Source organism: Neolamprologus brichardi, chromosome 5 (assembly GCF_056152115.1).
Source record: "Neolamprologus brichardi isolate AB-2024 chromosome 5, ASM5615211v1, whole genome shotgun sequence".
Classification (NCBI taxonomy): Eukaryota; Metazoa; Chordata; class Actinopteri; order Cichliformes; family Cichlidae; genus Neolamprologus; species Neolamprologus brichardi.
Genome location: NC_142108.1, coordinates 7,597,097 through 7,729,745, shown reverse-complemented (window position 1 = coordinate 7,729,745; position 132,649 = coordinate 7,597,097). Strand labels below are relative to the sequence as shown.

Here is a 132,649-nt window from a genome sequence, read left to right as displayed (position 1 = left end):
GAGAAATACATCCTGCGACGACGTACTGTGAAGATTATCCTCAAATTCAGTGCTCGTGTAGGAAATCAAGCAATTTCTCCCTTCCTACTTATGCAGTTCTAAGTGGATTTTTTTTTTTTTTTGCTTAAAAGGTGCTTGGGGATCAGAAACGGAAGAGGTGCTTTTCCTTTGCCTTTTCTCATTCTCTTTTATGCACTGCTTAGCTCTATCCAGAAATGATGGAGTCGTGCTGTGGAGGGAGGTCCTGCACCATTTTAGACAAAGCAGAAAGGAGCCCAGCATGAATAAATAAGCGGGGCCAGGTTCTCCTCCCACACCACAGGACTGTACAATCTCAAAAGAGAGACATCCATCAAGTCCTGCCGACCTCCCACTGAGACAGGGAGACAGCCATGACCACATCACGCTGGATGGCTAATCAACGCCTGACAGCAAGGACAACCCTTTTCATGCAGCCGAGATGTGCACGCAGGATGTCGGCCAGTGTTGTTTATAAAACTTGCACTTGTAACTTCCAAGGGTATCTCAAGTAAAACCTAAACTTTTGCCCTGCATAGAAGGTAAATGCTTGGCTGCTTTTAGGAGCTTTCATAAAGAGCCTCACTCCTCTTTCACGGCACTTCTTTCTTCGCACTTTATCACATTCATATTCTTTAATCATTTTAGATAGCAACCTATAATTTGTGGAAAGGGCACACTCCTTACCTGTGGGGGCTTTGTGGCCTATAATTACAGTCATTATGGCCATGAGTCACAGTGAATATCCGCTTTATAATGATCATTCACTAGAGCTGGACAACTAAGAGTGTTCGAAAATCATTAATGACACTAAAACGTCCCCTCAATGATAGCTATTTTCTGCAACTTTGGGCATTATTACCAGTGGCCCATTTTCTATGAAATGTAATAGCACAGTATCAGACAGAGTAGAATTAATCCTTTTAATTATTGAACTCAACAAATGGGAGCAGTGGCAGCACTGTCACAGCTAACATGTTCATCACACATTTTTTAAAAGAACTTGTAGTGGTGACAAAACACAAAGTTGATACACACACACACACAAAAGCTGAAACTGAGTCAAAACGGTGAACCGCATACTTTCAAGTGAAACACACCAATCCCCTGCTGTACACCATTGTTTGTAACAAATGAGCACATACTCTGATGGGTATGCAATACATCACTGTCCTAGTCCCTTGACACTTAACCGTACCCACCAACCACCAATACCCTTGTCAGCCAAATGACTAGCCTGTCTATGATTGTCAGCGGCTGCCATAATGATAATTTATTTCCGTGCTCCTTTACACTTCTTCACCTTATTTCCTCTCCCATTTCAACCCAAAACGCAGCAAACTAAAATCCATCATGCTGCACATGCTGAATGGCCGAGCGTTGAGGATGACATTTCATGTCCCACAAGGGGCGCCGATGTCGTCACAGAGCAGCCTCCCTGGGAGATTTCACAGTTCACACTTTCCCATTAAACAGAGAGCATTTTTCATAGTGCTGAATCCACACAGCGGGACAGCTGTAAACACACAGTTTCTCAATTGTTTGCCACTTCTGAATAAATGACCAAGAGCCGAACTGGAAGGAGTGAGGAGTTAACTTCTTGTTCCGAGCCGCAGAGTACACGAATACGTCACGTGAGTTTAGCTTGTACATCTCACAGTATTCAACATTTAATGATTATAAGATGCAAAATAATGTTTTCATGCAGGACACAAAGCACGATGAGGACACACAGCACATCTCACAGGTTTAAAAGGCTGTTTGTTTGTGTTGAATTTGTGTTTTTTTTTTTTAAATTGCATTATTTTTTTCATAAAATGTCCAGTGCGCCACAGAGCAATATAATTCAGACACAACACAGCTATTTTCTGGTGTTGGCTTCAATTACATCATACAGTAAAGAAATAAAGACATACATATCAGAGATCTATCTGTCTATCTGCTAGACAGACAGATGCTGCTTTGATTGCAGAGAAGATTGTACCTTGGCATTTTTAAGGAGAGGTCAGATACAATTTCATGTTGTTTGTCCACAATTGTATAGACAGTTCACAACTGGCCTGGCCCCCAGGCTGCCTGCCAGAGACAAAGCACTGTGCCGTCAGTCCAAACCTGCCCACACACACAGTATCTGCAGTGAACTTATCTAAAGTTTGGATGATGGAAAGGCAAACTAGAGCATTTGTCTTGCCCACACACTGCCTGAAAAGTTTTGCCATGTCATCGAGTTCATGCAATTTCCGTTTTTCTCGTTCTCCATTAAGTTACCTGAGTTTCCTAATCAATTGGGTTTATCCTGTAAATGTGGGTTCAGTTTGAACAAATAGTACCGTTGGATGATCAAACTGAATCTTAAACTGGAAATTATTAGCAGTTCTACTGCTGTAGACTAGCATTAGGCTAGTAATACACCAAGGCTAAATACCAAATACATGTTTAGTGTCCTTGCTCTGTCCTCACACAGGCTTTCACGAATAATAGAAATCCTAAAATTCGATTAAGCCACAATCTAATAAATTTAAAGCATTTTCACAAATAAATTGCTACAATTCATATTCATTCTCTGATCTGTCTCTTCCACATTATATCATGCCTCAAGCCCGTCTCACAAAAGGTTCCTTTTTTCTGAATTTGAAAGTGAATCCTTGTCCTCTGTGATTACAGCATGACGCAGAACACCAAGCATGTAAAATCCACAATAACACATAAAAACACATGGACTGACTAGACAGAAAGTGAATTGTTGCTATTCTCTCCTGTGTCAGGTACAAACTGAGCGGTTGTATAGCACAGTCTCAGCAGAGTCTTTAGTCTGGGTGAATGGTAAAGGTGATTTTCTGATGGCTGCAGGATGGAACCACTTTCCCCAATTCCACTCTCAGCCAATGAGCTGCCTCTTTCTCTAGTATGCAAATGAAAGGCACAAGGGCATGCAGGGATTGTGAAGGACACAGTCTTTAGGCCACAAGGAGACAGAGCCACCCCGGAGGGCCAAGGATGCCTCATTCAAATTCAACACGATCATTTCCCCTCGGCAGATGAAGTACATAGGTGCTAAACTCAGACTGAATACACTGCCGAGAACACAAGCAGGCATTCCTTTAAAAAACGATTGCAACCGGTAGTCCAGTGTGGAAATCTTGTTTAATAATTGAATGTGAATGATGTGCTATCTGGGCCATAAAAGCATACCTTATAGTGGCATACATTCTTCAGAAAATCGCCTTAACCTGGCAACTGACATATACACACACAGGTACACAAAGGGGCTGAAGACATGCCTTTACCTAAGCAGCCAGTATTGCAAACATCGCTGCTAGATTGGAATTTTAAAATGAGCATGATGCAGAAATCAATTTAGATGTTATTCCCACGACAGTGCCTTGGTATGACTAGCCAGGGTATTTTCTATTTTGTGTTACCTTTCCCACCTTGATTTCTCCCCCCCACCCCACCCCCAAGCTATCATCCCAAATAGAATGGTGTCTACGCCTCAAGGCGGCGGCCATTGATCCACACTGGAAGTGAGACACTGCTGCTTGTGCCATCGGCACAATACTTGTTATTGGTCAGACTGCATCAGTGACTGGATATAGATGGTCAAAAGTGCTGGCTGTACACAGACATGGTCGTGATACAACTGAGCTTTAACATCTCAGTGTGTGACCCAATGCTTCCAACTACATATTTATAGGTTTAAAGGGAAGTTATTGGAATTAGCCTATAAATTAAGCAATAGACTCTCATCTTTGCATGTTTGTTATGAAATAGCATAGCATTTTGGAGGACCTACGTCTCTATATGGCTTGCCTTTATGGTATTGTACATCAGGGTGGAGGACTGGTGCAGTAGTTAGCACTGTCGCTTCTTGATTTGAACCTTCCTGGGGCGATTCTGTGTGGAGTTTGCATGCTTTCCCTGTACTTGCGTGGGTTTCCTTTGGGTGATCCAGTGTTCTCCTACAGTCCGAAGAGCATTGCATTAATTGGCGATCCTAAATTGCCTGTAGGTGTAAATGTGAGATATACAAAGTGGTTGAAGATTTATAGTGCTATGTGATTGGGGCTTGCAGCCTAAAGTACTTTGAGCAGTAAGAAAAACACCAGAAATATGCTATATAAAAGCAATCCACTGACCACAACTATGACAGCTACAGAAAATCAGACAAACTTAATGTGGCCACAATGCATAACATCCAACGAGTGCCCTGTTCGCTTCTTGTCCCTCGTGGATCTATTAGTTAGAAACAGCTCGTGGCCCTCTGGCTCTGTGCCGTCTACTAAGACATCTTGTTTTTATCTCATATAGTTTCATAATCTAAGTGAGCTGCAACCACTTTCACATTCACAGTTAGTTACATGTCAGCTGATATTATACACCACACCATCCCTACAACAGCTTCTTAATATCTTTATTCTGTATTAGCTTTTCTGGGAGCTGTCGCAAAGTTAACTCTCGGTCTATCTTCCCTGGCAGACAGTAGATAGAAGACAAATAGGCCTGTGTATACATAATACCTGTAGGTGACACAATGCTTTCATAATGCAAACTGACAAAGTCAATAGAGCCGCTGAAATATGAAGGAAAGGGTTTTTTTGGGGGGCGGTTTTCATCGTATATCCTAATCAAGAGACATTCAGTGCACACTCGACCAGTGCTGTGAAACTGCCTTGTCTAATCTACTGTGCAGTTTTTATATTTTCTTAAAGCCAAAATAAAATAAAAATGACATCAGCCGTTATGTGTGTTTTAAATAAAGCTGGGTTTTTTGAGTGCAGTGAACCATTAGTGCATAAGGTTCAGCTAGAGAGAAGCTGTGATCCCCGGTGCAGTCTGCTGTAGGCTGTTACAGGAATGTCCCCTGCCACTGCTCTCATTTCATGTAACACTGGCAGTGCATTTTCCTGAAGTGCTCAGAGCAAAACTACTTAAAGTCGTTCCCCATATGAACAACTTAGTAAATGAATGCCTGGAATGTGTCATCGATTAAACAGCACAGTCCTTCTCCTATGATTCATAGGCAGAGTGCGTGCACTCAGGCACATAATCTCTTTTTTTCATTTCAGCACCTCCAGAATTGCCTTCTAAACACAAATAATGACAGTGGCAGCAAAGCTCTGCAAGCCTATCCATGAGCTCATATGAAATGCGTTGATCATTTAGCTGATTCATAATTTTCCGCTACCCGAAAGCGCAGCTCTCTGCTGCATCAGACAGATATTTGTTTTACTGCATCCTAAATAGCAATATACCAGTATTTTCCAGATTACATCTGAAGGAAATTATAGCCTTTAAAAACGTGTTTTGTCACTTGTGGAGCCAATAACATGTAACATAACATGTGAGCTTAAACAGATCATAATAGTTTCTTTTATATACATTCAAATCTATCTTAACAAAAACCTTTCAGCGATATTACAGCGATTTATTCACTTTAATAAAGCAATGAAATCAGTGTTACAGTGAAGACTGATTACTGGAAATATAACTCAAACTTCACAAGATGATATAACGCCCGTTTTACATGTAACCTACCTTTCCAAATTTTCCACCGTCTTCCACCTCAACAACTCGCTCCTGTCCCCATCTTTATTACATTAATCACATGTGCCTACATTAAATGAAATCCATTTAAATACCCCTGGTTGCACAAATTATTTGTGTAGCCAGGTTGAAAGACTTGGGAGTCAAAGGCGGCATAATTAGACGGGACGATTCTGAAACCTAATACAAGATGTAATTAAGGAAATTAATAAGGTGTCAGCCCCCTTTCACTGGGTGCTCTGCCTGATGATTAATCACAGCCTGGGCTAATTTGATTTGTGACAAGGAAAAGGATGACTTGGTAAGTCAGTTAGGAGAACCCAACTCGACAGCATATGACATTAATAAAACATGAATAGTGGGGGCTGAGAGAGGAACGAAAATCCACTTGTGATCCACATGAAGCAATCAGATTAAAGGAGACTTTGGATAGATAGCCCTGTGACAAAGTCACTGACAGGGGACTGAGTGTAATTTAATCAAAGCCTCTGATGTTACATTATTCTTATTAATCCATAATTGGACATACCACCATCATAAAGCAACAAGTATAGTCATTTATGTGGGTGGAGGTAAAAATCAAACTACATTCCAGATATAATGTGATCTTTTAAGAAGGTAGGAACACTGCGTGACACATCGAAGCACTGAAAGAGGAACAGATAAGGCCGGGGCATTAGTCACTGAGCCACCAAAACAGAAGATGAGTGCCGCAGTTCTTACTCGCAGGCACAGAGGACCATAAGAAATCATAAGATTTCAACACGCTTAGAGATTAATGGTTGGGTTATGGTCTCTTCTTGTGACGCGATGTCCAACGACATTATACAATGACGCGCAATAATGTGTGTTTATAATTGTTTCAACTGAAAAGCCAGTGATTACAGAGTAGAGGGAGGGAGCGGAGAGATGCAGTGTAAACCAAAAGCCGAGATAATGCCTGGTTTTCATACATGAAAAGTGCCACGAATATCATACAGCTGCCAGATCACCAATTTTGAATGTTGTAAACAATGGGGAGCTCAGACGTCCCTGTGTGAAGTCAAAATGGCAATCCAAAACAAAGCACAGTTCTGGCAGACCATAATGTCTATGTTGCTATGCTGTCATCATATGATCCAGTTCACCTCCTGCTCTCTCCCGGTGATGCTTGATGAAAAGCTTAGTGGAGGCAAGCAAACAGAAGGTAATTAATTTCTCAAGTGAATTCTAATTGATTTGTGCTATATTTGGAGGGACAGGTAGGGGGAGCGAGTGTGTTTGTAATTGTGTTTACACCTGCAGAGAGTACACGTAATATCGAGAACATCTGTATACAATGCAACCCAACCGCTTTGCATTTAACTTGATCATTGTGAGGAAAAACTGCGATGTTCTGCATGAACCTCAGGTTGAACCCCTCTGCCTCAGAGGCTGACTGAGAAATACTCAACCAATTTTGCAATATCTACACTTTATGATAATATTTGAGGTCATAGTTCATTTGAGTCTGTGTTCTGGATTGCAGTGTAGCTGTCCTAGATATTGTGTCTATCATTTGTATGTGCCCACACTATGCAGGGTTACTTGAATTTACATACAATGCATTATTGTGTGTCTATGCCGCGTGCATTCAACCGCATACAAGCACAAACAAATACAGGGACTGAATGCAGCTGCAAGAAAAATTATTGTTCACTTGCAAATGCACCACAATACACTGCTTTACTAATTTCCAAAAATTCCAGAGTACTGCAATTGTGGTTAAACCATTAGTTCCCCTTCATTTGTTTCATCCTACATGGGCAGACTCGGAAGGGCCATGGCTTGACCCAGGAGAGTGAAACCAGCCCCCCAAAAGGCTGCAATGAAGCCTCAGAATGGCAAAAGTCCAAGTCAGTTGATTCCAACTTGGGAAGTCATATAAGTTTCATAACTGAATATAGATGCTACTAATGATATTTCCTAACTGAGGAGTATTGTGCACACAAGATTTTACTTCTTTTATATCTCGAGGTTGTGCTGAGACACACCTACAGTGCTGCATATTCTTTACATACTGATAGAGAGACATTTCTCAGGATTTAAAACCAAGTCTTCTGTGTGATGTAGACAGAAAGTGTATTGACTATTTCTTGGATCAGAAACTTTTCACAAAGAAATTCTCAGAAAGTAGAATGACAATGACAGTCTTCCAGACTGAATTCAACACAATATTACATTTTTCACTTGCCCGCTAATTTTTATTTCATGCCTTATCACTGAAAAACAGACACAAGCAACGTTGCAGATATGCTTTTTTTTCTCCATTCGTTTCGATTCAACATAGATAATACATTTTTTGTGCAATTTTAATAAATTATGTGGGTTTATGATAGCTGAATCTGCCTGTTAAATAAATCAAAGACTTAATCATTTAGTTATTGCTTAACCTGAATACACTTATCCTTCTTTTAGGCAATAGGAGAATAATTTACCTACCTGTTTTTTGTTTTTACATTTTTTCCCCATCAGTTCTGGGACCATTTATTCTCTGGATTGAGAACAATGTCACGATACCACTAAACAACATTACAAAATAAAACACAATACAACTACACAAACAGCTGGGTTTCACACATTTCTGCTTTCCTTATCCACTTACTTGCAAAGATGTGCCGACAAGTGTCTTTGCAGTTAGGCCGATAAGAAAACCTCCTTTTGTGAGCATGAATACAGTGGACTCACAATATTTGGGATTCACCCACAAGGTTTTATGTCTTTAGCATTTAAAGTATGACTTGAAAACCACAAATGCCTTTCTCCAACTTATTCATAAAATATACATTTGGTGGACATTCTACCAGTAGTTTGACAATGATCCCTGAGCAGAGATTAAAAAGGTGTTTTTTTTTAGTTTAGGCATTAGATGCAAGAACTTATTAAAACCCATCAAAGCTGACAGGGGATGTTTTTTACACCCATTTGAGATCATATCTTGGTGCATACTCAATCATCCAGGTAAGTAAATCCCCAAAAGTTGATTCTGTTTATCTGGACGAAGCGCTTTCAGTGGGAGAAATGTTTCGTGACTCATCCAAGTGACTTCTTCAGTCTCAGCTCACTGCAGGTTTCCTCAACCTTATACATTTCCATAATGACTGAATCTAGCACCGCTGATGAACAATGGGCTGTGAGGTCAGTTTCTTGATCATCAATATGCAAATTGTCACGACCATTCGTCAACAACCACTGATTAAAGACCATTGATCACTGGCAATTGATCAGTGAGAGTTGGGGAATGGCTGCAATCACAGCATTGTAAGATGGTGAAAGATGTACCCTTATGGGCTTGTATGATGTTACATCTCTCTTCACTTGTGTTCCAGTCACTGAAGGAGTGGAGGTAGTGCGTAAGAGATGACAGGATGACTCCAACCTCAGCAACAGCGCCACTCTCAGCACCGACCAAGTGTGTTTGCTCTTGGATCTGTGTCTTCATTCCACTTATTTCACATACCATGGTTAGCACTACAGGCTGTCAGGGTTCCTGGGTCGGTGACCCAGTGCTTTCCGTTTTGTTCACGTTCAGTTTATTTCGTCACTTCCTGTTTGTTCCTGTGTTAGCTCGTCTCGTGCCGTTAGCCAGATTATGTTCAGCTGTGTACTCACCGGTCTCTCATTATCATCCTCATCAGTCTGTGTATTTAAGTCTTCTGTTTCTATTCGTTCTTTGTCGTGTCATTGGTGATGTTTAGGTTATGTTGTTGTTTCCGCCAGTGTTCAGTCAGCCAGTCAGTCAGTCCGTCCTTCGTTCATTCATTCAGTCAGTCGTCCAGCCAGCCATGTCCTTCCTCTGTTCTGTGTGTTCACTCCATCATCAATAAATCACCCAGCTTCACCTACCTGCGAGTCCTGCGTTTGGGTTCCTTCTTCCTCGCCTCCACTCCACAACGCCTGACACAGGCAGAAACATGGGTGCGCCATGGTTCCCCTGTTCACCCATTATGTACAACTTGCACATGGAAGAAGCAGTCCTCTGTTATCCTACCTTGGAACCCCAGCAAGTCTTTGTTTAGGGTATGTGGATGACACCTGGGTTTAAATAAAATCTGATTGATGATTTGATTTTGACAAGCTATAAATAATCCAAAATATTAGTGAGAGGATATAAAAAACAAACAGATGGGTTTACATTTAGATCCCTAATATTGCGAGACAAAGACACAATTACGTTTTTCCTCTGTACACCGTCACACTGAATTTTAAGTCAAATAATTAAGATGTGATTGACGTTTTAGTTTCAACTTTAATACAAGAGTTTGACAAGGTTTCAGAATTACAGACCTTTTTATACACAGTCCCCCATTTACAGAGGCTGAATCAGACAAACTAACATACTCAATATGATTATGATGGTGATTATTGTTATTATTGCTATTGTTGGTGATAATAACATGACTCATTTAGCCATTGAAGAATGTCTCATTTCTTTGAGAAACTCAGGTTATGCATTTGCACTGAGAACCTGATCAGTTTTGCAGAATATGGCAGAAGCTGAGCAGAGAGTATAGACCTGTACACTTCAGAATACATCCTGCTACTTTTAACAGCAGTCACATCATCAATAAATACTAGTTGCCTGGTTCCACCAGCAGCCCTTCATTCCCATTCAATAATGATACCTACATGTGTGACAGATAATGTGCTAAGTTTTGGTTCTTTCTCCCTTTCTCCATACTTTTCTCTTCCGATCATTCTGATCCAAATTAATTTTCATCTGTCAAAAAATACTTTAGACCTGTGCAGGCTCGTTTAGATTTTTTCTGACAAAGTCTAGTCTGACCTTTCTGTTCCTGAGTGTAACTGATGGTTTACACCTTATTGCACTTCCATGTGTTTCTTGTTTGTAGACAGCAGTGACTGAAGGTGGTAGATGTATCTGTAGAGTGTTCTTGATTTGCTTCTTGTGAACATGTGTGTCTTAACCAGAGAAATAATTCTGTCATCATCCACTTTGGGTGTCGTCTGTGTCCGTTTGGTGTTTCTGGGCTGGTTAATAGAAAATGTTTGTAAAACCCTTTGAGTGAAAGCTGAAATCTGCATTTCAATCACATCTGGATTGGCTCATTTAAAACCCACTGTGGTAGTATACAGGAAAAAAATGGTTTCTTTGTCCAGCAAGTGATGGTAACTTTAAGTAAATTTATTGAGTAGATAAATATTGTCTGTTTCCATATTTTCCCCGAGAAATGGATGAAGCTGGAGAACTTCCAGACTGTCAGAAATACAGCATGCAGAATGTGAGTAGCTGTAAATAACAGGCTGAGTTGTGTCATGCCCTGCCAGATGTAATAGAGGTGTGAATGTCCCACTGACAGCCAGTAGCCACCTAACCAGGGTTTCTCATGAGGGTATTATTTGCTTATGGTTTGAGAGAGATATTCAGCATCAGTCAAGCATAGTCATAGCGCTAACATTTACCCCGAGCAAACGGCGAGATATGTCTTATGAATGAAAGTCAATATACCTGTCTGCTAGACAGACAGACTGGCAGACACATAGTCTGATCAAGTCAGGACTCACTCCATTGCTTCCAACAGCTTCCTGCAATGATGCACAAGATTTGCTGGCAGACACTAAAAGGTCAACTTAAAAAGCAACTCATTTTAGTGCAGAGAAGAGCTCTGACGCTTCAAATAAGGATGTGTGTTTTGAATTATGATGTCTCGTGATTTAGGGGACCATAATTTGAAAAGAAAGCACTAGTCTAAAGCCCTTTGATAGGAAGCATCTTCCTTGCTGCTGTATTTCTACATTCACCAACTGTGTGCAGTCAGTGTGCACCAGGCTGAAAGTGTCTGAATGTGTCTGCCTATTTTTCCTCTGCTGTTTGACAGTCACCTTTGACTCTGATTTGTTGAACCATCATTTTAAATCTAGAAGATAGCCAAAATTAAACTATTACTCTTTTCTTAATATATTTTAAATGTAAACCTAAATAGCATCCAAAAACATGCACTTTATACAAGTCAGACTTTGTTTTCCTATAGCTGACCAAATTAGCAATAAACCAGATTTTAGATATGAATTGCACTGACACGTGAATATAGGCGGAGTATTCTCTAGTGGTCAGTACAGTTTGCATGAGTTAATAGAAAACCCGCAAAACAATTTCCAACCAGGAAATAAATATATGCCTAACATTTAATTGCTAGGCATGTATTTAGTTGTTGTTAGGAAATTTAATTTAGTTCATAAAATATTCAAATTATTACTGTGGGACTTACCAACAAGCCAAACAATTCTCAGATAGCACAAGAAATTCCCACAACTGCTGCATGACAAAGACTAAAGAAAGAAAAAGGAACATCGGGCTTTCTAAATTATGGCAACTGGTCTCCTGCAACTGGTCTGCTATTAGTAAATTGGTGTTAAAATAAGTTCTGTCTCTGTGAACTTTTCTGAAATGCTCAGCTTTGATCAAATTCAAAACAGGGTTTAAATGATCATTGCTCTTTTTTAGAAACATTTCCAACACCATTCAGCGTTGGACCAGTTAATTTACAAAGAGTACAGGATCATATACTCTTTTCCAGTACAAGGTGTTCTGGGTGCCCACTCCTGAGGTATAAAGACACATTGAAGAAAAATCTCAAATTCTGCAAGATAGACACCAACAACTGGCACACACTGGCTTAGATAGACCCAGTTGATGATTGCTGTGCTGAAAAAGGGCCCAGGTATTTGAAGAGAGGATTGCATGCAAGTTAAAGTTGGGCCTAGCATTACACATGACATGTGTTGCGAAATCAGTTTCACCCCGGTTCGTTTTATTCCTCGAAACTTCCAGAGACAGCACCGGAACTCAGTAGTTATTTCACAAAACCTTTATTCATCTTTATTCATCTTCATTTAAGCATGCACTTCTAGAAGGGAAGACGAGGCCGATGTCCCTCTGCAAAATCTTCACCCCATTGTTAGTTACAGCCAGCTTTATAGAAGTGACCCCATCATAAAACCCCCATGGTGTGCTGCAAACTCTGTGTGTCTGTGTGTGTATGCACAAGCACGTGAGTGCCTGTGTGTGCACGTATCCGTATGCCTATGTGAGTGCACGTGAGTGACTGAGTGTATGCGCGTACCTGTGTGTATGTGTGAGTGCACGTGAGTGAGTGTGCGTGTCGATGTGGGTGCGTAACAGTTAAAGCACTGTGGGTGTGTGTCTCTGCGTAGGTGGCTCCCTGCCGGTCATAAAAGTCCATCTCCCTTCCAGACCACAGTTATCCAGTTACAAATGTTGAGACCCCCACCCAGGTATCCTCTGGGAATTTCCACTCAGCATTAACTCCTCTTTGTCTTACTTTCACAGTTCAACTGGGGGAGGGTCTCCTAAAATCTACTCCTAAGTTCATGACACAGTCAGGCCTTTATTTATATCCAGGGCAGTGTCAGTGTCTCACAACTCTATATCCCATCTAACACATTCCTAAACTCTAAAATAAGCTAAACATTCCTACACATGACACTGACAAAACACACAGTTGCCACAGATACCACGTAAACGGTCATCACAGAGCGAGAGCAAGATTCAGAATGCAGTTCAAAATGCATTTAGGCGAAATTCACAGAAAATCTTTGGAGGGCAGAAAGTAAATATTCAGTAATAGACACAAACTGTAATCTTTCATGTTGTGATTGTTAGATGCAAAATTTGTTAAATTCCTATTGTGTTATCTGCATCTGTCTATTCTTTATTTGAAGCCTTTTTCTCTTGATTGTTAAAAATTACACCAGATTTGGCGATCACAAGAAAACATAACACTTTCTTTTTTTTTTTTTTCAAACAAAGCCTCAGACTCTCAAGGACTCTGCATTTCCCAAAGCTTACATCATATATAGACACATATCACCCAACCCACTGGAGTTTTACCCAAGGACAATTGTTCACATGTTGACATCTGTCAAGGCAGCTGAGAACAGGGCAGGCAGTCAGGTCTCGTGGGCTTTTCCAGCATTTATACTGCTGCAGACAACACCATTTCACACAAGCAAAGGTGTCCGAGAGCAATAATAAGGAGATGGTTTATGACTTCCCCTGTGGATATCGATGACGTTAACTTTTTCTAATAAGCATTTATAGTTCCTTTGATCATGACCCAGGGTTTCCTGTGCGTTATCTGCCAAGCATGAAAAAATTAATTAAAATGTAGCCTTTTCTCATGGGTTTAAATTACCAGCTACAGCGTGGGATGGTAGGATAATTTTCATGAAGTTGGAAAAATTGCAGCTAACTACTGAGACACACATCTACATATATGTAATACTGCAGCTATTTACATACAAAATCAATATCAGATTGATGATCATTGAACATGTAAGCTAAGTTATAAATACTGTAATATGTTAAAACAGTTAAATATGTTAAAACTTTCCCCTTAGTAGTTATTTTTTTCTCAGTTTATTTGCATGCAGATATTAAAGGGAATACTTCCAAGGCACAATCAGGGAGTTTTGTGTTTGCACCTTTTTCATCACCTAGGCACAAACATTAAAATCTAAGCAATCAATGATCTGTTTACTAAGGACTCAATATAAACCTCCTCTGCAGGAGCCCATTGACATTTGCTTGTTCTCTCCCACAAAACCTGAAAAAAGTCTGAGCTGTATAAACTGTGATCCATATTTCTCCGCTGAAAAAGCAACAACTAGGATAGCTTACCTGGAGTCAAGGACGACCTTGTCCACCCACGGCCTTGATTGGCGTGTCTGGCGTCTGCCTTCAGCACTGATGTCCCTCCAACATGTTGTACTAATGAACACTTCCCTCAGCCTGGCAGGGACCTCAGCGATAGAACGGATGTGTAGGATCACTGACGAACATAGAGTTCTTATTTCAGTCTTTTCCGTCCTCGCTGCCCCAAAGAAATCCGTGAACTGTGAACATAATTGGGCAGTCTTGCTTCTTTCAACAAACCTTAAACATCTTGCTTGTCTTAGCCCTTAGGATCATTGGGTATGTTTTGCTAAGGCTAGCTTTGTTTATTGAAGTGTTTGCTGCAGTGTTTACTGGTAGCCTTGGGTAAATCTTATGAATTCCATCGGTTTTGCAAAAAAAAATGTTTTAACTCGGCGCTTAATGAAACACATACAGCACACAGAGAGCTGAATCAAAGGTAAGAGAAGACACTCATGTATTCATTAATATTTCAATCCATGTTAGCGCAGATTAATGTTGAGTGCTTATGTCACTCATCACTTACATGAAATGCTAATAGATTCGTTGGTATTTCTTACTGACAGCCATGCATTTCAGACTCTTTTAGATTCTTCAGAATATATTCTGATGTTAGACGTCTGCATTGGCAAACTCTATTGTTCTGCTCTTATTTCTGTAGCTCCGTCATCTCTCGTTACAGAATGGCTGATTGTATCAACTAAGTAATAAGCTATTAGCTGATGAGTGTGTTCGCGGCGCTCCTTTTGTTACAGTAAGTGTATTAATTATTGCAAATGTAATTATCAGAACATTATTCCCCTGTAATTAGGCTGTCAGTGATGAATTTTAAGAACTTTGCCCCAATCCGAACCTAATTGATTCCCGTGTCTCTCTATAACCCCCTTAACTGAAAATTTTGCAATTGCCACGGCAACAAACAGTCGCTGTATCCCATCTGTTCAGCGACAACAGCCATTTGGTTATGAGCTCAGCTCTCACATTCAGTGACCCAGAAATCTTGCCAGGCAACAACAGTGTGATAGAGAGCTTTGTTTGAGCTGGCCTCACAGCTTACCATCCTCACCTAGGAAGTTAATGCAGGATGCTCTTACTCACTCAAAGCACGCATAAACAGCAATGTCAGGAATATCGCTCTATTTTAGATTATGAAGGGTTCCTTTAAGTAATCACCATTGGTTTGCACTAATCTGCTGTGTAATTTCTCTAAAAGATTCTCACTTGGATTCTATGACTTTATAAATGGAGGTGAGCAGTGATGCAGATTTTTACAGTCTGCTACATACTCTCGTTCTTTAACTGGCTGTTTGCATGTTTCTATGAGTAGAGCCTCTCTGGATGAGCATAGTTCTTGTTAATGAGTCTGGCTGTGGCCAGTTAGGGAAATGAAGCAGATGCTTAATTTTCTCTTTCTCCTCTCCTCTGTGAATTGGCTGACTTTGGGATATTACACCCAAATTAGCACTCTGAAGTGACAGTTTTTTTCCCTCTCTCTTTAGCACAGTGTCAAGTGTGAATCGGAGCCGCTACAAAATCTCCTCTTACCCAGAAGCACCCTTTTACACAAACACATACACATGACTTTGTGTCTGAGGTGTGATTTATTTATGCACAAACTGCTACCTGTGTGTATAGAGTGAGTGTGAAGCAATAGTGTTCCTAAAGGGCCATGGCTCAGATATCCTTGTCATGTAACACCTAAAGACAGTCAAAGGTCAGGTAGTGAAGGAACAGAAGGGCCACAGATGGAGCTGCACCGTCTGGCCCTGCTCCGCCCCAGCGCTGTCATATCACCCCACACCTAGCTCCAACCATCCCTCGATCTCCCTCCCAGGGGGGGCTAGACGAGTGTATTCACCACACACAAGGACACGCAGGACCATACACAGAAACACACACACTGAGCGGATTAGTAAGTGGGGACATTTATTTGACTCTGATTCCAAGGAGTTTAAGTGCAGGTCTTCTAAGTGTGTCCATGGTGACCCCCTAGGCAGGATAGAGAGCAAGGAGAGAGAGCAGGTGGTTAGGAGTCTCGATAGCACGGCATCTCTCTCTCTTTCATAATGTCAAGCCTCTGGCTTTATGCCAGAGTTAAATGCATGGTCCTTTTCCACACCTGTCTAGGGACATTTCCCTGTGACCAACAGAAGGATTATTTTTAGAATGATTTGACCAACAACTTATGGAGCTGTGCCATCAACTAGTGATGAGTCCTCAGAATAAATATGTCAGGCATCAGCAAGAGATGTGTAAGATTAGTCAGTATGTTTCCTGTAGTTTGAATGTTTGAATATTTCCAGACTAATTTGTTAGCTGTCAAAATGGGGGCTACTCCAAGCAGCTCTGAGAACATGCCTCTCATGTGCACAAGGTCCAGGGTGTAAAAGTACGATACATTAGTGATGGCTGACTAACTGAAATGGGGCATGTCCCACACTGTCTTTTTCATGTGTAGTCTGGACTTACATACGTCAAGTGCATTTATCATTAGCAGAGGGCTTAAGCTGTAAACATCATTACCAAGTCTAATTACATCTGGGTCCAAGGTCTCACTGCAGACAGACACAGGCACAAGGGCGCACTAACAAACACATACACAGAGTTATCCAGTGCAAGAAATGGGGAAGGAAAAGATAGTGAGAAGGGTAGCGTGAGCGCTGACTACACAAGAATAATGGCTAAAAAGTAAAGTCTATTTTTTAAAAATGTTTTAAACGATCTTAAAAGTAACAGTGGGACTGCAAAAGAATATCTTTTGCTTGCGGTACTTAATCGTATAGTAAAAAAGTAGAGTTGTAGCAAGTAAGACATTGGAGTTCAGCAATATGAAGACGGTTAGTGTAACTGCTGAACACCTCAGCATGATGCACCCAGTGGCAGCGCTGAATCTCTTGGCAGTAGCTGTGATCTACAGTACAAGCAGGTAACTCCAACACGACTGCCGACGGGGCTGATGGGACTGCACTGTATTATACCTCGGACTTCATCAGAGTGGAAGGTCTCAATAATGATCTGATGCACTGCAATCAGCTGCACTGTGCCCTGATTAGCGCTGACAGCTTGATGACAAGGGTGCGGTGACAGAAAAAGATGTGTTGAGAGATGTGTGAAAGGAAGACAGGGGAAAAGTGTGCAGATATACGCTGAGAGTGACGAGAAAGCGAGAAGAAGAGCAGAAAAATCTGTGTAACAAGTTAGATGGATTGGTCCTATAACAAAGTCTAACAAGGGAAAATCTTACTTGGAAAAAAAAAGTGTGGGGAAGGGTGATTGGGAGAGAAGTTTAAATAGCCTGGAAACATCCATTAAAGCAGAAAACATAATCAATGTGCCCTTTTAAAGAGCCAGCTAGCAAACATGGAGACATTCCTCAGTGCTTGATAATGCCACCAGAATTATTTCCCCCTTCCATCTCCTTCTTTTTTTTAGCCCCACTCCTCCTTTTCCCATCTTATACGCCCTTGCAATGACAATATGTCATGCAATGGATATAATTGCAATAATGCAATTTGGTTTGGAGGCGGATTGAGAGAATAATTGGACTCAACCCCAACGAAGTGACAGGCTAATGATTTAGCATGGCCACTGGCTATTGTGAGAAGCGAGCGCTTTCAAAGCTACTGAGCTAATTTCCTCTGATGATGGTCTTAGCGCGTTGTCTTTGTTTCGGCACTGAGGAGTGCATGGCCATGAGGCGGACAGTTAGATGATGTAACCCACCCACCCAATGCCAAACAAACACATGTCTCTTGTCTCGGAGAAGCCACCCACTGTTCTCAGTTACTTCATGCATAAAAGGCGGCCTTACTTGAACTAAAGATAAAGCAAATAAAAAGTAAATAAAAAGCAAAGGTCCTTATTTTTATACCTTCCCCATGATATATGAACTTCACAGGAAAGCTAAGACCGTTGCCAAGAGGAGGGGAAGCATTAGCATAGCCATAATAGCTAATTGCATAGAGTTTCAGGAAGAATTCAAGACCAAGGACTTCAAATTACCGCAGCAATCGCAGCCATCCGAGTATGAAGACAAATGTGAATATGTTAGGACTTTGATGTATGAATTATTCTAACGTTGTAGCGCACAACATTGGAGTGCAATATTCTGATGGATTCTGATAAAAGCAGGCAATATACAGTCAAAGCAGCTGATGGTACAGCTGCGTTCAAAGACAAATTTGCATTTGAAGAGTGAGTGCCCATTACTTACACAACAATAACAAGGCAGCAGCACATTTACAAGTGACCGGTGTTGTGAAATGCCACATCTTGATACCTATTCTGTTTGATGAGACAAGAATAAGACTTCAAGACATTTTCTCTTGCTGCTGCAAAGTAGAGCTCGAGCGAAACAACCACAGATAAGCTTGTTTCTCAGTCTGCGGACATGCTGTGAATGTGAAGTGTGCAAAGTCAAAAGAGGCTGTGTGTGGCTTGTGTGTGCTTCTCGTCTGCGTTCGTTGCTGCACATTTGCGTTGTGCATGCCTGTGTGTTTGTGCTCGCTGGCAGACTAAGAGCAGGGCTTGAAACCAAGCTGGTGAATTTATTTATATCAGCTCTTTTTATGAGCTCCGCAGCTGGTGAAATGTAGGGGTTACCACAGTATGTGGTGCGTGTATTTTTGATTTGGTGTGTGTAAAATCGAATTATTGGGATTTTCATCTAGGTTAACTCTCCCACACTTATATTAGTAGTGTTTGGGTTTTCTTTTTTCATATTTTGTGCATTCCCTCTACCTCTTCACTGGCGCTGTTGGATCTGGTTGTCCCATTTGTTTCCCTCTCACTTTTGTAAATCGTCCCGCATCCCTCTCATTCTATCATTTCTTTCTATTCTTTCACTCTCACTCTTGCTCATTGCAGCCATCTGCTCTTTTGTTTGTTTCTGGCTATGCTGTTGTCAGGCACTGGCATGAGGGCCTACCCACTATTTCATACAGAAAAGCTTTACAAAAAGACAGAGGTGGACAAGAAAAACTATACCTGGCAAGCGCAGAGGTGGGGTCTAAGGGAAAGAGAGAAGCATTTATACAGGTTGGCACCAGGAAAGCCTTTCACTTTCTCCCCTTCTCACTCCCTCTCAGCCAGAATCAATGCTCCAAAATCCCCCAAAGCCAGATCCTCTTACATGCTATCAATTATTCAACCTGCCTCTTTTGTACAACCACTCCTGTTTACAAGGACTGCCTGGCCAATTGTAAATGTTTGCGTGCCCGCTGAGCCCCCATCACCTCCCAGCCACACACGTTGATTACACAGTGATTTAGCTCTATTCTGCCATCCCCCACCACTTCCACACCACTCACATCTGCTCCGACAGGGCATCTGTCAGGCTGGCACAGAGGCAGCCGGAGCGGCAGAAAGCCCTGAGCTATGAGGGTGAACAGGGTAGAGCGCGATGAGAGACGCCAATCACGGCTTGTGGAGCTTGTCATCTGGGCTGAGGTCTGGCTGAGGGCACAGCATCTGGCTGCCAGTCCCAGCAGATGCGCAGCTACGCTCAGAAGACTCTGAAAATATATGTCTAAAAATCATTCTGCAGAGCACCAGGATAGCTGGTGGACAGAAAGCACCAGCATTGTTTCTCAGTGCAATTTATTATACGAAAAGAAAAAAAGAAAAAAGCGCCACCTCTTCTAGCAAGCTTGCAGCTCCTATATGTCAATGAATTTTCTCACAGTTTTTTTTCTGTACACACATAACATGATAAAGTGGTGTCTACTTCTACACCACAGCGTAAAATCTGAGCACCTATTGTTTTCAGTTATTTCTCACCTGCACACTTAACTTAGAGCTAACTTCATAATACAGGTAAGCAAATTCCAAAGCAGGCTGCAATTATATTGTTTTTGTTACTGGTTTTTTTTTTTTTTTTAATCTACTACTCGTGTCTGGGCAAATCAAAAGATTTTTATTTAACATTTCATTATTATTGCGATGGCATCAGCCACTCATGGGGAAAAAAATCAGTCCATATCTTATATCTCATTAGTTTGGTTTGCATTTATTTCAATAATGTTATTCATTAATGTCTTAAATAAACCTAACAGTGATATCATGAAGTGCGCACATATTAGCATTGTGTGGTTTTTTAAAAATGTGTTCTGTTGTACTAATTTTCTATCTTTCCTGGTTTGGGGAGGTGGCTGTTTCCTGTCTGGGTGAAAAGGCGTGGCCAAGAGCTGAGCACTTTGACAATACAAGCCTGCTCAGCAGGACCAACCAAGTGCATTTCGGGTGTTTTAGGTTTACTTATGTTATTTTGTGCCTCTTGTGTCTTTGTGTTTAGGTCAGTTTGTGAGTTAAGTTGTGTTTAGTTTGTTTGGTTGAGTTTCTGGAAGTTACTTTTTGAGTAGCGTTGTGTTTACAGGGCTCTAGAGTGCGACCAATTTGGTTGCAAATGGGACCTATTTTTTCAGTGGTGCGACTAAAAATAAATATTTGGTCGCACCAACTGTTCGGGTAACAAAAAAAAAATCTCTGCAACTCTCCATGTGGTCACTTATTGCCCACCAGTCTACCGTTGTTTACAGCGCTGTTTTGTTTTTTTTTTCTTTGTTCACTTAAATGACCTCGGACAAGAAAGCCTTTAAACTTCTTAAAATTATGCAAAATTGCAGAATATTGCAGAATATTTTTAAGGTTATCTGCTATAAAAAGCCAGACCAGGAAAATCTCCTTCATGTTTTTCTGTGTTTTATTCTCAGTTACTTTCACACAAAGGCATGTGCTGTGATGTTCACAATTCTGATGAAGTCTCACATGTATCAGTACTGATAAATGATCAGAATTATAATATTTCTGACTGTCTGAGGCTAAATTGAATCAAATCAGGACTTTGAGAACCAGAATCGAATGGATTATAGAAATCAGTGATGATACCCAGCCCTAGTGAGCAGCCTAGGCCTGAGAGAAGTGGATGTAGCTGTGGGTAATAAGAAAAGATGAAAAGAACTATTGATAACTTTTTTGTTAAGTTAAGGCCTGATCCGTCTGAAATTCATAGCCAGTGTTCTGACACAGTGCCATCAATCTTTGAACGCTGAAAAAGCAGCAGTGTATCCAGAAAACACATTATATGCTGCAATAAATGCACTGCCCAAGTGTCCCCTCTCCCCACTGCCTTTCAGCAACAGACAGCAGCAAACAAGTCGTCAGAGGAGGCCGAGATGATGATTAAGTTTAACATTTTCTACAATATTGACAAAGCACTTTAAGCACAAGTTTGTTAGTTAATAATTTAGAAATGAATATTGTCTGTATGGACTTCCCCCCCAAAGAAAGTGCACATTTAAAACTGCAGTGATAAGCGATGCGGTTAAAAAATTTGAGTGCGCCTAACTTTTGTGCCGGTACGCCTAAATTTTTTAAGTTAGGCGTACCGGTGCGCCCATGTCAAAAAGTTAGTCTAGAGCCCTGGTTTAGTTGACCTCTTTTATGGCCCCGCTAATTATATTTTGAACTTTCTTTTTTAGGGGGTTAAAATTTTTAAAAAGCCCATTTTTGAAGACATTTTTCCTGTGTTATCTATGCCTTTGCTGCTTGGGCCGTAACAATTTTTCGAGGTGATTTGTTTTATTAAAAGTGCGAGCTTTATGTTGAATGAGGTTTTCTTAATGCTCGGATGCTTCCCGTCTTATATCAGATTCTGTCTCCCCACCAGACCTTACAGCTAACAGTGAAATTCCTTCTTAAATAAGGTGAGTGTAACACCAGACTCATTTTAACGCTCTGTTGGAGCTGTACTTTCTAAAAGCTGACAATGGCTACACGAGAAGCATCGGCAAAGTGCTGCTTTAAGCCTAATCGAAAATATGACATGACAAGAGAAGACATCCACTATAGTTGACAATTTGGACACAAAACCATTGTTACATAATTCAATGATGCATAAAGTTGAATAAAGGAAAAACCCACTGTTTTACACATGGTTGTAGAGCAAAGAGTGGCTAGCTGGGGGATGAGCTTGACTCCACGTTACATGACAAGTACCACAGCATGGTAGAATTTCCAAGGTCTCTGCAAGGAATGACTTTAAAGTTGTAAAAATCAGCAGCGAGTCAGTGGAACTAATGGTTTTCTTTGTGTTTGATCCTCCCTTGTTCTGTCTCATCACTCTCTCCATACCCCACCTGCCAGGGAAATTTATGAGGATGCTGTTTCTCCACCCAACATGCCAGACAGGAGACATTTCTCAGGAAAACAAACCATTAATTTGGTAAATAAGGAAGGAGTATCACACTTGGATAATTAATTATGAATAATGCTTGCATATTTAGCTTTTGTTGTCATTGGTGCAAACACTCTAGCAGTAGTAGCCCATTTCTCTGCTTAACGTAAATGCTGGCTGTTTATCAGAGAGTTCAATGCATATTTATGTGCTGTCTAAATATGGACCCTCTGTTGTTATATGGTCTGGAGCTGGCAGTCATACAGTGTGACAGTAAAGTAAATGCAATATTCACAAAATAGATGTGGGCTTTAAATAGCACTGTTACCATACCATATTCCCCAACTAAGTGCATGGTCTCTCTATTGTTATATGCTCAGCTGAGAGAGCAAGCAGTGTTTTTACTGTCATGTGCATATCTGAGGAATTTTAAAGTGTCAGTAGGCAGAATTAAATCTGTCACTTCTACTGTATGTATGCACATCACGCCAGCAAATACAATGGAGTATTGTGCATCAGGACGCATATTGTTGAAGTCTGATATCTGCTGTGTACATTATCAGTGTTGCTTTGCATTCAGCTTCTCAATTTTTTGAATGTCATAGCATAAATGCAGAGAAAAACATATTGACTCAGATATGAGACAGGATGTAAACAGGACTGCAGCAAACACGTGTATAATATACATATATACAGAGTGCATATAGTAGGTATTCAGTATAAGTGCCAAAATGGTAATGGACAGTAAATATGTTAATAATAGCTCCTTAATCCTCCTGTGCACACACAAACACACAAACACCCACAGACTGCAGGGCCCCTCTTTATCAGTGCTGCTCGCACTGGCAACGACACATGCATTGCCAAGCCTGCCAGGCTACGGCCATGCTAATGTAACCCGTTAGTCTAACAAAGGCTCAGGTCAATGGAGCCTCCAGTGGCTAATTGCTTCAGAGAGATAAGTGAGTTTGACGACGCAGCAAGGGACGGCTCAGCGAAAGGAAGCAGCGAGGGAGAAGATGTTAATGTCTCCCCCCGTTCACTCCACCGTCAATATCGGCCAGTCGCAGGCCTGCCACAAAATGAATATTAAAGACGCTTTTGATTGTTTGTCCTCTTTTTTTCCCCTGGTTTCATAGAATTTTAATGGGCTATGTTAGGGTGTTTTGTCACATTTTCTATGCTGGGTAAGAGACTGGAGATAATGCAATTAATCCCCATACCATCACCTGACAGCCAACCAGCTGTGGTGGCCAATAAAAACCACGTGACGGCTATTGCTGTTGCACTATTCTAACATCCTGCCCCATCATTCAAAATGAAGGGAAATTACTACATTGTGCTCTCAAGTGAGCTCAGCGATAATAAAAGGCCTGAATGCAATTAGACGTGGTGTGAATAATATGGTTTTGGGCTAAAATGATTTGCTCTCTTGAAGGAAACACTTTGGCCCGGGTTGATTTGTTCCATCTGAAGTGACAGTGACGAGACCAGCGAGTGCCATCCAGCAACAATAAAACCAATCAGATCTTCTTCATCTGCTAATCTGCCTCTGACTTATATTAAATCAGTGTCACTTTCAGACAGCGAGGCTTTCCAGCCTCTTCCTCCTGCAACAGCGAACTCTTCTTTTCCTACAACCGAGTCAAGTTCACCTGCCTCTCACCGACTCACTTCATGATTACAGCTCTCACGCAAAATGAACCCATATTTGTCAGACGTGGCTGGAGACTAATGCAAATTGGACTTGACAAAGTATGATGAATAAGACAAAAGCTTTTCATCCATTTTATTCTCCCTCGTTAGATAATGATTGCACAAATTTTCAACAAGTGTGGCGATGGACTTTTTGGTGTTTGGTTTGATGACGTATGCATCCTCTCTGGAGCTGACCAACCAGACTTCACACATGAACAAAGAAATACTTAAAATTCTCCTCAGACTCTCCTCCACTTCTCAAAACACTACAGCTGTACCTCTTTATCTCTTGTAGGTATCTTGTCATTCTTCATTTTCCATTTTTACTCCAGCTATCTATCCTCTCATTAGTATGATATTCTGCAGTCTTTTCTTCCATGCTGCTTGTTTGCTTCTGAGGATCCTACCCTCTGGGTCCCACCAGTTTCTAACCCATGGAGATGAAAGCTTCCAGTCTCAACGGGGTGTTTGAGGTTAGACCCCCACTGATACACTAAGACACATCCCCTTCCAGTTAAAAACAAGATTATTTTTCACACTAGATAATGTGATGTAAGCACAGTTTATACATAGAATACATTTCTTTCATCATTTTTTAAAAGCTAGCTAGCAACAAAGGTTTTGGAAGCAGGGTTTAAGCTTTTTTTAAACACAAAGAATGGATAATGTATATAGCCTTGCATAGACATTGATGTCTGCTAAATTTGCATTCAGTGTAGCATCATTAAAGGTGAAAATGGTAATATAAATTCTTCCAAGATACCTCAAGGGTTCTTAGTGGGTTTTTTAGACTTACTTCTTATAAACTAGCACAAGTGGAGTGTTGTGCAGAGCAGTGTGTGGCTTCTCTGCTGCAGAGTTGGCTGTCCAGCACAGCAATAGTAAAAGTACATACGGTGCACTCTGCTGATTTTCTCGTTAAATACTGGTGACCTGGGATGGGGTTTGAATCTGTCCCTGGCAGCTCTTTTTTTGTCTTTCTAAACACAGTTGAAACTGAAGGTGGAGCTGGAGCGTCAAACCCCAGCCACCGGGGAGCGGCGCAAATAGTCCTCAAATATTGATTCTGCTGCAGAGAGCCATGTAGGACGAAGGGGAGCAAGGCGCCAGGCTCATCTACAGAACATGAATTCTCTGAGGGAGGGAAAGAGCGAGTGGGAAGGAGGGGCGAATGGGAAACAGATCCACCATATAGTTTGATGTTGCACAGATCTCAAGACCTTTCCATTACCTTGTGGTTGCTGTAATTAAGGCTCGTCACTTTCTCTGTGAATTCCAGCTTTCCCACGTCCGTGTGCGTATGCATGAAACGGAAAAAAGTTTAAAAAGAATGAGCTCATGTGGACGTAGGTGTTTTTGCTTGAGCGTGAATTTAAAGCGGTTACAGGATGCCATCATATTTCCCTCTCCAAAGGACCATTGTTGCTGATACGCCGCTCGTGGAAAGAGGGCAGTTTGGTGTGACTGGCCTAACTGCAGTGCTGCATCGTAAGCCTAAAAATATTCCATGTCAGTGTTCCCGAGAGAAGCCCAGTGCTATCCAGGCCTCTCAGTAATGAGAGAGTGGAGCTGCCTGCAACCGGTAGCCCTGCTGTCCCCAAGCTCCCTCTGGCTCAGAGCTCGGCATTGGAGCCGGAGAGTTAGCTGCTCAGCTCCCACAAATTTATCATAGCTCACAAGGCAGCATGTCTGAAAGCAGAGGCTCTCATTCACAGAGGAGCAGCCCCCACCAGGCTCACCCTTGGGCACACTAACCCAAGACATTCACAAATCAGAGAGGCAGAATGATGCAGTTTGAAAAACACTTTCTTTTGGTTGTGTGTCCACAAGAGGGGTGGGGTGGTGGTGGGGTTATGATTTGGAAAGCATCAGTGCAAAAAGCTGCAAACTACTCCGAACAGCTGAGAAATTAAGATACAGTGTGTGGGGTAGATTGCGTGAAAACTTTCATCTGTGCCATCATTTGTTTCAGAGACATTACAGTGGGAAAAAAGAGAGAAAGAGAGGGCACAAGAGAAGGAGAGAAAGATTCAAAGAAAGGGGGAGTGGAATGGGGGAGAATGGACAGAGATAATGGAGAGATTTATGATGTTTGTACAGGGCGCGATGCTACTGCACTCAGGTCTGTAATGATCGAGCCTTGTACAGAAAAAAAAAACATGTTTGCAAAATGTTGAACTGCCATTATCTGTGGCAATTATTTCAGTATGTCTCACCCAAGCTTTGATATGGAGGGTAATTCTGGAGAAAATCAATCCGGTCGTTAAGTGATGACGTGACGAATCCTACTTCCGGGCCTAAAGTTGTCTGCGTTTAATATGGCTTTTGTGTTGTTAACATGTTTAATGTTTTGTATTTTCTTCTATTTAAACTCAAAAAGCTCCTAAAACAGTCAGTGATCACTGTTGACCTCCCTCGGCTTTTATTACCGCTAATCATTTATTTAAGCTCAGTTTTTAAAACCTTAGGATGTAACTACAGCCCAGCCCATGCAGCAGTATATGAATGACTAACCTCGTATTGTGGATGGATTATCTCAGTTGTTCTCCTGGCTGAAGTTTGGTCCTTTTACAGCATCCTGCCATGCGATTACATTTGTTCCTGACCACCGAGAACACTCACGTTAACTTTTATCGAGTGGAAAAAAAGTTGTTGTTTATATTACGCTAACATAGCTGTGTCGCTAGCGGTCACGTAGCACATCTATTATATACCAGCTAGGCAAACTTCAGTAACCCTACAAACGTCACTGCTGTTTAGTTTTCTGTCTTCATTTATGTTGGAAGTGATAACAGAGCTGTACGTTTTAATTAAGTACGTTTCCAAAATCCCGCAGTCAGGACATGCTATATTGTATTTGGATAGAAGCTAGCGAGCTAACTTCCTGCTAACTTCTAACTCTGTTAAATGTCACAAATTCCATTTTCATGGATGCCTGGATGTTAAACTCAATTGTTACACCTGGTAGAGCAGAACACTGATCATTTTATTAAAGATGAAAGACTTTAGACAGTTTTTCAACTCTCAGTAATGCCATAGTGATCGTTTGATATATGGACCTGCAGCGGAGTTTAGGCCCAGACACGGCTAGTGACGTCAGACTTAACGACCGGATAGGCAACGTGCGTGCAAAAAAACTAACACGTCTAATAAAAAGAAGCTAAAAAGAAACCTCATCATGCGGTGGGTTTGTTTCTGTGGTGCTTTTAAAGATTAAGAACCAGAATATTTGGAAAACATTTTCAGCAAGGAAAAAAAAAGAAGGAAGAAAGAAATAACAACATTAGAACAGGTCACACTTGTTTGAGCATTTATGGTCCTCCTTTCAACAGTCAAAATAAGAGCTGTTGCAGTACCGAATAAAATAGATCAAAGATATATAACTCTGAAGGCTGAGCCTGGAAAATTTCTCTGGGCAAAAAAATGAGACAGATGAATCACACTTTAATAGTTCATATTGTACCAAGCTGTATGTAAGTGAAGCTCGACAGTCTGAGCCTTTTTTTTAAACAAATAACTACTCAGAATGAGTGAGGTGTGATATACATATTTATCTACTTCAAGTGTCAGACACTTTACAAAATGCTCACCTTCAGTTTCATGTGACATCCACAGCAAAAAGATGGGAGATATCTAGAAAAACAAAACATTCCCAAACGGCTTCGACTAGTGCAAATATCTTACATGAATTTTTAATATGTTGTTATGATCCTATTGCAATTCCTAATTAGAACTGCAAAATGACTCCCGCAAAACAGTCTTTGTGGTAGTGACTTGACCCACAAGAGCCGTTTAAATCTAATTTGCTATTTGCTAGTTATAAGCTGCTAACTCTCATGTACCCATCCAGACTGCCGCCAGTGTTTCCAGTATATGTTCAACAGGCCTGAACCGTGTCCAGCGACACTCTCAGCGCCGCCTCTAGTTCACATCTTATGCTCGTCCCAGAAAGCTTTGTTGAAATATATACTTTGAAATGTTTAATTGGAGTTTGAAATCAAACGTTTCTGATTAATCCAAACTGTTCATTATTGGAAAAAAGAGTCGCCTTATTGTCCACTGGTACCCTGATTGTAGTCCATTGGTCTCAACAACCAGCATATTACATATGCTGTACACGTGGCTCCATGTTGCCAAGTGAACATAGTTTGTGATGAGTTCGTTTAATCCCATTATTTTGTGATGGATATCTTGACAGCAGTCCTTTCCTTTTCCGCATCTTACAGTAAATACAATATGTGTGAGTCATCCATCCTTTCCACATGGAAAGCTTCATGTTTCCTCATGGCTCGGTGGCTCTCTTGCTATCGGGTGACCTAAAAAGAAAAAAAAAGAGAGAAAAGAGAAGAGAATCAGGGTCGCAGAGACATCTAATCACATGAAGTGCTTCACAGTGGCTGAACAAATGTTTCTATTTGAAAGAGACAATCGGATGTCAGGGGTGAATATTTAAAGTCAAACAATTTCCTTTCTATTTCAGCCTCTGTGTCCTTTTCATTGGACCAAAAGAGCTTGTTGGCAGTCTAGCCGGTGGTCTGATTGCAAGAACCAACAGTGTCTCAACTGGTTAAGCTGAATTTCACATGTCTTGGAGCTGCAATGGTTTGTTTACACTTGAACAGAGAGCTGAAGGAGTGTAATTGCAGATGTAAAGAACTTGTTTCCATCAGCAAACCCAGTCCGGTGTGTGTTTATGCTGTACAATGACCAGATATGTTCATGCATAAAATATTAATTCTGCTTGTTCCACTCCTGCAAATAAAACTACATTAAGTAAGAATGAAAATACAGATGTCATGGTGTGGTGTTTTTGCTGTTTCTTGTTAAATGATGATGCCTCAGTCAGGCAATCTATGCATCTTTCTACAACACACCTACGCCGTGTGGGAGTGAAAGAAAGATTGACATATACTGATCATCATGGTGAATAATATGCTGAGGTGGTACAAGGAGGTCAGAGGAAGAAAGAGAGACCCAATGTAAAGAACAAGGCTGTAGAGAAAGTAAGAGAGCGGGGCCGTGTGAGCAGTTGCCAAGGAATCGATGTCTCATTGCAACTATCTACAGTGACATCTGCCACCAAGTCTCCAAGTAACTGCTCGCCAGTCCCAAAGCACCTTGCAAATTCACAATTAATGTCCACTGATGCAGTTAGCTTAAAGGCCTCATCAGACAAGGTAGGAGGGACAAAACGGAGAGGAAGGAAGTGAAGAAGAAGAGAGACGGCAACGTGCAACAAAACAGGGATAATTGCACCTATCAGTCCCAGAGTTGGTGTTAGGCCCAGGGTCATTAATTCCACTGCCTGTGACTGAGCTCGGCAGTGCCTCTGTTCCTCAGTCTACCCCACTCACCAATTTAATTACGACTCTTAATTGTGAAGCCTCTGTGGAAGGCCCCAGCCATAATGCATTCTAATGAATGCGACAGATGTTGTTCTGTTATGCCATCTCTTGAGCAATTAGTCTTATGGCGCCTGCGCCGCTTTCCCATCCAACTGTTTCTCTTTTTATATTTCACCTGTAAATAAACACCTGCTCCATCCCACGGCACGCACTCTGGCGCATGCACACACACTGCCCGGTCGTCAGACCCACAAATTAACTTTCACACTTCAGCAGATTACAAAGGGCCATGAAGGGCCCTCATTTAAATCAATTTATCTCATATGAATAGCATCAGTTTACTCGACATCACATGGCGGTTGTGTGGGGTAGATTGTACAGAGGTCTCGGGTTTACTGTGACGGTTGTTTTTGTTTTTTGTTCTTTTTGATTCGTCTTACCTGAAGAGATACGGCTACAGGAGCTCCACAAGCAATCACCTGGAGGCTTGCCTGTTGATTAGTGCTGTATTTTCTTTGTAATTTATAATGATCTCTGAAATAAGTGATTAAATTAGATTGCGGTCTTCTGTGGGCATTTTGAAGATCCAAACAATCTCTGTTTACAAGATCATCTTTAATTTGCTTGGTAAGCCCTTCTGAGTTCTTTCTTTTCATATACTGGCGTATACAATACGAACACTAGCAAGAGTCATCAAGTTGAAAGTTTGTTTACCCAACACTAATTAAAGCAAGATGTTTCACAGACAAAAGAAATCAATTGAATTGAAGATCAAGGTCATATCTATCTACATCAAATGTTAGTTAGGTTGGTAATACATGCATTTTTTTGTATTTTATTTTATTTTTTTTGGACATCACATGATTCTCGTGGGACTTTTTGATGTGAGCACTGATAATTTTACACGCTTTGTTGTAGCACGCTGATGAAAAGATTTCAAAGGCTACGCTATAATTAGAGTTACACACTGCACGTAGGTCACGGTGCAGAAGTGCAAAAAACACAGGTAAGAAATCCATGAAAAGGAGAAGCGTTGATCAGTGATTTCACATCAGAGAGAGAGCAGGCAGGTGTAGACAAACAGACAAATGCATTCTTCTTACTTTGGTGGTTTTGACTTTGTTGCCAGTGCTGCAGGACCAACCGGTCAGGTCAGGAAGGACCTTACACTCCTCCCCATCCATACATGGCTGCATTTGACACCACCACTTCTGGGCTACAATGGACGCTGGAGTAGTGAGCGGATGTTCAGAGAGAAAATTAAAGACGGGGGGTTAGTAAATGGATTATATGACATGAAGAACAAAAGGCTAGAATAAGGCAAATTTACAACACCAACGTGACCAGCACACCATGCAATAATTAACACTGATCACTGGAAACCGCCAGAATCATGGACAGCACACTGTGAATAAAAATTACTGGTTTTTTTTATTCATAAGTAGAATGAGAAGAGTTGAGAAGTTCCCTCCTGCAACACTGCTGATGTTCACTTGTTTGTGTTTTTTTTGGGTTTTTTTTTTTGCTTCTTGTGCAGATGTGTGAATTTGCATGAGGAGCTGACAGTCACTTCCTGTAATTCAAATGAAATTTCTGCTTATCATTTAATTGCCTTTTGTTACATGCAAAATCAGCAAAACACATTAAGTGAATGGAACCAGCATTATTCATATTGCATACAACCAAGGGAAAAATAGGATTATGAAGAAGAAATTCAATCAATAAAAAAAGGCTCATTTATTTAAGACAACGTGCTGATTCTGAAGTGCTGTATGATTTTTGCAGGTCAAAAAGAGCTCTTTGTACTAAAGCAAACAATTAGAAGCTGTGCTTTATTTACCGACTGCAACAACTTTTATTCTGTTCAAACTAAGAAAAACTTGGACGGCAGGATATGCATGCAGGATCACAAAGACAAAACACTTGTGGAGATTTTATATTTGTTCTAATCGTATTAAACGAAATAATTCTAATTATTATAATTACCTAAGTTTTGATTAATGGCAGCGTCCAGTCAAGGACATATTTGAACCAAATCTAATAACTCAAATCATCCCAGCATGATAATGTTTCAGAGAGCTGCCGCTTTGACAGAACTGCTGTGGCGTTGGGTTCTTTGTTAGCAACTCCTGGATCTGTTACAAAGCTGCTTTTCTGTATTTCAGTGAACAAAGCTTGATGCACCCTTCTTCTCTTATTGTAGTCTCGGATGAAAACTGATTACGTTAAGGTAAAACACTTTCCCACCATCATTCCAGCCGAGGTTTGACACTTTTATATGTAGAATAACGGTATGACATCTGACATATTCACTTAGTTCCAGTGCCATACTTCATATTAATGCAATACTATCTTATGTCGGTGAACAATTAGGTAACATGGTTAATGCCGCACATTCGCTCATATTTGACTGCACATCTAGATACAGTGCAGAATCTATGTTTTTGTGAATGTCATGTTATTATAGTTTTTCAAGCATGTCCTCACACGACTGAAAATGTACCTGATTTGGTAAATATGGTCTTGAGCTACTGGATCCTGTTGCACAGGTAGGAAAGTGGATGCAGTCTGGGCTGAGCTATAGTTTATCCGGTATTAAAAGCTAAAGTTTCCTCCATCTTAGCAGCTGGCACTCAAATCTCACTGATCATTTGACCCCACCTTCTAGACAAGAGACAGTCTGACAGCTGAGAATAACTCAGTCCCCGCTCTCCTAACTCATCATCTGTCCATCCTTTAGTCTCAAAGGTGAATGCAGAATGAAAAAAAGAATCCCATCTCCCCAACTTCATCATCATTAAGCTGCTGGACTGATAGTGTTTAGAAAGAAATGTTTTTCATATCTGCTGTTTCCAACAAATGAATGAGATAAGCTGGTATTGTGAGGAAAATTGACTTTCAACTGCATAATGCAAAAGAACATGGGCCAATTCTCTCAAGCATTCTGGGAGAAGAAAACAGTGCCACTAAGAGAAAGAGGGAGAGGAGGGCGGGGGGGAGGGAGACAAGACTAAATAATAGCTGTTCACCAAGAAAACATCTTTGTAGTGAGGAAATGAGCAGTGAGAGGAACTCGGGGAGGCAGAGTGAAGGGTGCAAAGGAAAGAGGCCGTTTGAGGATGACTATCACTGAGTGTAGTGGTGAAAGGAGCAGATTAAACAAAGAAAACACAGGAAAACGAGAGTAGCAAATTGAGGCGGAGTGGAAATTGGCGAGAAACAGAAAGCTAACTTGAAGCTGCCCAGTCAACACAAAAAAAACCTCTCGCCGCTATGATGAGGCGTAATGTTGAACACACTGTTATGATACATGAGCTCAGTGGCAGTAAGCGGTTCTAAAAACCAATGGCTGTGTAATGATTGTTAATGTGGCCATTACAGTGTCAACGACAGTGCTTTGTACTGCTAGAGTGTTATATAGAGCTACTAGGCATGGCCTTTGAGTGCTATTATGGAGTTAGTGTTTATTGCACCTTATCTCATGCTATTACTAGGAGGGTGGGGCATGACACGCAAGAACCTGCCTGTCAAGTGAGAAAATGGACACGAGTTTGTACGTGGCCTGTGATGTCATGGATAATTCAAGTACTGGACGGCATTCAGACAGAGATCTCAACAGGTCAATGGTAAAAAGATTACAGCGATACTGTGCACCAGTTAGTTCTGAAATGATCTCCACTGGAGCCGTATTTTTCCTCGCTGTACTGATGGAGGAAGTTTAGAGGCCAGTAGGAAGCTTTTCAGGTGCGCAATGGTTTGAATGACTGAAATTCAATATTTACATTTAGAAGATTTAGATAGTCATCTTGAATAGTTCACTAATCCACCTATATTAACACTACTGACCCTCGTGAGCCTCTACAGTAAATATGAAACCACAGACAGCCTCCAGCTAGTTTAACTTAGCACATAGACCAGAAACAGGCTTAAATAGCGACCTGTCCAAAAATAATTCATCCACTATCACTATCAAAACTCTTAAACTGCATGGCATATACATATGCCTTTTATGAACAAAAACAAACAAAAAAAGAGGTGTATATGGTGCTGAACTGAAAAGTTTCTTGGAACTGCTATTGTCATCCAGTAGTTTGCATGGGAGACGCCAACTTGTCTGCAGACACAAACTACTCACCAAGCATTGGAGAATGTTTTCCTTCGAAGAAAATCTGTGCCTTTTGGGATGTGTTGGTTGCAGCGATAAGGACAACTTTTACTTTGAAGACAAATGGTCTCCGTGTCCAGTTTGCATCACACTGTTTCATTTTAGCTCAGAGAGGAATTGGCAAGTGTTCACAGACAAGTTAGTGTCTTCTATGCAAGCTACAGACAACAAAGGTGGGAATCTGCTGCCATCCAAAGCATTTGCAACGGGCCTTTCAGTGCAGCATCATGTACATCTTTGTGATCCATTTCATGCTAGTAGTGACTAGCAGGAAAACCCAAAAAAATGATTCACAACTAGTCAGGAGGTGCACATTTTCCGCCTCATGATCAGCGGCTGCCAGATGGTCGCCAACAGGTCTCTCGGCCTGTGTGACTGAGGCCTGAGACATAGCGGGCACATAAGGGTATCAGGAAGGACATCTGTGGCAAAATTCTGCGCCTGAGCAATAGGCAGATCCAGCCGATGTGGGGGCTCCACAGGAAATAAGGGAGCAACATTAAGTACCTATTGCTTGCTGCTTCATACCACATGACTCGTGACTCATGTAAAATAGTTGTTCTTTGGTCTCAGTTAAAGTCTCTCTTACAAAACAAAACAAAGTGGAAAAACAATCATCAGCTGAGTTGCTTTTAAAATTATTAAGCTAAAGTGCCAATGACGACTTTCCACTGCGTCTCCACAGTCTTGCCTGTAATTTTTTCACAATAATGTTCAACAAGTACATGTGAAAATGAATCACTGCCAAGTTCGTCAAACAGAAAGACATTTTTTCAGGGCATTTAACACATGAACTCCCCCTTAGCTCTACGTACTCTAATTGCATCAGTCTCATTAAGACTCTACATTTATATTCACAAAAGGTGCCCATGCTAATTAAAAAAAGGTTTGCAGCTCAGGCATACATTTCATCACAGTTACTCGCAGTCGTTATAGAAGCTGCACTCAGAATGCCTTTTAAGTTCTCCTGCAAACTTTCAGCATGGGATCAGCTGAGGGCAAACGTCTAGACAGGGCTTTGTTTAAGGTGCAGGTGATTAGGCAACAGAAGGGACTAGAGCTACAGTATGTTATTCCCCTGGCTCTCATTGAGTCTCCTGGGTTGTCTAAATAAGGTCTGCGGATGTTTTATGCTACGAGGGTGCCTACAGCTTTTGCTCGCCTGCTACTGATCACAACATGTCAATCTAGCACACACCTGGAAAATGTCACTCAGCATTCTGCCAGCTGCAGCTTCACTTTTTTCATTTTTGTGTGTGCAAACAAGCATGTCAGCCGTATGAGCATTCATCCCAGCGCCGCCTCTGTCCATGCCTTCTCTGCCACTGCTTGCATGGATATTGTAATGTTTGTGACATCAAGTGGACAAAGTTGAAATTGCAGGTCTCCTTCTCCACTGCATGAAAGCAAAAATATGTTTTGTTCACATCCCTGTGGCACAACGTTGCTCAGTTATTGTATGCAGTGCCTTGATTCTTGCCAATTAGCACTTCAAGAATGCATGCTGTGCTCCAGCTTAGCAGGTGAATTAACAAGCGTTGACTGAAAAAAAAAAAACCACCACCTCCATTCACCTCGATGCCAAAAATATAAACCTGATTTCTAACATAGCTTTAATTTCTGATTTTTTACCAGGTCAACACAATCAAACTCTCAAAAGACAAAAAAAACTGTTATGCATAATCTAAATCATTTCTCTTTCTTTTCCTCGCCACCTCCTCCAGTTTGGGTGACACCAAGGCATTCCTATGCTAAGTGAGAGACACAACCTCAGCAGCATATCCTGGGTCTACCCTGGGGCCTCCCCACAGTTAGACATGCCCAAAACACCTCACCAAGAGGCACTCAGGCAGCATGCTGGTCAGATGCCCAAACGCCTAAACTGGCTGCTTTGAATGTAGCACCTCTACTCAGGGCCTACCCTCTAAGGATAAGATATGGTAATGAATATAGTTTAGCTATATTATAGTACATTATTCATTATTCTCATGACCTTTACTTTTATGATATACCACAGTAGAAAATGTACATTTTCATCCATACAGCTTTTTTTTTTTTTTTTGATGGATTGAGCCTTTCCCACCTCGTCCTCAGTTCATCAGTGGGCAAAAAATGTATCTGTCACATTGAATGCAAAAAAGTCACCAAGTTCAAAGGGACTTCCCTGACTCCTAACCTTTTCATCTAAAGTAACCAATTAGCCTCTGACATAACAAAACTAATTTAATGACTACCTATCCAATTGTGTAACTATGCTGTAGCCTGTTTGATGTTAGCCAGGACATCCTATCACACTGTGCACACAGCATGTGTCTGTGGGAGTGTATCCCCATTAATACTTTACAAAGGCACTGCTTGAACTCACACAATGAAGCAGCTGAATATATACACTACAGCAGAGGAGGGTTTCTTTGTGTCTGTGTCTGGGTGCTTACACATTTATATGTGCGCACATGTCTGTTGAGCACTATAGATGTAATGTGGTTTTCATGTGTCCATCTATACAGTCCCAAATGTGCAGTAAGTGTAAGCTATAATGCACAATCAGAGCATTCCTGTGCCCTTGCTCCGAGGTCATCACTATTTAAAGGGAATATGATGCACCTCCATGTACACCCATAGGCAGTTTGGAGGTGGACCCAGATGTATGAATGCAGGCTTTGTAACAGTTCCACTCAGTGATCCTGAAGTGCAGAAGCAGTTGGAGAGCGGCATCCATCTCTTTCTACAATGATTTACTAACACACTTTATCTCCATTGCCCCAGCTCGCGCATCCATGCCAGCACACCCAGGTATGTGGACAAAAAACAAGAAGAAGAAGCAAAAAAGTGAAAAACACATCGGTATAACTGTCAGACAAAGACTGCATGCGGTTTATGGTTATGCACATACACCGGAACAGATTGGCAAAATTTCAAAAGCATGACATTAAGGAGCAGATATTATTGTAAACAACAGCAGGTTGATGTGTGCTGAAACACTTAACTAAATTTCTTGGCCCAGCATTGAAACACAGTTTGGCTGTCACCATATCACACAGCGAGCAAAATTCACTCAGCCACCGTTTTTATCAGGTCGCCGTGCTCTCTCTCGTTCCCCACCGCCAAACACACTTTAATGACAGTGACTGTGAAAAGATTTAAAGTCATTTTGTCTGGTACCCAAAAAAATCACCGTAAAAAACATGCAGTTCACTTTCTGAGCAACTTTCTGCTTTTGTACAGAAGTGTACTCCAGAGAAAGCAGATCAGATGGATGCAGGTGCTACTCTGATGTTACAAGTGCAGAGGTTTATTTATTATGACATATTGTTAAAATTGCTGCTTACATCAATAAATTCACACTGTGTGATAGTGTTCACAATTGGGACCTTTACATCTAGTGAATCTGGTCGATCTTCAGGTTCAAGGTTCCTTTATTGGTACCTCTAGGCATATTTGTTTTGCAGTTAAAAGAGCAGACAACCCTTCTACCAGACATCAAACACAGACCCTGGACAATATTCACAAACACATGGTGAGAAAAATAAAAGAGAGAAAAGAGAGAGGGCTCCAGGCTTCACTAAAACCCCAACTGCAAACCTTCAGACTAATAAATACAATAAAAAAGGGCCAAGAAGCTAAAAACAATATCATAATAAATCACAAATTAAAAATGAATGGAACTGATATTAGATAAAGAATAGCAACATGGGACAAAGCTGTTTCTTCACAGCTTTGTCCTGCATTTAGAGACTGCTAACCTCGTCAAATAAAGGGTGGCCGTCAGCATTTACGATGGAACTGGTCATCCTCTGCAGCTGTGTGGTATAAAGAGCCTCTGGGCTAAGCTGCTGTTACAGTTCACAATTTGCAACAGTTTGTTCCTGTGCTTCAAAGATAGATTAGCGTACCGTGACATCAAGGAAAAATATATTTGTTGACATTTCCATAACATAACTCTGCTACTGCACTTGTTTGCTTGACATCGACCTGTGCTTTGTTTGTTTTTTGGATATATAAATATAAAATATATGCGATCCACTCAGAAGTGGACTGGGTGCTATTAGCCCGAAAACAGCTTCACCGCTTGACTTCTATTTTTTTTCCGGTAAACAATTCTACCTCTGCAAACTCTTCACGCGCAGATTTAGACTTTTCCAAATGACCTTACTTTTTGCAGGACAAACCCTTTATTCTCACACGCCACCAGCGCTAATTCCAACAGAGAAGAAAAAGAAAAGAAGCCAATACAGAAGTGGGTTTCAGGGTTGTTGTGATGAATAGAGTTCACTTGAAAAAGCGTATTCCACCATGCAGTGCAGCAGCCCAGTAATGGGACCTCTCACCATTAACTCCTCTTTCAGCCAGCATCAATAATGTAACTCCATTTACACTATGGCTTTTCTACAAAGGCTACCTGCTGAGAGGGGTTTGTCTCTTTCCATCAGTGCTCCAGCCAAAAAAAAGGGGGAGAGAGAAGCACGCGTGGATGTGTGCGTGCACTGAGGTGTGTTTGTGTGCGTAAGAAAACCCCGGATGAGGTGAGATCTTTTGGAACTGTGAACTCAAAGGTCAAGCCTGACTCATGAGATAAGTGCTGCTGAGCACTGGATTTGGAAGTGAGAGGAGGTGAGAGTCCGAGGTGAGATCTGAATAGAAAATTAGAAAGCCTCGTGACCGGTGTGACGGCAGAACCGCGCAGTCTGTGCGTGCGTGTGAGTCGAAAAAAGTGATTAAGACCATCAAAAAGAATCCATCACTAACTCTCAATCACACGCAGACTGCATTAGGTTCTCATTAGTGTCACTCCTCCTTTTAGCAAACGAGACCACGTCTTTGAAGTAAACAAATAAAAGCAAGGAATCAGTGCAGTGCCTGCTCTGAAGGGTTAGCAAAGTTTCACGTGATTCCTTGTTTATCCTGGCTTTCATTACAAAGCCAATCATTTTTGCTATGGTTGCCTGGTTTTATCATTATCAAGCAATAGTTCCCATCTTGGAACTCATCAAAGAGGTTAAAAAACAAATCTACTTTTTTATTGGGTGAAAATGGTGCTGAAATGAACCAGCAGGTATGCTTGTTACTAAAGTTATTTCAATGGGGAAAGCACCGTCTACTGGTCACGCGCAGCAATAGCAACTCAGTGCCTGGAGGTTGGCACAGACTGGCAGAGTGTGGACAGCCCTGACTAGTAAAGGTGGAAAGCGTGCGGGCATTTGCAAAGTCAGATAAAACGAAGATTCAAATGAAAATGGGAAGTTGTATTAAAGCTGACTGTATGTAGCAATAGCACCGCGGTAGGATTGGGAACCAAGTGTCAAAAATAATGTGCATTTTAATAACTAAACGACTGTGAGTAGTTCTTGTTTGTGTGCTGCACTGTCTGTCAATAGACGTCAACAAACAGCGAGCCGGGGTGAATGAGATTTGTTTTGGCTCGTTTTTTACCCTTCTTGATAATTACCATATCATTCATTTACAGCATTAGAGTGATAATGGGGCTAATACGCTATTTTTCATGGAAAATAAACCAAACGCTGTGAAATCTGATCTAGCTCCAAATCTGAGACAGAAAAAAAGAGACATCACTTCAAGTTTGCCCACAGATCTCACATCAAAGACTCTATTTGTGTAGATTCATTACTTATTTGTTTGCAAGTGTGGAATCAGCTTCCAGTCCCCCTCCCGAGGTGACGTTAACAGTATGAATAACCCTCATGCTTTGGAGAGGTAGTGTCTCCGCTCACGTATTAAACAACTGTGTATTTTCTTCTGGTAGGGGGCTAATACAGTGCGATTGGATGAGGTTGGCTGACACAGTGTGTGTGTGTGTCTGATCTCAGCGGAGCGTCTGCGGATGATAGGGGTCAGTGACACTGCTTGTTTCTTGCTGGGCGGCAGCTCTCGAAGCGGACAAACGGGTGCAACAGAGGTCTATGAAAACGACCCTCAGCTTTCGTCTGTCCATCTTCGCTACTAGCCGCACGCACTCACACACCCACACACTCAGCATGTATAAACAGACACATTTGTGTATCTGAGCGAAAGTCTGTGGATGATTAATTAGCTTGATGATATTTTTGTTGTTGTCGTTTTTCAGAATCACACATTTTTATTTAACTGTTGACTTGAAAATCAGAACCAACATAAGGGTTTGATGTCATGCTTTTATTTGTTTATAAAAACTTTCCTCTCGCTAATCACCCAAATGTTCTGTCTGAACCCATAAAAACATGCAAAGAAAATACTTTCTCTATCACCATCTGTCAAATACTCGCACGGCCTGACTGGATATGAAACGTTAAGCTGTCCCATATACCAGCATTCCTTTAAAACCGCAGCTTAAGTATCCAATCTGATGTCATATTTTTTGATTCTCCTTTCATATGGCGTGGGGGGAATAAGCAAGGCAAGGAGAAACATTACCGGCATTAGTGGCTTTAACTTTTCATGTTATCTCCTTGGGATGCAATGAACCCCAAACAGCTGGTGAAAGAGGTCCGAGATATATCCAGGTTTACTTTAACACATTAAAAATCCTTTTACTCAAGACCCACTTAAAGGTGCTTTACATTCATTTTCCAGTAAACATCCAATCATAATTTAAGTAAAGACAATGGTGGGAATTCACTCTCAATCTCACTCCTTCTGTTACTGGGAAATAAACTGAAAATACATTTTCAATCCAGCAGCAGTGTGCCATTAAAAAAAAAAGTCATTTTCAGACAGAATCCAACCTGGCAGCAAATTTAAACTCATCTATTTACGTTTCTAATATCTCCAAAATGAATCTAGAAATGATTTGTTTTAGGTGAGAAGTTTCATGTAGAAACTTTAATGATGCAAGATAATTAAAAACATTTTTAGCCTTCGTGACCCCGCCGGATTCAGCAGCGTGTCAATTATTACAAAAACATGGTGTGCAGCGAAGCACTGTCCAAACCTGCAAAATCTTCATTTGGAATTCCAGTCACGCTCGCAAAGGTTTCCAACAGATACCAAAAAGATCTGGCAGAAATGGAGAGGCTCTGCTGCAGTGTTGTGGGGGAGATGTCTGCAATATGATGCACAAAACACAGAAAGCGAAAGCACACCTGACTTGTTTATGTGTTTCACAAAGCAACGATGCCCAACAAATTCAGGCCTGTGCGCTGTTAGAAGACGGGGCTGATTTTCAGCCCAAACATCCACCCAGGCTGTTGGTCAGTGATCAGCTCCACTAGAATCACTAATTCTACTTCATTTCAAGAGATTCTCACATCGGGTTTTGTTTTGTATACATGAGGAACCACTGGAAGAGACGCTTGGCCTGATATACACACTCACACTAACACTCACACGTAGTTTTACCTTCCACACAGGAGGGTCTGGCTCTGGTCGTGCCAGCGACCTGCCCCGGGAAACAGGAACACTTGACGGTTTGAGAGCGCTCCTCAATCTTATTCTTATTACAGCAGCGATGCACCGCCACCACCTCACATGTCCCCTGCTTCACTTGGTATGATGCTGTGAGAGAGAGAGAGAGAGAGAGAGAGAGAGAGAGAGAGAGAGAGAGAGAGAGAGAGAGAGAGAGAGAGAGAAGGAGGGGAAAACAGGGTGGGGGGATTATTTGCTTGAAATTCATCGACTGTAAAGGAGATTTTGTTGGTGTTTTGGCATTTGTTGTTGAAAATAATCGAGTCGAAATTCAAACACATTTGCGCCGCAAATAACAATCAAATACGCGCCAGCTTTTCTGAGGATTAAACAGATCTGCTGAATAATTTACTTTTGTTTAAACTCCTCGATTTATTCCGGTCTCAGTCTTTGATTTATAAGTAAACACTTTTTAGTGATATTTTGCTTTTATTCTCAGCCCAGCGCCCTCATTAACTCTGTCACAGAGGCGACTCTTGTTCTCGTGATGGTGTGCATGGAGGGAAATTAAAAAAAAGCAGAGCAGAAAATGTTGAAAAAATAATCATTTCTTTTTGACTCCTTTCAGACAAAGCACTTGATCTAAGCAGAGACGTGTGCACTTTATTTAGTTAGAGGAAATCGCTGTCACGTTTGCATTCGCATTTTTGTTTTTATCATTCCATCTCCATGCACGTCTGTCTGTGTGTTTGGTTCCTTGCATTTGTGTGTGCTTCTTAAAGTCATTATATATGTGAGGATAATTGTTTTTACCTGACACCTCCAACAAACCAGCCACCTCTAATGTCTCTTATTAGCTTCTCACTTCCCAGCAGGCATTGGTCTGGTTAATTATAAGACTCTCCGGACAGCAAGAGAACCTGAGGCGTTGTAGCGCAAACCCAAAGCTTTCTGCACAGTGGCAAAATGTGGTACTGTGTGTGTGAGTGTTTCAGTATTTTTTGTTGAATTCCTTCTGAACATCTTGCCCCCTCACACATGATTTGTTTTCAGAGTCTTCAGGGACTAAAAGGTGACTGTATCTTCATTTTAGGAGTAAGCTCACGAGAGCAGTCATTTATACTTTAACTTGATCTGTCACATGTACAAGGCAGCAAGGATGACTTGTAAATTATGTTACATAGTAATGCTTAGACGTGTGTAATGCGCACTGTCTGTGTTAATGTTACATCCCCCTCAGCACATGAATAAACCCATGAATCCCTTAGCAGAAAGGTTTTTGTGCCTACCTAAAGGAAAATGTGCCAACCAAAACTGTTGGGTACAATGTTTAGTGAATCTAAGCTTTGCTTATGGCTTCTGAATGGATTCCAGCTGCCTTATCTTCCCTCTCAAAGCTTGTTGTGCACTCTTGAGAGTCTCTGGCACCGTTTCCCGAGCACAGCAAACCCTGCTGGCGACATAACTACCTATAAGCCTCTTTACAACCCTGGAAAAACCTTGGTTATACTGTACCATAAGCCCAGATTTCATTTATGTACGTGACTATACCCAGACTCCAAAACTTTTCATGGTAAGCTGAATGGGCTTTGCAGGCAGACACAAAAGTGTGCACAAGCACACACACTCATACAGCGCACACACTCAGCAGAGGGTTCCATTTCTGCAGGCCATGGCCCCTCTCATCCTTTCTGATTTAAAGTTTGTTTGTTCTCTTCTCCAGAGAGCCCCATCAATGATCCCTGGCTCTCCGAGGGCGCCCCTCCGCTATCATCCCTCCACTTTCATTTCCCTCACTCCTCTGTCTCAGGCTCTCCTGAGGCTGGAGCAGCTGCCGGATTACACCCGTGCACTGCACATGCACTCACTGACACACACAAGCATATATATAGGCTCTGTGTAATGATAAAAATCAAGGAAAGATCAAACTCAGCACAAGTCAACTGGACAAGAACTACACATTAAGTCATAATTACAACAGCAATAATCACAACTGAAGCTCAAAGTAACAGCGTAAAAATAAGAAAGTCTAATTCAAGCACAATGAAGCTTGATTTTTTTTTTTAATCCCTTATTTTGTAGCCTGTACAAAATAAATAAGAAATTATTCTGCTGCTGTTGCAGAACTGGAACTGAGTACGACTGCTCAATCTGCTGGCCTTATCTCAGGAAAAAGGCAGCTTGTTAGCACGAGAGAGGAAAGAGAGGAAGAGAGTCGAGCAGGAGGAGGGAAAGCAGTGTCACAGGCAGCAGAGAGAACAAAGAGCAGCTCGCCTTCCGCTGGCATAATGAGGTCAGGAGGTGCACTGGCCTTCTCTCTTTATTGCCTATATCAGGACTGGGCAGAAGATGTTTACGTTTGAAAACTTTAAAGCTTTGAGGGTATGTTTGAGCAGTGGATGATAAACCCATCCCAGCTTCATTTGTGCACATTCTTCTTGTCTGTCCGTGGCATGCACCCTAATTAAAATCTCAACGAAGTGTGAATGGATGCAAATGAGGCAAATTCAGGCTGATGTAAGGTATGAGAACAGACCACATCCTTCTCTTAATGTGATTTCCATTATTTAAGGAAGACAGGAGACAGAAAGCCTCTGCTGGGTTTTCTTAGAGTATACATATGCAGCTTAATGAAGAAGAAGAAGAAGAAAGAGACCAAGGTGCTCTTCAAGTAAATGCTTTAAGGGGCTTTCTTTCATAGACAGTTTAAAGGACACTCTAAACAACTTCAGAGTATTTTAGATGTTGCCACTGTCGCGTTCATCGAGGAGCAACACAACACACTGCATACCGAAACGTATCTTTGCTTAGACTGCCTGTGGTTTGTTGATGTGAAACTCAGAAAATCTATGGTGACATTATGTGGCTAAAATGTAAAAATAAAAAATAAAAAAAATAAAATACAGTTTTTATATAATGGTGAAGGGGTTTGCTTCAGTGGGTGCAAAAACTGAAAAACTGCCCAGTGTTGGTGTAAAATAGCCTTTAAATCCATTAAACTGTAAGTAAAGTAAAAAGAATGCAATGAGCAGAAAATTTTTTTATCTTTATTATGTTATTTTCCTTGAATCAGTGAGAACCTACCTGCCCTTATATTGTCTTTGTTTAGTGGTTGATGAGCTGCTGGTTTTTTGTGTTTAATAATTTTTATTTTTTATTTTTTTATTTTTTGGGGGGGGGATGGGGGGGGGGGATTACTTGAATCTAACTAGGAGGAAAGGGAAGCTAATTTCTGGAAAATATTATACAAGATGAGCTGATTCACTGATAAGTTTGTAAGCATGTATGGTAGCCAGCAGTTAGATCTGGCTGTGGTTCTACCATTCAGCATAAAAATGCTTCAGTCAGTAAAAGGTTTGGGAGCCATACAGCAGGCAAGTAGTACAATCCACTAATCAGAAAGCAGTTCAATCTCTGGCTCCTGCAGTCTGTATGTGGAGTGCTCGAAGTCAAGACACTGAACTTTAGCACCTCTAATGAATCAATAAGTGGGGGTCGTAGGAAAAGGTTCTATCAAAAAAAATCTTTTTTAAAAGGATGCATCCTTTTGGTGCTCTGAGTGGTCAATAGGACTAGAAGGAGTGCTATATAAATCCATCAAAACTGTGCTGGAGGAATCAACTCATCGCCCACTCTTGTTGCCCAGAAACAAGAAAGTAAGGCTTTTATTTGGTATCATTGCAAACACTCTCATTCTCACTCTCTCATAGTGTAATGTTAATCATACAGTGTTCCTATATAGTCTTTGTGGTGAGTAATATAACTAAATGAGGACAGAGCATTTAACTTGGAGTGTTTATGTGCATGTGTGTGCACAGTAAGTGTGATAGTGTGGTTTAACGTGCTGATTTGGATTCAGTTTGGTGGGATTTGGGTAAAATAAAACGGTTGCTTTTTATAGACGTGAATGCAATTTTCATGCACAATAGGTCTAATCCAACCAGTGGACTGCAGCAACATGTCAAAAGAAGCCCAGTTCAACCAGAAAACAACAGGCTTGCAACCCCAGTGACAGTGAGTTTATGAGCATATGCACACGCAGTCTCTGGGTCTGAAAAGTGAGGCAGGTGCTGGTGCTTTAATCAGAATCAGAATACTTTATCAATCCCACAAGATATTACGTGATCATAGTTGCTCCAAGACAGTAATAACAGTAACAAAGCAAACAAAATTAAATAATACAACATATTAGAAAGCTGCAAAATAGTCCGTTTGAGCTACTTCACTGCTGGCAAATACTGACTGTGTATAAATGATGTCAACCGCCAAAATTCTAGACTCTGCATTTTGAAGGTACGATGTTGATATGGTTAACATGTTAGCTTCAAAATGCAGTGTTAATTTTGTTGACTAATAATTTTCTCCATAGTTTTCATCAATGACCTCTTTTCCTGACGAAAACAAGACGATACCGAAACAAAAAACTAATAACTAAACTACTAGACAAATATCCAATCAGAACTAATTAAGTTGTGTAAAAAGGCGGGACAAGTTTGGAAGTGAGCCACTCAGAATTAATCTCCTTGTGCAATAAGATTAGATGTGCACACTTTGATCTCCACAGTGGGAGTTCCAATGCTCCCCGTTTCTCATAAAAACGTGACAAAATGTCAGCGATTGGGAGGAAAATAAGAGTAGACAAATGGACAGATTTAACATTTGATGTCAAGGAAAATATGTATAGCATACTTCAGATTTACTCCACTGTATTGCATGATATTTAGGATTTGCCTCAATAATGACTAAAACTATAGATGAAAATTTGCTGTCAAAATCAACATTGACTTTGTGCTAACCATTTAGATCAGAGGGTGAAGTGAGAAGTTATCAAACCTAGCAAGTGTGATTAGCAAGTTGAACTGCACAGATTCGTGTATCTGCTAATTAGCATTTTATTTATCTTTAGTTATCTTAATTAGCGTTCAGTAACAAACTAATAAAATACTAGAATTTGACTCACCAAGACTGAAGCACAAGTTTTTTGGATGGTTTGGCAGAAACTTCCATTAAAAATGCCCCAGATGGTACGAAACATGATGAAGAGGATCAGAATAGTAAGTGGGATTAGTGAAGCCTAAACAGGCTTGTGTTGGCACACCTGTCAGTCAAAATCGGCATTTGAGTCATCTGAGTTAAAAAAAAAAAAAAAAAAAAAAAAAAAAACAACAGGGCACAGCCAGTATGCTCAAAACCAGTGTTTAGTTTTCTGCTTCTGAACGCTATCAATTTCAGCCCTTTAACGTGGTACTCTATGGGGATGAGAGGCCAAACGGACTGCAACTTAAGAAACCACTAGCAATAAGAAAAACGCTGCAAAAGTGCTCAAAACACAACGGAAATGGGAAAAACGAAAACGGAAAGAGGAAAAAACAGATTTCCAAAAGCACAAGCAAAGTGTTTCTGGGGAGACTATAACCTGATGGACCAGTTGCAGGAACCAAAATATGGTAAGAATTGCGCTGGGAGACACTTAAAAGAAGTGGTCGGTTTTGTGAGGAAAGAAAAGATGAGAGGTAAGTGTGTTAGCCTAACTATTAGCCTAAAAATCAATCATCAGTATCATATGAATCATGAGATTAAAACACACTTACCTGGCATATTTTGGTTCCTGCAACTGGTCCGTCAGGTTATTGTCTCAACACATCCCTTGTGCTTTTGGAAATATGTTTTTCCTATTTCTGTTCTCGTTTTTCCTATTTCCGTTGTGTATTGTGTGTTTTTGCAGTGTTTTTCTTATTGCTGGTGTTTTCTTAAGTTACAGTCCGTTTGGCCTCTCAGGGCCACTGTAGTTTTCTCACTCTGGTGAATGCAGCACAATACCATGAAAAAAATGACCCTACCAGTAATGTGATATATGATACAGTTCCCATATACATTTATGTTGTCTGCTTATGGTAATATTAAAAGTGAAATAGCTATTAAAGAATTGCATATTTTAGGGCATGGGTGGCAATTTGGCTTCCCATTAGGGGCGAGACCTAATGCCATATTTAAATTTTATTTATAATGTAGCTCAAATTTGGCCATTTCATGTACAGTTTCATCCACATAATGCTTCCAATGTGTCACCAAAATCTTATTACAACATTTAATCTGGTTAGAGTTCAACAAAAAGTCTACCGTACAGCCTGTTTTCACAAGGCTGAATTGACAGCCACTCATAGTGCGAGCTATTCAGTGAAGCCAAATATAGTGCATCCTGATGTAAAAAGTAAAGTAAAATAATGAAACTTTAATTGTTTGATTCTTCTTTCATATATAAAAACCTAGTCTGTTTCACAGGACTCAAAGCGACTGTACAACAGTTGTGTAGGAAATCATGTAGTTCACCTGCACCCTACAGTCGAGCCTGCTGCTGTGAAACTAACTGCACACAAAAAACTTATCGTGTTTTTAGAGCTTCGTCACTTCATTTCTGTTCCCTTTGTTCCTCACCTATTGTTCCATATCACCGGTGGCATGTGAATATGTGCACAAATGTGTTTCTCTGCCTTCATTATCATCAAATTCTTTTGGTGCTGTCCTGTGTTGCCCAACTTGTTAGCTTGCATTTGCATGCTTTGAGTTTTACCACTAAAAGGAACATTTTCAGAGGATAATTTGAGAAGAAACAAAATAAAGTTGAACCAAAGAAAGGAGTCTGATCATCAGAACAGTAGCAGTAAGAGTATTAACAACTGAAGCTCAGCTGTGAGCCCTCAGAGTTGAGCCCTTGCGCTTCCCATTCAGCCTCTGCTTCTCACCCTTTATCTGCTTAAAATTCATGTGGTGAGCAGCCAGCTTCCAGCTATATACATACAATAACAGTGTATCTAATGTCATAGTGTTGCCTTTAAATCATTCTGTTATGGCCATCTTGGTTAAATAGAGCCTGAGATGAAAAGACTTGGCAAGGCTAAACGCTTCTATTCCTGCGAAAGGGAGAGCCGGGTGGCCGACAAACGGAGCTCCCTTGAACTGATGGGTTAGCGAGGCGATTGATGTATTCTGACAGACACCGGCAAGCAGCACCACTGTACAATTTATCAAAAAAAAACTGTGTCTATCCCTTGTCAATACCTGACAAGCAGGCACATTGCTATAAAAGGCCAGGTATCTAGCAAATCTGTCAGAGGCAGCAATGCCAGGTTAGCAAAGACATACTGACTGTCTCTGGTAGAGCGCACAGGTCAAGTTTTGAGTTTCAACAGAGCAAGCTCACAAGACCAGGTCTCATAACTTCTCATTTACAAAATATACTCAAAACTTAGATTTTTTAAATTTCCATATCCTCCTATTTTCTGCTTTTTGAGCCCGCTCTTTAACCTTCTTTGCCCCATTCCTCTCTACTCCAGGCGTGCACCACCCATCAATCCTGACAGGATCAATGTCTCACAAGTCCCCACCAGGCCCAACACAGATTTATGTTAAATATCACAACAGGTGCTTCTGTGGAACAAAAGTATCCCCAATAAATCCTACTCCCTTGACCTTGCCTGCTATGTTTTTTGAGGAGTCATCTTAGAAACAGCCTAAAAGGGAGGCAAAAACAGGCAGTATTCTCAAATAGATGGACATGCAGATGTGGCGTAATGTTTGTTTAAGTCTAACAGAGACAGTTTAAAGCTAAAAGGAGGCTCCTGGCATGAACAGGGTGGGCAAAGAAGAGCCATCAACATGCTATAAATTGATTTATGATGGGATGCCAGATTAGTAACTGTTCCATGAGAACAAAATGTGTGGTTTGCCAACCACCCTCTAATCTCTGTAAACAGATATCTGCATATCAGGCAATAGCTGATGGGTTCCCAGATTAAGTGTGCTATAACAAGCTGTGATAAGAGTGTATGGAGATATATCAGTTCTGCAAGGCAGTGATTGAATTTAATCTCAAATAATCTAATTTCAAGCATTCAACCGAGAAAAGAAAAGAGAATTTCAGATATTTTTACGAAGCACTGCTGTGTGAGCGCAGACAATGACTTTACCATTGAGAAAGGCTGATGTTTCAACAGTACTATGTCTTGGATCACATTTACTGCTCCTGTAATGCAGCTTATGAATTTCTCTATTTGCCTTTTTTAAAAAGAGAAAGAAAGAAAGAAAAAGAAAAAATGGTGTGTGTCGAAAGGAATAGCATTAAAAAATGGAGCTGTGTTCAAGTATGTGTTGCTACACAGCTTTGTTCTGCTCATGAGGGGGCAAACTGCGAAATGAGCTGTGAAGGCGAGACTTACGCTAGATGATCTTTCTCATGTGCTGAGTGTGTCTTGCAGGTGTGCAAAGAAGACGGCTACTTTGTGCTGTTAACCTGAGCTACAGGGATTATGTTCTTCCTTTCCTCTAAAAAACTCTTAGTCGTGTTATGTCTGCTTGATTGAAAAAATACCGATTGCCCGAGAGCCAACACTGGCTGAATGAGCTTAACATACAACAGTATTTTTTGACCTATAGAGCCACCATGTGGAAGCAAATGGTACAACCGCAAGGAACAAGCAAACGTCTGAATGATCAGGAAAACAAAACAGCAGTTAAACTGCCTCTGGAAAATCTTTACAGCCATCATAACACACATCCAATTATTCCTCGGCCTCGGCATTATGAGTGTCATGTTGTATTCATCACTGAAAAGTCCTAAACTTCCAGCAATTAGAGGAAACCCTCAAATAAAAAGCACGAGTCAGTTTCAGAGGAAGACATCTTGTTTTACCGCGAGAAAGAAACTAAGAAGGGGGCAGGCACCGATACTGACCTTCACAACACACAAGGCCTGCAATTAGTAGTGTCCCTGCCATAAGCAGGCAGCCTCCTCTCTGTCTAAAGGAAACTAATGCCATCAGCCAGTGAACAGACTGGATGCTGGTAGCATTTTCTGTGGCATATAAAGGTCACCTTGCAAAACGCGAGCAGCGATAGTGAAGAAACTGAGATAATTAAAGAAATTGTCATAATTAAGAGCGAGGAAGAGGTGACAGGGGAGGTTGCCGCCAACAAGTTGTAGCACAAGATGCTGTGACTCAGCACTACTGTCCCCGTTGTCAGCCTCAATGAAATTTTAATAAGACTGTGTTGGTCATTTTTTTTTTTTTTTTTTTTTGCTTAGGGTGGCTTGTCTCCATGACTTATGGAAATTAAAGCTAGAGTAGAAATGTAGCTCGCAGACCTGAATTAAGTCAGCGCTTGCCATGGTCTCTATCTTCTTCTGAGGAATAAGTTAAGCGGGGGCTGCAGAGTTGTGCATATTAATGTGAGCATTGACAATTATAAGCCTGAGGATTAGAAGTCATGAGCCGACGGGTCTCTTCAGCGTGAGGCATACACCCTGTTTTATGGCACTGCGAACACTAAACCACTAACAGGCCTCTTGAGAACCACAGCGTTGGCCCCGAATTGCTGCATGTCTGCACTCTGAATAGATCAGATCTCACCCACACTGATCTATTTGTGTTGACAGCCCCTGACAGCTTAAGTGCCATTTGTATCTGTACGGGCTGGATCACTCAAATAGAGACATATTTGCATCCAAGACTAAAACGAGGTCTTGTCTAGATTACATTCTGTCATGCTGGGAAACGGAGCAAATTGTGCCCGCTCGTCCTCCTCCTCCAGGACGTGGATGGCTCAGTCAGCGACAGGCTCAGGGAACATGTGTTACACCTCTGAAGTGACAGTGTAATTAACCTCTCTTGGTGTTGGAAGGGGAGCTTGGATCGAGACCTGGTGTACCTGTCGGTCCCCGATGGTTACGGTTGCCAGCAGACACTGGGTCAATGTAGAGCATCACCAAGGCAACAAGGAAGGCCACCTGCCAAGGCCAAGCTGACCTCCCCCTCAGTTTCATCCTGAGAGAGAGAGAGGGAATGGAGCAAAAAGAGGCACAAATGGAAGAGAAGAGGAGGAAAAGGTCATCGTGAGAGGTCACAACCTGTACCCAAAACAAGAAGAGAAAAAAAAAAAACAGGAGGCAACAGCAGAGCACACAAAAAATATTGTTTTTTCCAAGAAGCAGAAACAATGTGAGAGGTAACTGTCAAAGGTCAAAGGAAGCAATGAGAAGCTTGAGAACAGACTAGGCCTGCAAAAAATGTCCTTCCTACATACTATAGGACGACTTAGATATAGGAACTGCAGGACCTGTGCGCTAAAAGCATCCTGTTAGTATAAAGTTTTCAAATTTTCTTCTTGCAGTTGCAAATTACAAAAGGGCTGACTTTACAAGAGTTAGAGCAGAGGAAACATGTGTAACCCAGAAACAGTAATACATGGTAAGAGGCTGAAACTAATCACTATGTTAATGATTGGACTTTTTTTCTGCTGTTGCTTCTTGATTAGCTGGTTAATACTGTTAAACATGTCCAAAAAGGCCAAAGGTGAATTGTTTCAATTGTTTTTAATTTCTTGTTTGTTTGTTTTTTTGTGGTAAACAACCCAAATCTAAAAGATAAGCTTTTAACTTGGGCAGGTTTTCACATCTGAGCTGCTACATTGAGTGAACTTTGGCATTTTTGCTGGAAAAAATAAAGTTATTCATTTATCTAATCTACTGATTAATTATTTATCAGTTAATTTAAGGGACAAAAAATGAAACCGTCTCACCATGTCACCTTGAATTGTAGGAATTCAAGTCAAGTCATATAATTACTCTGTTTTATTGTTAAAACAATGACTTAGTTAACAAAAACCACAGAACAGTAATTAGTTGCAGCACGAGATGTGTTTCACTTGCCAGTACGTGATGCGGGACGCCATCTCACCTGTTGGTCATCTGTCTCCTTTGGTCTCGCTTCCACTGTGTGGCTTCTTTATGAACAGCGGCTACAGGCCATGGCTGCATTCACGCGCACCACCTCAAATCACCTCCTCCTTTTCTTCTTCCTCCTGCTTCCACCTTTTCCTCACCTCAAACAGAAGAAGACTCTGGAGAAAGGAGGTACAAAGACATGCTCAGTCAGAGAGGCCAGGCTGCCCTGGAGTTCCTCAGTGGCCTCGGATGGCCTTGCATGAAGGTCTACACACACAAACAAGCATACACCCGCACACACAGGGGGTGGAGATGTGAAGGCCCAGATTCTGTCAGATCCATTGTTTACAATAGGTTCACCTACCCCCAGGCTGAATGTGATCCCCACTCTAGACATCACACGTCTCTCCCCTTCTCCCTCACAAACCCTCACACTCTGTCGTGTGCGTAAATACGCTAATCGAAAAACTCAAAACGTGCGTGTGTAACACACTAAAAATTAAACTGGGTAGAAAATAGGTCTGTTTAACAGAAACATTCCAAAAAAGCAGCCTAAAACATTTGCTTGCAACAAATCAGATGATCAAACAAGCCATGAACACAGGCTTTTTCTCTCTCCCTCTCTCTACACACACACACAGAGCACATTTACACAGTGTTTGCTAAGTAAATTCAAAGCCTATCTAAGGACAGCACGAGAGACCCTTCTAATTACAGCTGAGTGACAGCTACTGATGCATGTTGCTGTCTGCACACTCTCATACCCACACACTGAGTAAATTACCATCCCGGCATAAGAGTGTGTCAACACACCTCTCTTTACAAAGGGACAAACTCTGCAATCTAAATGAAAGACAACAGATTCACATTAATAACAAAATGTTCTCTCCCTCCTCGAACCTTCATTATTCATCATAACTCATTGATATGCAGCTCAGTCCGCTAACGTGCTGAGAAACTTCCCGAGTAGATAGGAGCTCCCTCCACACCTGCAGCCATCTATGTAGTACCACTGCCCCCTAGTGGGAAAGAAGCAAACAGCAAAGGGCACGAATCTCAGGAAAACAGGAGATTGCTTTGGCAAGAGTGAGAAAGTAGCTGGGCAGTGAAAGTGAGCAAAAGATCATGTGAATGAGTTATTATTATTGAATTATCATTGACAGCAGCAGCAGCATGGGTTAGAGAGAAGAGGGCAGATACACACAAATAGTTTGTGTGTTTGTGTGTTTTAAATTTATATTTGTATCACAGTATCTATATTCCTGTCTATGTATATGTATGTGTGTGTCTTTGGGTTGTTGTTTTTTTCTAGTACAGTATCCAAGTTGTGTGCGCTGTGTGGAGGGATCAGGCACACTGCATGATTGTACGATTGCGTGCAAGACTATTTCACATTCCTTTTTAAAGGCTGGGTTATGGCACGCATTTTTATCAGCTTTGTTCTCTGAAACACTCATTAAGAGAGCACAGTTGTGCATGTGTATATGTATGAATGTGTGTTTATGTGTGTGTGTGTGTGTTTGTGGGTGTGTGTGTGGTCTCCAGATGCAGCCCACTGGGACTCAGTGAAATATGCCATCAGTAACAGCAATACTGTCACCTTTATTGTGTCTCACACAGATCACAGATTGTAGCCTTTTAACTGTGTAATAAATGTACCTTATATATACTGTATATCTAGATCTATTATCTATAGTCTCTGGTGACATTATGTTAAAGCAAGATGACGGTGCGTGGGGCTCAGCTGGTCATCATCACCGTGAAGGCTCGTTGTGTTTGGCAGGAAGGACATGCACACTTTAGCAAACAGTGCAACGACATCCTCAAGTTTATCTAAGAACATCAAGCCTCACTCTTTCTAAAATAATCGCTGCTTCTGTATCATCCCTTCCACATCCTCCCTCACCAGGCGCCTGCAAGGTCTTGAGGCCTGGGTTGTGTCACTCCTTGCACAAAACACACACAGGACTGGCTTATTGTCATGCAATGAGACGATCCTACCTCTGCCACAAATACATCCTGTGTGCCCTGCATCCGAACAGCATCATCTGCCCGTCCTCTGCAAGCACGCGTGCACAATCACGAACATGCACCCGTGAACTTGCAAAATTATACTTGCATGTATTATACCGCATACAGTCTCTGACCTCATCAGGAAAGATGTTTGCTGTGCATCAGAAATAAAAGGCTAAGACACTTCCCGCAGGAAGGGTTTACCGTGACACCGTGCTGTTTGTCACTCACAGATTATATCATTTGTCAGGGCAGCACAGGAAGTCGCGGCTCGGCAGAACTGCAAAAAACAGGCGCCATATCATTATTTGGTAGCCTCAGTGTCTCTTGCTTTGTATGTTCATAGGCTTTGTGAAATTTTCTGTAATATTAAATAATGTCTTTTAAAAATGAATGAGAAACAAGAAGGAGATTTGTATCTGTTGAAGTCTGCTTCAGATTATTGATGAGATAGTTTAGCCATCAGACTGACTGACAGGCTGATGTTTGCCTCGCCAGCCACCAAAAAGATGATGGCGATCCATTAAACATGGTGGTTTGGACGAAGGAATTCTCAGCAACTAACAACAGCTGAGCGTTCTTGCTGCTGAGCATATTTCACTAACACATAAAGTAACATAATCAAAATAAGCAGGATGAAATTAACATAAAAATTAAATGAGCATAGACTCACATTATGAACTGCACATTAAATTTTTTATGATCCCAGGGCCTTTCCTCTGACACGACCCCAAGACTGAAGATGCTGCTCGTCTGCCCAACACTACACGGCGAGAGGCAATGATAGTCCTTTAGGTTCGACTGTTTGTGTTACAGTTAGATTGTTATGTTGGCTGTATTGGGCCAATGGCAGCTTTATTTTAAATGCTTGATATTTACTGCTGTCAGATCATAAACATTTTCTCCCTGTGCAATCAATATTACAAATAAATATGCATTTTTGAACTGTGTAAGATCTGAATGGGTCTTATGGGTTTTAAATATATTTATAAAATATCCATTTATATTACACGTGCATGTTTATTTGATTAGCTACATGAATAACTTAAACATACATCACTGCAAGCCAAATAATGTATGGACAGATCCTCGTGATCAGTATATTAAAAACAGTATATTATTTGTCTTGTTTTCATTTCTTTGTGATTCTTTTCAGAAATAATGCTTGCAATTCTTGCATATTTAGCAGGAGTTTTGTGTACTGTTTCTTCAGCAAATAGATAACACAAGGACCTTGAACAGAATCTAACAAAAAAACTATTTTTTCTTTCTTTTTTTTTTTTTTTGTGGAATATGTTCAATTTCATGAGACTCTTTTTACTTAGGCAAGATTAGTTTTCAGTATTGGATTTTAGTGGTTTATTTGGAATTTAAAACTATTTAAATAGAATACAAAATTCAAAGAAAACAGAAAAGTAGAGCTACCAGATACATGAACGTAGTCTCTGGGTGAACTCCAATAAATGTGAACACACACAAAAAACAACACAATAAGATTGTAGACCACACAAGCATCACACCAGCATCTCAGTATGCTGATTTTCTCTGCCCAGACAAAGACCAAGCAGACAAAAAGCATATCAGTGTAAAACAAAGTGCATCTCCCTAAGGCGGAAAGATATTGAAAATGAAACGGGCAAAAGCACAAAGCCCAGTGGAATCTTATGTGAAGCGTTTCAGATTTCTGCCGATATGCACAGTATTATCATTCAGTTAGGATGTGTAATGTTCTGCTTCTATATATTTGTCTGCTTTCAGCTCTAAAACCAATACGACATGGTGCTCCTTGCCATTTCCTCTGGGTCGCTGGGCAGATAGAGCTGGTGTGTGCCCACACACAAATGCACTTTATTACACACAGTGAGGCACAATGTACAAACTTAAATTAACACTGCGGTATGCATTCATATGGCACAGCCTTTTGCATTTGTCTGTCCTCCTTTGCCCAGCTCACTTTCTTCCTGCTTCTTGTTTGTTCCTCCTCACCCTTGCTCACCAAAAGATTCTTGCCTCCGTGCATGTGTGTGTGTGTGTGTGTGTGTGTGTGTGTGTGCGTTCGTGCCTTTTCGTTTCTCTCCTCAGTGTGCAGATAAGCATCTCTGCTGTTTTCAATACCTCCCAACTGCAAATTCTAATGACACCCCAACAATCTCTCCGCTTCAACTCATAATGAAGAAGACATCTTAAAATGTCAGACATTACGCATGTGAGTCAGACACATGAAGGGCACGCATAAAATCCAAGCCACCCTTCAGAAAATCTTCAGAACTGAGGCATGTTTTGTTCTCACATTAACAACAGCATCTACAGAATTTTTAGTTGATGCCTAAAATCCTAAATTACTTTGTTTTACTTTGTTTTGTACTGTTAACATATTATGAACGGGCGTTTAAGTATAGTCTTTGGTAGAATCAGTATGACAGTGTGCATAGCTGCATAATAAAATCTGCACTAGGTCTCTGTGTGAGGTACACAGCAGCTGAGGATTAATACTACGTCATAGCACATGATTCTTATAAATATTTTATGGTGGGGGGGTCAGAAGGCACCTGAAAGATACAGAGCAACACTGAATCTGTTTACTGTCATCCACCCGCAACATCACACCTCCTCCACTGTATTTCTTCCTCCAATAAATCAGCAAGCAATTAAATGGAAGACCCCACATTTGCTGAAATGGCCAGGTGAGGAGACGGAGAGAGAGGAGAGACAGAGTTGTGAGCAACAGTCTGAGTCTGAGTTCTGAGTCCTGGCACTGGTATCGACTGCAGAGTTCAGAGAATGGCTTTGGCACTGAGGTACCATTATGACTCAATTGATCGGCCTGCACTTAAGTCTAAATCCCACCTTGTTGCACAAGCTATCGTCTCAGAATCCGGCGGCCCAGAAATATACGTGTATTTAGAGCGGTATGTGCAGCAAGCTAGAGAATGAATCTATTTTTGTGTCTCTATTCTTTGGTGTGTTTTCCAAGGTTGCTCTTTGGCTCCGCTCTCATTCTCTCTCTGCCAACTTCTACATCCCCTTCTTTTCAGCACTTATCTTACTTCCTCTCCCTCGCTGTTTTCCACTCCTTCACTTCCATAGATAAAAGCCAGAAATGATCAGAGTCCCACTATACGTTTCATGTGCTGCAGCAGGCGACCAGCCACTCCTGGGAGTCAGGATGCCGCTCATAAGCTGGTGTACACATGTCACCCATTCACAAACATGCCGTTTTACTGATACACCCATCAGATCACACCTGTTGTACAGTTAGATTAACTCAGCAGAAGCACTTCTGAGGTTGCTAAATGTACCTGTCATGTTCCCACATTGCTAACAAGTGTCATTAAAGTGTTTTAGCATCCTCTTCCACTGAATTGGGCGGCAGGGAGAGGGAGTACGCTGTTAGTTGTTTTATAAAAGGGGATAAAGCGTAGGCACTAACAGGCTAATAAACATTAGCTCACTAATACAACAAGTCTGTGGCCAAGGCCCACTCCCTGGTTTCCTCAGTTTGTCATTTAAAACCTAGACAGCCAGCTTGAGCCAACATAGATCAGAGAAATCCTCCTCAGAGCTGCTGACAGACAGAGGCACGGTCCAGCAGTAAATCTGCCGCACCCTAATAAAGCAATAAAAGGCCATTAAAAGTCAGTGTCCCTCAGCGGTGGAAGATGGATGGAAAGGAGGAAAGAATAGGAGACACTTTTTGATGATTGTACACACCCACACCCATTTTGGCAGCTTTTCTTCCCCCCTTTCCACTCGAGACAAACTAGGTATCTGCAGTATTGATGCTTCTCTCTTGTTGTTACTCCTCTTTTCTTCTTGCCATAGCTTGCTTTTGTGATAAAGAAGAAGAAAAACAACAAGCAGAGACTGTGATTTAGGGGGGTGGAGCGCAATCTTTATGTACTGCTCTGCTCGCTCAGTAAGTTCTCCATTTCCGCAACTGATCTGCCTTCCTGCTAGAATGATTGCATAGCAGGCTTTCACATTTTACTCATCGTGTCATGCACAGAAACAAATATGAAGTAGCTTTTCACGGTCTCGGTTTTTTCAGTGCCAAATTAGTAATCGTGCACTCAGTGTGTCTGCATGGTTTTAGCATGAAGTGAAAAGCAACTTTTTAGTCTTGTGTACATATTTCCTTGTCTGTTTTCTCTTCTCTTTCTCTACGCTTTGATTGTAAGTATATGTTATTTTCCAGTTCTTCTTGTTTTCCCCAAGCCATAGAAGAAGCCTTATATGAAGAAGAAAACTGGTTAACCACAGTGAGGCAGGAAGAACACAGCATGACCTAGTGTAGTAAAAAAGCGACTGATCCCTTCACCTTTCTGTGCAAAGAATAAGAAAATGAAAGAGTCAAGAGCAGAGTGTGCATGCTGCAGTGTATTGCTAACTCTGACTGGACCCTTCTTCTGTGGCTGCTGATATTGAACGGCGGCCTGGAGCCAAACAAAAGGAGACCCGGGCCCTGACAGAGAGTCCCCCGAGAGCAGCAGCCATTCATTTTGTTTTGTGCCCAAATTATGATTAATGGAAAATAAACAGCCTTGATGTGAAGCTGGCTTTGATTTTCTTTGAGCTTTTGGCCTCTAGTTGTGCGTACTGCTTTGACCCAGAGAAAAGCACTGGACAAACACTCTCTGAACACGCTCTGGGCTGCTAGATTCGTTCACACAATTGTTTTAATTAAATGCCCACACAAACACACGCACACAGGTAAAGGAGCACATTGCCTTTCCCCTTCTTCACCCTCACACTCGTGCAAAGGCACACGTTATTTCTCACTCTCTTGCTGTCTGAGCACATCCCCACTGAAACTCAGATATGCAGACAAGTGACATCTTGATTATTTCAGTCCCCACTCCTGTTAATGACCAGCTTGTGTGTAATTATATTAATTACCATACGTGCCATGGCTGTCAATTGGCCAGTCAAATTAAAAAAGAGAGGTTGGTGCGTGTAGGAAAGAGAAAGGGGCGAAAGCAGGGGGAAGGAAGAAGCGTACAGATAAAAGAGTTGTAGACAGTGGAAATAGCAGAGTGGAAGGAATGAAAGGAGAAAAAGAAGTCAGAGAAAACAGAGAGAGGCCGAGAGTATGAGAGAGGTGTGGGGGGGGGGGATCAATTGTTCATTTTACAAAGTCACTGAGACGTGTCAGCAGTGTCAATAAGTGAATTAATTTGTCTGTGAGTCTTCGGGGCATGACACCATATCACTGTGCTCCCCTGAGACAGACGGGGCCTTTAACCTCCTCACACACTCTTACAAAGCAATTCTATGTGAGGATCATACACAGATATCAGGGACAGATCTACCAACAAAGGAAATTTTTAATGCAATTACACCAGTGCCTGTGATTCCATGTGGAAGCTCGCACCACACATAACCCTTTAGGAGGATTTTAGATTGCACAAATGTATTAGTGTCCTTGTGCGTGGGTTAGTTGTTGTCTCCGAGTCCACAAAATGCATTTGAGGAAACACATTTTTAAATGAACCCATGGTGCTATGTTTTATAGAGGGTCCCCAGATCTGATGGTAAAAATAATATATTGTTCAATACAGGGGAATATAGGCAACAGATAGCACGCTTGCACAATTCCACTTCATGCATGATTTACAGCAAATTACGGTTAAGTTGAATTAATTTGGGGTATTTACTCTCTCTCTCCCATTACTCCCTACACACAGACACACATTCCTCTGATCGTCTCGACTATCATGCTCCTCCCTGTTGAACTCTTATACACTCATTCAGTTTCAGCATCCCATTCAGCTCCCGCATTAGGCCGTCTCTCTCACTTCCTCTCTTTCAACTCTGTGGGGGGTTTTTTTGTTTTGTTTTTTCTATCCCTTCCTCTTCTTCACAACTTCTCCCTTTTAAAGCTCCAATCCCGCAGGGGTGAAACCCTCTTTCCCCCTCACGAGCTGTTGCGTTGTTTGAGGGCTGCTGTGATGACCGCCCCAGGCTCTGCCGTCGCCACACGGCTTCTTCGCAGCGGCTTTACAGTGGACGCGGGCAGCACAGCACAGTGGGAGCTTTTCATAATCCCACGAGCACACTCACACTGTCGCTCACAGTTAACAGCACATCTGCCAGCTGCCAGAGGGGCCGCGAACAGGGACACGCAGTCTCTCAAAGAGACACACACAGATGGACACAAAAAAATCCAAGCACACACACACACAAGTGGAAGCAGCATATTGCATCCAAGGTGATAGATAGAGCACTGTGGGTTGCAACTGTGCCTGTTCAATTACAATCATTACTATCACTTAGGGAGATTTGTCATGGTCAAAGTGAGTCGGAGCTACAGAGAATATCACCTTGAGGGCTGTAAGGTGGAGTTATTTTCAGTGTTTGCAAAGCGATGACGACATTCTCAAAACTCTCTTCCAATTGGAAGTGACTCAAATTAAAACATAAATGAATTACTCCAAAATATACTAGCAAAACAGCTGTTTTAAAAAAAGAACCCCTCAGTAGTACATGACAGATTCTTTAAAGGCTCCTGACACAAAGTGGACAATAATCCAATAACTCCTAGTCAAATTACTATTTTCAAGACAAGTGAGAAGTTTGAAATACACTGCTATGTCTTTCACCATTTCTCTTGAGCTGGACAGCAGGAGTTTTCATGTGGCAGTGTGAGCTGCCAGTCTAAGCAAGACCTGCTAGACTTAGTCAGAGGGCTGGTGTTATGACACCACACAGAAAAACCAAGGCCTTGTTGTCTTCAACTGATTGACTGTCTGACAAAGGACAGGATGAAAGGTAAAGAACAACTGTGGCCCTCCAACAAGAGATCTTTACTGCAGCTGGAGCCTACTATGAGAAAACGATTGCTGTGTGAAAGAAAACGTTAAAACATGAGATGCTTTAAAATGCTTTCATAATCTGATAAAATGTTTGTTTGAGGTCATTTTTATTAGAAAGTACAGTGAAGCATGTGATGCATGGCTCCTGGAGGTTTCTTTCTGTTAAAAGGGAGTTTTTCCTTCCCACTGTCACCAAGTTTGATTGCCCGGGTTTTCTCTGTATTGTTGTTGAGTCTTTACCTTACAATATGAAGTGCCTTGAGGTTGTGATTTGGTACTATACATACTGAATTGAATTGAATTGAATTGAATTGAATTGAATTGAATTGAATTGAATTGAATTGAATTGAATTGAATTCATGTATCGTTCATTAACCGATAGATACACTCTGGATATCATTCTACTCTAAGCCACCTTTCACAGTTAATGATGTATCAAATGTTATCCCCCTGGCCTGTAAGCACCAGCTGAACTTTACTCTTTTTTCACCACAGGTCATGACTTCTGTCCACTTGTGGTTTTGTGGTTGAAACAAAAGTGAGATGCATACCACACTCTTACTTATTGATCTAATGTCGCTCCTTCCTCCATTAAAGTCATGGATCTCATATTTTGAGAAGACACAATAGTCCTCTTAGAGCTGGCTTTCACTGAGCCTGGTTTCATGATGATGAGTGACGGCATTATTTTCCAGTGCTATTACATGACGTCTATTCATGCTTCCTGACTCAATATCCCCAGAAGCTTCCTGAAATGAAAAGCTGTCCAGGACATTGTCATTTACAAATGAGGGTCGTTTCCCCTATCCCTCTCCCGGTGACATGGAAAGTGACATGCCTCTCTAGTCTTCTTCTCTGGTCTTTTTTTTTCTACCACTCCTTGTCCTCCTCCTCCTCTTAGTCAGGAAGAATCCACTTATCACAGAAATCTGTTTATGCCAGTGTGTGTGTGTGTGCGTGTGCGTGTGTGCGTACATGTGGAGGTGAGCTCCAATCCGTCACACTGCTGTCACCTCATCAGTCCTACATGTCTAATTCTTGCTTATTCACATATCACCCACAACACCTTTTACACACATGCACAGATTATCATCATCATCATCATCATCTCAAATATGCAGTGTTCCCCCCTCCGTCACGCATAAACAAGTACACAGATTTACAAGATGCCATTGTGCAGAGTTCCTGCTATTACAGACACACGTCATTTCACATATAGGCTTTCTGTTTCTCCCTTTCGCACATACACATCTTTCCCTTGCATCATCATTTCTGTCTCTCCAGCTCATTTCTCTCGCCTCCCCTGCTCTCCCTTTCCTCCTCCTCGCTGTCGTGGCCTCTCTGCTTGGCTGTGTCCTCATGCACAATCACAAATGCACACAATCCATCCCTCCCCACCTCATTCCCATCCAGTCATCCCAATCAGCTCTCTGTGGGGGTAAGTAGATAGGAGGTTGTTGAGACATGTAGAGCAGAATAGTCTTCAGAGGATACCTGCTGTCCCATCACTGGGACCTGCTACGAGAGGAAGGGGGAGAAAAAGGGAAGGGTATGGATGATAAAATTGTGTGTGTGTGTGTGTGAAAACTGTGTATGTGCGTGGATCTAGAGGGGGACTGCGGAGGAAGAGAAGCAGAGGGGGTGAAGGGTGGAAAAGGTTGACAAAGACAGAGGAGAAGCCATCCACTGCAGACAGACGCACAGATATCAGAGTGCCACCCTCTTACAGGTGTTTGTCACAGCGTGTGAGTAAGTGAGCCCCTGGAGGACGGGTGGGTGACAGGGAGTCAGGTTGGAGAGAGTAATCTCCACAGGATTAAGAGTGCTGCTCCTGTGTTAATGTGACTGTCAATGAGAATTAAGTCTCCGGACCGATCCCCTCCACCGGGCTCCCCTCTCCCTCGCCTGTCGGCCCTGTCACACTAATGACACCGCTTTCTGTGGAGTGCCACTACCGGCGCGCTCAAAACAATGGGGAAATAATTACACAATACAGTACAAATTGCAGAGCCGAGCCACAGGACGGGCAGGGATACAAGCGAAGGGAGGGAGAGGGAGGGAGGGTGGAGGGGATGGGATGGGATGGGAAGGGAAGGGAGAGGGAGGGTGGAGACAAGGATGACTAACAATTACAACACGATAGGGGTTGGGTCTCATTACTGCGCCCATTAACATGCACCGAGTAATTTTCCCCACTCGGGCTGTGTGTGTGTGTGTGTGTGTGCGTGTGTGTGTGTGTGTGTGTGTGCACTAGACAAAGACACACACACAGAAAGGGAGAGAAGAGAGAGAGAGAGACGCTTCTGTGCGTGTACGCCCAATAGAGTGTGGCCATTAGGTTCTGCAACACACCTCCTTGGCTCCGTGCGCAATCTGCTTGGAGAACCCGGCGGCACTTCATTTCTCTCTTGTACGTCTGAGCTGCGCGCGCCCCGCTATTCCCAGCCGATCTCAATCCATGCAAAGAGATTAGAAGGCGAGCAAAAAGAGTCTGGTCAGCGGATCAGCCTGGCGGAGCACTCAATAGGTGCTAAGCGGAACCGATCGCTTATTTAACCTCACAGTGATGAAACACTGCATCAATCTCACCTCATTTTTCCGCGATCTTTCTAACGGCACGCGCTGCACCTTATCGCAGGACGGACGGCCGTTTGAACGGGCTCGTCGTGTGTTCCATTCTTTTACGCAAAGCTATGAAAATGAGGAGAGATGAGTGATCAGGAGATCGGCGAGGTTTTCTTTGAAAATTACGCTGTTAATAACACATCGTTCCCCAGCAAAGCGTGTCCGCTGCGCTCTGAGCCAAACAGCAGCAAAGTTGCTTTCAGTTTGCCAGTCAGTCGCCACCTCTTCTCTCCCTGCTCGACAAAGAAAAATGTTCCACATACAAAGTCCTCCTCCGACCCTAGCCTTTACGCTTTAAGCCTTTAAGCCTACAGACCGCGCGTTATGAAGGAGACAAAGAGAACTTAAACGTGAATTATACTAATTTAATCTAAAGAGAAGGGGGTAAAACATCTTACCCAAATCTATAACCGCGATGGCATGATCATTGGTAGCTGTACAGAGTCCAGGTGAGGCGATAGTAGAGCTTTGCCACTTTCTGTTTCAACTCCAAGGCGTTTTGTTTTCACACCAAACAGGGCAATCCTAGTAAGTCTTCCGTCCGGGTACCCGCGCACAAACACGCTAAAGAATGAGTGAGGAGATATGCTGCCACTCCGCAGAGCCAACCCTCCGAAACCGGGCTAGAAGACAGGGCTCGCGTAATAAGGACGTGCTCCAACTTGCCATGATCTCGTTGAGTCCCATCTCAGAACCAGACTGAGGAGAAAGTCATCAGAAGTGCGTAATTCCCCCAAAGCAACAACGGGTTGATGACACTCCGCACAAGTTCATCTCCTTATGTGAGTCTGTCACACAGAGGCGTTATAGTCGCCGGGGAGATGCTGATGAGAGTGATGGTATAGTGATATAGGAGTGATAGTTGCTCTCCCGTCGCTCCTCCCGAGCAGGGATCGATTGGACCTGAGAAATGCGATGCGAGCCCGTCTTCCCCATTCAGAACACGTGCAACAGCGCCCGCCCAGTTCACCAGCTCCCTAGTACACCCCTTCTTCCTCACTGATGTCATGTAGTTTACAAGTAGCCTGGACCGTACGTATAGGTCCAAGGAGAGATGAGACACACGTCAGTGGGTTGTTTTTTTGGTTTGGTTTGGTTTTGGGGGGTTTTGGATTGCCATTAGTTAATCTTAAGGTGTTCCATCTTAGTTTTGATTTGCAGAATTTTTAAACGCTGAGGTTATATTAAGTCCTGAAATTTCTTCAGGACATAAGCTATATGGCACAAGTTGCAAATCATATTTGAATGAGAAATCAGAGATGTCGATCTAAAAGGATTTTAGATAATTTTTTCCCACTTTGGCTTGTTTGTTTAAGCCGATCAGTAGTTTCAGTGTCTGTTAAGGTACGAAGTACACGTACAATGCACATCAATGATTTCTATGGATTTGCCTAGTAGGGATCACAAGCTGAACATTCCAGCAAACATTCACACTTCAGTTATCGCCACTTCATTATTCGTGTACCCTTGTGCCTGCGTGTGTGTGTGTGTGTGTGTGTGAGTAGGATTGTCTGCTTTTGTTCCCGAGTGACTGACAGGTGCGCGACTGTGCAAGAATCGCTGACCTGTGCTCGTCAAATAATAGCCCACCTCGCCCCAACACTTCGCTCATGTTACAAACAGTGTGTGGATATCAATACTTAGGTTCCTTGCTCGGATATGCACGCGGATGATGTAAAACTACCCACTATCACCACCTCCCTTTCACCCACCAAGATGTTAAACAGAATTTAATCACCGCAGCCTCTCCGTTACGCACCAGGAGACAGCCTATCAATTATTCCATCCCCAGAATATTCTTGTGTGTTGATGGCGATTGATTGCTTTGCGCTGCATTTGCAGTCGTTAAGACTTTGGGGATGTCGATGCCTGCTAACGACCCAAAAGTAAGGGCTATCCGACAGACTCAGATGTCTTCCTTGTGTTCTTGTTGCCAGCATTGCTGCGCGACAAGATGGACTCAGTGTCCGCTGAAGATTTTTTCATTGTATTTTTTGAGGTTATGGCTTTTTTCTTTTTCTTTTATTGCTTCTTTAAATTTTATACAAAAATGAACCACGCGCCGTGAACCACATCATGAGGCATAGGTAATCTCAGGCACCTTCATCTGACACTGCCCTAAGCACCTTGGGACCATTTTTGCCCCCTGTGTATAGAGTGAGAAAGTCCAGTGTGTTGCTTTGAACCGATTAATCTTTGCTTGAATCTATTACAAATCGATCTGTCTGGCTTTGAACTGAGAACAGATTAGACATTGATGTAGGTTTGCAAGGAGTGAGGTACATGCAGCACTTTTACTCGCAAGATCCAGATAAAAAACATTAAACCGAAGCAAGTATCCTAGTTTCAGCACCACGGAGAGCGCCAGACGCACTGCATACAAATTCAGCGAGTTGGACAGCTCCAGACTGTTCCGGTGTTCCGTCACCGGGCTTTTCTGTGGATTTACTTTGCTGTCAAGCGGCTAATCCACTTTGCAGATAAAAGTGGTTTAACGGTGTAAATGGTAAGTAAAGGAGGGCGCTGGAAAAAAGTTGATACTATATCCTGTTTGTAGCGGCAAGTGATTGTATCTACAGTCCTGAACCCGTGTGTCCCAGTGGGGATCGGAGGCCTTTTATCTTAAAGTGAGGCAGCTAATGGATGCAACAGCCCACAGCACTTATCTCATCTATCGTTCGTCAGAGGGTCAGATAGTATAAAAGGAAGCTGCATCATGTGGACCTGGCCACTTTTCTGGAGAGCGCCGAATGGTGTGAAATTTAATTTCCTTGCGTTTTACCTCACATTGCATTTAGAGATTTAAAAGTCACCAGATTTATTTTTCCTAAAAAACAACAACAACAAAACAAACCGTTTTGGCGTTCAAGCTAACATGAAATGTTAAAGGTCGCAGAAATGTCCTTCTGTGTTGTGGAAAAAGTAAGAGTATATGCTTGAAGGCCTCCTGGCATGTCATGTAAAGAGAGAGACCAGGGTTATAGGATATCGTTTGGAATTATCCCCCCCCCCCCCCCCCCCCCCCCAAATAACCGTCTCACAGGGGAGAAAAACATTAGGGAAATGTCTGTTCATAACTTGAGGAATATTTCTTACTGTTTGATCGATATTCCTGCATTAATCCTGCTGAAATGCACTGTTTTTTTTCTGGTGTGGGCACGCCTGGAAAAGTGGCCATGGTAAGATGAGCGGGCTGCAATTGATTTGTCTGAGTTCGGCGTGAGAAATGTTTGTCTTTTGAGATATATCAGACTATGCTAATGATCGTGCTGCAAATTACAGCAAGAAATGGCTTTATGAAAGAATGAAGGACTGACGGCTCAGACGTGATCCAATCGCTTTGTTTGGAATTCCATCCAGTAATTAAACCTCAGTCTTTATTTGAAATCGCTCTCATCATCTTGACGCTATTATTAATTCTCACCGAAGAAAAACAAAATCCACATTTCCATGACGGGGAAAAGCCGTAATGTGCATCCTTAGAAGTCTGAAGTGAGGCCTAAGGTAGAAAGGCAAGACCTGACAGGCAAGAGAAGGAATCCTGAGCAAAAGCTGTCGTGTGCGCACACATAGGGAAAGTTTTACGTACTTGTAACTTTCTGCAGTTTATCTCATGCTGGAAATGATTTGGATGACCGGGTGCGCCTTCTCTTCCAGGCAGACGATCCATTTTGAATGCGCTTTGGTCAGTTTTGCGCTAAAAACCATGACTTACTCATCGATTTGCAGCGGTCATGAAGGTTAATGAAAACAGACATCCTGGTTCCTCTGCTTTTGATCCCCCTCTGCATCGAGATTCTTCATTTCTTTACGAGGTCACTGGCAGTAACCCGAGCAGGGCCATAAATAGTGTCCATCCCAGACAGGCCCGGTGTCTGTCAATACTCTGAAAGTTCAGACACAACATCCGAAAAGAACACGCAGGAGAACGACTGCTGACAGCAAACGTGGGATATTGAAGCAAACGCTTTTGAACAAATATTGTCTCTTTTGTGACCCACTGGGTACGTTTGTGAATAAATTATTCTCAGTGTCTACACCGTTGAACCAAGTCTGTCAGGAACGATCACACAGCGCAGGCTGGTGATTTGGCCTCATGTGTGGTGTTGTACTGCCCCCATGTGGCCACGATCCGTCACGCGGGTACTTCGGGTAGTTTTTGAGGTCATCCAGATTTATTACGGTGACAGTAAAAACTGAACAAGTGCCCTTTTGCGAGGAGCCCTTTCCCTCCTTAGACCTGAACCTCAGTAAAATAATGAAACCCACAGCAAAGAGCTGTCTGGCATCAGCAAGAACTGGCAAGGCAGAGGCTTCAGTTTTTCCCTCCAAGGTCAGACTTCAAAAGATGATTGATTAAATTAAGATGAATTAAATCTCTGATGCCTAATATGGCCTACATAGACACAAAGATATGCTTCAGCATGTTTTTTTTTAATTATTTATTTTAAATTTTAACACAGCTCCTGAATATGAAATTGCCCGCAAGTCTAGGAAAGCCCCAACCAAGTGTCTGACTCAGTCCAACACAGTCTCATGGATAAATAAAACATCAGGCTCACAGAGGCCAAGAAATATGGACATTTTCTTGTGATCGCTCAAAATACTCCTGTGGATAGCACCAGACTGCATGCAAAGTGTCATTTCAATTCAGACAAATTTATTGTAAAAAACAAAACTAACAGCATTCAGAAGTCTCTGGAAAAGGTAACAGATAATAGCAGCACTCTCATTATTTGACCATAACGACACTTTCCTTTGGTAAAATGCAAAGGAATTTATAATGAAAAAGGCATTGGCATCAAAAGGTATTCAATCAAACCAGCACAACATATTTTTAAATAATAAATGTGACAAATATTAAAGAAAACCAGGTCAAATTTAAATAAAGATCCAGCAGCAAAGAGTAGAGCCGCAAAGCCAGTTAAATATTTTTGCTTTTCATCCTAAAACAGTCTTTATCAGTATGTTTGGAGTGTTAAGGTTTACATACACATACATAATAACATACAACATACACATACGTGTATGCACCGTTACTGTTCTAAATACTATTCCTGCATTTAAACACACAAACATTAATACTGATACAACAGAAAATACATCATGGCAGTAGGAAACACACATGCTGTATCTTATCATTTAGACTTCTATGTGTTTGGGATGAGATTGTAACTTAAAACCACATGATTTCAAAATGTCAGACTACAACTGGATGTGAGAATCCAGCATGTGAATACTGTTCACTGTATTAGACTGGTTTATGCAGGATGTGCGCAGAAATTCTAGCGTGACTGTCAACAACTCTAGAGGCTCCCGTCAACGTGACACTGATCAAATGGGACAAGATGTCGCATGTGAAGGAATGTCGTAACAGCTGCTCATTTGCTAACTCTGGCGACGTGGAATGAAGCAGACGCAGGGAGGTAATGAAGAAGCATAGGACACATCTTATTGCTTTCCAGATGGTTCCACTACACACGCCTAGTCCTTTAACTGATTTGACACTAATAGAGCTAGTGAAAGCCATTCAAACTCGAGCTGTCCGCCATACTGTTTTCATTCATCCAGACCTGTCAATGCAGCAGATAGTAGGTGACAAAAAACCCGCTGCACCACTGTGATTCACTGGTAAATGTGGCAACCTTTCAAGATACCTTAACGATTACTCTGCCAATGTGAAGGGTTTTTTTCCCATCACAGAAAAAAGCAGGTTAAAGTTTAGAGTTCTTCAGCAGCCAGATGTCTGCGCCCCCTCAGTCCACTCACAGACGCTCTAGAGTTCATCACGAAGGGCACGGCGCTGCCATTTAGGATGGTGCGTGACATAATCGGCTGCCTCCAGCACAAGGCGCATGAACTCCTCCACATCAAAGGAGTAGTTGGTAAACTTCGGATGGTCCCCAAGGGTGGGATGGTGACCCTGAGAGAAGCATTAGAGAGGATGTGTGAAACACAGAAGCACAGGAGAAAGACAACATAAGAGCATAGGCGTGTGTGTTTACAGGCTAACCTCACTGTTACAGGAAGAGGACAAAGATGTTATATAAGTACGAAATGAAGTCTTTACATTTGTTCTGTTGCACCAATAACTGCACATAATTCAGTGTGCACATGTGGGGTTAAGTGTGTGTACACTTATGTTACACAGGTGAGATGAATTACGAAAGCTGCTGCTGGGGTACTGGGAAGCTAATGGCGTATACAGGAGTTTCCCCTACCTTGTCCTGTGGGAGCACTTTGTCCATTTTCTGCCAAGTCACGTATCGAATGCCCCGCAGCCGAGCCAAATCTCGATAGCAGCTCTCATCCTGACAGTTATATCTAGGAGGGACGGATGCAGACACTTTATCTCTTGCTCTCCTCGATCTGCCTCTCTTTCCCTCGTTCTTGCTCAATTTCTCTCTCTCTCTGTCTCTCTTTCTCTATGCACACAGTGCTTCTTCCTTTGTGTCACCCTCCAAAATCTACACCCAACTCTCTCTATGCTTCTACACACACCACACACACACACACACATTTCAAGTAGCTCCTTCGCTGAGGATTGCCAGGTGTGATGAGGGGCTGCTTAATTAGACAGTATTTCACAGTCATATACCAAGTGGCTGAGGGGTACTTTGGACAGAGCAGGCTGCCAAACAAATTGCTCTCCCCGTGCCTGTGCTCCACCTGGCTTTTACTCACACATACACACAACTATACACACATGCATGTGTACAGCTGACACACAGATGGACAATGTCACTCACAGCTCAAAGATGACAGACCAGTCAGGGAGGAAGAGGAGGTGGGTGAGACCAGCCCCGTGCATCCCTATAAAGATGTCAGAGTTGTGGGTGATCCTCAGCTGCTCCAGGAAGGGAACATCCCTGAAAGACAGACAATGAGTTACACATCAGTCATTGTGACTGATTCCTTTATTCTTACACACAGCTGTATAACAATGTGTGGTGACCAATGCTGAGCAGCACTGAAAGCTTCCTAGACTCGTGTAGACTCTATAACTCACTTGTATTTGTAGTCTACCACATTGACCTCCAGTGAAGGCACAGTCTTGAGGGCATTTACCAGCTGTAACAACAACAAAAGAACAGGTTCTGTGATCAATGAGACAGCAAACAAATACAGACAGTGACAATATAAATCACAAGCCTTGTTTTTTACTCATACTTTTTATAACAAATAAGATTTTAAATAGGCACTTAACAGAGGTGGGCAGTAAGTCGATAGCTGAAGGAGGAGGTGTGAGGGAGTTGTATAAAGTAAAGACAGAAATGTAAAAGAGACAGAAGACAAAGAGAAAGACAAGCGGTAAGAAAACAGGAGAGTTCTGTGCCGCCTGTCCTGCAGAGTGAAGAACAGGTACAAGGAAGAAAGAGACAAAGAGAAGGGCCAGTGGTGCTGGACTCACCTCCATTTGGTTTAGTATCCTTCTGTATTCTGTGCTGCGTGCAAGCAGGGTGACACGAACACGCCCCTCCTGGAAACAGCAACGCACCCAATAAACAATCAGCCAAGGACAAACAAAAGATAGACAGCTGGGAAAACATGGTGCTCATACAAATTAACGCTCTTACTGCGCAGTGGATAATCTCAATAGCCTAAAATCACGTTTAGAGTCCAATTTTTAATGTGACAATGAGATTTTTTTCCCTGAAATAATCTTATTAGTCCAGACAGCCAGCTTAGGGATATTTCTTTTCACGGTCTACTACTGCCATCTTGTGATCAGAAAGAGTATTTAGACTTTTGGAGGGGTCACAATCTGTAACATACTGTTAAACAGTAAGGGCCCTTCATTACCTTATCATCAAAATAAATGCAGGAAGTTCAAACCAGTGAAATAATCTAAATACAAAAAAAAAAAAAAACTATTATACCTCAGTGGTATAATAATGGTCACAATTTCTCTTTTTCAAATTCAAATATATTTCAAAGAGTATTGGGGAAAAGCCAATTGAGCAAAACAAAAAGACAGCAAATTATGATGAGGTGAGATAGAATGAGTGGGGTGGCAGGAGCAAATGGATAGGACACAATAAAGGAGAGCAGCGTGAGTTTCTGCCTGATGTCATTAATCTAGGGATGAAAGGAAGAGCTGGGAAGAGGGTCAGGGCTGGGAAGACCTCTCATTCAGTTGCCAGCCTGCTATCGCCCGTAGCCCCGTGTCTCACTGAAAAGCCTCTTTGCATATTTCCAGTGAAGAATATGAATACCCAATGAGCTGCTTCACAGGAAGGAAGAAGTTATCGGGCCTCGCTGGTCATAAAGATACAGTCAATCATTACAAGCATGGCACCATAAAGCACTTATGAGGAGGTCTGGAGAGTTATAGATGAAGAATATTAATAAGGAAGTGAGTGCATGGCACTGTCAGTATACAGTTATGCATGTACTCTTTCAGAAAGTACTATATCAGGTTGGGGTGAGGTGGGTGTTGGGGTAGGTGTAGTGTCATTGATGCACTTAGTATCCAATAACCAATCAACTATTGTAGAAGTCAGCATCGTGGTTATGTTACACTTACTGCTGATGGCAAATGATGGCAGACTCAGTGCAAAAGAGGAGGTGCCTTTAAGGCAAACATTTTTAAAGGCATCGATCGTGGACTTTTGCAGAGTCTGGGCCAGATGTTTCTGAATGTTACTTACAGAATATGGAAGAGGAAATTATGTTTCTTTTCCTTATTCCTAAAGACTTCCTATTGAAGTTTATAGTGCACATCCATAATGTCGGTGTAATACTCAACTGCCAAGCATTAAAGCGTCCACGTGTGTAATTTGCTTCTACAAATTATGGGTGCAGCCGAATAGTCAGTTTTGCTTAAGAAGGTTCCCTGGAAGTATTTGTGTGGTAGCCAAAAAAAGAGATGACTACGGTTCTCCAGATACAAAGAAAATTTAGTTACCTTGTTTCTTAATTACCTCATTTAGCATAAGCTACAGTGGACTATCCTTAATGAAAGGAGAGACGATAATACCGAACTACTACTTAGAGCAGTGATCAACAAAACACAAGAGATAGAACAGACCATGTAAATGTTAATTAAAACTGTTTTCCACCTCATGTATTAACTTGATAAATTGTTTTCAATGCTGCAGCAAAATCTGCTTCCTGTTCAGGTGTTGCCTTGAGTGAAGAATATAGGTTGTATTATACTGTATTAAAATAAACCACATTTACGGTTTGCCATAGTTCCGTTTCCATTATTGCAAGCATTTCGAATTATCAGTAAATTAATTTTTACTTCAGGTCAGCTGGGATAGGACCCAGACGCCTACCCACCCACCCTGAGTTGGATAATTGATTAATGGAGGGAAATGCATTTCAGTCATCGAAAGCCTTTACAGAAAGGAGGAACTGAATCACTGGGAAAGGAAAGAAAGAATAATGTATTTTCTTTTATAGGCTATATGTTCATTTTCTATAATATAATGTCATATTTTAAGAATATGACATTATATTATGTACTATATGACCCGCATGAAAAAAACATGGTGAGAACACGTTGAGATAAAGTAAAATATGCACTTTGTAGTCCATCTTTTTGAAACTCTAGTTTCAAAATGGCACAGATCTCCCATCACGCTCTTAGGGAGTTGGTAAGTACAGTTGGGATTCTTTAAGCAACATGCCTCTATTTTCCTAAGAACTTGTAAAAACTTCTTCAAACCTTTCCTTGATTTCATTACATTTTCCACCAAAGTGAGGAAAAAGCAGTTAGAAAAAGAGAACGATATGAGAGAGACCCTCTTGTATTACAAGGCTATAATCATACAATATGAAAAGCCTTGAGCTAACCGCTGTCAAAAAGAAACGGAATTAGGAAAAGGAAATTTTTTTCAACTGTGACCTGGAAAAAAACTTGACATTCCCTATCAGAAATTGAATCCAGACTATGGCAGCAAGAGCACCAAATCTTAACCACTAGACCAGGGGTGGGCAACTCCAGGCCTCGAGTCAGGCCTCCCTGCAGGTTTTAGATGTGTCTTTGAACCAACACAGCTGATCCAAATGGCTCGATTAGCTCCTCAACATGTCCAGAGGCCTGGTAATGAACTAATCATGTAATTCTGGTGTGTTGACCCAAGGTGAGATCTAAAACCTGCAGGACACCGGCCCTCGAGGCCTGGAGTTGCCAACCCCTACCATTAATGAGACTCTGGCTGCAGAAGATTCAAGACACTTCTACCGGTGGGCTATTTGCTTCCACATATTCATGTTAACTGTAAAAAAACCAAGAAAAAAAAATAAAACTACAGGTTCTTAAAGTGCATTGGCCATTTGTAGGCTCTATGACGAATTTTCCAGACCCTTGTCCACAGGTTGTAGCTGTAAGCAAGTAAGTAAATAAAATAAGTAAAGTTTATTTATTAAGTGCTTTTCACAAACAAACAGTCACAAAATACTGTACACAAAAAGAGTAAAAGAAATAAGAACATTAAGTGCCATGAAAGCTAAGACAAAGACAAAGTAAGACACAATAAAATAAGCATTGTCCCTGGGGGAAAATGTTAAAATGTATGTGCAAAATGTTTTGTTCCTATTTGTGCTTTTGTTAGTCTTTAAGCTTAGCAATTCTAACAAAAGACAAAAGTCCCATCCACCTCTCTAGAGAAGTCAAAGACAAAGACTAAACAAATAGACACCAGCCTGAACCTGTGGCAATAAATCCCTCAAAAGGAGACCATCCTTCACTCATAATGTTTTACCTGCTCTTACTGTTAAACTCATAGCCTGAAGAGGCATTACCCATTGCATCAGACCTGCTGTTTCTGAAAATGGCTTTACAGAAAAATAAACATTTTAATATAGACATTATAAGATGAGATAAAAGTGCATTAGCTAAGAAAAAAATGTAAAATACATCCAACTTATGCTTAGTCTTTATTTAGTGAATGTATTAGTCAATGTCCCACTGATTACAGTTTAGCCTTTTCAGTGAATCAAACACATGATATCAATGAGCAAACCAAATTTTACCTGAGACCACCAAAGCAGCTCAGTAAGTACTTTTATCTTACATAGTCCCTCAATTTTATTGTGAATACATAGGGTAATAGGCGCTACTGCTCTCCCTAAAGTCTGCTCAAGAAACAATATCTTAATTGTTATGCAAACAGTGAGTCCACAGAAGTGGTCGCAAACGAGCTTTTAACTGAAAACTTTTTAACTAAAATAATTGTTCAAAGGCTTGATTCAGTAGCAGTATGATCTATGCACAAGAAAGAAACTTCTGAATGCTTTCACAGGTTCTCTATAGTGGTGAAGTGCAGCCATAATGTTATTTATGAGAAAGTATTTGGTGTTATGTATATTATATGGTATAACTCGAACACGGGAAAAGTAATTGATGTGTTTCCCTAGAGATATTGTTCCTACCTTTGGCTTGTCTTGTGTGATGTTGAGTCGATGCAGGATGTGCTGGGAAAATGCCCGAAACATCCCTTCACTGTAGCAGTCTGAGATCTGTCATTAACACCGTACATAAAGAGTCAATTTCAATAACATTTATAACGTCTATTTTTAACTGTTTAATATCAAATATTGTACTAGAATATGTATGCAGTCATACATAAATACTACTCTGAAATTTGAAATGAAGTAAAAGCTAATTGAATCTAGCAATACCATCACATTACTGCACTGGACGGTGATAAAAAGAAATAATAAAATAAATATATACTGTATATTACACACATAGGGAAACTGACAGCTGTATAGATATTTGCTTATCTCCCTGGAGTGAGTATCATATGAGATGAGGCATTTCTCAGGTTTTAGAATATCACATACACACTGTTGTACTACAGCTGTAAATGTGAGCACATGAATATAAACATGATGTGCAGCAGGGGCAATCAAAAGCAGCTTGAGGCTGACCTATCAATATTTCACACCTCAAGGCTGGAACCACAGGACGACACATATTTACGTGGGATCCTCTTTGTAGTAATCTCCCTGGAATTATCATTTAAATAACATAAGCACTTGCTGGGCCTTTGAATATATTACAAAAATATTTGACCCAAACTGCATGTTTACGACTACACCAGATATCTTGAATTTAGGAAAGACCTATATATATATATGCAATGTGAGATAAAAATAGATAGAGAAGCAAACAAAGAAGTTTTGAAGATGTAAGACACTGCAGTTTTCATATAGCAAATACATATATGAATCTCAGTAGTTACACTAATTTTCACACACACACACATGCGGGGAGGTAACTTACAAGAGGAGTGTTGTAAAAAAGACCATATCTCATTCTTGGGAGAAGGGAGAAGAAGGCATCTTTGAAGCAAACCTATACACAAATGGGAAGAGATCAAACTTTAACTATCTGATATGACGCAGAAATGATTGTCAAGTTGTAATAATGACATCTACATGCATGCATGTATTGGGAGTCTATAACAACACTTGTACTACCGTATCAGAAAAGCCAAACAATCCCCTGATGGTTTCAACTCTTTCAAAAACAGTACATTGTTTGTGACACTGGAATGATATTAGATCCTGACCAGTAAAGGATTTTTAGGATTGATACCCTTACCAATATTTGGGGATTTAAAAATAAGATATTACAATATCGAGGATGTTTTCCTTACCTTTCACACATGTTAAACATAAACAGGTTTTCCTAACATGTGTTATTCCTAGTTTTTTATTTACCTTACCCCTCATCAAACCACTGGTTGTCATGTTTGTAGCATTTCAAATATGTGTGTTGCCAACAAAGATCTTACAGAGTGCCCTCTTGTGGAAAACTATGCCATATAAACACTCAGAACATAGTTGAAGAGTATTTCTCCCATTTCTTCTTTACTTTTTACATTTTTCATTTTCAGTCATTATAAATGCAAATAGTAGTATCGTCCTAAACATGTGGAAGCTGACTTTAAAACAATGATCAACTCTAAATTTTTTCTACTCTCTAGGAAGCACTTCCTTGTGCCATTCTTAAGCAACTTGGCTTGATTTCATTAGTTTAATAAATTCATTCTTTATGAGAATTGTGAGATCAGACTTTGATCTCTGACTAATCATTCAAAACATTCGTGAGAGCATCCTTCGCACTACCAAAAGAAAAAAAGAAGAAAAAAAAACACCAAACAAAAAGAGCACACACATTCAGAGCAAGTCAGAAGTCAAACCCAAGAACTTCTGAGCTCATTGTGCCACTGACCCCCTCTGAAACTGAGCAAATGTAAGGTGAGGTGACAATTTGTTATTTGAACAAATTTCAGGGCTGAATTTGCTCATAATTTTCTGATTCTGGTCTCTGCCCAGTCAATTAGTGTATCTCCATGTTAAGCAATTAGTAAGACTATGTAAATATAGTGCAGTTCAAACACCAAAGAAAAGGTAGAACATTTATATTTTGGCCTCAGCAACAGAGAATAATGTCAAAATTATTTTCCAGGACAGCTGTGTAGGTACAGGGCATCTTCTCCTGAACCTCTAAAAATACCTGGTTTGCCAGAGTTGTGATTATACCTACTCTTTTTGAGTCAAAAGTCTTCAGATGGATGATGTCATACTCTGAGAAGGCCCTCCACGTTTCACTGAACAGATCTCCATAACCATAAAAACTCTGGGAGAAACATAAAATAGGGAACAAATGTTGATTCAATCTCTGTCACAGCAGAAATAAAAAAAAAACAAAGCAATAAAATCCAAATTAACTACATTATGCCTTAAGCACCACCAGAGGCAGTCATCTGTTTTTTCTTCTGAAGTTTTGCTTTTGTACAAAAATCTATTACCACACTATTATGTGGCAGCTTGCAGCACTGTGCAATTTGTGATGAAAGGTCACTGCTTTCCCTCTTCCTGCCAGTTTTCTGTAACTCTAAAAGAGGTGTTTATAAATTCATGGGGAAATAGACAACGGGAAAATCCAGCCCTGTGTCTTCTTCTGACAGACAAGTGTGGCATAAACATTTTAGGCATTAAGTGCAGCAAAACAAAGATTTGGAAGGTTATTAATTAATTTATTAGTTATTGTATTTACTTCATTATCCATTATTATTTCCCTTAAATGGAAATAATTAATTAACAAACCCATTGTAAACAACCACTGAAACAGCAGTGGCAAGCATCAGGTACCCACCGTGTCCCACATGACAATGTTGATATCTGAGCTGAAGGAGTTATTAATGTGCTGGGAGATGTATAGGTTGATGAAGTCACAGAAATGGTGGTACATGTTCACCCCTGTTACACACAAAAATAAAATACATATATATATAAATAATAATAATTATTATATTATACTGTTACACTTTCAGACAGTTTTTTTTAAATTCTCAGATCTCTATAATGTCATAGAAATGGGATACACTAATATTGTCATCTCAACTGTGGCCCTGTACAACACCAAAGCTTGTGTTTCAAAGGCACACTCAGAAAGTTGGCCTAAAGAGAGCAAAAATCATGATCAAAGTAAATTAACCGGTCGGTTAGTATAAGACAACTAAAGACAATTCTGAGGTGTGACTCATGCAAAGCTGCTCTAGTAGAATTAAAGAATCAAATATGGACATGAGAATAGCTCTCAGAGCTTTTACATTTTCACCTTCCTTTTAATCTTGGCGATGGCCTATACCTGTTGCTTCTCTACGATGTCTTTGCTATGTAACAACTCCTATTCCATGTTTTCACTACCCTGAACCCCTCATACAATAGTGTTATTTTTGGTAAAGTTACCTTGACTTGGTTTCCTATTCAAGCTGGTAGACATAAGCACAGTGTGCTTTACTGCTCAATGCAAAGTCACATTTAAGGCAGATTGCGAACTATCTATTTTGATTTCTTTAATTTTAAACATCTGATTTTAAACAAAAAATATCACTAGTATTCATTTGTATGGATAAAAGCAGAAACAGCAACATTTAAATGAGGTTTTAAATGTGTCAGTTTCATGTATAGTAAGAGTAAAAGAATCAAGCTTTCTGTTAAGGTTTCAGGGCTTTAATTTGAGTCCAGTAAATCTTTATTACTCACCAGCATCGAGTTTCATGAAAACTGTAGGTTTTTCAACTATTAGGTCACAGTAACCATCATCTATGGGATGAAAGTCCAGATTTGTGTATGTCTGCAGCTCAGCATACCTACAAAAACATCAAACAACTATTGTAAATAAAATAGAAAAATTATAAAATTATAAAAATTATATATGTAACTGGAAAAGCAGGACATGATGAAAAAAACATATGAACACACCAATAAAAACAAACACACAAATTAAGACATCAAAACAAATTATTCTTTTATAAGATTTAGTGATGCAGAATAATCTATATCAGAAAAAAAAAACATAATTTTCTGAGCTGTTGTCACAAGTGTTTCCTGTTAACTGCTTCGACAAAATCATGTTATGCAATAAGCTTAGCTCACTTGAAGAAGCTTCACATAACACTTCATGGGGATTTATGAAGATTAATAATCAAGTGAAATGAAAAATTCAGTGAGAAATAAAACTATACAACTGTAAATTCCCGCTAATTGGAAACATATATTAATTATCTATTTCTGTCAAGGCTTATGTAACTGTAAATATGTAATAGCTGTTGACACATGTAGTTAGGACTTCTACGGACCTGGAATAATATTTAGTTATTAATTATATAATTATCCTACCAGTGGCGCGATGAGTAAACAAACTAATCTTAAAGGGCAAGAAAACCAAAAGGTCAGGTGAGATCAAAGTTTGTTCACTGACCAAATTTGTACAATATTTAAGAGCGTATGCATTCCAACACGGAAAACATCACACGGTGCGAGCCAGCCAGGAGTCGAACCTAGACTCTTCTGATCAGTAGCCAAACGCATTATCCATTGCGTCACTGGCCACAAAAAAACAGCTGATAGTTGAACATCCATCCAGACACTTTGCCTCCCTTTGGCAAGGACTGCCTGAAGCTGCTATGTGAGTATAAGCAGGTGGCATGTAAGATGGCAGTCTAAAGGAACCGCTTGAGATTTAGCCTCATTAAGACCAGGGAGTAGAGGCAAGCTCATCTACTTACTGTGCACAAGACACATTGGCATGCGACAGAGCGGGTCCTCCAAGGCCAGTTAAAGAGACAAACACCAAGGATGTGGACAAGTGAACAAAGATTTTGTCTGGAAGCTACAGCAAGTCTCTGTTGTTTGCCTAAGTTGTATAAACAGGAGGTAATTTAAAGACCCATTGTCTGCATGATCAACTGTGCTACATACAATATCAAAAGACTTTTGGCTTCGGTCCTAAAGCCGTCGGTAGACAGCTGGAAACGCCATGCTCAGAACGCTATGGATTTCATGAAGAAGGTCAGCCATATCGTTATGTAGGGAGATGACACTACGGTCACTTACAATGGTAGAACTCTCTTCAGTTGTCTTACAGCTACTGAAGAAGTGGTGCTAGTTCATAAGAGCTTACAGGATGACCCCAGCCTCACCAACAGGACCACCCTCAACACCAACAAAGTGTGAGTGTGTGTGTGCTCTTGGAGTTCTGGCATCGATCCATGGTTTTAGGAGTATCAGAGGAGCTTAGATGCACTGTCTGAAAACGCTGTGCCTCGGTGGTTTTCACCCTCCGAAACTGACAGCATTGCTCCCAATACACACAAAAGGAAGCAGACACTTCGAGCCAGCCAGGAGTCGAACCTAGAATCTTCTGATCCGTAGTCAGACGCGTTATCCATTGCGCCACTGGCCCCCCGTCAGGAAAACCAAAAGGTCAGGTGAGGTCAAAGTTTGTTCTCTGACCAAATTTGTACAATATTTAAGAGCGTATCCATTCCAACACGAAAAACAGCACGCGCTGCGAGCCAGCCAGGAGTCGAACCTAGAATTTTCTGATCCGTAGTCAGACGCGTTATCCATTGCGCCACTGGCCCCCCAACGACGACCCCTGAAAGGTCAGCTGGGGTCAGGTCACACTTCGATCGCCAGCAGAATTCAAAGATAGTCCTTCAAAATATTCCAGAAAGAAAAATCTCTTGATGCAGGCTCAAAAAATCCAGGTGAGAAAAATCCCACAATGTTGATTCTGTTTATAGTGTTTCCAGGTGAGCAATATCAACTTTGTCGGATTTCCTTACGCGGTTGGTTGAACATCCATCCAGACATTTTGCCTCCCTTTGGCAAGGACTGCCTGAAGCTGCTATGTGAGTATAAACAGGTGGCATGTAAGATGGAAGTCTACAGGAACCGCTTGAGATTTAGCCTCAGACCTACACAGGCTGGGATTACTCCTAAAAGTCTGCAAATGACATCATCTGTTTAAGGCCTCCAAGCTACTAAAATCTTCCCAAAGCCACAGAATCAGATGCTAAACGAACTGGTGAGAAACATTGATTTACCTATCATGTTTTAAAACCAAAAGAGGAGCTGGGCCCAAAAAGACTTGCAACTCTTCTAGATGACAAAAAGCTTCAAAGGTGATTGAATTCACTGAGAAGTGAATTCAGTCATACTTTTCATGCTGTCTAACACTGCATAAATAGCCTAAGACCAGGGAGTAGAGGCAGGCTCATCTACTTACTGTGCACAAGACACATTGGCATGCGACAGAGCGGGTCCTCCAAGGCCAGTTAAAGAGACAAACACCAAGGATGTGGACAAGTGAACAAAGATTTTGTCTGGAAGCTACAGCAAGTCTCTGTTGTTTGCCTAAGTTGTATAAACAGGAGGTAATTTAAAGACCCATTGTCTGCATGATCAACTGTGCTGCATGCAATATCGAAAGACTTTTGGCTTCGGTCCTAAAGCCGTCGGTAGACAGCTGGAAACGCCATGCTCAGAACGCTATGGATTTCATGAAGAAGGTCAGCCATATCGTTATGTAGGCAGATGACACTACGGTCACTTACAATGGTAGAACTCTCTTCAGTTGTCTTACAGCTACCGAAGAAGTGGTGGTAGTTCTTAAGAGCTTACAGAATGACCCCAGCCTCACCAACAGGACCACGCTCAACACCAACAAAGTGTGAGTGTGTGTGTGTGCTCTTGGAATTCTGGCATCGATCCATGGTTTTAGGAGTATAAGAGGAGCTTAGATGCACTGTCTGAAAACGCTGTGCCTCGGTGGTTTTCACCCTCCGAAACTGACAGCATTGCTCCCAATACACACAAAAGGAAGCAGACACTTCGAGCCAGCCAGGAGTCGAACCTAGAATCTTCTGATCCGTAGTCAGACGCGTTATCCATTGCGCCACTGGCCCCGCTTCAGGAAAATCAAAAGGTCAGGTGAGGTCAAAGTTTGTTCTCTGACCAAATTTGTACAATATTTAAGAGCGTATCCATTCCGACACGAAAAACAGCACACGCTGCGAGCCAGCCAGGAGTCGAACCTAGAATTTTCTGATCCGTAGTCAGACGCGTTATCCATTGCGCCACTGGCCCCCCAACGATGACCCCTGAAAGGTCAGGGGGGGTCAGGTCACACTTCGATCGCCAGCAGAATTCAAAGATAGTCCTTCAAAATATTCCAGAAAGAAAAATCTCTTGATGCAGGCTCAAAAAATCCAGGTGAGAAAAATCCCACAATGTTGATTCTGTTTATAGTGTTTCCAGGTGAGCAATATCAACTTTGTCGGATTTCCTTACGTGGTTGGTTGAACATCCATCCAGACATTTTGCCTCCCTTTGGCAAGGACTGCCTGAAGCTGCTATGTGAGTATAAGCAGGTGGCATGTAAGATGGAAGTCTACAGGAACCGCTTGAGATTTAGCCTCAGACCTACACAGGCTGGGATTACTCCTAAAAGTCTGCAAATGACATCATCTGTTTAAGGCCTCCAAGCTACTAAAATCTTCCCAAAGCCACAGAATCAGATGCTAAACGAACTGGTGAGAAACATTGATTTACCTATCATGTTTTAAAACCAAAAGAGGAGCTGGGCCCAAAAAGACTTGCAACTCTTCTAGATGACAAAAAGCTTCAAAGGTGATTGAATTCACTGAGAAGTGAATTCAGTCATACTTTTCATGCTGTCTAACACTGCATAAATAGCCTAAGACCAGGGAGTAGAGGCAGGCTCATCTACTTACTGTGCACAAGACACATTGGCATGCGACAGAGCGGGTCCTCCAAGGCCAGTTAAAGAGACAAACACCAAGGATGTGGACAAGTGAACAAAGATTTTGTCTGGAAGCTACAGCAAGTCTCTGTTGTTTGCCTAAGTTGTATAAACAGGAGGTAATTTAAAGACCCATTGTCTGCATGATCAACTGTGCTACATACAATATCGAAAGACTTTTGGCTTCGGTCCTAAAGCCGTCGGTAGGCAGCTGGAAACGCCATGCTCAGAACGCTATGGATTTCATGAAGAAGGTCAGCCATATCGTTATGTAGGCAGATGACACTACGGTCACTTACAATGGTAGAACTCTCTTCAGTTGTCTTACAGCTACCGAAGAAGTGGTGCTAGTTCTTAAGAGCTTACAGAATGACCCCACCCTCACCAACAGGACCACCCTCAACACTAACAAAGTGTGAGTGTGTGTGTGTGTGCTCTTGGAATTCTGGCATCGATCCATATAACTCACATAGAGGAGCCATTACCACGAGCAGAAATGTGGGTGCACCATGAATTCCCCAGTTTAACCCATTGTGGCTTACTCTTATAAGCAGGAAGCGGGAAACAAAGACTGCTAAGTCATCCTGTCCTCGAACACCACTGGTTCAGATATGTGGATGACGCCTGGGTGAAAGTCAAATTTCGGGATGTAAAACCAATCACAGATGACATTAAAGTGGTGCAAAAACACATCAGGTTCACCAGGAAGGATATGAAAAATGACACGCTAGCTTTCTTAGACTGGGAAATTGCCATCAGTAATAGGGGACATTTGAAAGTCATTGCGTAGTGTAAGCCAACGCATACAGTACTTAAGGTTTGACTCTCATCATCCACAACCTAGCACGACCTAGATGTCATCAGGACGCTATAAGACAGAGGGAACACCATGAGATTGGCTGCTTTGAGTAAATGTGATCATTGTAGCTGGATATTTGTTAAACCTTGGAAGGTACCCAAAGAACGCTACGGGTGAACTGAGCGAGACGAAGGACAAGCTCTGGCTAAAGGAAAACCTTTGGTGAACCCTTATGGTTTTAGGAGTATCAGAGGAGCTCAGATGCACTGTCTGAAAACACTGTGCCTCGGTGGTTTTCACCCTCCGAAAATGACAGCATTGCTCCCAATACACACAAAAGGAAGCAGACACTTCGAGCCAGCCAGGAGTTGAACCTAGAATCTTCTGATCCGTAGTCAAACGCCTTATCCATTGCACCACTGGCCCCCCAATGACAGCATTTCGTCTCCGCTCTCACTTCTATTTAATTATGCTTTACATTGCCTCTTGAGCATGGCTTTGAGAAGCAGCTATATGTTGTACCCTGCATAGCTGCTATGACAGGAAAAATGTACATTTTGTCACAAGTAGAGACACCTCCTCAAACTGTTTGAACAAGATTAAATTGCAATTTATTCATGGAATAATGAGCACTTGTTTTTGTGTACGGTAGCTGCCTACAGAGCTGATTTTGTATTTACCTACCTTTGCTGACCTTTGTGTCAGACCAACCTTTGCTGGTCTGACACAAAGTAATTAGCCATTATTAAAATGACTTGCACATATAGTGAAAGGCACAGAGGCATAGAGATGTATATTACAATGATACCCATTCAGCAAAATTCTGGCATCAACTGTGAAGTGTGAAAAAATAATTAAACACTCTTGTTATAATCTGTATAAAAACAAAAGTCTAAAACTATCACACAGTGCACTCTCACCAGTGATGTGGGAGTACAGTTTGCAACTGAAAGTGTTTTTCTCTCTCTGAAAGGTAAATTAAAAATCATTTGTGGATGTGTTTCAGTACTTGACATTGTGTTTTATATTTGTAAATCAAGGAAGTCAGTGGGACAAACATCCAGCTTTCTTTTGTTAACAGTGGCTCCGGAAGATTATTATCACAAGCTCAAGATTTCAACAGAAGCCATTCATTGTAGTTTGATTGCTAAGTGTAGGATTCATGTCAATGTATCTGTCCTGCCTCACCAAGACTGCAAGGGGCTTTTGTGGTCGCCCTCTCCAACAAGTGCTTCCTTGTTGAGTTTGCAGTGTCCACCAATCTCTCCTGCCTGAATGAAGTCCTCTTTGTACCTGCAGCATAAACACATTTGACTTTCAAAGCATACTCATTGATGTTTAAAAAAATAAAAACTGTATTTTCAATTGCACTGACCTCTCATGACTTCTGCGTGGCTTTCGTAAGTCCAGGTAAAGATTTGTAGCCTTGCAGAATCTAGTGTGACTGCAACACTTTAATGAGGAGTCCCCCTTGCAAAAAAAATGCAAATTCATAAATATTTAGTATTCAGGTGACCAGCAAAATGTGGACCTTAAAGGCCATGAGAGTGGTCTCTTTACTAGGTTCTCTCTATACCACTGCTTTTGAACTTGAAATTATTTTAGGCTCATTGTTTGTGAACTCCTGTTGAATACTGCGTCTATTTCTACCTGTTGTTTCTTCCTGTTGACTCACAAGGCGTGTGGGAACTAAGGAAATGAGCAGACTTACTGGCCGAGTAGCCTTGCAGAGTGTTTTGAGCTCAGAGAGGCGCTCTTTGACGTAGCCGAAATCAGCCTGCTTCCAGAAAAGTTCCTGAGCGGCATCCAGTGAACGGGCCCTGGCAGATTCAGACAAATCAGCAAAAGCACAACCATTACACCATCGATGACGCACACTTTGCATGAAACCACTTATACTGTGGAAAATTACATACACTGCAACTCAGCAAATCCAAAATTTCTTAATTTAAAAATCACGACAGTAACTTTGGTAATTTCACTGAATATGATGTGAGGGATAGTACCATCCAGAGTCAGCTTTGGTGCACATAGGATAGCTGAAGCGTTTCTCTGGATCACAGTTCTTCTCATAACCCCAACAAAAAGACAGATCCTGGAGTGCATCCTGTTGTCAAAATACAAATTAATATAAGCAGTGTTGTGTGTGTATGTAGGAGAGAGAGGGTGTGAAAGAGAAAGAAATAAAGAAAAGTTACATTAAATCTTATCTTTCTTTTAGAAAATCCATTAGAAACAGAATGTAATATGCAATGTGAAAGACACAGCAGTGGTGATGGATTATCTGCTAATCCATTTAATGACCTAACTAAGCTGATGCAAAGTCTGTCTAGAAGCAATGGCCCCAGGCACTTAGTTGTGTAGTTATTTTGAAGCATTAACAGAATTAACTTTATTCACTTAAGTCTTACAAAAACCGATACCAAGTTCATATCTTACTTTAAAAGGGCAGAGCGGGTCCAGGCGGCATCGCTTGGCGACCCTCTTGTTGTTGTTCAGGAAATAGGGTACGTGCTCTGGTGGCAGGGAGATCCTGCTGTAGTTGAGAGTTGGTGTTGGTGGTTTGTGGTGTGGGTTTTCAGGCGTCTCAGTGATTACCACAAAGGGTGAAAAAACTATGCTCAGTGCTACCAGGAGCAGCATAGTCAGAATTACACAGACATGCGAAATAGATGCTTCCCTTCACCGCACACTGTGAAAAGGCAAGAGGCAGAGAAACAGACTCAGACTTGCAATGGGTAAAACTTAACGCTGGAGTATACAAGCATGTGGGTACAAGCAAGTGCATGGGAGTGTAGCTCTGGGCAGATCTAAGCTTCATAAAAGGAAAGGTTTTTTTGTTTTTTGTTAGTGTTAGTGACCTTTTTCTGTTAGTAAGCACAAATGAGGCTGCAGGGCCAAATGAGAAATATTCACTGGCAGTAATGTGACCTAATATGCAGGTAGCCAGTGCAGTACCTGGTATTTACACAACAGCCAAATTTACATGATCAATGCTATTTTGTTAAAAGTATGCATGTTCTTGCACATCCTGGAGCCTTCGTCCCAATACCATTGACTGATGATTGAATATTACAGTGTGACCTTTCTTAAAGCAGATACCACATTGTGCTGTATAACAAATGGCTCCCACACAGTTTCACATTCAAAAGAAGGGAAGGAAACGAGAAAACTGCCTTATGCTGCACATTCGGTAACAATAGGTGGGGAAGGTTAACGTTATCGGTCATTAATTACATATTCTCCTGGTGGTAACGTTGACACAGTTAGGTAAAGGTTAAATGTATGTGACGTTAAGGCGGTGGTACTGATGTAACTGGAGACATGAAATTAAGAGCGCTACATCAAAGCACCGGCTAAGCATATATTGATCAAACTCAGTAATACCTGTGGAACAGAAGTAAGCCTAAAACACGCCACCGACTAATTGTATCTATTTTTTACGATTACGATTATGGTTAGGTATATTTTAAATCTTTAAAAGGAGTATTTTTAAAAAGCCGTTGAGAAATCTGGCTTCATTTCCTCGAGTTTTTGACGTGCAGGAGCTCACCGGGCGCATGAAAACTTCGTTTTTAGAGCGCTTAATTAATTCTTAAGTTTTAGCTAGCTTCCGGTCAATTAGCAAGTTAACTAAACTTTACCTCTACGTCGCGACCCTCAATAGTGACCTAACAGGCACGTGAGATGAGATTGAGGAGCTGTTGTGATTATAACGCATTACTTAAACGTTTCTTCGTCTGCGGATAAAAAAAAAAGGAAAATACGAACTGAGGCTAACCGGTAACTGAAGTATACTATGCAGAGGCTAACATCTAGCCTATAAGTTCTTGACAAAGACAAGGAGCCCCCTTAACGTTAATTTTAAGATAGACTAAAGAGGCAGTACAAGAAAAGGAGCAAGAAAAAATGTTTTTACATTTCCGAGAAACAAAACCTTTAAAAGAAACGAGACCCTTATCAGTGGTTGCCTATAAAAGATTGCTATAAGTTTATATGAGAGACAGTTTACCTGAATGCAGTCTGCTTTCCCCAGATTGAAGCGATGCAGTGACCGGCGGTCGCCATAACACCGGAAACCTTACACCGGCGTGTAATACGAACATTCGGCCATAGGGTGGCGCTGTCCACCACAGTTTTCTGATAGTAAACTGCACTATAACGCTCTCCACACTCCACATTATTACAAAATACATTTAGTTTAATAATAAAAACACAAATATTTAGTGCAAACTTGTTAATGTGCTTTGCCTCTTACAGAATATTATTCAAATGTAACTAAGACCACTCAGTTTCAGAATATCATCTCACATTCTAGGTGTTACAATATGGCATTAGTAATTTGTATCAGTCATTTTTTTAAGTTTTAGTCTTGCCAAAAAGTGAAAGAGACACATATAATTGTTCAGAACAGATTTATTGTTGTGTTGCACTGAGATGTAGTGTTTTATTTGAATGCAATGAAAATTCGATCTTCTGTGTGATTTAACAATAAAGAACCAACTTACTTTTTACTAACCTAATAAATGTATATTAATTTACATATGTATAAAGTTTGAAATCCAATCTTCAGGATTTCACTCAAAGACTACTTAAGCCTACACCACACTTTGTGATCTGTAAGGTGTTAAGAACAATACATAAATTTCTCTGTACAATGCATTTTATATATATCTTAAACCCTTCTGATTATGAAGAAATGTTGGATGAATTCATATAGTGAAAAAACCTTCACCAGCTCATACAATTTAAACTATACAATACTATGTCAAAGGTTCAATCACAAGAAATTTTGAAAGCAAACTCCCAAAGATTCCAGATGGACGAGTCAAGTCAACGTCAACAATTCTTCACATACTGATTCTGTATTCATTGTATGCTTTGCACAATTCCAATATTGACACTTAAATAAAGTATATGATAATCAATTAAAACAAAATAACATAAATATGAATGAATTTCCTTCTTACACAGTGATTCAACTTAAAAGTTCTGCATCATTGTTTCTTGTGAATGCATTTATTGTTGATATTGTCAGCTGATTCGTGCCCCAAAATAACACATGAAGGAAACTGGTTTATTTCTGGTTCTTCAGCAATTCGTCGATTTGGGTTTTGTACATATTCTTTACATCTTCAAGGTCCAGTCTCAGTTCCTCTGCTTCTTCAGCCTTTTCTCCATACATCTGCAGAATGGTGTTATGCCTCTGCTCCAGATCCTGAAATGCACAGCCACAATAATCAGAAGACACTCTGCAAATAAGCCCCTTCAAGAGGAAATATGATTCAATTCAAGTTTTGACATCTGGGAGCATGGAAAATGTATAACATTAATTCCCTGCACTGTACAGCCTTGTACCTTCAGCTGAACTTTCAACTTGGGGATCTCTTTCACCTTCTCCTCCATCTCATCGTTTTGATTTGTGAGTCGAACCAGCTCCTGTGCCATCACAGATCGTCTCCTCTCCAGATTAGCGATCTCAAGCTAAAAAGGGGAGAAAAAGAAAAGGAAAAAAAGGTGAGGTGCACTACAAATAACTGCGTGCATTTGCTGATAGCAGAAGTAACAGCCTAATCACTAACATTTTAATTCAACATTACCTGCAGCTGTGCTATCTCTCCTTCTCTCAGTTTGAGTTGAGACTGGAGGTTTTCTATGATGCTGGAGCCTCCAGACAGTCTGGCCGCCTCATACAGGTTGGTCCCACTCATCGACATGGACATACTCATAGTGCCCAGCGAATGGTCTAAAGAGTCATCCTGCGGATGGATTAAGAAGAAGGAGAAAAATAATGTACAAAAGGACATCACAGCATTAAAAACTCATCTTCAGTTTACAGATTTTAACCTTTTTTATTGTATTCCTAACTACCTCTATGAGAAAAGTGGAATGCACCTGTGAAAGAACAGAAGTGTGCAGCCCATTGTCTGCCCCACTCATCGAGCTGGAGCGAGACAAGGAGGGTGTAGATGATGCTAGGGCCTCTCCAACTGATTGTGTCGTGGCCTTTCGCTCCTGATAGGACACAATTGAAATAATGAAGTCATGACTGAATGAAGAAAAGTCAAAACAGAAAAGAAAAGAAAAAAAAAACAACGTATAAGAGATTCTCTCAAACCTTTTCCTTGAGTGCTTCCTGTGCCAAATAGCATTTCTTCTTTTCTTGCTCTACCTTCATCTTCTCCATCTCTAACTGATTAGTCAGCAGTAACTGGTAGAAGGAGCAAAAAAAGATGCCCATGACAAATCATTTTCATACAAGACAACATCATAAGTAGAAAATAGCTTTTTTGGTACCTTTTCTTTCTTTGTTTCCTCTAACGTTCGATTGTGTTCTCCTCGCAGGTTGTCCAATTCCACACGATCCCTACATTGATAAAACGAGCAAAAAGTCACCAAAAAAAAATTAAACAGCAATAAAAACAGTGCAATACATCTGTGAAATGCTACAAATGAAAGCCTGTGTGATATAAAGGATTACTTTTCTACTCAAGGAGAAGATACATGGTTCCTCAGGGAGAAAAAAAAAGGTTTATATCTAATGTATTTATATTTCCAACAACTTGTTTTTTGTGAAAAGACCAAAAACAGTGACGAGCCAGCCAGGAGTCGAACCTAGAATCTTCTGATCCGTAGTCAGACGCGTTATCCATTGCGCCACTGGCCCCACCTCACCCGCTGCTTTCCTCATCAAAGAAAACAGTCTGCCACTGAAACCGTGTGCTGACACATGAGTGGGTGTTGAGGGGCCTCAGCTCCACAGTCACAAATGGCTTTGTTGAAAAACAAAAGCACTCCAGGAAGGATTAGCATTACAAGCGAGACTACTGTGACTCAGTTTTCTGTCTCACTGAGAAAAACCCGAGCTACTTATTTCTTTTCACATACATATGAAAGAACAAAACCAAACTGCAATCTACAAACAAAGCCTAGCAGAGACTGTAAGATGTTTTTCACCATTAATCTTAACACAGAATATTTTTCTATTGGCACAACATAAAACCACAACCAAAGAGATTTCATTTCATTCAGAGCAACTAATGCAATAAATGCAGCATTCATTGTGCTGCTCAAACTCTTTGTGTTGTTAACTGATGTTTCAAAGCAGGTTTTTGGAACCAATAAGAAAAACCACAGCGAAAAAAGACAAATGAAATTCAAAGTCAGGCTCTAAGTTCTACACAAAGCCTCTCTGACAACGTGGAGAACAATCCCATTTTTGACAGTCACACTAACACTTTTTTTTGTGCAAAGCAAAGAAAAGCCACCAACAACCAAACGGCAAAAATTGATAATTATCAAACAAACTAACCACACATATGTTTATTTTAACTCCACATATAAGCCACATACAGTAAACGCGGTATACATGATGATGGGGATGATCTACATGAGCACTTAACCCTGTAGACTCCAGTTTGTTTGGTTGTTGTTTTTTTTTTTAATTTATTACCTGCTGCTCTCATCTTCCAATTTCTCCCTCTTGTTTTTCTCAGCATCCAGCTGTGCCAGAAGCCTGGCTTTCTCCTGCCGAAGCAAGGAATTCTGGGATTCCAGAGATGCTAACTGGGACTTAATGGACAACAGTTCTTCTGTTGCTGATCGCTCTTTCTCCACAGCAATGGCTAGCTGCGCCTGGGCATCCGCTGTTTAGAGGGGGTGCAAAAACAAATCAAGCTTTTATTCCCCGCTTTCTACGATATTGTAATTTGCTGTTTGTTTTACACAGACATGGTGTACAAGCTTAAATCCCTAACTCTCACCAAGCCTGTCAGAGATATTCTTCTCAAGTTTTTCCCACGAGGCCGTTTGACCACCCAGTGAGGCCTGTAGGTTCTCAATTTGTCGCAGTAAAGGTCGCGTGGCAGAGGTAACGCTCTGGCTGAGCTCCTGGTTCCTAGTTTCTGCATCCTGAAGTCTCTGACAGAAGACAAGAAATGATGGCATGCATTAAAAAAAGAATCCTGTTGCTATATTTAGAAAAAAGATGAGCCCTTTACTGTCATTGTACATGTACCACGAAATTGTTGTAAAATTATTTTCTTCTATCAAAATGCATTTTTCGTCTATTGAGATAATTTAGTTGGAAATAGTATGTTACCTGTTGAAGTTCACTGATCTCCTCTCTCAAATAATCTTCTTTCCTGGCCTGCTGTTGCTCTGCTCTCTGCAGTGCCAGCCTCAGGTCAGCCACCTGTACACAGCATTAGACAACAATATAATGTTGAGTTAACTATTTTTTAAATTGCACCAGTATTTTATATTTGATGTTTATCACATGTGTTTTATATATTTAGGGTGTGGCCCAGTGTTACCTGGTTTGCTAGGGCTTCCTGTTGTATCTTGGCCTCCTCCTGAGCCTTCTCCAGAGCCAGACTCAGCTGTTCTCTGGCCTGCGTCTCCCTGCTCAGAGCCACCTCTTCAGCCTCACTGGCCCTGCTGGCATTTACCTTGTGTAGTTCTGCTAGCTCCCTAACAGAGATATTGAAGAAGACCATCATCACTGTGACTTTCCATAAATATTACAATCAGCACATGTATCTATGTATATTTATTTAGAGTGGTCCTGGCTCTAAGGTAATATAATAATGAGATACCTTAGGCTACGTTCACACTGCAGGCAAAAATGCATCAAATCCGATTTTTTTGACCCAATGCGACCCATATCCGATCATGCTATGACAGTGTGAACAGCACAAATCCGATATTTTCAAATCCGATCTGGGTCACTTTTGTATGTGGTACTGAATCTAATACATATCCGATGTTTTAGAAAGCGACTGCTGTTTGAATGGTCATGTCGCATTAAATCCGTCTTTTGCATCACTGACACAAGACAGATGCCAATTATCAGCTCCGGAGAAGCGCCCGATAAGACATCGCAAACGCTTCCTGGCCATCCCGTGTAGATGTCAGTGAAACTGTTGGGAAGACAACGTTGGAGAAACATGAGCATGTTATTTGTACTGTATAATCTGCAGATTCTGACAGAAATCTGCAACTTTCCTTTGAAGCACCGCTCCTCTCTAAAACAGCAATAAGGATAATTATCAGGTTATTTACATTATTATGTAAATAAAATAACTTAATGCAAAAATTGGGAAACGTAAAGTCCGAAGTCTTTATATTAAGGGCCATCAGTCAAACAATATTGTTTGCTCTGGGTCTAAACAGAGCGCGTTGTGTGTGATGTCTTCTTTTGCGCATGCAGGCCGCTTGAGGGTTCACACTAGAGCGCCTTTGCTGTCGCATTTTATTTGTAGTGTGAACAAGCAGACAAAAAAATCGGATTTAATCAAAAAATCGGAATTGAGCATTAAGACCTGCAGTGTGAACGTAGCCTTAGTGTACATGGAACGAGCATGGCCATGAATTGTCACTTTAAATAAAAAGGCATGTGGAAAACAACCACATGGCTTGTTCTGTTTTAAAATACATATCAAAGTTCAACTTGTGGTTGTAAAACATTTAATCAGCCTGACTCACACAAATTAGTTTTTGGCTTTTGGCCAAAATGTGTGTCTTCACAGTGTAAATATGCCAATGAGGAAATAGTATCAAGGGAAACATAGGGAGAGAAAAAACTTTGCAAAAAGAAAACAACATGGATGAGTGCACTCTAATAGCTCTGGTTAACATATGAAGATCTTTACCAGTACAGTGACCGTTTAGGATCTGCACAGAATTCATCATGTTGTAGATAGATGGTAATCATAACTAAAAAAAAAAAAAGCAACACTGAAAACCCCACAATAGCAAGCTTATGAGGTTAGTTTGTTTACTTATAAGAGTTGTCCAGAGCAGCCTCGAGGCTCCTGTTTTTCTCCTGCAGCTCCTCAGTGTCTGACTGCAGCCTGCTCAGCTCCTTCTCCTGGCGCTCCACCACACCATTCAGCTTCTTGATGTTCTCTCTGTGCTGTTTCTCCACCTCCTCCTTTCCATCTAGAACCTGCACATAACAGGAAACCATGATAATTTTAAATATAGTTGAAGTGAATATCAATAATTGTCTACACTGGATGGGCAAATGAGATACAAATGTGTTTGAGAAAAAAAAAAACCTGAGAAAAAGTGACTTTATCATGTTACATTTACCAGTAATAAATGACTAGTAAATGCTATGATTTACAACATTGTTTTCTTGCAGGAGATCAAAAGAAAACAAAGTATAAGACTTTGGCTTGACATACCCTACGTTACACGTAAGGCTGGGCGATATGGCCTAAAATCCATATCGGGATATAATTTGAAGAATGTGCGGTAACGACATATCGCGATATATTCTTTTCTTCTGCATAATGTATTTTCCACACTATAAGGCACACTTAAAATCCTTGAATTTTCTCAAAAATCGAGAGTGTGCCTTATGTATGAATTCTGGTTGTGCTTACTGACCTCGAACCAATTTTGGCGAGCAGAAATCTGCTAAAAAATGTTTTAGTACAACTTTGGTTAGCCACTGCTTGATGGATTGTCAGAGCATTACGGCTGCTGTGGTGAGGAGCTTCGCGGAGTAATCTGGGTCCAAAACTTCATCTTCTTCAGGTCCCAAAGTCAAACGAACACTGAGAGTTAAAAACGGTCTGAATTCTTTCATCTTTAATAAAATCATCAGCGTTGCTGCTTTACCAGGTGTAACAATTAAGTTTAACATCCATGAAAACAGAATTTATTAAATTTAATGGAGTTATGAGTTAACAGGAAGTTAGCTTGCTAGTTTCCACCTAAACATGACATACCATGTTCTGACTGAGAGATTTTTGAAACTAATTAAAACGTACAGCTCTGCTATCACTTCCAACATAAATGAAGACAGAAAACTAAACAGCAGTGGTGCTTGCAGGGTTACTGAAGTTGGACTACCTGGTATATAATGTTGTGCTACGTGATTGCTAGCGACACAGCTATGTTAGCATAACATTAGCACAGTGAAGCTGGAGGATGAACGCAAACTTTTTTTCCACTCGATAAAAGTTAACGTGAGGGATTCTGGTGGTTAGGGACAAATGCAATCACACAGCAGGATGCTATACACGGGCCAAACTTCAGTCAGGAGAACAACTGAGATCATTCATCCACAATACAAGGTTAGTTATTAATATACTGCAACAACATGGGAATAGAACAGCTGCGAGAGAATTCAACATTAGTCAATCAATGCTACGGAAGTGGAGCAAGCGCAGTTTTTGGCTTTCCCACTATTTCAAAAGTGCTTCATCTTTTTGCTATGACTGTCGCCCAGCATAATTTGCAGATGATAATGGTTGTAGCCGCTGCGATGCTTTTGACCAAAACAGGCGCAGCTTGATGACATCATCAACATGCGCTATCGCGATAGAGCGGTATAGTCAAAATCTCTATCGTTGGCCAAATTTATATAGTTTCTATTGTATATCGTTTCTATCGCCCACCCCTAGTTACACGTGACCATGTTGAAGCCACAATCCACACTACCATAACAAACTGAGAAAACTAGTATGAGCAGCATTGTTTAACAGTGTAAGCAAATGTAACAGTGTTCTTAAGGTGTGCATTTACTCATCATTTTGGAAAGTGACATTTTTATTTTCCACAGTCTCAAGAGTATGATTCAAGGGGCTTTTTCATTTAAAACAGGGCGGAGGAGGTGACAGCTGTTGAGAGCTTGAAAGCATTTTGGAATTACTTTCATTTTTAAAACAAGCCCCGTCTAGTACCATTACTGAAAGGACATGCCAAAACAGGCAAGAAAAGTAAACCCCTCTTGTAATAAAACCAAATGAATTCCCATAAAATGAGAGCTGAAGAATAAAAACGCTCCCAATCAGCACAATTACGAGCAAGTTCAGCTTAATTATAAACTAATTAACAGGTACCTTTTGATTCTTCCAACATAAGATTTAACCACTAAACACTGAAAACAAAGAATTAATAATATTAATATTATTGTTTTTAATTAAAAATTATGATAACATTTTCTTAAAAATTATTGTAAATTAAATTAAATTGCATATATAAACCCCCAAATCACAACAGTAACCTCAAGGCACTTTACATTGTAAGGTAAATACCCTAAAATAATAGCGACTATCAGCGAATATCCCCATATGAACAAGCACTTGGCGACAGTGGAAAGAAAAAACTCCCTCTTAACAGGAAGAACCGGAAGCCATAATCGGTTAAAGGTGAGGGAAGGAAGAGAGAACAAAAAAAGTTGATCCAAGAAAATGAAATTAAACACAAAAACTCAAACTAAACTGCCTTAAAACTAAAATGCTTTAAATAACAGTCGGGTATGAACTTTTATTCAAGTGTAGTGTTGAACACATCCCAAATCCCTACCTGCTGGAGCTGTCTCAGCTCTTCCTCTTGATCCTTGATTTTCTTTTGTTGTTTGGTGATCTTTGTGTCACTCTCCTTCTCCTTCACACGCAGTTTCTTGATGATGTTGCTGTGCTGTAGCTGCTGTTTGGACAGCTTTTCACCTAAAAGTGAGAAAAATAAAAACCTACTCAGACACTTTAACAAAGCCGACATGTGATGCTAAGTAATCAGTAATAACCTAACCTGTAACAAGTAAGAGCTACTGTCTGACCAAGTGTTGATTATGCCATCTGTTGGTTGCGGTGAAGAAAAACATGTTCCGTAAACAAGTCTTACCCTCTTCCAGCAGACCTCTGATCTGCTCCTCCTTTTCCTTGATGATCTCCATTGTATCACTGGCGTTTAGTCTTGTGGAAAGCTCCTCTCGCAAACCCTTTATCTCCTACAGCACCAAAAGAATAAAATAAAAACTTTTCCACAAGAATTTTGGACATGTAAAGTTTTAATTGTCCATCTAGAAGTAATTTTGGTAGGAGAAATACATGAAAGGTCAGCACAGCCCTTGGAGAACTTTATTTATTTTGTTAATTATAAGTTAACAAGTCACAGACTAAGAGCTCTTAGCATTACCTTCTTAGCTATGTCTCTCTCTTTGCAGGCCAGCTGAGCCTTCCTTTCTGCCTCTGCTATACGCTGGGTGAACTCTTCCTTCAGGGACTGAACAGTGGAGCTCTCCTCCTTCAGACCTATCACTTCACTGGAGGATGAAAGACCTCATTAGTTTAAAAGCTCATTTTGAAAGATAACCTCAAGACCAAGCCAGCGTTTAAAAATCCATACTAGTAGATTAGTAATGACAATTCAGAGTCACTTAATTTTTAAGTAAAGGATTTGAAATTCTTAGCAGACTCTTACAGTACTGTCATGGCAATTTAGAAATCCATTTCATTAAATCAGATTGACTTATTCTCCCCTTGCTTGCTCAGTGTTTGCACAGTGGCATTATGCTGGTGACATTTCATCTCACCTACAGTGGGGCAAAAAAGTATTTAGTCAGCCACCGATTGTGCAAGTTCCCCCACTTAAAATGATGACAGAGGTCAGTAATTTGCACCAGAGGTACACTTCAACTGTGAGAGACAGAATGTGAAAAAAAAATCCATGAATTCACATGGTAGGATTTGTAAAGAATTTATTCGTAAATCAGGGTGGAAAAGAAGTATTTGGTCAATAACAAAAATACAACTCAATACTTTGTAACATAACCTTTGTTGGCAATAACAGAGGTCAAACGTTTACTATAGGTCTTTACCAGGTTTGCACACACAGTAGCTGGTATTTTGGCCCATTCCTCCATGCAGATCTTCTCAAGAGCAGTGATGTTTTGGGGCTGTCGCCGAGCAACACGGACTTTCAACTCCCGCCACAGATTTTCTATGGGGTTGAGGTCTGGAGACTGGCTAGGCCACTCCAGGACTTTCAAATGCTTCTTACGGAGCCACTCCTTTGTTGCCCGGGCGGTGTGTTTTGGATCATTGTCATGTTGGAAGACCCAGCCTCGTTTCATCTTCAAAGTTCTCACTGATGGAAGGAGGTTTTGGCTCAAAATCTCACGATACTTGGCCCCATTCATTCTGTCCTTAACGCGGATCAGTTGTCCTGTCCCCTTGGCAGAAAAACAGCCCCATAGCATGATGTTTCCACCCCCATGCTTCACAGTAGGTATGGTGTTCTTGGGATGCAACTCAGTATTCTTCTTCCTCCAAACACGACAAGTTGAGTTTATACCAAAAAGTTCTACTTTGGTTTCATCTGACCACATGACATTCTCCCAATCCTCTGCTGTATCATCCATGTGCTCTCTGGCAAACTTCAGATGGGCCTGGACATGCACTGGCTTCAGCAGCGGAACACGTCTGGCACTGCGGGATTTGATTCCCTGCCGTTGGTAGTGTGTTACTGATGGTGACCTTTGTTACTTTGGTCCCAGCTCTCTGCAGGTCATTCACCAGGTCCCCCCGTGTGGTTCTGGGATCTTTGCTCACCGTTCTCATGATCATTTTGACCCCACGGGATGAGATCTTGCGTGGAGCCCCAGATCGAGGGAGATTATCAGTGGTCTTGTATGTCTTCCATTTTCTGATGATTGCTCCCACAGTTGATTTTGTGGACAGGTGTCTTTTATACAGATGATGAGGTCAAACAGGTGCCATTCATACAGGTAACGAGTGGGGGACAGAAAAGCTTCTTATAGAAGACGTTACAGGTCTGTGAGAGCCAGGGATTTTCCTTGTTTGAGGTGACCAAATACTTATTTTCCACCCTGATTTACGAATAAATTCTTTACAAATCCTACCATGTGAATTCATGGATTTTTTTTTTCACATTCTGTCTCTCACAGTTGAAGTGTACCTCTGGTGCAAATTACTGACCTCTGTCATCATTTTAAGTGGGGGAACTTGCACAATCGGTGGCTGACTAAATACTTTTTTGCCCCACTGTACATATCAGGAAGACCAGCACTCCTGGCAAGATTGTTTACACTTCCTTTGTGAACCAGGTGTCTGCCTCATACTCACTCTTTCAGATTGTCACACTCCTCCTCCAGTCTGGCCTTGTCTTTGCTAACTGCCAGCAGCTGAGACTCTCTCTTCTCAAGGCGCCCCGATAGCTCATCAATAACCTATGACGTGACCACAACATGCTCTGTATTTACAGAAGATTCTAAAAATGTCACAAAAGAAATCATTTGGTTCTGTCTGAACAAGAAGCGAAATTCTTAAAGTTTTTTGATAAAGATTCCAATTTGTCAGGTAAATACATATTTATGGATAAAGAGAAACATTACTTAGATTATAAGCACTGTTATTCAATTCACTGAAAATAAATCCATAACTACTTTTAATACAACCAAGTAAACGATTTAGTCCTTTCTTAAGCAAATATTCAATAAAATTGCTGATTAAAAAGAAGCTTTAAAATAATCGTAAACAGAAAAAACAAAGTACCTAAAGTCACACTAAATGCGCTGAAGATCAAGCGCTGTACAGTTCACAAGCTGTCATGATGCTGTGACATGACAATCTAACAAAGCAATTTCTTCCTTTCTTGCATATGGAGGAGAAAAACTATGCTAAAAATGTTTTTTGTAAATGTATTATTTTTAAATGTGACTCATTTGCGACTTCATCAGTTATACATTACTTTTCAGTTACAGATAAAAACCTACCCTTCTTTGAGCAGTAACCATTTTGCAGGTTGTATATAATGGATTTTAGAAGCAATATGGACTTTTTCAACTAGATCTGGCAGTATGTGCATTGCATAAACAATCTTTTCAAATGACAGGACCAGATGCAGATAGCATTTGGTTACCTTTTGAAGCTCCAGTATCTGGACAGTTGAGGCACTTTTCATTTCTGCAGTGATTGGTGGAGTGATCTGTTCTTCAGCTGCAGCGGTGGCATCAGACAGTGTGAGATTAGCCTCCTGCTCTGTCAAGTCTTCGGGCTGCTCGCTATTCACAGGTGTCGCACTTCGTCCGCTTTCCTCCATCTCATCCAGCGACTGCTCCCGCATTGTTTCAGTGAATCCCTCCTCGTCATCTTCTTCCTTCTCATCTACCTTTGCTGCCTCTCCACCTTCCTGCTTCTGACATTCAGCTTGTTGCACTGTTAAAGGGGCAGGACCCGCAGTGACGGATGCTAGAGTCCGACTGCCAGGGATTTCGTCATCCGAGTTGACCTCACTGACGCTCCGGCTATCCAGTGACTGCACGCTAAAGGAATCAATACGCTCAAATGCATCTGAGGAGGAACCACAGCTCTCTGTGAGTTTTGGGTAGTCTTCTAGTCGAGGAAAATCTCCACATGTGGAGGCAGTGAGAAGCTGGAAGGAGCCCTGCATTAGGTGAAGGCCAGTCTTTCCTTCACCGGTTTCTTGTCTAGAGCTGGCTGAGCTCTCGCTCAGCACACTCTCATGGTCAAGCACTTCAATGTCACTGGTGGTTGAGGTTCCTGAGGAGAAAGCACTAACTGGAGGAGAGGGTGTATCATTCTGACGATCCTCTGTCTTTGAGTCTTTATGCTCTAGGAGTACTTCCTTAGTGGATACGGGAGGTGACGGATCAGAAGGGGCAGCACTCTTAGGTTGAGGGGAATCTGTGGTATCCTTCTCTGGTTGGTGTTCTACTGAAGTGTGTGACTGCTCTGCTTTTGAGTCAACAGAAACTACTGAGTCAGCATCTGTTTTCACACTGCTTGCTTTACTGTCAGAGTCACAAGGAAGATCACTGGAAGAGGAAACAGGAGAAACTGGCTGCAGGAGGACAGTGTCTGCTGGTGAGGGCTTGATCTCCACCACCTGGATCTCAGCAGCTTTCTGACTCTCATGGATCTTATCAGCAGGTCCAGATTGAGGACCCTCAACCACAAATGACATTTGACTCTCCACATCTTTTTGGACAACAGCCTCTTTGCTTTTCTTTTCTTTCTCCTGAGGCCGCCTTTGAGATTTAGTAGGGGGTACCGACACAACCTGAGTTTTGGTGACAGCCTGTGAATCTCCAGGTGACAAAAAGGCACTGAAAAAATTTTCGGATTCATCCACAACAGTACGAGTGACGGGAGTAGTGATGGCTTCCGATGAAGGGGGTGGTGTGATGGTCTTTTCCTCAGCGGGTGCTTCCCACTGTGTCAGCCCCCAGCCTCCACTTAATGAAAGCTTTCCAGGTAATGTGACATCTGCTGAGAAAGATTATTTATGTCAAGTCTTTCGATAGCTTTAGCTTCTAATGTTACATTTGCATATCATTTACATACATCAACATTTGCTGTTAACACGCTATATTACATTAATTACTTACCGTCGTGGGGCATTACAGTTGTACCACCCCACTGGTCCTCCTCTTTGATGTCCAGAACTCGGTCGATTGACTTTTGAGCTGATGTTAAAGCTTGTTTAGCGAAGCTGGACAGGTGAGATGCGTTGAACCAACTCATTTTGCTTATAAGGCAAGACAGCAAGCAAACTCCAAGTTCAGGATTTGTAACACGGATGTTAGAGCGAATTCAGCGTCAGCAGAAGAATACGTTTATTTTTTCCGTTTTTCCATTTTTTATATAGATATATAATCAAGGCCGACCGGGTGGGAATAATCTGCACTGTCAAAACGGTCTGTCCACTCCAAGCTTTGATGACAGCAAGTTACCAAACAGCTAGTTAGCAATGCATACCTCTGGTGAATATGGACAGTACCAATGCACTATAGTTTCGGATCGAAAACTGACAAGCTGGCCCTCAAAATCGCTTTCACGCCAAAGGTCAGTCATGCAGGAATACAGTTATCCCCAGAACTCTGCGACCATCGCAAATTCAGACCATTCTCACGTTTAATCCCAAATTTCACGGCTACTTTCCTTGGTTGTCATCGTTTGTTTTGGTCGCTCTCAACTTGTAGCAATGCTAGCATTAGCTTGCTCGCTGCTTCCTTTTCCACGTAGCACAGTGACGTCATTATCCGGTCTGAGCCGTAACCCGGCGCAGAAGCGCGTCCGTGCCCCTCCCCCTCCGTAAATATTAGCACAACAGACAGCTATCAGCCAGCAAACGTATCATTGGTTATTAAACTGTCTCTTAAATCTATTTTTGTGTTTTATTTATTAACACAGGATACGAGTAAAATAAGGAGTAAAAGAGAGTTTGACTTTGAAACCATTTGTCATTCGTTTCATCAGTGTTTATTAACCAAAATGTTTGTTTGATTGATGCAAAGAACTTTCTTAGAAGGAAAACCAAAAATTCAGCTTTAAAGAAAGGACATTGCGATATGGTCTGAAAATAAGAACATGAACAAAATATATATATATTGTTTTTTTCTCTTTTTCAGCTCATCTTTTTGGAAAAATTTCACATTAATTAGATGAACTTTTCTATCAGGAACTTTTGCAATATAGCACAATGACTAATTTAAAAAAAAATTAGCTTTCCTATATTTTTTCTGTGCTCTATTTGTTGTGATATAACCCTGGCATTCAAAGGCTGTATGTAAATATGTTAAGCTTCTGAAGTTTACCCTGGCTCTTGAGCAATCCTTTTGGGAACCAGATCCACCTAGGACGTAGTGCCAACTCCTGCTAAGAATAATCTTATTATAACACATTTAATTGGAAATATCTATATTTAAAAATATGTGAATGTGCTTGAATATGTGAGGAAAAATATTTGGTTATTTAAAGGTGGATTTTGATGTAGTTTGTTTGCTAAAACAGTATTTTCTGGTTTGTTGCCTCAGGAACACTATGCAGTTAAATCACCTTTCTTAGGGCAATACTGATAAAGTAGTGCCTCTAAACTTTGGTTTAGAGGCACTACTAAACCAAAGTTTAGTAGTGCCTGAACTGTTTAGTTTAGGTGCTGAACTGTTTTAGGTGCTGAACTGCTCCAAAACACCTGATTCTGATCCATTTATCAAGCACCTGCCATGTTTAATACCCAGCTGATCATCTGAACTGTTGGAGCAGGGATTGGGGTCATGGTTTTGACTTTGGTTAAGTGGTGGTATATATAAGTAGGCAAACCATACATTAATATTAACTAACTTCTAGGAAATGAGCAACAACAACAGTATACATCTATATTTCCACCTCATCCAAAAAAAGAAAATTACAAAGATGTTTAATATCAAGTGTAAATTGGCTTCGCACCACAAATACAGGTGATTTAATTAGAGATGGAACCATATAACAAAACAGTAACAGCTTTTGTGTTAACATTTATATTTAAACAACATAAAAATGATTAGATTAAAAAAAATGAATAGAACGCCTGCTGGCCTGCTGCTCTGGTAGATTTTGGATGTGAGGGGGACCTCAGTAAGTAACTGCTTTTGAGTTGGGTGGAGATGTTGACATTGCAGGAGAGGTTTTCGAAGATTTAGACACCTAGGCTACACCTGTTTGATAGAAGCAAATCCAGTAGAATTTATACATTTTTTTGTTTTGTTTTGTTTCGGTTTATCTGTCATTTTCGGTTTTTTTAATTGAGCAGCTAACACAGCTAACGCCTAACAGGAAGAAGGTGCATGGTTTTGTTGTGTCACGGTCCCGTGTCTCTCTGGTTGGCTCACGCTGGCTATAGGTTTTGTTGTTGTTCTTTTTTGTTTTTGTTTTCTTTGTCTCTCCTCCTCCTCTCTGCCTGGGTGGAGCTCGTTACGGGCTCTCGCTCTTGGCCCACGCACCTGTGTGATTGTCTCCACCTGCTGTTGATCTGGCTGATTTCCCCAGCTGCTATTTAAGGCAGTGGCACAGAGCAGCTCACCGCTGGAACGTTGAACCTCCTGAGTTCGTGCTCTCGGCATTATCAAAAGAATCCCCTGTATGTATTTTGCTGTGGAACTAACGTTGAATTCTGTGTGTAGATATCCCTCTTCTGGACCTGCCCGGGTGTGGCAGAGTGTGTGGAGTTTTGGAGCGAGTGCGGCTGAAAAGGAGTGCGTGTGTGCGGAGGAGCTGTGGCGGTGACTGTGTGGAAGAGGAAGCGTGTGTGTGGATTCTCTCTCCCCCCTTCTTTCCCTGGAGCCCTGGACCCCCCCTCCCTCCCACCCAACTCACTGTACATATATATATAGCACTGAGGTGATCCCTGTTGTAAATAAATAATCTCCTTTTGTTCTCAAAGAAAGAACTGTCTGCGCGTGAGTCCGTCCAGTAGCCATGACATGTTGAGCCTAATCCCTGCAGTTTAGGAAAAGAGATTTACTGTCATGCTACGGGATACGTTTGGTTACTTATAGGTTCATAGTCAGACGGAGGACGCATCAGCATGTCAGAAAAAGAGGACAGGAGAATTTAGATAGTAACAAAACCCCTAACATTAGTGCTTCTCCAATTTTTCCTCTTGGTTTTAAAGTATTTCTTTTTTCATCATATCACTGGAGATGCTACCACACCAAAACATTGACACCAGTGTTATATTCAGACCTGGACAAGTAAAGACATGGAAAATTGTATAATCAGTCAAATGAACAGGTTATAATCCAAGAAAATGAATCAGAAAGGAGACTCAAAATAGTCAGTCCTCAACTGAATATTGGTTGATTTGGTAGCATCTTATTTATTTTATCGTGCAGTATGTCTGTTGGATTAGACAACTGAAGTTCGGTTACGAGTTATGTTCAAATTAACTTAAATTTTATTCAGTTTTTTATATATACCACATATAGCCATAATTTCCAACTACAGTTCTCAAGACAAAAACCCCAACAATCAAATGATCCCCTGTGAGCAAGCGATTAGCAAGACCAGGGAAGAAAAACCTCAGTTTAACAGGAAGAAACCTCCTGAACAACCAGGCTCAGGGAGGGGCAGCCTTCTGCTGGGTCCAACTGGGGCTGTTAATGGAACAAGACGTGAAAAAGGAAAACATACAGAGACAGGACAAACCACACCCTATTAGTTATAGAAGAGAAAGGTTAATGACGTATAGTAGTTGTCATGATATGAAGTAATAAGACACGGGGTATCTTCAACACGACTTGCTTTATTGAACCGTAGCAGGAGCGTACATGGCTATATCAATGCTCAGTAGCATGGCCGCCCCCTCTGGTACTCTGGTAGCCTTACTAGGACAATATAGATGAGATTTGAGTTGTGAGAGTTCACAACAGTAGTGGTATATAAATACAACCTCCATGCTCTGTAAGGGTTAACTGACCAAGAAGGAGAGTGATGGAGTGCTCTGCTAGATGGCCTGGTCTCCACAGTCCCGTGACCTAAACCCAATTGAGATGGTTTGGGATGAGATGGACAGCAGAGTGAAGGCAAAAGGGCTGACAAGTGCTCAGCACCTGGAGACTCCTTCAAGACTGTTGGAAAACCATTTCAGGTGACTGCCTCATGAAGCTCAGTGAGAGAATGCCAAGAGTGTGCAAGCAGCAATCAAAGCAAAGGGTGGCTGTTCTGAACAATCTAAAATACAAAGCATGTTTGGGTTATTTCACATTTTTTTGTACTGGATTTTTGTTGTTGTTGTTTATAGTGTGGTAACAATATTTCTATCCTATCAGCACAGTGGTCTTACCTCTAGGGGGTTGAGGTCAACCTCTGAGATCAGTTTTATCCTCTAGCAGATATGCTGCTGTTCCATTATAAAGTTATAGTAGTCATTGAGATCAGAATTAAAAAATTCTAAGGGAGCATTGTTTTCACTGACCCTAGAGCAATGTCACAGCAGGGAATTTATGTGTTTTGAGCACTTTTGGTCCCATTTCAGAGGTACTGGTACCTGATAATGCTCTCACTGATCATTTGTGTTCTCTCCAATATGACTAACTCCACACACACACAGTCAAACTGGTGAACCACTGAAAATACCAATGAATTATATTTGTAATTGTGAAAGGCAATCACTTCTGTTAAAAAATATATACTAATATGAATAAAAGAACCTTTGGCAGCGACTGACGTTAATCCTAGAACTAAAAGGACACTAAATCAAAAGTAGAGGAAAGGTGGTTTTATATGGTTTTACCAATTCAAATTTTGAATCCATTATTTTCCTTTTTTTCCCCAAGATTTTGAAAATCAGTTTTTCTTTTTAAAAAAAAGTTTTTATTTAATGGATTAATAGTTCATTTACAAATATTTGTTTATAATTACTCTTTTCATTTTACTTTTAATTATCAAACAATAGTCAAATTTAATGTCTAAATGAATAGAAGATATTAAAATGAATTTATAAAATGTATTTCCTCAGGAACATGGATGTGTGAATTACTGTATAATTAATTAATAAATCACAAAAAACCCCACTTGTCTTTCCTCTTCCTGCCACACATTAAGTGCACACAAACTTAATAAAACAAACAAAAAAAGATTATTTTATTCCAGTTCACACATCATCATTGTCGATGTGTTTTACCACTTCAGTGGCTAAACATCTAAAAAAATGAGTTGAAATAAATAAATATTCATTTGTAAAACAAGTACAAAGTAATCTTAAAACAATAACCCTTGCATCTGTCATTGCACAGAACATGCTATAGGCTCCAGCAAAATATTAATGCAGAAATCTGACATCAATGATTCACCAAAACATGACCAAGTTTGAACTACGATTTGGCTTTTCAGTGGAAAATGTTAACTTTAGTCAATACTTGTACTGGAACAGTTAAATAGGTTATAATGGTTGACATTTTGACTGAATAAGCAGTAAACTGTTGTAAGCTTTTAGATGAGTTGCAGAGGTGCTTGATTCTGTCTCATGAGGTAAAGCAGAGTTTGAACAACACAGTCTGAGGTGTGGTGACATCAGCTACAGCCAGCTCTTGTCCGTCAGCCAGCCCCAGCTCTGGAAAACATGTTCATAACATAAGTGAGTCAGCATATTCACAGTGAACTCATCTGACCAATGTGGAAACATTTTCAGTAAATAAACCAACACACCCTTCAGGGTTTTGGCCAGATTTGGCCGCGTCCTCTGTTCAATGGAAGCAACGGACTGTAAAACAAAATACTTCAGCTACAACCAAAACTTGAACTTCTCCAGAAAACACCTCAAATTGCTCAAAGATTGAACTAGAATACAAAACTGTACTAAATGGGAGGTTAATTACCTGTAAATATAAAGTCTTATTCTTTCCATCCATCGTTGTTGTTATTGCAGGTGATTTCATTTGTCTGAAAAAATCCATTGTATTTGGTTGTTGAAGGCATTGCAACATAAAGTAAATTGAATATAGCTGGTAGTGTGATACAAACAAGGTGGGCAACACAGTAAGTGAGGTAAACGTACAGGGAAGTGCTCTCGGTCAGGTAGTCCAACACCTCCTGGAGTTTGGAAGATGGTGAAAAGTGTAGGTCCGAAGGTACTTGGCTGCAAGCTGAACAGTTTTCCTGTAATAAGAGTAACCACAAACATGCACGCATTATCCAAACAGGCAACTCTGTCATGAACTAACAGATGCGAGTCAGACACAAACCTTCCTTTCGGCTTCAAAGGTGTAGGTGTACAGGCCGTCAACATCATTGAAGACCATGTAATTATTCAGAGGTAAATATGCACTGCGTGCAAAAAGGTAATAGCAATGTTATTAGAAACTGTGAAATATGCATTCAGTTTTTAAACACATTTTGACATGTGGCAAACAACCTGCAAACTCACCTTGATGCTATTTTGAAAACCTCAGTTGCACAAGCAGCTGCATCAAATAAAGCAGAGAAAAAACGAATGCTGTTTACAGAGCACTACAAGTGAATGATTAACTTTTATAATCGTTCATAGAGGAATCAGGTCCACAGGTCTTACATTTATTCAGTGTTAGCTACTTACCAGCAATGGCAGCATTTGTGGATGCTACAGCAGGGATTATCCTCTTAACAACCCCTGAAACATTTAAAGCCAATTAGTTTTTTATATCTCTAATCATGAAAGAAAACAAAGAGGAAAATGCAGTTTGGGCAAAAGAAAGAAAAGCTGTACAAATCATCTGATCTGAATGAACTTTAGGGAGTGTTTTAATGTTTTACTGACACAAAATAAGATAAGAGTTTCCACACGAAATGAAAGCACCGTCACTGCTGTGTTTTATATTACTTGGCTCATCTTCCACAGGAGTAGCTAGAAAAGTAACAGTCACCTCATGGCCACAGAAATGCTATTTATGCAAGCTCACCCTGTGTTAGTCTATATGTGACTCCTGTTATGCTGAACTCTGCTGCCCTCTCCAGAGATTTCTGGTACACCCACTGGATGTGTTCTGGGTCATCTCCATCCAGAGACACGTCATCTAATCCACATTAAAACAAACAAAAAATAATAATAAAATAAACAAAAATTGAAACATACTTTCTGTTCAAAGGTTTGACTACCTCATAATTGTAATTATTATTGAAAAAAATATATAATGTGACTTCCTACCTCCAAAGGGCATCTCTTTCGGCCATAGTAATATTCGCACATACTCAATGCAATGTTCTGGCAGACGAGGCATTGAGGCTATTGTACACATGGGGAAGTTGATCTACAGACACAGATTGGGTTTAGCACTGAAAAACTGACTGGGATCTGGTTCTGAAAGATAATTAACTCATGGCTATGATCATTATTTTAGACAAACATCTGCTACCTTACCTGGGGAGGGTAAAGCTCAAGGGTGCAGTCAATGCAGGCTGTCATGCCAGGGAAAATGACTCTGGCATTGCCTTTAAAGCCTTCAGTCCCACCGTCAATCAGAGGGATGATGGATGATGGATCTAAGACACCATCTTCATACACCAGCAAAGATAGCTACAAACAGAAACACTGAGTTTACATTTAAAATATGTTCCTTTTAGCTAGCATTATCTTACGGATAGAAAACCAGTCATTTTTCAACTGTGCAGAGCTAAACAGATCATGTTAAAGAACACAATAAAGAGATTTAACTTACCAGCATACCATTCATCCACCTCCTCGCCACAATAGAGTCCAATCCACACACAATTATATGGAATTCTAGGTAAAGATAGAAAGAGGGACAAAGTCAAATCCAATTTTCTATGTTTTCTAATCTAATTGGGTTTTTTTAATTCAAATTTTGTGAAGAAAATGTCAAAAAAGTGGAGGTATCAAAAAGTGGTGTATCAAGTTTATGGATTCTATAGAGTTCTGTGAAAAACTAACTACTCTGCAATACAGCAGCTTCCGCTTCCTTGGTGTACATCTGGCTGAGGATCTTACGTGGTCAGTACACATAAACAAAACAGTGAAGAAGGCGCAACAGTGCCTCTTCTTTCTCAGGAGACTGAAAAGATTCGTCATGAGCCCCCGCATCCTCAGGACTGTGCCATTGAGAGCATCCTCACTGGATGCAACACCACCTGGTATGGCAACAGCACCGCTTACAACCGCAAAGCCCTCCAGAGAGTAGTGCGGTGTTCTGAACGGATAATTAGAGGTGAGCTTCCCTCCCTCCAGGACATCTACAGGAAGCGGTGCCTGAGGAAAGCGGGGAGGATCATCAAGGACTCCAGTCACCCCAGCCATAAACTGTTCAGACTACTTCCATCAGGAAGGAGGTTCTGCAGCATCCAGTCAGTACCAGCAGACTGAGAGACAGCTTTTTCCATCAGGCCATCAGACTGCTGAACACTTCATAAGACACCTCACCTCCACTACTGGAACTTCAACATTATGCACTACATACTGTACATTAATGCCACTGTTTTGCACATGTCTCAACCAACTCTGTATATTTTTTTATATATTTTATTTTATTGTTTACTCTATTTAATTTGTAAAATATGTATACACACACACATATATAGACACAAGTAGATATACATATTAGTATACACACTGCCATTAGCACTCTTATATTGTACATATATTTATTCATATAATTCTCAGATTTAGCCATTCTTATATTTTGCTTGTTCTTATGTTATTGTATTTTTGCACACCTCTGTTGCTTGTGAAGCTCGCACACAAAAATTTCACTCACATGTACTGTACCAGTGTACCTGCACATGTGATGTGACAATAAAAAGTGATTTGATTTGATTACATCCTGTGATTCAGTGGCTTTCAGAACCACCGTTAGCAGCACTAAGATGCTCAGCTCTCTTGACGTCTTGTCACAGCATTTCAACTAGGTTCAGATCTGGACTGGGCCATAGTAACACTCCTTCCTTTTCTTTTTTAACCTTTCTGTTATAGATTCGCTGCTGTGAACTTTAGCTATCAGACAGATGGCCTCACAGAATAGTTTGGTACACTGAGGAGTTCATGGTTGAATCAAAGACAGCAAAGTGCCCAGTGTCCTGTGGCTGCAAAAAGATCCAAAATCATCACCCACTTTTTTAGAACAAAGAGGTTTCCTCCTGGCAACCCTTCAAAACAAACTGTACTTCTTCAGTCTTTTTCTAACTGTGCTGTCATGAACTTTAGCATCTGACCTGTTAACTGAGACTTGTAGAGTCTGTAGCCCAATGTTCCCTCTAAGCAAAACAAGAAAAAACAAAAACAAAAAACCCCACCCTTTCCTATTGGTCGAAAAATGTACCATGTTGGCCAATCAAAAAATGATATGGCAATATGGCATTTAGTTGTTTAGGAAGGGGGAAGTTTTAGGAGTGACGGCAGGGTTTTGAGATGTGAGAGATTTGCGACATTTAGCGCAAATCTTGTGTAGTTAGTGTGTAGTGTAGTCAATAGTTTTGTTGTGTGTGCCAGAACAATGAGGCAACTACTGAATGTTACAGGTGTTACAGGAGTGATACATCTCCTGTTGTCAGGCCTGCAGGTATCAGGCTGTTGTTCTCCTTTATCTCATAGTGGACAGAAATTATTTTTTGGAGTGGCACAAATAATTTGTGTGGCATCAAATTTGATGCAGAACAGCTGATTGTTCTGTAAATAGTTTGAAATGTTTATTTAAAAAAAGACACCCTGGCTGCATTTTTAGGTAAACGGCTGCAAAAAACTTTGTTGTTTGCAAAACTCAGTTACTTTTTTTAAGAAGTAACTATTTAATTAATTGCCCAACATTGGCCATTATATACTGTATTCTACAGACAGAGTTACAGGACTCTCTCCCAGACCACAGACTCATTCTCATAATACAAGTCAGAGCTTTATTTTAAAAAAAAAATTAAAAAAATAAAAAAGAAGAAGAAGAAGAAGAAAGTTTTGTTTTCATAATTGGAGTTCAAGTTATTTTTACTTCCAATAGTGTTAACATACAACACAGGTCATGAACAAGACTTTTTTTAATTTTTCATTGTAAGTGAGCTAAAGCACTTAATTAAATGCTGTAATTTGATTATTTTAATAAACCATGTAACTTGGATGGATTCGATACTGGCGTGACCACAGTGCACACATCTAATGTTGCTCACAGTGGTCCAAGGGACGGCTCAGGGAGTTTGTGTGTTTGCTCAGACACATGAAAAATTATAGGAAACATTGCTGTAGCCCTTGGGTTTTTAAGAATATCACAAAGGATATTTATAGGATTTTGTGGGGTCCTGTGAAAACTTTATTTTTCAAGTAACTATAGTTAACATGTAAATTGCTAATGGCAATTGAGATCATTAAGAACCAGGTTTACATCACAGGAAAGTGGACATGTGAAGTATGTTTCTCTATTCTATTAAGTGGTGCAATGGCTTTTCATTTAGAGTAAGTTGCACACACTTAAAAAAATAAATTAAACTGCAGTGAGATATTTAATGTGAAACAAAATTAATCTCGAGTGAGCAAATCCATTCAGACATTACAAAAGCCAGTAATGGATTGCCCTGTTGATACTTACGTCTGTAGAATGTTTCATCTAAGTCTTGAATCTTTTTAAAATAGCTGCACAAAACATTTAGGAAAGGTTTGGGTTTTAACACAATATTCACTTCATATTGTTCGCATCACAGAAAAGTAGTATGGTGTCTTTGCATTCTTAAACTGTAATATCTGAACATTTTTCACATTTTGTCCACAATGACTGTACGTTAAAATTTTAGCCATGTGCACGTGATAAAGCATTTGAACTCTCAGAATAGTCGCTCAATCAAAAGGATACGGGATTACACAGCATCCAGGCACACGGCTGTTTATGAAGTCAGCAGCAACATCCGCTTTGGGTCGACCTACATCTTTAGCTCTAGTGAAAATTACAGACACATGAAAATCAAAGATAAAACGTAACACAGTAAGGATCAGACTTTACACAGAACTGACTGATTCTACTCACCTGAAGAGGAACTGTCGATTTAGGTTGGAAACATCAATGGTGTCCATGTCAACAACATGAATGTTGCGAAAGCCTGATAAGGCCTGAGCCACAAGATGAACAAAAAGATGAAAATTAAATACAAACTATTCACTGAAATTATAATTATACCATTTAAATAATAATAATAATAATAATAATAATAATAATACCAAGTTTTTTAGCAGCTCACATCCCAAACCACCAGCACCAATGACCAAGATTTTGCAGGTTTCTAACATAAACTGCAAGGACTAAAATAGGAGAATACATTTCATATCAGAGATATCAAATATGCCACAGGACAGAAAAAATTAGATATCTGTATCAGATTCCTCACTGCAAATATTACCTCTGTGCTGGGTTCAAAGTCAGGATGCATGAATGGACCTGATCTTTCCAAAAACTTCTTGAGGTGGTTCCAACGGTCATCCCAGTCAGAGGTGCTTCCATTGTCTCCATCCACCAACATCCTAAGGATGACATTCGTGTTTAGGATGCATTATCAACAGTATCTCTGACAAAAATGTTAAATAGTGCATGCATGGCAACATTTGGCCCGATAACATAAAAATGTTTATCACTACTTAAATTGTACAGCATGGAAAAGAACCAAATCCTATGCTCAATGTTGTGATTAATGTTAACAGGAAGAGTGCTATTTACAGCAGAAAATTAAATGACTTTTAAGAAACTAAGTAGGCATCATTACCTTATGTTTAATGTCTACTCTACTCTACATCAACCTCGGTTCTCTCACATATATGACTCTTTTAAAGCGGCTCTATTATGCAGTTTCATAGTTGTTGCAACGGCGGATGCTCACATTAAACATGGCCAAATCTTTGACCCAAAAGCTTTCAGTTTCAAAAGCTTGTTTCTACTTATATGGTCATCTCAGGCACACAACTTTGGCGTGACCACAAAAGCCCCACCGACCTCATGTTAAAACTTTCTAGTTGTGAAGAGCAGCCAATCAGATGAAAGCTCCCTTAAAGGGCGGTAGCTGAAAGTGATTATAGGGCTTTGGACAAAATGCCTGGGCTACACCATGGTCCAATATAAGATGAAAAAAATATTAACTTCTTGAATGAGTCCAAGATTAAAAAGAGTCAGCAAAGAGTTGGAAGTGAGCATAATTTGTCCCCTTTAAACATCTTAGTAAAACTGCCTGTCTCATGGGTGGGCGTTTCTGACCCACTGAATTTTGGGTAATATCTCTTGCCTGAATAGCTCCCAGCCTGCCGGCAGCTAAGCTAAGTGAATAGCTAACATGTCAACAGTGAGGAGGTACAACAGACCTCAGACTTCGCACAGAGATTAATAATACCACTACTAATTCACTATACAGACGTGTTAGTTATTCACTGTCAACTAGGCAGGATATTTCTGTCAACTAGCTACTCACAAGTTTCATTTACAACCAGCATTAGCTTAGCTCTTCGTCTAGCTAATGTTAACCTTCCTCCTAATGTTAACCTCAAACCTTGCGCCAGTTCTACCAATTGATCACTAACTTCTCAGTCTGCTCCACTACTCTCCTTCTTTTCTTCTCCCTAAAAAGAGAGAATAAAAGAAGGTTGATTCATGCTGTGCTTTCGCAGATTAAGGTGACTTGAAAGCATCTTTCGGGGTTTCTTGCTTGTTTCTTCGGCAGCTACTTACGGCTCGTCCGTCTCCGCCATCTTTGAGTAACTTCAAATGTCCAATTTAGCAGTAGTAAACAAGAAAGCTATCAGCCAACAATAGCGTTACTGTCGGATAAAAGTATCTGTTGACAATGTTCTGGTTTACAGTTTTAGAATTAATGTGTCCCGCAGCTAGAGGCTGTAGAGCATATGATCTATATAAGCTAAATTAGTTGTAATTTTATTATTTAGGTGGAATTTCAATATTCCCATTATCATGAAGGTAGCATTGTCAACAGTCGGTCATAAAGGCGGAAATTACATCGAAGCTCCAACAGATGGTAGTATTTACCTTACGGCTTTACAAGTCACCAGTTTTTAAGCGCAGACTTGTATTGCTGGGCAATACTGCACATTTTAGTATTGATCCAGTACCAAGTAAATCAAGGGCCAGTGTTTTCAATACCGATGCTTACGTAGGGCGGGTCGGGGGGCAGTGTGTCATGATTTATGAGATGAATTATTCATTTTCAAATTCTGAACACATTTTAATGACCATCAACCACTGTAATGTTTTTACTGTCCACAATAATTAGTAAATGTAACAAAACACACCTTTCAGCTTTTCAAGCTTTCATCATCTGTTGTTTACATGTGCAATAGGCTATAAATAAAATAGATGGGACAGTCAAAACAAAACGATTCAGACGTTTTTAATAGTGCATGTTTATATATTTTCACCCCCCTCCCAAAAATTATTTGACATCATTCATTCATTCATAATACATACTGATAAAAACAAAGTGTCGATCCTATCACCTAGCATCGATTTGAAACCAATGCCAGTACTGGTATCAATACTGTCCATATTGGTTTAATACAGTACCCTTACACCGTATACCTTACTGAAGTGGTCCTCAGTTCATCCTGATAAGTGTTGAAATTAAAACATCTGTGCTAAACACTATCATACTGTCAACTGGGCATGCAAGGAAACAAAAAAAAAAAACTGTTAGCATTAAATGCTTAAGGGTATTCCACAAATATATTGTGAAATGTGACATTTCATGCAGATTATTGCCTTTGCTTTGTAATACAGGGATTCTCAATCTTGTGTTGTGTCATTCAGGCTATTTAAATTTAAAAAAAAAATGTTTGTGCTCTTGTGTTCACCAGAGTGAACAGAGACAAGAAACAAAACAAGAGAAAAGGAAGAAAATAATTGCCATGCATGGTCTTGGTAAAGGCTGCAATTTCTTCTGCTAACATCTGATCTCTGTATGACATTGAAGTTTATGGGACCATATTTAAACTCCTTAGATGTGGCTGTAGCCTATTTGACACAGGAAAAAAAATACAACAAAAACTTCAAAACATACACTACTTGACCTCCAAGATCAAAACACCCTGACTGTACTGTGCGCCCCTTTCTGAATACAACAGGAAAAGCCCACTTTTGAAAGGGAGACATTACAAAAACTCTACTTTTCTAAAATCCTTCCTGAGCAGCTGCTTTTCAAACAAAAGAAACAAAAAGTAAGTGTCATCATGTTCACAGGAGAGAATTAAGCTTTTAAGGAGCATCACGCCCTGCTCTCTGTGATCTGTGAGGTGGCTCAGTTGTCTTATGGGGATGCTTTGCTGTGTGTGCCATAAGGCACCTTGCAGGATAAAATCAGGAGATTATTGAGACACATATGGGGAGAAACATACAGCTAGAGTGCTCTATCGTTTAACAGGATAATGATTTAAAGCTTTTAAAACACTGGACCACAGTGAAGTATCCAGTATGAATCTTTTTTTTCATTCATTCATAAAACAAGTTATTTTTGTTAGTGCCAAATGATTAAAGAAGTATATTTGTGCACACTTACTTTAGACTCTCGTCGCTGTATATCACTGAAATCAATTTTGAGCGATCGTATTTAGCACAGTTGTTCGAATGCTGATACTTTTCATGCAATCTTAGTGTAACTTTTCTAAATCACCGTGGGGCACTGGAGTTTAACAATGGCACTGAGAGTTAAATAAAGTCTATACTAGTAATTACCTGATAATTGCTCTGGTTTATGTGCTTTAGCCCCGCAACTAGCAATCATCTATAAAACCAGTTAATGAGCATTAAAGAGCGAAATGGCCTGCTCGAATGGAATAAAACTATCTGATGAATTAATCTTATTGTCCACAGTGGATGCAAAGTAACTGAATGAAAAATAAAGTCCTAAAATATACAGCACCATTTCTTCTGCATTTCTACTACCCTACATAAAAAGTAATTAATTTGTTGCTTTGGGTTGTTTTCCACTCTGCAGTGATGAGACAGGAAATTTAAATCTTGGTATTATGTTACTTAAGGGCATCTACCTTAAGCATCTGATTTAATGTATCCAAATCGTGTTAATGAATCTCTTATTATAGAATGATTAATAAACCTTGGATTGGCCTCTTTGCATTTTAAGAGTGGTGCCTGTGGGTTTGTGGACATAATTAATCCACCTGTCTACACCGCCTCTAAAATTAAAGCAAACGTGGAAAAGGTGTCTTCTACAGAGGTCACCAGCAGTCTGCTAATGTATGCACTGATAACTGATAACCTTATGAGCTCATAATATTTGATGCTGGGGTGTGTGCTCATATGTGCGCAGGACACGAGCCTCAGAGTTTCTTTGATTTGAATGTGGTGGTGTTTTTTGGAGGGTTTTTTTAAAAAACTGATTTTTAATGAGGTGTTCCGAATGACTGCCTCTGAAAACTGATTACTAAAAATAACTGCTGTGGCCATGTCCTTCATAGCTGACTGCCCACCATCTCAGCCCTTCTCTCTCTCGATTTGTGCTATCCGCCTTTCCTCTTTCATTTAACCTCGGACATGCTCTCATGTTAAACAGCAGAATGATGTGATAACATTTCATCAAAAAAAAAAGGAAATACAATCCCAGAAGACACTTGAAAACCAGTTTGGTTATGACTGAAACCCATTGCCGTGGGTCTCAATCACACTCTTGCTCCTGGGCAGTTTAATAAGGTGTTAGGTATGCTCCAGACTGCAGTAGTGTCAGCTCTGTTGGCTTTCCCTGTATTGTTATTTTAGATGTACACTAGTTGAAAAGTAGGGCAAAGTCAAAATCTTCTGGTGCTGACACATTTTTATAGATTCCATTGAAATGCCATCTGTCACTCCCCACCTTAAGCTGGGACATTTTGAATGTCACTACTGTGCTTTTGAGGTGACCCTGCTCTTGGCGATCCATCACAGCCAACTGCAGTTAAGGTTCATGCAAAGACCGAAGAGATCAGAATTAAGCAGGCCTTCACTAGATCGTGGCAGGCTATCAAAACAATGACACCTTGCTCGGAAGAAGAACCTCAGAGGAGCTGCGTGCACTCCCCGGAAAACAGGGAAAGAGATCTTTTGCTTTCTCCTCTGCATGCAGTGACATGGGAATCAGAGTTTGTCAGCTTTATAGCTCCATATATCTCATATCCATTTGCCATCTGATTGCTTTCTGTCAGGACATCCAAAGTAGAGTTGATTGTGCTAATGATAATGTGTCACAGCGATATGGCCCTAGTTAGGCGCAAAGCAGGGCTGCTAGCCAAGAAGACAAGGAGAGGCTTCAGGCTGATGTTGTGTTGTGCTGTTGTAGGTGATTGATGACTCTCTCTCTTCTAGTGCTTTGATTAAGACTCAAGTGATTTATCGCCACTGCTCACAATATAATTAGACTCTATATACACTCAACAAAACAGTGTTGTCCTGCTATACTGTGGGATGCCAGCAAGTGTGGGTGTGTTTTTGTGCCTGTGGGTGCTGTGAGTTATCTTCATAGCCATACATCTAGTACAGTATATTTTGCTGATGTGCATGTAAATGGTTGCCAAGTGTGAATACATTCACATTAAAGCAAATTCACCCTGCACACTTTTCTGTTTTAAAGTAGGAAATGTAGCCAGGAAATGTGCTGCACGTGATACAAGATTTATTCAGCGTATGATGGATTACCTTTGACTGAAGCTGTCTGGAGTGTTTTCACTTGGCTATTACCAGGATGCTCTGCGAGTAGATATTTGCTGTGAAAATGAACCCTTGCTGTTTTTATGGTTGGGTCAATGGATTTTTGGTGTGTCGAGATGTCCTTAGTGTGGCAGGAGAAGTGGAAAGATACAGAGCTCATCTAAAATTTGCCTTATAATGACAATTTAGAAGATTAAAAGCCCACTAAATGTATACTTTAAAAGTAATTACAGGATCCTACTCCTTTTTTGATCTGTATGGAAACAGCTCTTAATTTTAGGCTAGCATTGTTGCCACCATTGTGAAGTGAAATAGAAAGTTCAGGGTGGCTGTACCGTCTCCAAGGTGTTCAAATAAAATAATCCATCATCCTATGATGTGAGGAGTGTGGCGTCATTGCTGGTTTGCACTTTGTTCTTCCTGTTGCTGATGGGCAGCGCCCACAGACAATTTGTGCTTGACACTTCCTGCCTACGTGGGAGGGGGACTCGCTCTGACCTTGCAGCACATGGTGTTTTGTTGTTGTTGTGATTTTGCTTTCTTTTTTTCTTCTTTCTTTTCATTTAACCTCCCAATTTTGTCCAATAGAGTTATTTCTGCACTGGAGGGAGAGCTGAACATTGAAAGCAACAACTATAAGGTGACTTTAAAGCAAAAGGCATACAGCTGTGCTCAGTGAAATGTAACTCAACTCATTAAACACAGCCACTCCACTGGTTTGGGTGTATTTAGCACTATGGTATTATTTATTTACTGTTGTTTTGTTAGATTTTAAAGGGACTGTTACTTTTCATTATATATAGTATACCACACTCCTCCTTACACTAAATTTAAAGCTTCAGTCAGTAGATGATTAGTTTCATTATCTTGTCTTTACAGAAAACTGGAAGTACATAGGGAATGAATCACATGAAATATATTATGCTAGTGAGTTTTTGATGTCACTGCTTTGCCAGTTTATCTTAATCTAAGAAACTAACAATGTACAAACATGGGAGAGGTGTCTCTCTTTCTCTGTAATTCTTTCACATTCATTTCGACTCTTGCTTGCTTAAGTTGAGACATCTATACCTTAGTAGTAGACTTTACCTTGGGGATATGTTTGGAACAAGTAGCTTATTGCTATTTGTTTTAGCATCTGGAAAATCTGTCATCTTTCTTGGTGTGCATCTGTGTAGTGTTGATAGCAACGCTGATATATTCCTTTTAACGGATATTTGGGAGAGGCTAATTCTAGGTTTCTTTCAAGGACTCCAGAGGAATTACGGGAATCCTTAAGACCATGAGACAGAATTTCCCTCTGACTACTTCAACTGCTTTTATTCCTGCTTGTACTTCCTATTTCCTGGCCTCCTCGGTATGCTTCCTGCTCTACCATTTCTACTGTTCCTCCATCCCCGTTGTCCTTTGCATGCCTGAAGGAGACACTGTACATAGTAATGACAACATCCAGTCCTTTAGCAGTTACTGTTTCCTCACAGAAGTGAATTAAGTGACAAACAACTCTTGCAAAACATAAAACAAAACATAAAATAGAAGAAAATGCAGAACAGAGAACATACATTTTTTTTCCTTAAATCTATTGACCAGCAGTCCATAAACAACAAGAAAGAGGTGCGCTTCACCACTTTGTCACGTGTCACTCTTATGTCACACTAGGGCAGAAAATATATCACAACCCCAAAGAAGTCTCGTTGATTTCCCATTCAAATGCCTTCAACAGATGTTTGTGACACAGGAAATGTAGTTTTCTTTCTGCTTTAACATCCTTAATGCTCCTAGTATTCTAGTTTTTGACAGAACAAGGTAAGGCCCAGAGTTACTGCAGAAGTCATTTAGTCAGCAAATGAAAACTGCATCAGTGATTTCCTGACCTCTTTATTTGTGGCAAGTTTTGTTTGAATGATGACTTGGACCCCCCTGAGGTCCAAGTCATCATCTGTGATGACCCCAACCCTAAAAGTAACCTTCAATTCAATCCAGATATGCATTGTTTAATTGTTCTCCCAAGTCTTGGCAACAAGAAGACAAGAAAATAATCATTCTAAATGACATTTCAGAAACTATTTTTTCCCCCCAAAAAAAGTACATTTTGTCTTCTCCAAAATAGAGGGTTAGGGTCATGCTAGTTCCCACCCTAAGGTTTCACTAGGAGGCCCTTCATTTTATTTTCTCCCTCTTCCTCTACAGAGCATGGGCCAGGGTGGAGCTTTAGGAAGTGGGGTATATCCTTCCTCTCCAATGAGAACATGACTGAGGGGAGAGGCCGCGGGTTTGGATGGCTGTGTCTCCGCAACACTGGCAAGAATTCAGAAACCACAAGCAACCTAAAGCATATCTCCTCCATCACTGCACTGAGATGTATTCAGGTAATATTCACACAAAGCAGTCACAGAAGATTGCAATACTGAAATACTCAGCAGCCTAGCTGGCAGCATAACTGCACTAAAGTGATAACGCTCACGAGATTTGCATTGTAAAAGTAAAACAGGCTCTTCTATTATACCAGCTTCACTGCATCTCTAATAAAATCTATTTAGCTTTTTAATATTTGCCTTCAATCTGGTCATATCAGTGATATTTACTGAAGCAATAATTGATTTTTAAATGCATTCATAACAACTGTCTATGTCACCTTATGAAAAGAGTAGTAACATTTTATTCCATTTTATTAGAGTACTTTAAGTGGTGGGCTGTAATCATGAGACTCGTTGTTCACATGTCAAACATTAATAATACGTGTATTCATTCGAGGGATGTAAAATATTAAATCGATGGCCAAGACAATTAAATCCATAAACTCATTTTACTGATATGATTACAGTCTCCTTACCTAACATTTGCTTTGTAATCACACTGAAAAGAGAACTCCTCTAATTTATAGGCATAATACTGTGTAACTACACAGTAAGCAGAGAGAAAATAAAAGGATGAAAACGGAGTTTCATTTTATAGCCCACATAACCTGTAAATGATGTCTACATAAAGCTGAACTATGCGAGGAATATAACCCATAATTACAATAAATGAGAGGTGAACTTTGCAGCATGCGAAGCACTTAAAAAAATCACTTGTGGGGGGGAAAGAGTGTAAAAGAAGATGAAATTAACTAACAGGGTAAACAGAAAGCTTCCTACCCCATCCTCTCACCTGTAGAAACTATTATACCTGTACGTTCACTTCGCTCATTCAGCTGTAATGGCATATTTGTGTTTCTCCTTGTGCAGATGCAAGCAGAGTGCCAGCTAGTGTCTAGTTCACATTCTCCCCTCCCACCATAACAAATGCACAACTAAAAGGAGAATGTTTATTAAAGCAATTTGGATGCTAACTTATTTATTAGGATGATGGGCAAACAGTGTCATCTGCTCCTGTGGGCCTCTCAGTGCAGTAATAGCTGTCACTTTATGCATTAGTGAATGTATCTTGCATTACACAGAAACAAAGGGACACCCACACATTTATATTTAACAGCTACAAGTGTACATTGCACACATCCCGTTTCTCAACCCAGGGCAGCTGTGGTTCAACATAACAAACAAAGGCTCTCTCTCTCTCTCTTTATCTCTCTCTCTCTCTGTATCTCTCAGTATGTCACTGTCTCCCAGCATCACCCTGAGTGATTGCCAGTCATGACACCCGCCTGCTTGTACCACAAACCCACCCAAATGCCCAGGAAATTAAATGCTCTACCGAGGTAATAAAGAGAGTAAATCCTGCTTGTATTTTCTGCCCATGGCCAGGGCATTGTGGGGGCAGGTATTACCATATTAAGCCCAGACAGAGGGGATCCGCTCAGCATTCCCTCATTACACCTCATCTAGTGGGGATTTACAGCTTTTCCAAAAACAGCATGCCCACAGCTGTAGTCTTCGCCTGTGGGTGAGAGGGGTGTGCCAGGCAGTTTGATCTCAAATTATCCATTATAAGTATATTTTCATGCACACGGTAACTTTTTGAATTTGGTGGAAGAGCTACAATGCTAGATTAACCCTCAACACACATGTTTGTCTTTGTGCATATGGACACTAAGACTTCGCAGCTGCTTATTTACACAATTAAAGCTCATCTGAATCAGCATATTGCTATTCTTTTCCTAGGATCTCATGTCTTTCACTGCAAGATCAAAACGTATAAGTTTAGGTTTCTTCTTGTTTCATAACACTAATATATTTTTCACAGACGATGTCATACCTTTTTTTGTTCATTATTGGCTAGTGAGACGCGACGAACACCCTGCACCGTGACTGCAACAAGCATGATATAGCCATTCATTTTGAACAGATTTCCCCTCCTGATAACAGCTGCCGAGGAACAGATTAATAATGTTGTGGAAAATGAGATTATGCTGACTCATTAAGTTTATATCTCTCTGTAGAAGTAGATAATGGTTCTGCCAGTGATCACAACAGTCGGCACAAAGTCACCAGAATGCTTGATTATAAATGAAGCCGTTGAAATCTTCTGCCACTGGGGGAGTTGGATAACTTTTTTTTATTGAAAACCTAGTTTATGAGTTGCCAACAGTTGTTTGTCTCTTGTAAAGAGAAAGTAATAAACAATGGGCATAAAATGTAAGGATAGAAAAAGGTAAGCAAGTGCTAACCTGAAGAGAAGACAATAAGACGTATACAAAATTTATGGTTTAAAAACATCATCCCACATTTGTTTTTGTTCCTAAAATGTCCTGGTGGGTGCATTTCTGGAGCAACCACTATTGCAAAACCAGCATTACTTAAAGTGTACATGCAAGCTCACTGAATCAGATACTAGGAAAAGACTCCTGCTGGGAGTCAAAATCATTTACACAACAAACAGCTTGTGCACACAGGTATGTAGAAAAAAATGGTGCACAGATTTCACTGCAAACAATTTATGAGCAGCCTAGGGCAGGCCCTTTAGTTTTTAATGTATCTGTTTGCTTTTTGTGTTTCCTATTTTGCCTGCCTACAGTTAATTTACTTGTTTTCAAAGTGAAGTAATCTATTAACACAGCAGGGGACAGACGGTTGTCGTTAGTACTATGCTATATTTTGGAGACCGTGCACATTATTAGCTTGTTTGATAAGCACTAGCAATCTAAAATGAAAGCTTCTCACTGAAATACCAATCTGGAAAAACATATCAACACTAATTAATGGTTCAGCACACTACAGTATTAAACTGAACATGACTGTAGTACCTGGTTTAGCTTCCAGTTTGAGTCCATCAGTAAAAAAAATCACAGTCTTCTTCACAAGGCCAAGACTTCACAATATCAGACATGCAATGGCAGTCAGACTGAGACAACAATATCACATTTGCACTAAGATGGAGGCCACACAACCTCCTCTCAGGCCCTAAGACCTGGACTACAAATGCAGAAGTGCTGCAGTCAATTTGTACTTCTAACGTAGAACTGTCACACACAACCCACAGGCAAATATCTGTAAAGTGTTCAATCAGAGCTGTCAAGATGAGGATTTAGCATGTGGGATGTTGACGGAGGATCGATAGGACTCCATCAGGACTAAGCCCTTCCCTCAGTTCTAATAAACGCAAACCATCACCCACTTGAAGACCACTTGAGCAAACGAAATCCACAACACACTGACCATCCTGCGGGATTAGTAAATTTTGTTCTCTTCTGATGTGGTCGCACACATCACATATTGTGTGTGTGTGTGTGTGGGGGGGGGGGGGGGGGGGGGGGGGGGGGGGTATCTTCAGATAATGCAGTGGTGATAGGCCTTCGCTGAAATACAGATACTCTTTGATAAGAGCCATATGTGTCTTGGTACATCCCCCATGGCAGTATTGAGGTTGAAGTATTACACCATGTGCTATGAGGAAAGTGACAGAAACATAAATGAAGCTAAAGGAAAAAGATTACTGTTTAGTGTGGATTTAGAGTTTTCAATAACTTGGAACCAGCAAGATAAACAGAAACATCCCTCAAGATATTTAGGGTACTTTATATGAAACATATATATATATATATATATATATATATATATATATATATATATATATATATATATATATATATATATATATATATATATATATATATATATATATATATAAAATCCTCTTAGATGCCAATCTTGCCCTTAGGTGCAGCTTCAGGTAGAAAAGCACAAGATAGGCTTTATCACTAAATTCAAAGCCTGCAGCCACATACTACAACAGCTTTATTGTAACCTTACAAATAGCTCTTTCTTCTATTATTTCCTACCCAAAAGCCTAAAGAGAAAGTGGTGACAGACTAAAATACTGTGGCAATTAAAAAAAAAGGGAGTGAAAAGAGAAAGTTGCTAATGGGTGGAGAACATAAATCAAAGCCATGTATTTTTTTTTTTTTTTTTTTGAAAGAAAGGGGGGGGGGGGGGGGGATTGGGAGAGAAAGGGGGTATGAAAAAGAGACAGCACCATCTGTCTCTGTGGACAAAGTACTGAACACTTGCATTCAAGCATATGTTCGACTGATCACACAGATCACCAAGCGTATGTGCTGAGGTGGGATGTTCCTGTGAAAAAAAAAGGTGGCATTTTACACCCAGTGCAGGTAACTGCTGCTCTAGTGAGCAGTGGAGGATCCAATCAGAAGGATGGCATGCCAGGAAAGTGTTGCTTTAATAAGCTTCACACTTGACTCAGATAAGCCTAGTTTTAGGATAAAAGCTCCTTGTGTACAAGACATTTTTATAATGCTATATTAATAGCATCAGCATTCGTGTCCTCCTTTAAATGGAATGTATTTTTTTTGCTCATTCTCTAACCTTTAATAACCATCATCAAGATTTCTCTGGTTTCTCACTGAGCATCCATCATCTTCCACTTAAACCTGTCACCCCTTTTGAGATACTCCTGGGGGACCGCAAGGCTTTTCCAGGCAAGATGCGATCTATAATCTCCAAACCTTCAAAGGAAGGTGGGCAGCAGGCATCCTGACCATATTCCCAAACCACCTCAACTGTCTCCTTTGAGCAATGTGTAACACCTGTACAGGGAGCTTTGTCTGGATGTCCAAGTGCCTCACTCTGTTTCTAATGCTGACACAGAGTCAACTGTATAGTCTAATGCAAAGTCTAATGCTGACTCTGCCACATCTTTGTAATCCTACATTTTCAATCATTACTCTAATCTTATGGTTGTAGGTGAGGGCCGAAATTTAGATTGGTAAATTGAAAGCTTCACCTTTTGACTCAGCTCTTGTTCAGAAGACAAGTACATGCCTACATTACTGCTGACACTGGTCCATTTCACTTCACTTGATCCCAAGGTCATTACCAAAGAGACATTGACATTGCCTTGGCTGTATTTTGTGTTCAGCAAATTGTCATTTAAGCAAGTGTGTGGCAACCAAGAATGCAGGACTCAGCTAAACAGAACAAAACTCAAAATCACAGTTTCATTGCTGGTAAAAATGGTAAAAAAACAAACAAACAAAAAAACAACAACAACAAAAAAACAAAATGCAAAAGTAAACAGTAACAGGACACAATGTACTGACTGGAAGGAAAACAGATGAACATCACCTACAACCAGGGAGAACACGACTAAGAGCCAAGGGAGAGGCAGACAATAAATACACAAGAGGAGATTGGGGCGGAGTGGACACACCTGGGGAACACAGCTGAATGAAATCAGACTGATGAGACTGGAGAAAGAAAACTGAACATCACACACACAAGACAGGAGACGCAGAATGAGACTTAGACTAAGGACTGGACATAGAAAGAAACTAAAATCATAAGGAACCAAGGACTAGAAGCAAAGATCAACCTAGAAGCACAAACGAAGAAGACAAATTTTTATTTTTATCCATCCTTAGCCTCCTCTTCTGTCACACCAACCCTCTGCATGTCCTCCGTCGCTACATCTAATCTTTTCCATGGTCTTCCACTTTTCCTCCTGCCTGGTAGCTCCATCTTTAACTTTCTTTGTCCATATATCCACAGTCTCTCAACTCAGCGTGTCTAAACCTTCTCATGGTCAAAGGAGCTTGCAAAGAAAAGCGTCTGGACTTCTTTAAGTTACTTGAAGACGTTTCACCTCTCATCCGAGAGGCTTCTTCAGTTCTAAGGTCAAATGGTGGAGAGTCCCAGATATAAACCTGGTGGGAGTGTCCCCCCACAGGGGGACAAAAGGACCCCCTGATGATCCTCTAATCGCCTGAGCCAAGGTGTGGAACTGAGTGTGGGTCCCAATCAGCCAGAGTTTCGGGTGAGTTCATTGTGAAACCTGGCCCCACCTTATCATGCGAATTCCTGAGGTCAGATGGCCCAGGATGTGAGTGGGCGTTAAGGCGTCTGGGAAGGGATCTCAAAACTGGATTATAGATGGCAGAGAGTTGGTGTCGTAAACCACCACCTCTGTTCAAAGATGGTCGCTCACAGTGGACATAGATGGCTTCTTTCACTCCTCTTTCAAACCATCTGTCCTCTCTGTCCAAAATGTGAACATTGGCATCCTCAAAAGAGTGTCCTTTATCCTTAAGATGCAGATGGACAGCTGAGTCTTGTCCTGTGGAGGTGGCTCTTCTGTGTTGTGCCATGCGCTTGTGAAGTGGCTGTTTGGTCTCTCCAATGTAGAGGTCTGGGCATTCCTCGCTGCACTGTACAGCATACACCACATTGTTAAGTCTGTGTTTTGGCGTTTTGTCTTTCGGGTGAACCAGTTTTTGTCTGAGTGTGTTGCTGGGTCTGAAGTACACCGGGATGTCATGTTTGGAGAAAACCCTCCTGAGTTTCTCTGATACACCGGCTACATAGAGGATGACAATGTTGTTGCGTCTGTCCTTCTTATCCTGCCTCGCTGGTGTCTGATCTTCTTTTCTGTGCCTCTTTGCTGACTTTAAGAACGCCCATTTAGGATAGCCGCACGTTTTGAGTGCTTCCTTTACATGTGTGTGTTCCTTCTTTTTCCCTTCAGGCTTAGAGGGAACATGTTCTGCCCGGTGGTGTAGGGTCCTAATTACTCCAAGTTTGTGTTCCAGAGGGTGATGGGAGTCAAACAGGAGGTACTGGTCCGTGTGTGTGGGCTTCCGGTAAACTTCGATGTTGAGGTTGCCATTCTCTTCAATGTGCACAGCGCAGTCCAGGAAGGGCAAACAGTCGTCCTTTGTGTCTTCCCTGGTGAACTTGATGTTTTTTATCCACAGCGTTAATGTGCGCAGTGAAGGATTCCACTTCTTGTGTCTTGATTTTGACCCAGGTGTCGTCTACATATCTGTACCAGTGGCTGGGTACTCTTCCTTTGAAAGAGCCAAGAGCCTTCCTTTCCACTTCCTCCATGTAAAGGTTGGCTACAATAGGTGACACGGGGGAGCCCATGGCACAGCCATGTTTTTGTCTGTAATAGCCTTTGTTGTATTTGAAATATGTAGTGGTGAGGCAGAGGTCTAACAGTGTGCAAATCTGATCGGGTGTGAAGTTGGTCCTGTCCTCCAAGGAGTTGTCTTCTTGTAGTCGTTTTCTGACAGTCTCCACTGCCTCCGTGGTGGGTATGCACGTGAAGAGAGAGACTACATCAAAGGACACCATGGTTTCATCTGGATCCAGGGTAAGTTTCTGGACCTTGTCAGTGAAGTCGGTGGAGTTCTTGATGTGGTGTGGGGTGTTCCCCACGAGAGGAGCAAGGATGGTAGCAAGGTGTTTTGCAATGTTATAAGTGGCTGAGTTTATGCTACTGACTATGGGTCTGAGTGGGACAGCTTCCTTGTGGATTTTTGGAAGTCCGTAAATGCAGGGTATGGCATCCCCTGGGTAAAGGCGGTGATATGTAAGGCGGTCAATGATTTTGTCCTTTTCCAAGTCTTGAAGGCAAGCTATAACTTTCTTTTTGTAGCTGCTTGTGGGGTCTCGCTTTAAGGCTTCGTAGGTATTGTTGTCACTGAGGAGAGTAGTGATCTTTGTATGGTAATCTGTAGTGTTTAGGACCACGGTGCATCTTCCCTTATCCGCTGGTAAAACAGTGATGTTGTGGTCTTTGCTCAGGGAAGCGACGGCCTTCTTTTCCTGTATTGTGAGGTTGGACGGAGGGACTTTGGCACTGGAGAGGGTGGCTGAGACTTTCATCCTGATTTGCTCTGCTTCTGTCTGTGATAATTTATTAATCCGTATGGCAGATTCTGTGGCTGTGATAAGGTCCACTATGGGCAACTGTTGTGGAGAAATGGCAAAATTGAGACCTTTGGCTAATACTCTCTTTTCAGGTTCAGTGAGATTCCTGTCTGAAAAGTTCTTAACCCATTTCTCCTGACTGTCTTCAGGTGTGTTTTCTTCTCTGGGTTGTGTAGGTTCAGATTCAGAAAGAGGAGTGTGTGTTTTTGAAAGCAAGGTGTGAAAGGTGTGAAATTTCCTGCGTTTTACGACACCAACTGTCTGCCATCTATAATCCAGTTTTGAGATCCCTTCCCAGACGCCTTAACGCCCACTCACACCCTGGGCCATCTGACCTCAGGAATTCGCATGATAAGGTGGGGCCAGGTTTCACAATGAACTCACCCGAAACTCTGGCTGATTGGGACCCACACCCAGTTCCACACCTTGGCTCAGGCGATTAGAGGATCATCAGGGGGTCCTTTTGTCCCCCTGTGGGGGGACACTCCCACCAGGTTTATATCTGGGACTCTCCACCATTTGACCTTAGAACTGAAGAAGCCTCTCGGATGAGAGGTGAAACGTCTTCAAGTAACTTAAAGAAGTCCAGACGCTTTTCTTTGCAAGCTCCTTTGACTACGATGACCTGGATGACTGAGAACCTTCACAGACATAAACCTTCTCATCTTTGCCTCTCTTACTAATCTATTCCTAATAATTTCCATCCCTTCTGGTCATTCTAAACTAAGTTAAACAACATGTGGACAGATTAAGTTTGCTGCCATGTTAGCATTTAGCTCAAAGCTTAGCTGTGCATGTGCAACTTCACAGGGCTGCTAGCATGACTGAAAGTCAAGCGTTAGTTCCCAGAACTGAAAAATTAAACCACTGCTTAAGTGGCAAAGCTGCAGGTCCTTGGTCACATGGGACTGGCTCTAAAAATAAGTCAGTCCCCAGAAATTCCCATGTTAAAATATCCAAGCTAACAGCATTAATAGCAAGTTTACCAAGGGATATAAAAAGGTCTTAACCTCAGTGAATAGTTTCCTCTTTAATAATTAATAACTCCTAAGGAGATGCTTAAATAACTCATCCATTTGAATTTTTGCTAAGGCCTAAAGTTGGGCTTTGATTGACCGGTGTGCTGACAAAGGCATCTGTAGCCAACAGTTGCACGCTAGGCCTCACTTCTGGACAAAGAGGTAGAGTGCAGGAATTAGTGGGTGATTTCATGGTGGCTTCATTCATCTTTCATATACACTCTATAGGTAGCTCTCACAGAGCTGTTAGCATAGCTGAGGACTCAAGTTTATTTAGCCTCTATTTCTTCACTGTCAAAACTTCTCGCTGCCCTCCTGCTTTACACAGTTAAAAGCATCATTTTCAGCAGTTTTCCACATCACATTAGAGGAAAACTGCAGTTTGTCATCACAGCAGGAACACCTTCGGTCAGTTAAATCCGAAATGCAACCAACCATTTTACATGCAAGAGACCTGAGAAACTGTGATACTGGCTAATTACATTTTCTTACAAAGTGTAAGGTAAATGTTAACATGATGTATCATAGCCTGCCAAATCCCTCCACCTCCAACCACCTGCATCACAGTGATTGAATAGCTTTAGAGGTATCAACAATATTCACCAATCACTTGTCTGCCAAGAGTGAAAGTCAATGACATTATGTCTACTTATGTGTTTTGATTAATTGTTAGGAATTGGCTTTTTCAGTGCCATCTCCCTTGTGCTTGGAGGAGTAGCTGTTGGCAGTCATTACCATAATCATGTTAGTGTTTGACTCTGCCCTTGTGGTGACTCTGTCCCATTATAATTCCACACAGTAATGGATGCACATCTGAGATGAGATTGGGGACATCCTTGTCCTCCGCAGGTTAGGACGGTGGTCCCAGCTGCATAAAAGGAAATGTGTTTTAGAAGTTTGCTTTAATATCATCAAATGTTCAAAGCATGTCTCCGATGAAAATTTCTGTTCGCCTGTCTGGTCACCACGTTGCCTACAAGTGTAAATGTGTCTGTCTTGTGATTTATGTTTCGCTCCGCTGACAGTCTCTGCAGGGATCAGCGGCTCTGCTGTTTGCTGTTATCTATCTGACTGAGACATCTCTTGCTCCATCTCAGCTGTCACCTAAAGCTTCATTTCCCTGCCTGTCACCATCTGCTCGGCTCAGTGTCTGCCACAAAGCCACTTTTTTATATATATATATATATATATATATATATATATATATATATATAAACTACTCTGCCACATATTACATCTCATTTCACTGACAATACTTGTGCACCCACGCTGTAAGACCTGACCCTTTGACCTCACCTTATGAGAGTAATGAAAAGTGCGGCTGTAGATAAAATGTGGTCCGCTTCCCCGCATGTACACACACAAATACACATCCCAAAGGCAGGAAGGGGAAAAGCGCTGAAAGGTGTTAAAGAGAGCAAGGTTTGGTTTAGCACAATAAGCATGTGTCCATCCTGAGAAAGCAGGAATCCAATAGCGAGGGTTGCCCCAAGGATGATATCGTGCATTTTATGGCCTCTTTATGTCGGTGTTAGCACAAACTTTTTAATGGAGCTCATAAAATGTGCATACTGCTTGAAGACACAGATTTTCTCACAGTGGGGACCTATGGCTGCTACAATGGAAAGAGCACTGATGCTTGTACTTTTCTAAATGTTACTTTTTTTTATCACTTTCATTTTAATGTAAAAACAATTGATAAGTAATTTAATTTTTTTGATAGTGATACTCTTGAAGCTACATTTTGAAATGATACATATGGTAGGAGTATTCAAATATTATGACTTACAACACTGACGTCTTACACAACTCCCTCCAAGACTGAATCGTTTTGATGTAGGATACAAGCTATACACAAATAGCTTTTTCACTCAGTCTCTGACGATGATAACGATAGCTTTGTGCCCCGAAAAAGAGCTGTATCTAATGTGATCGCCCACATTTCATTCAGTCGTTTTAGTTTGGTCTGGGTGTCACTTCCATTATAAAATGTATTTCAGTTGGATACAGTGCTGTGCAAAAGTCTTGAACCACTTGTGACTTCTTCTTGCAAGGATAATGGGAAATAGGTGATGGATGATTGAAAAATGTGCAAATACACATAGAAACAATTGTAACAGCCTTCAGGTTTTTGGATATTGCCTTCTATTTGTTCTATTGTCTGCCAAGAAGATCCCGCACTGCTTGAGTAAAGTTAAGGTCTGGGGTCAGGGGAGGCCAATCCTTGACTAATTGTGTGCTCCGTGGCGTCTTTTTCTCTCCAGATATGCTTTTACTGCACTGGCAGTGTGTTTGGGATCATTGTAATGCCAAACATATGCTTTCCAGATGGTATTACATGGTGGTTTAAAGTCTGATGGCACTTTTCTGTGTTCATAATTCCTCCAGTTTTGACAAGATCCTCAACACCACTGACTGAAATACAGTCCCAAATCATGACAGAGCCTCCACTGTGTTTCACAGTTGGCTGTAGACACTCACTATTGAACCTCCCATGGACATACTGGCAACAGCTGATGACTTTGAACCCAAAATTTTACCCCATAAGATGTGTTTCCACTGATTTTCAGTCCAGTTCTTGTGTAATTTGGCATTCCTCAGTCTTTTATCCCTATTTCCCTTACTTAACAATGGCTCTGCTGCAGACCATGCCAAGACATGCCAAGAGTTTGGCTAATGGCTGTTTGTTATCTTTGGCATTTTTCATAGATTCAAAATACTGGGAACAAATGATGTTCGATTTTTGCAACAGGCCACCTAAATATACAATTTGAAAATTGGTTATTTGCTAAGTTGTCTGTTATGTGTAGAGTGGTTCATCCCTTGAGTTGGGTTTCTTTTTTAATATTTGAATGGTTCATAGGTCAGTGTTAAACAATGGAAGAAAAACATTCCTCTAAAAACGGTCTGGTATAGGCACTGGACTGAAAATGAGTTACAAAGCACCCAATGTTAAAAGAAGAACTTTGGAAGACCTTCATAAAGCCTTGAGGCCTTTTGATGGAGCCCACTTCAAAAAAATTCAAGAATGTATGGCTCCTTAAAACCAAAATTTTAAAGGAATAAGGGTTTGCTGGAGACTTTTGCACATTTACTACTTAGTACTTTGGGTTGAATTTGGCTTCTTAAGGACGCAAGCTCAACTGAATTTAAAAAGTGACATATATGAATGCTCCGAATTATTTTGTCTGGCTGTCTGGCTATGACCTCAGCTGTGCTCTGCATCTAGGTGCCGCTTAACCTCATTAGAGGACAATGAAACAATAGATAAAATATCTGTTTGCCTACGCACACACACAGACACATGAATTATAAACAGATATTTCAGCCTTTACGTTCTTGACACAGAGACACTTTTTTTTCACAGCGATACATCTTTATTACCTACTTAAGCCTAAAGTGGCTCCATCACCTGACATCTAAATCTTTGCTATTGCTCTGGCGCCACAGTGCTGGATTCATAAGGTGATACAACACAGCAGAGCTTAGACCACGCTCAAGTGTGTGGGCATTGCAGACAATGGCCACTGGGTCAATGAGGGGTGAGGAGAGAAGCGAGTCCCAGGAGAGCGTGCAAGAAGGATTTTCATTGCTCCAAATAATGACAGCACAATATCACCAAGCCAATGCGTTGTGACGACAGTAACGATCGAATGTGGTTCTTTGTATCAAAGTTCACCCTTTTGACCTCCGTGTTGCTATGGAAACACTATATAGTAGCAATAGCTGCTGACTGACACCTGTCACCTGGGGCAGATATCACTTTCAGATAATGTTCTTTTAAGTGCACTCTCCTTCTTCTGTTTGTCACCAACAGTCGCCCTATAGCCAACATTTACAGTCTTTTAAGCTGTACTTCCAATTATGCTTAGATGGCAACATAGTCAGTGACTGGATTGTGGTCTGTGGTTTGATTTTGGCACACAAATGTTTGTTTGTTTTATAGATAAAGGCTAATGCATATGGAAAGAATCATAACTTGTTTAAGATTAATGCAAATAAACAGTGTGTCCGGTTGCTGTGGATGTTTTCAGAATTAAGCCAAGCCACAATCTTTATGATTCATAAAACACTGCAGAGTGCTGTGGTCTCACCAGTTATTTATAGTTTCAAAAGTTTGTCATTGAGCGTTAATCTGTATTTTTAGTACTGATATTTTTGCAACTTGTGAAATGCATAAATTAACAACATTTTCTGTTCCAGCTAAAAAAAATGATCAAATTATACTAACGTTGTAATTAAAAGGATTTTTGCTGTTGCAAATTAGTTTTAGACACAATTTGCAAAATATTATTTTTTCATAATCATTAGTTTAACCAAACTGCTGAGCCAATGTTGTGACCTATGCGCTGCTATTATGATTTTAACATGATCACATATATATGCTCCTGCATATTCTACACTTTACTGGTTTTGCGGTGTTCCATAATTGAAAATTGAGCGTTCTTTGTTTGTGCTGATGTCGTCGAAAACCCTCCAGTTTGTATATGAAGCATCCTGTGCACCCCCCCTCCAACAACACTCGTCCCCCGAGGCTCTCTCTGTGTGTGAGAATACACAGAAAACCCCAGCTGAAACCACCTCAGCAAAATTTTTGACCAGAGACAGGACAGCTAAGCCGCTCTTGCCCCTTGGGTGTTTGTTCATGAGAAAGAGATAAAACGAAGAACAAAGAAAAAGTAAAAAACAGCATAAAAGAGGACGTTATTAGGATTGAAAAACAAAGAAGACTCAAAGTCAAGTTTTTTCTCAATTCAAGTCTACATGGTAACAGGCTCTGGTGTAGTCACCTTGTGTTTCCAGATAAATGCCA

General features: G+C 40.9%; 4 protein-coding genes and 5 non-coding genes across 12 annotated transcripts; all 9 read right to left on the bottom strand.

The window, feature by feature from the left end:
• Positions 1–27,449: 27,449 nt before the first annotated feature.
• On the bottom strand, positions 27,450–64,030 carry tafa4b (TAFA chemokine like family member 4b). 2 transcript variants are annotated; one of them, XM_006784618.3, is made up of 6 exons: positions 63,545–64,030; positions 51,710–51,872; positions 50,682–50,797; positions 40,971–41,126; positions 30,577–30,701; positions 27,450–28,444 (listed from the first exon to the last, which is right to left on the bottom strand). In XM_006784618.3, exons 2-6 carry the CDS (start codon positions 51,787–51,789, stop codon positions 28,433–28,435), a joined length of 489 nt encoding a protein of 162 aa, XP_006784681.1. In that variant the 5' UTR covers positions 51,790–51,872; positions 63,545–64,030; the 3' UTR covers positions 27,450–28,432. The 2 variants fall into 2 exon arrangements, with proteins under 2 accessions (XP_006784681.1, XP_087697399.1); XM_087841273.1 differs by lacking the exon at positions 63,545–64,030 and adding an exon at positions 62,874–62,901.
• Positions 64,031–67,789: 3,759 nt separating this feature from the next.
• On the bottom strand, positions 67,790–87,108 carry eogt (EGF domain-specific O-linked N-acetylglucosamine (GlcNAc) transferase). Its single transcript, XM_006784619.2, has 16 exons — positions 87,036–87,108; positions 85,463–85,715; positions 85,030–85,130; positions 84,735–84,843; positions 84,399–84,493; positions 84,212–84,316; positions 78,159–78,265; positions 77,266–77,369; positions 76,654–76,746; positions 75,385–75,456; positions 74,529–74,615; positions 70,558–70,626; positions 70,156–70,217; positions 69,896–70,015; positions 69,368–69,470; positions 67,790–69,069 (listed from the first exon to the last, which is right to left on the bottom strand). Exons 2-16 carry the CDS (start codon positions 85,664–85,666, stop codon positions 68,923–68,925), a joined length of 1,578 nt encoding a protein of 525 aa, XP_006784682.1. The 5' UTR covers positions 85,667–85,715; positions 87,036–87,108; the 3' UTR covers positions 67,790–68,922.
• On the bottom strand, positions 79,788–79,860 carry trnar-acg (transfer RNA arginine (anticodon ACG)). Its single transcript has one exon. It is a non-coding gene; the product is annotated as a tRNA-Arg (tRNA).
• On the bottom strand, positions 79,969–80,041 carry trnar-acg (transfer RNA arginine (anticodon ACG)). Its single transcript has one exon. It is a non-coding gene; the product is annotated as a tRNA-Arg (tRNA).
• Positions 81,295–81,367, bottom strand: trnar-acg (transfer RNA arginine (anticodon ACG)). Its single transcript has one exon. It is a non-coding gene; the product is annotated as a tRNA-Arg (tRNA).
• trnar-acg (transfer RNA arginine (anticodon ACG)) lies at positions 81,476–81,548 on the bottom strand. The gene has a single exon. It is a non-coding gene; the product is annotated as a tRNA-Arg (tRNA).
• A 315-nt stretch (positions 87,109–87,423) lies between the features above and the next one.
• Positions 87,424–100,816, bottom strand: tmf1 (TATA element modulatory factor 1). Of its 2 annotated transcripts, none has more exons than XM_006784620.2 (17): positions 100,191–100,816; positions 98,702–100,071; positions 97,906–98,009; positions 95,957–96,083; positions 95,663–95,768; positions 95,345–95,487; positions 92,806–92,972; positions 91,339–91,495; positions 91,125–91,217; positions 90,787–90,943; positions 90,477–90,669; positions 89,321–89,390; positions 89,142–89,234; positions 88,919–89,038; positions 88,624–88,782; positions 88,382–88,507; positions 87,424–88,241 (listed from the first exon to the last, which is right to left on the bottom strand). In XM_006784620.2, the coding sequence occupies exons 1-17, from the start codon at positions 100,324–100,326 to the stop codon at positions 88,101–88,103; spliced, it is 3,462 nt and encodes a 1,153-aa protein (XP_006784683.1). In that variant the 5' UTR covers positions 100,327–100,816; the 3' UTR covers positions 87,424–88,100. The 2 variants fall into 2 exon arrangements, with proteins under 2 accessions (XP_006784683.1, XP_006784684.1); XM_006784621.2 differs by having other exon boundaries at positions 98,702–100,068.
• trnar-acg (transfer RNA arginine (anticodon ACG)) lies at positions 89,618–89,690 on the bottom strand. Its single transcript has one exon. It is a non-coding gene; the product is annotated as a tRNA-Arg (tRNA).
• A 4,272-nt stretch (positions 100,817–105,088) lies between the features above and the next one.
• Positions 105,089–112,779, bottom strand: uba3 (ubiquitin-like modifier activating enzyme 3). Of its 2 annotated transcripts, XM_006784622.2 has the most exons (18): positions 112,734–112,753; positions 112,586–112,624; positions 111,421–111,541; positions 111,242–111,322; positions 111,051–111,133; positions 110,880–110,960; positions 110,619–110,662; positions 107,754–107,818; positions 107,456–107,611; positions 107,243–107,345; positions 106,998–107,111; positions 106,655–106,708; positions 106,487–106,523; positions 106,305–106,386; positions 106,118–106,218; positions 105,939–106,002; positions 105,769–105,823; positions 105,089–105,673 (listed from the first exon to the last, which is right to left on the bottom strand). In XM_006784622.2, exons 1-18 carry the CDS (start codon positions 112,751–112,753, stop codon positions 105,585–105,587), a joined length of 1,389 nt encoding a protein of 462 aa, XP_006784685.1. In that variant the 3' UTR covers positions 105,089–105,584. The 2 variants fall into 2 exon arrangements, with proteins under 2 accessions (XP_006784685.1, XP_006784686.1); XM_006784623.2 differs by lacking the exon at positions 112,586–112,624 and having other exon boundaries at positions 105,090–105,673; positions 112,734–112,779.
• Between the last annotated feature and the right edge of the window lie 19,870 nt (positions 112,780–132,649).

Excerpts from the sequence above, each read along its gene's own strand:
- eogt (XM_006784619.2), bottom strand. The coding sequence starts at position 85,666 with ATGCTGCTCCTGGTAGCACTGAGCATAGTTTTTTCACCCTTTGTGGTA. Across the intron at positions 70,627-74,528 it reads TCACACAAGACAAGCCAAAG|GAGGGGCGTGTTCGTGTCAC; the intron begins GTAGGAACAATA and ends TGCTGTTTCCAG. Across the intron at positions 70,218-70,557 it reads GGATACTAAACCAAATGGAG|CTGGTAAATGCCCTCAAGAC; the intron begins GTGAGTCCAGCA and ends TTGTTGTTACAG.
- tafa4b (XM_006784618.3), bottom strand. The coding sequence starts at position 51,789 with ATGCAGCCATGGCCTGTAGCCGCTGTTCATAAAGAAGCCACACAGTGG. Across the intron at positions 41,127-50,681 it reads TAACCATCGGGGACCGACAG|CATCATACCAAGTGAAGCAG; the intron begins GTACACCAGGTC and ends TCTCTCTCACAG. Across the intron at positions 30,702-40,970 it reads CAGACCCTCCTGTGTGGAAG|CGTCCATTGTAGCCCAGAAG; the intron begins GTAAAACTACGT and ends TCACTACTCCAG.
- uba3 (XM_006784622.2), bottom strand. The coding sequence starts at position 112,753 with ATGGCGGAGACGGACGAGCC. Across the intron at positions 110,663-110,879 it reads CCTGGATGCTGTGTAATCCC|CTATTTTAAAAAGATTCAAG; the intron begins GTATCCTTTTGA and ends TGTTTTGTGCAG. Across the intron at positions 106,709-106,997 it reads CACATATAGACTAACACAGG|GGGTTGTTAAGAGGATAATC; the intron begins GTGAGCTTGCAT and ends TAAATGTTTCAG.
- tmf1 (XM_006784620.2), bottom strand. The coding sequence starts at position 100,326 with ATGAGTTGGTTCAACGCATCTCACCTGTCCAGCTTCGCTAAACAAGCT. Across the intron at positions 100,072-100,190 it reads AACTGTAATGCCCCACGACG|CAGATGTCACATTACCTGGA; the intron begins GTAAGTAATTAA and ends AATCTTTCTCAG. Across the intron at positions 95,488-95,662 it reads CAGAGGTCTGCTGGAAGAGG|GTGAAAAGCTGTCCAAACAG; the intron begins GTAAGACTTGTT and ends TCTCACTTTTAG.